At 40.1% G+C, this 102153-nt stretch overlaps 2 protein-coding genes across 4 annotated transcripts; one reads left to right on the top strand and one right to left on the bottom strand.

Annotated features, from left to right (window-relative positions):
* Nucleotides 1-9793: 9793 nt before the first annotated feature.
* LOC118558863 (Fanconi anemia group J protein homolog) lies at nucleotides 9794-56857 on the top strand (the record flags this gene model as incomplete). Of its 2 annotated transcripts, XM_036129429.1 has the most annotated exon segments (9): nucleotides 9794-9906; nucleotides 9983-10065; nucleotides 10204-10494; nucleotides 14056-14739; nucleotides 21868-21935; nucleotides 22048-22126; nucleotides 22315-22518; nucleotides 22690-22832; nucleotides 56636-56857. In XM_036129429.1, coding segments are annotated over 9 exon segments (1746 nt in total), but the record flags the coding sequence as incomplete, so codon positions are not given.
* A 3045-nt stretch (nucleotides 56858-59902) lies between these two features.
* tbx4 (T-box transcription factor 4) lies at nucleotides 59903-95603 on the bottom strand. 2 transcript variants are annotated; one of them, XM_036129431.1, is made up of 9 exons: nucleotides 95520-95603; nucleotides 88362-88507; nucleotides 87951-88045; nucleotides 75303-75422; nucleotides 73241-73388; nucleotides 63270-63422; nucleotides 61335-61423; nucleotides 60920-61155; nucleotides 59903-60843 (listed from the first exon to the last, which is right to left on the bottom strand). In XM_036129431.1, exons 1-9 carry the CDS (start codon nucleotides 95578-95580, stop codon nucleotides 60206-60208), a joined length of 1686 nt encoding a protein of 561 aa, XP_035985324.1. In that variant the 5' UTR covers nucleotides 95581-95603; the 3' UTR covers nucleotides 59903-60205. The 2 variants fall into 2 exon arrangements, with proteins under 2 accessions (XP_035985324.1, XP_012734239.2); XM_012878785.3 differs by lacking the exon at nucleotides 95520-95603 and adding an exon at nucleotides 92732-92956.
* Nucleotides 95604-102153: the final 6550 nt, after the last annotated feature.

The following is a 102153-nucleotide window of genomic DNA, read 5'->3' on the forward strand; positions in this document are numbered from 1 at the left end:
TTTTTTTTTTACCCCAAAGGAAACAAGGTTGTTTTATACATTTTTCTTATCTAGCGCCATGCAACATACTGGTGTGTCTATTCCCCTTATCCAAGTTTTCTTTATCACCAGCCAATAATGTTTTTTTAGGTTTGTCTGTCTTTCAGTGTTTGTCAAGTTAATCACATTCCTCAGAGATTAACTGTATTTTCTTACTAATGCGTCAGTTGCTTCATTTGCAGAAGTGAAAAACCACAACTATCGACACTGACCCTAGTCTGGATTTATTTTCTTCTTCTTGTTTTCTGAAGGTTTTCAGGCGGTCTTAGTCCTCCTCTTATCTCTTTGTGTAGCAGTGAAGGCAGTGTTGCCTCCAGAGAGGCCCTTGGGGGCTGTAAAGGTCTGTGAGCCATCCGTGTTACGCTGCTGAGAGGACAAGGAGGACATTGATCCTAATGACCACAAAGCCATGCAGCTAGTCGTCTTAGCATTGTTAAACTAACCATGGTACTGCCCTTCAGGTTTTATTCAAGAGATATCTTTCTAATTAGGGGAGGACAAACACATAGGTACCTGGAAACTTATTTAAGACATTTCTGGTGAAAGAGAAACTGAGATTCACTATTATTTGTGTTTAATTACCATCATTTCTTCTCTGAGCTGACCTGCGGCACCAAAAAGCTGCTGTATAATGAGATGTATATAGGATCAATAAGTCCACTAGACCAGTACATGTCTAGTGTTTAGCACACATAGCTGACCAGTCATGTAGTAAAATTGCACAATCGCCAAATTTGATGCTAAATGTAGCTGCTTGTGTTTTTGAACAACAGCAAGGTATTTGCCGCAGCGATCTGTTTACTTCTCTTAAAAGTATCCCGCTAATCAAAGTTTAGGTTGCGTTCCAGACATGGCTGCTGTCAGACTCAATCTGATAGCAGCCATGTTTTAGTTTGTTTAGAGGGTCAGGAAGCCTACGCATGTGAATGCAAGCATGAAATAATCGTGTTTCTTTAATAACGTGCTAATATTGAAGCAGAATTAGCTGTTGAAGCAGTCCTTTGGGGCTTCATGTAGCCTTTTGCAACTTTGTGCAAAAATGTTGGAATACCCAAACAACAACAATATGAAGTTCAGCTGAAACTGTTTTGACGATTCTGTTGAAACGGTTCACTACAAGAAGAAGCGTCTATGTTTGGGAGACTCGCGCAACTCTCTGGAACGAGGACTGGGGAGGCAGCTCTCCGAGGACGGCCTGAGATTCTCACAGTATGAAAACATTGAGTTCATCTAAGGATCATTGCTCTTATCGATAGACTAACGATTTATTGATAAGCCAATATTTTCTTAAAAAACAGTTTTCACTTGTATTTAGAGGATGTTTCCATAAAATGATGGCCCAACTTTTTTTTAATATAGTATGCTGAATTTAAAAAGGGGCATAATATTATAGTTTAACAGTTTATTGTTCCACTTGTAAGAAATACTGACTTAATAAACACAAAAATTAGGGGATTTATAAAATGTGGCAAAACAGGGACCCATTTGGTTACTGAATAGAAACAAATAAGTTCAATAAAATAAAATGTATAAAACACAACAGCCCTCACCATCAACCGTGTTTATTGGCATCATGTCTTTATCTATCATGTTACAATTGTTTTGCGTAATGCCCTCTGTCATCCAATCCTCGCGTTCCGAGTACATTACTAAGCTTTGATTGAGAAGTTGATGCTGCTTCGCCATGCAGCACGTTTGAATGGCGCTATTTAGGTGGTAATTTAAGAAGCTTATTTGAAACCAGAACAGCATTAAAAGCATTTTGCATCTTTGTCGTCATTAAACAGTGCAAAATAATCCCAAACCAGACTCCGTTTGAACCGTATCATGTTCTTGTTCTGGCTTGCCTCCACCATGATTGTTTCTTTTACAACTATCATGGTCTGGCTCTGATTAAGTGGGAGAAGCAGCGCCCTCTTCTGGATGGTGGCAATACTACAACACTGAAAGGAGGTCCGTCTAGTGGACGTTATCAGTTAATCGGATGAACCAAACCTTAGTCTAATAAACCTTTAATTGATAATCGTAAATTGATTGTTGGTTTTAATCCGTAGTTCAAATGCCACTCTACAACGGTATTTACAAAATGTTTAAAATAATAAATACTTAATAACTTTTATAAAAAAACTATGGCAACAATTATTCTTACTAATGCAAAAGTAACACATTAGTGCAGTTTTATTAATGTTGTATGTAAAAAATTTTAATCGTTTAAGTTTGATATATAGACTATAATTTGGCTATTTCATAAACACTCGCTAAAAATTTAGTTACATTTCAAGAACTTATATCTTTATAGAGTAACACAGTTACTATTTTTTAAGTAACTGTGTTACTCAATAAAACGTTTATTCTGCTTCTTATTGAGTAACATAGTTGAATATGCTGATATTATCTGGGTAAGTAGTTGGCCTATCTGCTCAGGTAGTGAGCCTGCAGTCAGCTGCTTCACAGATGTACTGCCTCGAGATTTCCAGCTGCTGTTTTAGGTAAGAGTGATGGGTGGTGCTTCTTTAGTTTTCAAGCCATGACTGTTTTTTTGCAACGAGACATATTTCCAAATATCCATATTTGTTTTTCATGTAGGCCAGGGAAAGGTGTTTGAGTCTTTTTCACCCAGCCAGCTGGTGTTGGACAGCAACAGATGGAGGAGGGGCAACACTGTGTTCTCTTTGTTCTATACAGTAAGGAAACCCTTAGCCTAGCCAGCCAGACTGAATTACACGGAGCGTAAGTCATTCTGGTAAGGCTCCATTTCCTCCAGCCCAAAACAGACCGGACCAATCAGAGCGGGAGGCGGGACTTTACAATGGGTCACTCTCACTGAGCTATATAATACACTGGAGTGCTGATTTTGCAGAAAAACTGAAGTCACTGGCCGCCATCTTGCTACTCTCTACCCTCACAGAATCCCATAGGATTTGGTTGCAACAACAAGCAGTTTTCTGGCTGAGTGAAAACGTTTCACATGTAATTTTACAGTCAGTGGATGTACTAACACTATTAACTACTAGGAAATTAGGTGCTGAAATATTTTACATGTTGTTCATATTAAATATATATAAGTATATATAAGTATGTATATATGTATACACATATGTAAATATGTTTTTGTATATTGTTATTTATATATTTATAAATGTTAAACATATATATTTAAATTAATAAAATGCTAAATATTTCAGCACATGACTTTCTCAGTACTTGATATTTTTAGAACATAACATAAAACTATATGGCATTTGACATTTTAAAAGTCTTAAGCCCCCCCTGAACATGAGAAAATCCTCGTTATTCGATGCTGTAGCGCACATATTCCCTAGTTACTGGGGGGAAAATAGGGAGTACCAATATGGCGGCTGTTGGCTTCACAGTTCAAACAGACGGTGATCAGCACTCCAGTGTATTATATAGCTCAGTGGTCACTCTCAGCTGCGGAATTACCCATAATTCAGCAGCGCTTTTCAGGCAACCATAACAGACAATATACATATGGAGATTTTTGTTGCTTGGTGTTTTGGCAAATTAAGAAAGTACATGTGAGTCCACCAAGTATCCTCTGATTTTTTATTTTGATTTTTTTAGACAAAAGAGGCAAAAATCGTTCACTGGAGAGTTTACTCAAGGGCATGACATGTTTCACAGACTACAAATTGAAAAAACACAGCGCGTCGCTTGGAGATTTTTGCATCACATCGGTAGTTATCCGATTGGTTCTGACCCGATGACGCTGACCCCGTTAGTCCCGCCTTTGCAATCGAGCTCTACCAGCTCCTTACCAGACTGATACGCCTTGTATACAGCGTAAGTCAGTCTGGCTGCCAGGCGAGGAAACTCCAGCCACACAGGCATTTTCTTTTGAAACTCTTTAAAAGGTTTAGAAATAAACTATGACAGCAATTACCAGGATGTTGAAATAGTAACTTTTCAGAACCTTTGGATATGTTGATGTTTATGACGGGCCCTAACTTGTGCCCACCCATGCCATCCAGCTGTGTTTTCCTAACAGTTTAAGTTGCAGAGTGTGAGCCATTTATTTTAGCTTTAGTAAAGTGCAAAGTTGGAACATTTGTGCAGTTAGGTGGTCTCAGCTCTGGCTTCCTCTTATTGTGCTTTATTTGACCTGGTCTGAAATCGGCCAATTCTTTATCATCAGCAGAAACTTCCCTAATGTGTCAGTGGACTAAATGGTATGTAATTGTACGTACTCATAATCTGTCATCTTACTTTTTGGTTAATATGTTTTTTAAGGTAACTGAAATAAAGCAAAACCCATTTTTTGTTCAGCTTTACACAAATTTGTTTGAAACGATCCCATAAAAGACTGCAACCTTTTCTCTATGAATCAATCAAAACTTTGCTAGGTTCTTATAAAGGTAATGCTCATTTCATGCGTGTCATTTCTTCATACTCTGCTACTGCCGTTTGTGTAGAAATTGTGCTATTTACCGTATTAGTGCTTCTTCTAAACGTTAAAGCGTTCTGGCTTTTTCACTCATTGTTTTTATTTTCTGCTAACACCTTATTATATTTACACTTTGTCCTAGAGTGAACCTGGACCAGTGAATGCGTGTGCGTGACATTCTTATATTGTCACTTGCATGCACTAGCGCCAACATGTGGGCATCCCACTGAGAGTACACACGGACCCAGACGTATTAGCTACTTCACTCTGCCACATTTACACAGCAGTGCCCGTTGCCAGGTTGAGGAGTGTAAGGCCAGCTTTTCTCCATTTTAAACTTCTCTAGCACTCTGGATGCCTGAGCGGCCTGCGTTCCCAGACAGGCATAACTCGTATAAGCTACAACCTAAGAACATAGCTTTGCATTTTACGGGCCTGTTGTGTTATGGTGACTAAGATCAAAGGTTGAGCTTGAAAGTCCACCATTACATTTATGTCAAGTTTTTCCAACGGCATGTTTTACACTGAACAGTTACGGCCTGCGTGAGTTGTGCAAAAAGTAGCTTTAACAAGCAATAAAAAGACGCAACTGAAAAGGGACCTTGCTTTCCTTAATGAAGAGTAGTCCCCCCAATATACACTGAGCATTTTTATGTAAAGTCTGAAGCTTCTTAAAATGACAGATAAAGTTGATTTTGGGGGGAATGTTAAAAAGTTTGTGAAGATTGTGGAAAAGTGTGGATAATTGCCGTGCCAGTACACTCAAGGCAGTTTACATTTGGGTTTGTCATCCGAAGCAATGCTTTATGATACAATGTCATCAATTTCACAGCCCTTGTGAGCATCCCTGGCCAGGTTTAGAGCAGGTCAGCATTCATTTTCTGCTGATTCATGCTTCGCTTTTTAAGATTCTTTAACAAGACACATGCATCTTACTGTTCCCAGTATGATTTTAGCCTGTTTAACACACTTTAAAAACCACTTTGATATTACTGCAGAAACAAAACAGACGGCAGAGATTCAAAGTTGTTTGTTCAAACCAAGTGTGTCGCTCTATAAAGGCTCTTCAAGGTTAAACTTTTTCTAAAAATATTATCCAGGCAGCTTTGTGTGAAAATTAGGCTGCTTTTGGTTTAAATGTAGAAAATGGACTGTAGGACCGTGATACTTTTATAAACAACTAAATGCAAAATTGCATTTAGTTGTTTATAAAAGTAGTACGGTCTTAACTTGCATTATTCCACCACTTTAGTTAAATTTTATCCATTTTCTGCAGCTAACACAGACCAAAATCTCACACTGCTGAGTGGTGTTGTGAAACAACACTGTAAGTGTGAATGAAGCCAAGATTCTGTTGGACAAAATTCAAGACATTTGGTAAAATTCCCACATTTAGGAGAAACCTTTTCAAACTTCCAGTTTTAAAATGTAAAGTTAGCCAATAACCTCCTTCCTCTCCACCCCTCTCCCCTCTCTTCCCACTGATCTACCCCTTATGAGATTAGTAATGCTTTGGGTTGAACATTAGTAAACCAGGTTATTGTGATATCATTGTTAAATACTGTGTTTTGTCCTAATATATCTACCTTAAATCGGTCAGAAGGCCAAATATATTTTTTGGAGATTTTTCTGGATGTGTTGAACAGCTCTGGTAGTATTAAAACCGATTATTATGAATGAGAACATACCGCTTAATATGACAGCTCACTCTGACACACCCAGAGAACAAACTCACAGTCATTCTTTTTGATTTCCCTGTTCTGCACTTAAGCTCCCAAAAGTTGGTACAGATCCATACTACAGACTTGGTCTTGGCAAAATTTAAGTTAAAATCATGTTTTATTCCTTTTTAGGTTGCGTGAACTGCTTTTTATACAGCTGTTCTTTGTGTGCAGACTCCAAACATTGTAGAGAAACTGCTGTCTTTGTTTTCCAGTTTTTACTGAAAACGTATGCTGTTAAGCCCAATATGTGTTTATGGTGCTTTACCCATCAAAGAGAAAACAAATGAAAATACTGGTGAAGTCATAGTTTTAAGCAGAGATTGTCAGCAGAATCCTAATTACCCAACTTTATTTTAAACTTTGATCTTTCTATTTCCCACTTATCTTTGAGTCAAACATAACACAAGTGCATTAAAAGACCAAGGATTACTCCATTAACCAATCGGGAAGGAGTGTGATAGCTCAATGCCCTTGTCAGTGTGGAAACAAGCTTGCACACACAAATACGCACAGGCACACACACACTGTCTCGAAGATGAGCCTCTCAGCTGTCAGCTCAGCCACATGTGGCAGATGAGGCGCTCTGCAATCTCAGTGACAGGCACAAGATGTCCCTGACTGCCAGGGGCGTGCATGCTGGCGCGCACACACACCCCACGTAAGATGTAGCTGAAGCAGATGCGCTGAGCTGCGAATCATGCCTCGTGGACGAATATATGTTTGTGGAGATGAACAGGTTGCTGTGGAGGACAAGGCCAAAGCAAGCGAGTGATCTCTTGACATTTTAACTAATCCCTTCTAGCTTGTGGTTTCTTGCACATTTGTGATATTTGCTAGCAGCCAGAATTGGCTTTTTCACATATGCAACCTGTCATGTTAGATTGGACGGTGACATGGTACAGACCAGGACTGTGATGGCTCTGATGCTGAAGTGGACTGTGATTGCATTTAGATGACACTGCTAGCTTGAGGCTACCACCCTTTCTGTGGGTTGAGAAGTGGATTCTTTAACTGCTCTGGTGTCTCATACATTGGCAAAGTTCTCACCATGAAGCCAGCAGCGTTTTTAAGCCTCCCTATGTGATAGTCATGTGACTTTCTCTGGCAGCCTGTTCTACTGTTCTGAATCTGCTGACAAGAATCGAGCTCCGTTCTCTACCTGTGTTACAACTTCTTAGCTGGGGTGTCATCAGTTGTAATCAAACTTTGGGGTGACTTTTTGGATTTCCTGTGACTGCTTATGTGTTTACAGCAGCCCTTGCAGGCCACAGTGGTGTTGCGTGATGCGTGTGAGGGGACAGGGTGTACCTGCCACGGCCCCGTGTTTTGTGGCTCTGGGCAAACACACGGTACCTGTCAAATGCAGTTAGAGTTGCGCTCAGCAGCCTGCCCTGTATGGCATCTCGTCAGACGCCAGCTGAACTTTTCACTTGTCAATTCTGAAAGGTTAGCACCAAAATCAGCTGCGACAGATGCAAATGGATGGATGCTTTCTTGGCATTTTTGTGCAGGGATGCTTGATGTCGCCTGGCCCAACTTGCCTGCCTCCTCCTATCTCTGCTTTGCTCTCTATTTCTGTTTTAGAAGACATCCGTTTGGCTGGCTGGGTAATGCCTCATAATATCAGATCTTATTTGTCCATGTATTTTACCGTCTCCTTTTGTATGTTAATTGTTTTGGATGAATTTTGTGTCTCAACTGTATTGCGTTTAATAGGATTTTTTGTCGGATAAGTTGTTGGAAACAGATCCTCAGGATAGAATTTATTTTTTTGTTATTAGTTCAGTACCTTTCTACATGCTTTTATTTGGCAATATCTGTAGACTGTATGGAATAAAGTTCATTATTATGCTGATGATACTCAATTATATTCATCAGGCTTCATGACTAAATATAACCAATTACTTAGACTCACACATGAAAGCATGAATGGTCATTCAGGTCCTAAATTAAATACAAGGCATAAACTGTTGTCTTTAAACTTAAATGCCATAGAAATGTCCTATTTAATCATAAATTCCCTTTAGGGCATTGTTTTGATTTACTGCGTTAGTTTTGGGGAACTTTGAGTGAGTTCTCCCCAGTGAGCGAGAGGGTTGCCTCTTTGTGACTTTAAGTTGCAAAAGGGAAGGTTCTGACTGTTCTCTGTGCTTATGCATCAAACAGCACTTACATTTACTGCATCTTCCTGGAATATTTGGATGGTGTTCTGAAAGGGGTGCCATCTGGGAATTCAGTGGTGCTCCAGGGGAACTTCAACGCCCATGTAAGCAATGACGGTGTTACCTGGAGGGGTGTGATTGGGAGGAATGACTTCCTTGATCTGAACCTGAGCAGTGTTTTGCTGTTTGACTTCTGTGCAAGGCACGGGATGTTCATAGCAAGCACCAAGTTTGACCACAAGGTGGTGCATAAGTGTACTTGGTACCAGGCCTGAGGCCATCTTGGCCAAAAGTCAATGATCAATTTTGTAATCGTATCATCAGACCTGTAGCGTTACTTTTTGTACACTCTGGTGTAGACAGGGGCAGGGCTGTCAACTGATCACCACCTGGTAGCGAGTTGGATCCGAGGGTAAGGGAGGCAGCTGTGCCAATCTCCCAAGGGAGGTTGGGTACATGGAATTGGAATGGATCATGTTCAAGACCTCCGTTGCAGCTGCTGACAAGTACTAGGGGTCAGAAGGACTGCAGCCTCTGTGTTTGTGGAAGATAAAACTTGGGCATGAGAAGGATTTGGAGAGACCATGGTTAGAAACTTTCAGTTGGCCTCAATGAAATTCTCAAAAGCTGTTTGGCGACTCAGAAAATGGAAACAGGGGACCATCCAAAGTTGTATGCTTTGGGAGGGGAACTCCAGACCCAGACTAAGGACATTGCCAGGCAGGGGATCTCCTCAGCCCGGTCACTATGTCCTCCTCTGAAGAGGCAGAGCCTTAGGAATTTGGAAAATGCAATTTAATCACTGTAGCAGAGGTCATGAAGGTAGTTTAAAAAGCTCCCCGGCGCCAGGTGGGGATAAGATTCAGCCTGAGTTTCTGAAGGCTCTGAACATTGTAGGGCTTACATGATTGTTACGCCTCTTCATTCTCACATGGAGAACTGGGACATTGGCCCCAATTTTTAAGAAAGGAGACTGGAGGATGTGTTCCAATTATTGAGGGAACCTCTTAGCTTCCCTGGCAGTGCTTGCTCTGGGGTGTTTGAGAGGAGGCTCCCACTGATTGTTGAACTGACTGAATGTAATTTAAATCAGGTCAAATGGATTCTGTTATTGGATTGTATCTGAATTCTAATTTCAAATGTGCTATGATTTGGGGATTTGGTGTTAAGTGAACTGAATTGAGACGATAATATGATTTATTTTATTACTTTGTTTAATATGTACATATATACACCATTTCATTTCTGAACGTGTTATTATTTTAGCACATTTGATCATTATATGTAGTAGATTAAATTATAAATGCTCCAAATAATATACAGTAGAAAATGTAGTTAAAATATAGATTCATTAGATGCGTAGTTTAGTGCTTGATGGACAATAGTAAAATGTTCTAATCTGAACAAACAACAAAAACAACAAAAATCATCACTTTACAATTCTGTTGTGTGGGATTCTTTAGGTGGAACTGAAAATGAAGTACAATGACCAGCACTGCAAGTCCAGAGGTCTTCTTTCAGGCCATCACTGGTATGAGATCCAGGCCTACAGAGCTCTAAACCAGGCTCTGGGAAGGTAAATACCCCACCCTGTTTTAAATGTTTCTTTTGCTCTTCATAATGTAGTGATACCTATATATATTGTTTCACAGGTGCATCCGGCACAAGAATGACTGGGGCGCTCTGATTCTTGTTGATGACCGATACAAGAACAATCCTAATAAATATATTACAGGTACTCTATGATTCTGATGAGTTTGTTAGTCCGTCTTACACAGCCTTTTAGTTTGAGCACTAGATGGCAATATTTGTCTGCTGAGAGACTCTGTCAGGCAATAACATCTTCTGTTTCTGTGTGTTTGTGCAATCTTAGGTCTGTCTAAATGGGTCCGCCAGTTCGTCCAGCATCACAACACCTTCAGCAATGCAATGCAGTCTCTGGTAGCTTTCTCTAAGGTGCAGCGCAAGGTGGAGGTGGCCCCTGTGGACATTACAGTGCTCAACTCTTCCGATTCTTCAAGCAAGAGCCCCCTGTCAGTTTCTGTTGAAAAACAGAGTCTTAGCGGAGAACCAGGATCTCAGAGACCAAGTTCATGTGGAAAACCACGTAATCCCCAGCAGAATACAACCACACCGCAGAAAACCAAACAAAATAATACCGCAGGTGAGGAAAAGTAAAAAAGAAAAAAAAAAAAAAATCACCATGGCGTGTAAGTCTAAGGCATGTTTATTTATTTTCAGAGAACCCAATAAACATGAGGCCTACCTGCACTGGTTTAGGACAAACTTAATTCCTAATAAGGTCACGTTTGAAATGGTTGGGTGGGGTATTTAAAGACGCAATATCTGTGAAATAATCTATTGAATCTTTTAAATCTTGTGAGTTAGAAGCACTATCAGGTTTCTGTCATGTTTGACATCACAAAAATGACCACTGGGCCACTTTCACATAATAACTAAAAATGAAAGCATAAACTGCCATGGTGTGAATAGACATTTACTAATGTATGGAAAGAAAACTTTCCAAAGATCAGAGAAGCTGATGATGCAGTAGTTAATATCAGAGTGAGTTGGAGGATTTGTAATAGGAAACACATGTGGGTTCATGCTGGGTTTTTTAGAGCTTTCCAGGGGGTCTGACGCAATGTCACAGAGGATTGAACCCTCAGAGACAGCCTTTTTAAACCACATCTGTAATAAATTGTCAAAAGACTGAAGTTTTATGGTTTGAAAAACAGAGATTAAATGTGTAATTTATACAATGTCTTCTGATCTAAAAGATATCCAGTATTTTTCACACCTTACAGTTTCAGAACATAGAAAAAGTATCCTTTTTATTATTATTCCATATTATACCCTTATGAAGTTGAAGGAAAGCTTATTCCAAACTCTCAGTAACTCTTTAATCTGACACAGAAGGCTCATCCAACACCAACCTCATATTGAAACGGGTTGGACAATACCAATATTGAAAATTCAGGGTGTTATGTTAGGGCAATACTTATACTTCTTTCATTTAGATAACATCCCTTTTTCATCCTCAAATCTGTTGACCTGAACTAGGAATGCCCTGGAAACTCAGTAGTTGGCTGAAGTAAGCTGGTTGACCTGGTGGGGATGTGACTCCATGTTTTTCTTTACTTCCTGCTCCGGTCTTTAATATGCACTCATACAGTCAACAAATTAAATGCCCAGAAGGAAGGTGTGTTTTCTTTTCAGTGTGAATTTATTTACATACATTCTTCTTTGTACTATTCTCTGTTGTTGCAGTATTCTTAAAGAGCTTTTTGCTCCTTTTTGCACTCCATAAGCATAACACCACCCTGGTTAGTACCATCATACCGTAGGTCTAATCAGTCACTAAAGCTCACCGCACAAAGCTAAGTAATCTGATTTAGCAAAATATGTTAGTGTTTTTCTAATGTGTTTGTCATTCATACATATACTCAAAGGGTTGCATTTAGGCCTATTCCTGTCAGCATCAGCTGAGGTCAAGTCTCACTTTCTCCACCGTGGAGAAATGTGTGGCGAGGCGGCACACCTCTCATATAAACTACTTCGCCTCAAAGGAGGATATTTTCTGGTCGGTGGATTTTTTTTTCCCTGGAGTGTGATTGGGCTCACCTACTCTGTACACATGTAAGGTAACTGCACAAGGAGTAGCTCATCAAAGTGTGTGTAAACACAGTGGTGCGTGTAAGCTCTCTGGTTCGCACACAGCCTTCAAAGGAAAGATCACACATCTGCTCTGCAAAACATGACCAGATAACTGTCAACCGTGATAATGCTGCTATTTCTTCAGTAGAAATTCACTGGTAATAATGTCAAAGGTCTTGAATGGTTTAATTCGGAGACTTGACGCTGGTCATAAACGATTAAATTAAATCAAACAACTGATCACTACTATAATCTGTACTATACTGTATTTTTCTGGCACTTGAAATAATAACTTTTTTGCTTCTTTCCTAATACTGTATTGCTTAGGCTGTTATTGCTGTCCTTGTCGGTTTTGCTTAATTAATCCGCTCCACACCCAATACCTGAGAAATACAGATTCTTCTGTAAGCTGAAGATAATCAACTCAAGGTTGATCTAACGCATGTTTCTTTCTCAAAAAATATGTACCAAAAAAAAACCAAAATGCTGCTCTGAAATGAAGGAATATAGGCGTTGCTGTTTTATGTGGTAGTTCTGGTGTTTTTGCAGAACTTTGCTTACACAGAGCTGACCACAGCCTACACAGTATCAGGGTTGTTGACGCTGTTTCCTTGCTGGGTTCTGGTATCATATTATGGCCAGGACCTGTCTACATGAATTTTGCATGTTGTCCTTGTTCATGGTGGGTGTTAAAATGGCCCTTAGCGGCTGGCTTAAGTAGGAGACTTGATGCAGAGATATGGTGCAGGCCAACCAGGTGTTTATTCACTAACATTAACCATCCTTACTAACAGGCAGAGAACCCTATTCAGCTGGTCACATGAGGTCTCAGCAGCTGATCTCAACAGGCGGCCTTTTATAGCCTACTACAGCCTCCAGTTAATAGACCTACCATGAAACGGGGTAAACTGGACATCTATGCACACTAACAAACGTCTACAAAATGGCTGAAACATCTAAATACTTTATTTAACAAACATTATCACTAGACATATCTGAAAACACATCTCCGTTTCTTGATTTTAGTCTACAACATACAATCCCAAAGTGCACAGTTTACTTCCCTACTTTACAATCCATAAATGGTCTCTTCTGGGTCCTTTTTGAAAAGCGTTCAGGCCCCCGGGCAATCATTTAGCCTGAACAACAATTGGAACAATACACTAAAAACATCAGCCTTTGACAGTCATTTCGAAGATTAGCCAAAGTATTACTTGTGTTTTAATCGTTTGTTTGTTTTGTTCACGGGACAGGCCTCCATCAGTACCAGCTGAGAAGAAGCTGCCGAAGGAACAAAAACTGAAAAAAATCAAACAAAATACAATCTATTTCTCTGTGTAATAATTTCATTCCAAATATTCCAAACAAATAAGCACTTTAAATGCATGTCTGTATACATATTGAAGGCTTTCCTTACTGTGGGTTCTCTCACTGTGGGCACTTCCTCCCACAGTCCAAAATAGTGCTCATTAGGGAGGGAGTGAGTATAGTTATTCTCCCATAGATGGAGACTTTTGCTGTTTGGTGTTTTTTGATAGTTGCACCAACCTAACTAGTGTGAACTTCATATATAAACACTTTCATTCCATTTAAACCCTTCTTGCAGTCGGGTGTATGAGCGTGACATCACCGGCAGACAATGTGTTGACGTGTTTGTACATCGCCATGGCGAGCACACATTGTCTTTGGGGTCATGTGGAGGTTGAGCAGTTTGCCTGTTTAAGTGGTGGATGAAATGGTAGAAAGGCAGCGGCCCACCTCCCTCCAGGCCTCCGGCTCCCTCAGCGGTGGGGGGGTGGGGGGCACGGCATCAGTTGAGTGGCTCGCCTCATTACTGTAAGGTCTTTTGCGTGCCTGAGTGAGGCTGTAGAGAGCTGATCAGCAGATGTTGGGCTGTTGCTTTTAATTAATTCCCGTTGACCTTTGTTTGGGGTATATTGAGCGTATGCCCACATTTACTGTCTCTTGATTTTCCAGGCATGACACCCTGCTAGCGGTTTGCTAGTTAAAAACTGAAATGAGTGCACTGTAAGCTGATTTGAAATATGTTTTTTTTCTGTCTGTGCAGAACCACTGAGGATACTGCAAAGTGCTCCGGCTAAGCAACTCGCAGCCCGGCCTTTGTTTCCCATCTTCGCCTCCAGCCCTACAAACACCAACTTAAAGAAGCCGATCTTTAAAGGAAAACCACTGAATAGCTCCGACCAGCCTGAGGGCCGCCAGATCTCTTCTCCACCAGTGGATCCTGAAACATTTAGCCCTAAGCCAGCTGCTGGAAACTGTCTGAGTGAACACTCAGAGGAACCCAGTGATCTGGCTCCTGGGGTGCCTACGGTAACGCCCCCTCCCAGCTTTGAAAGTGAATCACCAGTGGCAGCAAACACATCCGCTGACGATGAGGACGAGACTGTTTACTATACTCCAGAACTTTTTGAAGTTGAAGCAGTTGAAGGCAACCCACAAAAAGAGAATCCAGTGTCACCTCCCAGGGTGGTTCCTGGTACAGAGAGCCCAGGCCTTCCTTCTGACGGAGGGAGTGAGTCTACCCAAGAGTTAGCCACTGCTTTTGATGAACACAGCGCTGCCTCAGTCAGTAAGCAAAGTACAGAGGTATCTCAGGGACAGAAAGAGGACATCAGAAGACCGAAGCTCAGTGAGAAAGGACAGGAGGCTGAGAGCCAGAGCAGACAGAGAGAAAGTAGACCTCACAGACTATCCAGGTCCAGGCAGAAAATCCCCTCCAGTCAGACAGGTAACCAGCAGCTTGGACACGCACAGTAGTTTAGGAAGGTTTCCACCCAGTATAAGCAGAAGACACCGACCTGTTCAATTAAATAGACCATGTATACGCTTTATCTATGCTTTCTAATTTTTAGTTGAAGTTTTGATATAAAATTATTTATATTTCCTCAGTGTTGTTAAGCATTTTACATGTTACAGCCGCCTCAGGAGGCAAATAACACACACACTGTGCACCCAGTAGATGATGAGCTCTGAGCCATCTCTGGTCAGGTGCTTATGCATTGTGACAGCTCTTCTTATTAAGACCCATCCTCAGCTCAGATACACAGACCCAACCAACATTAACAAGATTGCCGCACAAATTTGCCGCACCAAAAACATCTTTTTGGGCAAATCATTAAAATACTAAAGCAGGAATTCATCTGCTTTGTGCAGAAGTAAATAATTATTCAGTTCAGTTTAATGATGTGTCTGTAGGTAATGGGTGAACAAAGGCGAAGCTCGGTCCTCCATTCAGGGTTAAATCAGGCAGAACAATCATGAAGTGATGTTAGTTTACACATTAAATTACTGTTTGTGGGTGGATAGGCATTTGTTTGACATTGAAAATGGGTAGAAATAATAAATCGAGCTAAAATCTAATTTAACTGGTTTTTATTTAGCTGTTTCTTCAGTGATTTTGTTCTTCTAATTCAGTTCTCTTTGTCGTTCAGAGTGTTACTTTACAAGCAGACTCTGTGCAGCATTCATTAAATAAAACCCTATAAATTCAGTAAAAAATGTTTAAGCTGCCATTACTAAAGCCCTCCTGATGGGCTGCTTTGAGTTATCTTCAATGGGTGTAACTGCAGTGCCTCACTGTTGTGGTGAACCGACCGAGACCAATAAATGGTCGCTCAGTGGTTTTACCATGTGAGAGATCAAAATATAGATCTTGCTTTTTTCCTCCTAATTATGCTGCTGTTGATGGTTCCTTTAATTCCTGTAATTAATAAAAAAAAAGAATTTCAGTGTTATTTTGTTGAATAAATACAGTTTCAATATCTAATGTCTGGATGTGTAAAGGAACAAGAACGAAATGGGATGTAACAATGAAAACAATGGGAGATCTTTACTATTTTAAACAGCTGACTCTTTAATTACTGATTAAAACACTTCTTAGATGTTTAAGTTAGTAAAATAATTCTGTTGGATTGTAGGTTTCTAAATTTATAAAGAACACCTTAAAAGGGTGTTTTTTTAGATTTTTGAAGTACAGTTCTCTGGAGAAGACATGAGTAGTTGGCGTCTTACCCGCAGTCAAACAAGTAATGGAATGACCTCGGCTCGGATGAAGAACAGGAGCTTTGGACTGTCCACTAACAACTAGTCAGAACCATGCCCAGACCCTAGACATCTCTATGGCCTGAAAAAGTCTCCAGTCTGCAAAATAACCTGCACCGGTACTGGGGATTAGATCAGAACAAGGCAAATAAATAAATATATATATATATATATATAAGTAACGAATTTCTGGCCTTGCATGCAGTCTTTAATCAGCACTTTAAGCGCCATATTGACTATTCCAGCATGAAGAGCGTATCTCATTTAATCAAGTCGATGCTAAGTGTGGGATCATCAAACAGGCTGAGTGGAAGGAAGACTGAACAATGACATGAAAGATGATTACCCTGATTTGATCTCTCATTACACGAAAAAAAAAAAAAACTTCACCAATATGGGATTTGTGCAGAGAAGACAAGTGTTCCATTAAAGCCTTTCTTTGTCTATCAGCTGCCTAACCAAGACCCTTGTCGATGTAATCGTGCATGACCTCTCATTAACATAATGAAAACTCTGTGTAGAGAGGCCTGCAAATGTGTGTTAAAAGCACTTAATGGGCAGCCCACATTACTCAAAGACTCAGTTGTACTTTGCAATCAAAGTGTTTTGCCCATTAGCGTATTTCAGTCTTTACTTCAGCCAGAGCATTGAATCTGCACTTAGAGACAATGTGTTAAAATTTACTTTGAGACAGTACAAAGCAGAATTCCTATTTAAATAATTCATCACATACAAGCTGATTTTTCATAAAGGATCATGTATATAAACAATCTGGAAAAACTACTCATGAAAAGACTCCTCAGTTACTCAAAGAGCAAGAGAGTAACAGGTAAATGTGTTGAATTCATTTAGTTTAAACATTAAAAGGATCTGCATCATGATTGGATTTGCCTCATTTTCAATGATGGTTGAAATTGTAAGTGCTCTATATCAAGGACTTCAAATTATTAGCTTCCATAGGTCAGGATAAAATAAGCTATTATTGAAGATGCAGTTTATATTTACAGCTGTCAACGTGTTTTTGTTTTGCAGTAAATATATCGCTAGTATTTCTATTGACATAAAATTGTCAGCAACTATCCAAATAATCCACACATGCAAAGAAATCAAAACAAATCAGAAAAGAATGTTCAAAATAACCAGTGGAAATCTGTCGGTATCCAGAAAGCATTCTTGCTTCTATGTGCAGATTAATATCAGCTGGTTTAACATTAACAAGCTGGCCTGAGGGGACACACACAGCCGCATACACCCTGGATTCCTGGGCAAGTTGGAAGATGGTGTGTCTGTCTGTTTTGTCCATGGAGGACGTGGAAGATGCGTACGTAACTGTTTATGATAAAAGGAGTTCTGTTTACAGGAGCTGGCGGTTACCTGGTATAAGGGCCTTGGTAAGGCTGCTGGGAGCGTGTGAGGGTTTAAACCGAGCTGTGATCACCCAGACTCAGATGCTTTGTGAACAAAACCACAAGCTGGATGAGATCCTTGCACGGCATCCAATACCGCCTGTGGTTTGACCTGAATGGTGGATTGGGAAACACCTCTGGGAAGTTCTAGCTTGATTTGCGGCGGAAAGACCATCAAGTTCGGCTGTTTGGGACTTGCCGTGAAGACGGACCAGCAGAGACTTGAAGGCTGATACACATTTCACAGTCAGCCTGACACAAAAACAATCTCCTTGTTATTGAATCCTGCTCACGATGCTAGCCTTGGAGGCTGGCTTATCTCACTTGAGGTAGAAAACTTCTGAAGTTCCAGTGAGCACCACTGGAGCCATAATCCAAGGGTGGGAAAAAACATTTTTCTTTAAAGCAGCCGGCATTTTGTGCCCTCATAAGATTTCTGACGGAGTCAAAAGAGATGTCCAGAAGCCAAGGAGCACAGCGCTGAAATTCTTGCATGAAAATAACCACAATGGCCTCTATGCACACTTAGGCATGTTGAAGCTTGTTCTGCTGCAGAAGATGTGGACAAGTTAGTGAAGTGCTGGGATAATTTAGTCTGGTCAGATGAACTCAATGGACGGTACTAAACACACACCATGTTGGGAGGAAGAATGGTTTTCCCCAAAGCCGCCATGCCTTAAGAGCAATTTGCATGTGGGAGCATCGTGGTGTGGGTTGTCTTACCGCATGTGTTACTGGCAGACTACACATAAAGGAAGAAAGGTTGAATGAAGAAATGTAGCAGGATATTCTTCATAAAACTCTGAAGATGAAATGAGCGTAGATGTCCAAGCAAAGCAATATTTTCAGCCAAGAAAACGTAATTGTTTCAGAGAGAGGAAGTAAAGCTGCTTGGATGGCCCAGTCAACTGACGTACATCCATGTGAAGATTTATCAAACAACTGAAGATCAAATTGCACATAAAGCACTCCCCAAACCTTTAAGATTTGATGAGTATTAGCGTCTTATTTTTTTTTTCCAGATTCTTCTCATCTAAAACAACCAAAATCCTAGAAGTAGCTTACACAAACCAACACTTTATAAAAACATTTCACTCACAGATAGATGTTTCTAGGCAGTAGAAAAGATATAAGAGGATAGTTTAACACTGCAGAAATGTGGCTTTGACGTAGCTCTGGAACTCTCTTAAGGCAGCTCTATAGGAATGGGCTACTCACCATTCAGAAACTGTTGCTGCATCTTTGCTGGTTGTTTGTCTTCTGAGGGCCCAGGCTGAAATTGCACGAGGTTCTAGACCTCAAAATAGGCGAAACTGGGGAGGTGAAATCTCATTATCTAAGAATGATTTTTGCAAAAAAAAAAAAAAAATGTAATGAACATGTTTTATGTAGCTCATAGACCTATTCTAAATGTTTAAAAGGAAGCATAAGCCCCATATCTGCTGACTCGGTTTGGCCGCGTCTGCTTACGAGTTTTTCGGGTGCAGTTTATTTTCGGGTCCCAGCCCTGGTTTTTTCTGGCTCTGCTCAAAAGCAGGGTCAAAATGAGTGGACTCCAGGGACGTTTTGAGTGAACACACTGCCTTACAGTGATTGGTCATGGGGCTAGGAAAAACGAGAAGGTTTTTCTCCAAAAATCCAGAAAAACTGAAGAGTGACAACATTAAAATGAGGGCTGGGCGGTATGGTCTAAAGTCAATTCCACAATATATTGTTCACCTTCATAATAGCGAAAAGGGTCTCTTCCTTCATGCCCCATGCAAGCAGCATCGTGCTTAAGCCTTGTCCAACCATCTCTCCGGTATCGGCTGGAAAATACGCCGTCTCGGGCACTCTGGTGTGCAGCGTCCCTTCGTCATTCATGTAATGTCCAGTCAGACTAATGAACGAGTCAACCATGTGACTGGACCTGAGAATTGGGCTGCAACATACTTAACAGCTGCTCCTCTTCCTACTCGACCTGCTCTACGGCAGCCGCCAGTAAAACATTAGAATTTTCTTCAATTTTTTCAGTTTCATCATTTCACCATCATTCACGTCTTTAGACTGGATGGGGTAGAGGCACATGACTTCAGACCGTACAATGCGCAGCGTCGTAAAGAGACATGACCATAACTTACCTATACACAGCCACAATAAGACAAAAACAACTTTTTTATTTTATTTTTAAAAACACTAAAGATTCCGACATGGGCAAAATGATATTCTGTGTGGTTACATTTTTGGTTTATCGTCCAGGCTTATTAAGGAGCACTATGAATGGAGTGGGTCAAACTGAAATAGAATTTCACTATTTACAAACCACGAACCACACCTGAAGGGAAAAAAAGAACACTTCAGCCTTCTGTACGCAGAAAGATCAGATCAGCGGATTTACAGAGGCTTTCTCTCATTTTACACTCACTGAAAGCTGTTAAGTTTTGTCTCTGAAGTGTCCATCCATCCACCATAGCTGCTGTCTGCCTTTCAGACAGAGAACAGCCAGGGGAAAGCAGCTCCCAACTGGGGAAGACCTGAAAGCTCTCCTTCACAGCCAAAAATCTCTCAGCACCAAAATAGTAAAATATCAAAATAGTAAAATATAAAAATAATTTCACAGTGGTCAATAAGCTTTTGCGCTTATAATGTATTGTCTTCGCTCCCGCCATGGTGGAGACAAAAATCTCATAAATCTATAAATTTTAACTTTGTGAGTGAGACAGTCTGTCTGTCTGTCTGTCTGTCTGTCTGTCTGTCTGTCTGTCTCTCTCTCTTTCTCTCTCTCTCTCTCTCTCTCTCTCTCTCTCTCTCTCTCTCTTAATCACTCACTCACTCACTCACTAGCAGTGCAGAGAGGAGCTGTGACTTGTTTTCTTATTAGTTTAAGCTGATGTGTGATCCACTCATCAAAACAAACCACACGGAGTTAAACCAAGTGTGGTGGAGCCGAGATGGGCCGGCCAAACCAAGTAGAGTCGGTGGAACTTTGGGTATAATAGGTCACCTTTAATTCTACCTTTGGGAAATAGCTGAATGGTTTACTTATTTTAAATTTAGATTTCTTCGTATGGCCCTTTTGTGTTGTGTTTTTACCCAATTTCGTATCACTTTCATCTGTTTTATAACTAGAATATATGGTGTAAATAAGATGTAGTTAAAAGCAACAAAAAATTAAGAAAAGAAGTTGAAGTCCACCAATATATCCAAGTATAAAAAGTTTATTCTGTGGTGAAAATGAGAAAATGAGTTCTGTTCCAGCATACAGACCTACCTGGTTGTAATCTCAAAGCTTTGTCAACAGACAAAAAGGTGGAAAATATACTCCAGTTACCCAATTTTGAAAAAAGTAAAACTATTTGCTGGTCTTTGTGATCCTGACAGATGAATTAACCTGATGATGCAGCTTGTACTCATGTAAAACCTAAATAAACAGCTTAATTGTTTAATAATATGACGATAGTAGAGAGTTTGGACATACAGAGGTTTGTGTTCTGATATTTTCACATTGGTTGGGTTTTATCTCATGTCATTTGAGATTTAAAACTGTTCTTTCGTGGCCAAAGCTTCTGACAGTGACATGACATGTTGTGTTTTGCAAATTTGGCTGCACTGTTTTTGTTGACAGTTCCAACTTAATGCTTACGGTGCTGAATGATTGGATGCATTTCTGTTCAAAGCATTGAGGAACATAGTTTAAAAAGTTTACTCACTGAGTGCCCCTGCGCGCCCAGTGATGAGAATACTTGAACAGCAGTGTTGTAGCAAGAAGAGCTGTTAAGAAGTCACATCTGTCTAAGAAAAACATCAAGAGCAAAATGGATTTATGTTGCATAAATGCAAAAATGGTAATTCAGTCACTCAAAGACCAGAGCCCTAAAATTTTGGACATATGTGACCACATATGTCCAAATATGTCCAAAAGGAGCCTCCCCAGATCTCAACCTTCATTATTTCTCAAAATCAGGTTGAGACACAGGAGCCAACAAACTGTGATCAGCTAAGAGCAAGAAGACAGGAATGGGTCACCATCAGGCTGGAGAGTGCATTTCCAGCATGTCTGAATTAAAAAAGCATTAAAAAAGTTCTGGAAAAGAAGGAACGTTGTTAATCTTCTCTCTTCAAGAAGCTGATGTATATGCAAATAGAAATCTTTGAAACTTATAAAATGTTTTCAAGTTTTCTTTTTATTATGACATCATGGACTTGTTAAAGTAATCTGGCTGTCACTTACAGAATTCTGTACAACTCATGCTATTGTTCTGTTTAAATATGTTTCTTAGTTTCTTTTGGGAACCCAAAAAGATCAGACACATTATGGAGTTTTCTTATCTGTGACGTATCGAGCTAAAATTACTTGTCACTATCGTGCAGCTAAGGTGGTAAAACGAAATTCTAAAGTGTAAATTAAACTCTTTATTTTTCCAACCAAGCTGTAAAAGTACGGAGATCCTATAGGCAAAAGCACAGAAGATTTATGAAGGACTCTTCAGTATTGAACGTAAGTAGGAAACTTTGATAATTCAGGCATGAACCTTTTTACAAACTTCTAACAGAGTTAACTTTAGGACAAACAATAATGTTTAAGACTGACTTTTATCCTGTACCCTTAGAGCATCGGAGACAAGAAATCATGTTCTCCGGGACTTTACTGTTCTCTCTGTGGACAGGAACTACTTCCTGATGCACATGGTAATTAACTGTTCCGTTCTTATGATAAGATAAGATATACTTTATTGATCTCACAGTGGAGGAATTCACTTGTCACATCAGCAGCACATTTTAGACTTGTCAGTCTAAAATAGCTGAGTCTTTCAAATCAAAGCATTATCAATGGCAGAAAAGGTTTTTTTGGCTTAAATTTTCTCTCTGCTTTTTAGTCTCAGTCCAGCGTGATGTGTGTAATAAAAAGCATCTAGCTGTTCTAAGAGAACTGAAACGTAATCCTGGAGCAGATACCTGCCGCTGTCAGTGTGTTCCTCAGCCGTCAGTTTCATATGACCAGATGCTGCTGGTTCAACAGCCCTCGTCACTAAGGGCCTTGAGGACAGCTCTGCAGCCCTACTGTGATCAGAGTTCACCTCGTGAGTTACAGCTGCTCTGATTAGAGCAGTCTACTTTTAGACAACTCTCTTTTCTAATTTCTCTGAAAATAACTACAGGCCACAAAAAATTGTCCTAGGTTTGTTTGAGCATTATAATTCTTCTAATTCTTTTAAAAATGATTGCTTTTCCATTAATTCTTTTTCACATAGCATACAACGCCATCTGGGACCCTGACGAGCGTTCTGTTACCAGATTTCTACAATGCAAAAACTGCTCCTCTCAGAGCCTAAACATTTCCACACCTTTGATAGCTGCTGAGGTCCACTACCCTGCAAATGACGATGAAGATCAGGTATTTAATGGAAGGATCTGGTATAGCAGGATTAACAACTTTTTAGGCTACTCTATATGTTATAAATATGGAGAATTGGATAATCTATAATAGGCCAATTTCCTCTTGATTAGTAATAAGCAGGTGAAATACTGAAAAATCCCCCCCCCCCTTTATCTAAAAGCAGTAAATCTCTAAATTCTTTGCCAACAAACACATCAACTAACAGCATATAGTTTGATGCACAGTATTTTAATTAAACAAAAATTATATTGTTGTGATACTTGATGGACAAATCAAAAAAAAAAAGATTTATTAATTTCCTGCTGGATTCAAAATTACTACCTTTAGTAATGAATGTGCTGCACATTATATCTCTGCGATGCTTTACAGTGCTGTTATAGGTATTTCTTGCCACATACCAGCAAGGTGTATGTACCAACAGTTTAGATCCAGAGTAATATATGAATATGAATTAAAATCGAATTGTTCTGAATTTGACCCGGTTTAAATCCCACAGACTGCCATTCTGGGTCCCATAGCTCCAGAGTGCTTCCTGGGTGCCACACAGTGCCAGCCCAGTGTTACCCTAGAAAAGGGATGGCTTAAATTCAGAGCAGAAATTTTATGGGATTGTTTGTTACAATGACAAGTAAAGATTATTGTATTATGACGTATTTCTGCCTTGGTGAGTGGCAGAAATACGTCGGAAGCAAAACTGCAGTTTCTCCCAATACAACCTTTCTGTTCGAAAGAATAAAAGAGCTCAAAATTGTTGCTTACTCAGTAAGGTTTCAACTGTAATTAGAACCTGATGCAAGTCCAACCTTGGCGCTCAGAAGACAAACAAACTTGTATATTACTGCTTTGTTTGCTATTTTTGTTGTTTAGCAAAGACGGAAGTACTTCTTTGTTTTTTAGGGGAATCTGATAACTGCGCATGTCAAAGCAGTTCTATTCTGAATAAAGCCAGGTTCATATACATGCACATTATGATCGGATTAATTGATTGTGTGTCCATATAAATGGTACAATCCGATTATTTAATCCGACTACATTTTAATCTGATCGTGAAATATTGTGCATGTAAACATAGCTAATCTTAATTATTAATTGATTGCCTTCACCTTGCCGTCCTGCTTCCTTCTGTTCTTCCCTCTATTTAAACCACCTGTTCCTCCCCCTAGTTGTCAGATCATCATTGTGATACCCTCAGTTTGTCACCACCTTCCTCTTGCTACCTCTCTTTTTTATTGCGCCTGGTTACCTCTGTAAATTTCAGTTTTCATTTATTAAATCATTCGTTATGTCATCATGCGGCTTCCTGTCTCTTGTCTGCATTCTGGCCCTACAACTACCAACACAAACATGACAAGTTCAAATATGAAAATATTGATTTATATTAACACTGGCCAAGCTATTGTGGATACTTGTTAAACACAGTTGGACACGTGTATTTGGACTCTGTCAGGTTGTGGTTTGGGTTGGAATGAATCCATAATAAGCCCAACAATATCAGTCTACTTTAAGGAGTCATAGTAGATGGTGATGGTCGTGGCCAGGATCTCTTATAGCAGTTTGTCTTCTGATGGTCTGATGAGGCCTCTGACTGAAGACACTGTTGTTGTAGGGTAGTCTCATGAAGAGGATGCTCAGGGTTTTCCATCATTTTCTTTAATCTATGAAGAATCCTTGTTTGTAGAGTCATCCATGGAGGCTCCGGATCAGTTCCCAGAACAGAGCTAGCTTTCATTATCAGCTGGTTTAGCTTGTTGACTCTGATGCTGCTACCTCAGCAGATGATAGCAGAAGACATTACACTCTCCATAGACTTATAGAGGATATGAAGCATCTTGCTGCAAAAAGCTCTATCTAAAGTCATGGGAAAGGCCTTTTCACTGGCCTTGGTAGAAGTGACTCAGGGTGAGGAAAAAGGTCCTATCTGAGATTCATGTCAGTTACTTAGTAACAAACATAACAGCTGGAGGTGGCATTGCACCTATAACAAGACTCAGATATCACTGCAAAGCTGGAAAATGAGCAAGTTTAGCCAGCTAAATCACACACTGCACAGACATCTTTGTCAGCTTGGAATTTCTTGTTTTGCCACATGAACCTCCAGCTTTTACAAATTGGACACATGCTGTGCCGCGAGGTATCTGCCAATCAATACCCACTCCCACCCTCCATAATCCGATTTACATTGGTAACCGCTTCCAAGGCCTTGGGTGCTTTTTATGCCTTCATTGATTTTTAAATCCTTGGGCCTTTTTTTCCTTTATATTCAGACACTTCTGTGCTTCACTGTGTCTGTTAAAGGTATTGAGCACCTTCATGTGTTGGTAACACATTTTTGACCAGAAGAACATGATATTTGCCTTTCTGAACTGAAAAAAACCCAAAATCCCAAATGCTTTTGGGAAAAAAATAGTCAAATAAAAAAAGGTTATTTATATTTCTCTGACTCTTAGGTTTACTGTGTAAATACTGGATTTGTTGTGTAAAGTATTTAGATAAAGTTTTAAAGTTTAAAAAAAAAAGCCATATTATTGTAAGGTAACATAGTAGAAGTTGCATGATCATTTTTTAATTTTCTAAAATTATATATATATATATATATATATATATATATATATATATATATATATATATATATATATATATATATATATATATATAATCATTTGGAATCCTGATTTTTTTTCTTCGTTATAATACTTATCATGTAGATCTTATAGGGAGTTTGTGGCATTTTACAATTAATTGAAACCTTTTGTTTTCTTAATATGGGTGACCATTAGAGTTCTGAGAACCTGTCTTACTGCAGAATCTTTCAGATTTCAAACCTTTTTGAGATTATCACAATGACCCTCTAGATTTAAAAGATTAACCCTGAATGACTGGTAAACTCAGGTTAAACAGCACCTTTCAAAACTGTTGTACTTTCATCTAAATGATTTTCTACATATCTAGTCCTCAATCCAGTTGTTTTACTGAGTATTTTATACTTAATTTCTGTTTGATAATTTATTATCAATTTACATGTACATAAATCTACATAGAATAATGTGTAGTATACTGAATATGTATTGATATAGTTTTTAGTAGAGTTTTGAAAAGTGTCATTGCTCATTTGTCCGGTTGAAAAGACAGAGGAAATCATTAAAACTTTCAGGGAAATACACAATACTCCTGGAATTTATTCTAAACAATGTGACAATTTAGGGGTAATTTTGGATCACCATATTTCACAAATTTGTCATTCAAAAGTTTGAAGAAAAGATTTATGATGGTTTCAATTAAAATAAGTAAATATTAGGTGTCCATTGCAGAGAAGTCCTTATCAAATGCTGTTTGTCCTCTATGTCTGTAATCTTAATTGTTAGGTGTTTTATTTTTAGTTATTGTATTAATATTTAGCATTGTTGTTGTTGTTTCTTCAGTTTTATTGTTTGTGAGTTAACAATCTGACCATCTGGTTCAGACTGTGAGTTTCATTAAGCTCATTGACTGAAAGCAGTTCTTTACCCCCCTTTGTGTGAGGCTTTAGGCTGCTTTAGAACCTACCCTTCACTGTTTCTGAAGCGTTTTAAGTTTCTGTAGCTCAGCTGTGAAGTTTACAGACACCATATTGCACATAAAGCTGTGGACTGTCTGGGTCTGCAATCAGCCAAGGCCTCATACGAAACCCTCTGTTAGGGCCACATCACACACGCAAAACAGCAACATCAGTCATCTTCATCTTAGTTGGTTGATGTCACAAGCGTTCCTGTCTTCCCCATCCATCTCTGTCATCTGTTTCTGTGCTGCTGTTTACAGATGTTGCTTTGTCAATTTTTCTGACCAGTTAACATAGTTACACTTCCGTAGTTTAGGTATTTTTCATGTTTCCATTGTGTGTTTGAGTGTCCGTTGATGCAGCAAAGATGAGACTGGGGGAAAGTGCTGAAATACTGACCTTTTTGAAAAGGCCATCCTCTTGCTTCAGTGGATATTTAAGGTGATTAATTTCAACTGAATGGTTTATTCAGAGCAAATATTACACAATGAAATTAATCCAAGAGAGAATTTATGTTTCGATTATTAAAGTATTTCATTTATTTGCCTATTTTGCCCTTTGAAAACATTATTTTCAGTGCTACCAAAGAAAATGTTCTTTTTTCTATAAAGAAGATTTCAAACGTGCTCTTATATACATAAAGTTACATGCATGTACATCCAGTAAAAAGAATTGTTGCTATGACTCCTTAAACAAAGTATATTTAATCTAACATATACTGCAATTTGAAAAAAATTCTAAAAAAAGAATTACTTAGAGTTTAAAGTATCATTGTAAAATAAACATGACCTGGCAGTCACCAGCTAGTGAAATTATTAGAATAGTGCTAACCTAAGCGTACAAAAACCCAACAGATTTACCAGTGTGGTCTTTTATTAGACAAAATTCAGCCAACATAGAAGATTTGTGTGAAAAAGTAAATGGACTTGTAGGATTTGCGAAACAATGTTTACATATGTGTGGTAAAATGAAGAAAAGAAGTAAAGACATCAGCAATGTCCAAACCCTTTGATGTCCATCGTTCTACCTTGAAAAAGATTAATAACAGGACAATGATCCCTAACGCAGAATACCATTTCTGGAAGAGAATAGAATCAAGTTAGAGATGATGTCATCCAGAACATGTTGCTGTAAAGTTCACTTTGAATCCAAGATATTCTAGTGTTAGCTGTGAGTTTTGTGTCCCAGAGAGTTCACTGGTGTCATTTAAGCGTTTTATAAGTGTTTAATATATACACTGGATGTGATGTCATCAGCTCAAAAGAGAAATAAAGAGCCTTCAGCAAGGTAAACAGGAGATTATTGAGGAGTATATGAAAGAAAATCAAATTCAAGATAAGAGACGGCCAGAAGGTGTACAGGAAGAAGCTGGAGAGCAAGCCCCAGCAGAACAATATCAGAGAGGTCTGGTCAGGGGTGAAGAAGATCACAGGTTTAAGCAGAGGGAGAATCTGGATAGAGCCAAGGAGCTGAACACTTTCTTCAGTTCAGTAACACGTTCAGCATCCTTCTCTCCTGCCCACAGCTAAGCAGAAACCCCACCCTCTTTTGACTCAAAACGTCCATGTCTCACCTCAGATGTTTTGTCTTCCACCTTGGCCATGGACCCTTCCTCTTCTGCATGTTTGTTCTCAACCAAATCAAAATATGGTGCTGCTCCTTCTGCCTCCCTCTTCCCCTTTCCTCTTGAAGTCAAGTGAAGAGGCAGCTGGAGAGACTGAACTGCATATAAGGCTTGAGGTCCAGATAGTGTCTACCCCAGAGTCCTGAAGGCCTGTGCCGAGCAGCTCTATGGGATTCTACAGCACATCTTCAACCTCAGTCTGACCAAGGAGAAGGTTCCAGTGTAATGGAAGGCCTTCAGGATTGTTCTGGTACCAAAGAAAACTCAACCATCAGCCCTCAATGACTATAGTCTTACTGCCCTGACATCAAACATCAAAAAAATCCCAGAGAGACTCCTGTTGGCCCACCTAGGTAAGCGAACAAGCAGCTATCAGGACCCTCTCCAGTTTTCCTATTGTCGCAGAGCTGGAGTTGAAGATGCCATCGTACACCTGCTCCAACAAACCGACTATCCTTTAGACAAGACAGACAGCACTGTGAGGATCATGTTCTTTGATTTCTCCAGTGCATTTAATACAATCCAGCCTGATTTGCTTTGTCAGAAACTCCGTAAGACTCAGGTGGAGCTCTCAGATATCACCTGCATCAGAGACTACCTGGCAAACAGACAACAGTTTGTGAGATTGAAGGGCTGTGTGTCTAACCAGGTAGTCAGGAGCACCACAGGGGACTCTCACCATTCCTTTTCACTCTTTACACATCAGACTTCCAAAACAAGACAGAATCCTGTCATCTGTAGAAATACTCAGATGACTCTGCAGTTGTTGGATGCATCAGAGATGGACTGGAAGCTGAGTGCAGGGAGCTGGTTGACCGCTTTGTGCTAGGGCCTGGAAACAATCATCTCATTCTGAATGTGAATAAAACAAGGAAGATGGATATAGATTTCAGGAGAAACATGAAGAAGTCCTACACTATTACCATCCTTGGAGTAGAAATGGAGTTGGTGGAGGAGTATAAATACTTTGGTGTTCACCTGGACAACAGACTGGACTGTAGACAGAGCTGTGAAATCATCATCTTTATTGTTGCAATCAACATGCACTCAAACTAAATTTGTCCTCTGCATTTAACCCGTCCCCTTGGGGAGCAGTGTGCTGCCACTGTGCCAGAGTGGGAGTTTGTGGGAGTTGACCTCAGAACCTCTGGGACACAAGCGCAATGCTCTAACCACTAGGCCACCACCCCCCAAATTGTCTACAAGAAGTGACAGAGCCGACTGTACATCCTGATGAAGCCTAGTTCCTGCAGTGTTTGCAGCAAGATGCTGCAGATCTTCTGTAAGTCTGTTGTAGAGAGTGTGATCTCTTCTGCCATCCTCTGTTGCAGTAGCAGCATCAGAGTAGCTGACTTAAAGAAGCTCAACAAGCTAATAAAAAAAGGCCGGCCCTATTCTGGGGATCCATCTAGAACCACTGGAGATGACAGTGAAAAGAAAGAGTCTTCCTAAAATGAAAAAAAATATGGATTACCCTGAGCATCCTCTTCGTCAGACTGTTAGAGAACAACAGAGATTGTTCAGTCAGAGGCTTCTCCAGATCAGCTGTAAGACAGACAGCTACAGGAGATCCTTCTTGCCTGCAGCCATCACCATCTGGGGACTCAAACCTGGGACCGCTGTGTTGAGCAAAATAGCCTCCGTGCACCTGCTCTACTGCTGAGCCACATTGTTCGCTTTTGCTTAATTTTTCCTCATAAATAATGAGAGTGTAAAATCTGTTTTGTGTTTTCAAACACTTGGTGTTGGAGTTAAATAACTTATTATGACACAAAACCTTAAACCTGAAGGAAAGGTGTATTTTCTTTTGACCATATGGGTATTTCTTTACCAAGACTGTTTTAAATATAATTGGTTCATGTTAACATTATTCTTCATAATGTCTTGATCCAGCTCGGCTCACTGGGATGCTTTTGGGTGAATAGCTAATGAAATTGATTTATTTAAGCTCTTGCAGCTTGATAAGGATTTCTTGACCAGATCATGTGGTTGTAGAGGGTCTTTAGCAGTCTGTCTGCTGGAGCAGCTGTTAGAATTTGGCTTGAGTCATAGGTTTGAAGCTCCTTGGATAATAAATCCAGATTTATTTCATAGGGGTTAGTGGAATTAGACACCTAATCTGCCTGTGTGGTTTTATAAGTTGACTAATCTTGATATAGACATCCGTTATTTGGGCTCATCTTAGTGTTCTTACACTCTAAGCTGATTATTGCAACGTGTTATTGGAGCAATTGTTTGCCTTTTTAATTCTGCATATTGTAGTGGGGTCTCTGTGGGAGAGCATTAAGGGCTGGCAATTAGCCATTTATGGAACCCTACTCCATTTGTAGATCACTCACTGAGATAAGAAACTCTGATCCTTTAAACTTCTTAAGTTCTTTGTGTAGTGTTATGTTAAAGTTTTTTGGTTGATCTGGTCTAGTTGGTGATACCTGCATCTCTTCGGGTGTTCAGTAGTGGTATAAAAGTGTTCTTAAAGACAAAAGTTTATCAGATGATTTTGATTTGTAAAAGTAAAACTAAAACAGTTTACTGTTGTCCCTCATTGACTGAGGTTTGTCTTTTGAAATTGATCATTTCACTAGATGTTTAATGCAGTCGGTAACATTAATTGATCTGTCGTAACAAATAAAAGTAAGACTTAAAATTTGACTTTTAAGAATCTGAATTTGGAATTTCACTATATTTTTCAATTTCTTAAACATGTTTTCAGGGAAACGTCTTAGTTACTTTTGAATTCAATGAAATTACCAGCACAAGAAAGACTCAATAGTTTGATTTTCTATTCATAAGCAAATGTTGTTCCAGCTGGTTAGTTTTACATAGCTTAGTAAGGACTATAATCCTTTAAATGCAATGTACAGTTGTTTTTATATCTTTAAAATCTGGATCACATTTTCTAATCAGTAATTTGCTTTTAATTGAAGCTCCTTGGAGACTGACAAGAAATTAGCATGTGTAGAAAGAACATCATGACTGGAGTGATACTTGCACTTCTGGAGCATTTAATAGTCAGTTAAAAGGGTGTGTAAAGGTCACAACACAAGAACCCACAAGAGTGTGATAATAATTTGGAGTTGCATCAGGCTAGGTGTTTTTGTTCATTAGTACAGTAGCTTGACACATTGGTTGTTGTACTGATGTCACAGTGATACAGTACTGGAGCCAATGGGTACTTGAGAGAACCCACAGATATTGTCACATTCTGCACCTTTTTTTAAAAGATTACATGCCATATTCCAGGCCTCTAAATGATGCAACCGCTGGGCATAATGTAGACCAAAAACATTATATTTTTCAAATTCCATCAGGTGCTCAAGCACCACACTTACTTACACCTTACTTACCTCACTGTTATGACTAACATTCAGATGATCTGGCAAATTCCTGTAGCACATCAGTCTTCCTTGTAATGACACTACTTCGGATATTTGATATCCAGTTACAAATGTAGACATTCTTTGGATACAAAATCATATCACTTAAAGTAGGCATGAATCAAGTTATGTTGAAGTCAAAGAAACCCATCTGGTTGCTTATTTCAGTACTCATCCTTCTTGTCAGTGAGTACAGTTTTAAACCTCAACAGAAGCTAGTCAAATTTTCTAAATTTGAAGAAAACTTATTTAAGCATAGTTAAGGCCGGTATAATATTAGGGAATCATGCTATGCTAATACTAGTCTCAGACCTTTAGTATCCTGTCAACTTTGGCAGGTCTGGGGACAAACTAAAGTGAGAATACATCCAACAGGCTTTGAAACTACCGTAAAAAACAACAACAAATATTGCAAATAAAGGACCAAACAGTCCTTTATTATTTTTGTATTGCACAAACAGATCTTGTGATTTTGAATGTTATGCAATCTCCAATTATAACATTTCAAATGGTCAGTCTTGCTCATCAAAGTAATATTTTTAAGTGGTTACCCAAACTTTGGTAACTGTGAGGAAATTGGTGAGACTTAGGATAAACCTGACTGTTTTGTAATTCTGGAGTATACAATCCTAATTTAAAAGTTACAATTCTAAGTAGATGTTGTTATTGGAGTCTAAGGGATATACAGTTGTCACATAATCTGATACATATAAATTTTATGTGTAGCAACAATGTAAGTCTATACAGGCTGTCTTTGAAGCAGTCAGTCTTGTCAGCTTGCAAGACCTTTAAAACTTAAATCAGATGTTATTTATTTTCACACCACCATGCCAAGCTCTGCAACATGACAGCTGGATTAGTTGGCTATTGTATCAAGCTGCTGTTCCCTGCTTTCCCACTGTCTTCCAGAATGTGTTTTACTGACCTGTAGAGTTTGCAGAGTTGCTGTAATGGCCATCTTGTAAATCTGCCCTGGAAAACATTTGCTTCTCATTGTTTGAGTTCGACTCAAGTTCGTCTAAGAGAGAAAAGGGCTTCCAAAGGTCAAGTGGTGCTTTATGCAAAAAACTAAAAAAACTTTACCATTAAATGTACTAAATTATTAGCACTCAAAGACTCCATGTAGTCTTCCCGAGCCACAAAACTGTCTGGGGTTACTGACAAAAAGGAGAGATAAATGAACTTTTTATAAAACATTCTCTTTGCTTTTCTTTAATGGCTAAGTGCTTTAAAATGACAGTAGTTCTGACATGTGGAATGCATGTTAAAGCTTTAAACCCAGACATAGAAGTTATACTCGTTGTAGTTTGTTTCAGGACACAATGAATCCCAGCAGTCTAGGTGTAGTAGCTCAGTAAGCATGATACTTTACCGCTGATAAAGTAGCCACTTTTCAGCTCCACACGGCCTAGCTCTACTGTACTCGGAACTTGTTGTTCTTCCATTGACCCAGTAATGCTGGAGGAGAGGAACACTTCCTTTTGTGCTTCATAACCGTGTAACTGAAGCACATTACAAGTTAGCAGTCGCCTGTGTCAGCCTCTGTCTTGTTTTCCACTCCCACATGACAGGGGAGGGATCCATTATCAGAACACAGATAAGTTCATTACAGGACACAAATAATTCAGGATTGGGCAGCCGAGCTCAATCGCTGCTAAGCGAGCTAGGTCTCTGGCCATCTTAAGCTAGTGGGAATTGATCTGTATTTACCATTACTGTTGTAATGTTTCAATGTGAGCCTACAAAACATTCTCTCTACTCCATAGTAGCGAGTTAAGTAAATGGCAGTTGTTTTTCTGCTCACTCTACTCATTCGGCCGACCATGCGCATGGCTGAATAGCAGTCTGTGCAAATTGCATGTAGTCCCTATTCAGTTTTCAAAAAAGTAGGCACACTTTTTATGTTTTTATTTTTTGTTCTTGTTTCCTCTTTCATGTTCTCCTTACTCCTTGCCTTATAATCTTTCTCAGGGAAGTGAAGTTGCAGCTTTGTTTTGACCGTAATAATGCAATGGCCTACTTGTCCTACTTGTTTCAAATGTTGGAGTTAGTCTTGTGATGTAGAGGCCTATGTTTATGTAAGTTATACATTCCCAGAGAATCAATAAAGATAAAATAAAAAAGGTAAGTACGGAAATAAAAGTAATGGAATTGCTCGCAAAGCAGGGTGAGTTGAGGGGAGCCGGGCTAAGTAGAGCACCTGGAAAAGGGGCATATGTTACCACTATAAATGTTTTTTTCTGTATTACTTATATTATTATTTCTACTTTATCTTGACCAAATGTTTTAGTTTTTTAACATAATCACTTTAATTGCTCCTCACAGCTACTTGATCATTGAAGAAAGTATTGGAAAACTATTGGCTCATCCTTTCTTGTCTGCGTTCTGCCTGGAAATAGGTTTTAGACTTTCATAAAGCCAAATAAAATCAATGTTTGGACTATAGTTATGATCACAGGGTGGAGTTTTTGCTCATACCGGGCAGGTGTTGGGAAACTCCCTGTGAAAAGCTTAATCACCCCTACATTTGGGAATCCTTCTGCAAATATGTCTGCAGATCAAACATGCAACTTCTCACTCATCCCCCGCTAAACACTCTGCTTTTCTCTCCTTCGAATGATGGACTGCTTTTTCTTTTTGACAAAGTGCAGGTGAAAGGTGAGGCATTAAAAGCTGTCAGGAACTTAAGTTAGCCTAGGGAATGTACAGATATCCCAGGCTATGTCTTGAGAATGGGAGGAGAGGAAAGTAGGTGACTACGTAGTTGGTGGTCTAGAGCAGAGCAAATATGGCTAAATATGGTGCAGCTTTAAGGTTACTGCCAACAGTTTCAAACTCAAAGAGCGCACTTTGGGTATTAATTCAATGAGAACATCCTAAAAGATGCGCGACTTGTTTTAGTCTTTGCATCCCGCACAACATATTATATCCTCGCCTTGTTCCACTTACCTTACACATACTCTCACCACACGCAGTCATTCTGAGCATTGAGGAAAATCCCAACAGGGTAATGACGGGAAAGTTCTTTGTTCTGGCCTCTTAGTGGAATCTGCTGGTGCTGACAGACAAGACTATTAAAGAACAGGAGCTCTGTAAATCAAACAGGACACACTCTGTGTTTAATTCTGTGACAACATACCCGAAAGCTTGTCCTGACTCATAGACTTTCAAAGCTCGCTGGCACACCTCAATGTGGGAATGACACTTTTCAGCCCATCTCTATTTGAACAGGTTGATTCCACTTTCTCTCTGCTCTGCTTCAGGTATTCAGCAGATTTCCCAAGTTATAATGGACTGCTGGCTCAATGCACAAACTCAGACTTCAAAAACACTTTACAAATACTGAAGGCTTGCTGCAAGTTTGCTCCCACATTCACCCACAAATTCTGTTTTCTTGTTTCCAAACCGCCAGGTTAAGACAAATGTGTGGACACATCCTTGCCAGTGGACTCACTGAATTTTAGGACTTGTGATTTTATAAGCCACATATATTTGTTTAGATTTACCTAAACTACTACCAGCACAGATTTAGGCAACTAACATTAAATATTCAGGCTGGACCAGAATTATTTAAAGATTCACAGGCCCATAAGTAATTAATGAAGATTACGGTGGTTCATTTCAGCAGAAGCCCAGATTTCAGAGATTTGGTCTTTAAGTTCTTTGGAACAATATTAGTATTGGTCTCACCAAAGTAATTAATAACACATGAAAACATGGCACAATCGCTACTTGAAAGCTCGAGTTTCACAAGCAATCAATCAGCAGGGCAGTTTGTACTCAGGACAGAAGTTTATTTGGATTATCAGAGCTTCTGTGGTTGGGGGTATAACTAATGGGAAACTTAACCTGAAGTTGTAGAGTTTTTTTATGGAGCAGATAAGTTCCCTTAGCTGCAGCTGAGCCAGGTCAGTACTAGGAGTACAGAACAGTAAATCTAGTGTTTAGATTTTGTAGAGGAGCCCTTTTCAGTAACAATCCAATCACTTGGTTTGATTTTATGCTGAAATACATTTATATTCTGACCACTTTGAATTCAGAGAATTTGTTTGGTGTAAATAATCCTCCTGAACATATTTATATGAAAACTGAAATTTGGGAGCCCTTTTGGTTTTGCTCCATCAGCTCTGTTAATACCAGTCATTGTCAATGCTGGAGCTGCATAGAATGGAACATGAAGATGTCCTCCCAGGACTCGCCCTGTTCTACCAGTCTATTAGGAATTCAGTCATGCATCAGTGACCGCAGTTTGCTCTCAACACCCCCTGTTCGTGTCAAAAAACAAAAGCTACGGGCGTCCCCGCAAAACATAGCCGCCGGGGCAGCCGGACCAACACCTCTAAAGCAAACAGGCTTCCCTTCTCTTTATATGGGCAGCATAATGCTCCGCTTTTGTTCCCTCCAATCCTCCACCCTGCTCCTCCTGCAACATAACAGGTGCCGCTTGAAGTTGCTTTTCTCACTCATTGTTCGTGCGTTTCCAAAAGCCCATCTGGTTTTATGTGTGCCCTTCTAGCTGACTTTGTTGGTGACTTACTCTAAGTGCACTCAACAAACATGGTTTTATTTTTTGTGCAGTGCAATGAAAGCAAGGCTTAGTAAACGAGCATTTGTGCTTGTGTTTGCCTAGTTACTGTAATGTAGGGACGTGTTCTCTCTGCACTAGATTTTTCTTCATCTCTTCTATTTTTTTTACCAACTGTGGAGTGGGAGTTGTTGCAAATACGCTAAACTATTTTTTTTTTTTACCCACTTTGCGACTCTTGGAAACCACCTTAAGCCCTGTGCTTGATCATTTTTAAAGTGAAGCCGAAAAATTCAAGCAGTCAACGACGGTCCAGATGCTGCCGTATCCTGGACAACGACAGATCTGTAATCGATACATACAGTTAGACAATCTATAGAACATTAAGCTACGTTTGTACAGAATGGATCAAATGTTTTGGGGATTTTTACAGTGATACATGAAAATCTAGATTATCCCAATAAGTTCACAGCAGCTGTGTTGACATGTCCTATGGTCACTTCAGCCTAAAATATCCACAGAAACACAAAAAAATATGAATAGCTTCTAATATCTTATTTGTATTGTTTCAGTTTCATTTTGAGCTCGAGGGAGACGTTTCTCCCAGAGGACCATGTTGTCTAGTCCAAGTCTTTGAATCTTTGTTGATTAGTGAACCTTAATAATGCCTTTTTACAGTGTTAGGAGTTATACTAGTTATCCATATCCTTTCCCAACTATTAAACAATGACATTAGTTGAAGTGCATTTGATACGGCAGAGCATCTGCTTTTTAAGGTTAACCTTTTGTTAAATCTCATTAAAATGGGCCTGGATTTGTTCAAAGTGTGTTAATAGCTTTAGACTTACTAAAAGAAAAGAAAGATAATTTCACAAAGATGTATTTCAGCTTTTGTAATTATTCTCTATTTTTCGTCATTTGGATAGTTTGGGAATTGAAGCTAACAGAGAGCACATCATGTCTCGATCATCAACATGGCGTCACTAGATTTCATCTGTACTCTTGCAAGATGCAGTTTAGCTGCTGCAGTTTGGTGAATGCTAAGTTCAGTCAGGTATTAAATAAATCCATAAGTGTCAAAGGTGTCCGTAGTTAAGTCTTCATGCTTTATTGGTAACAATTGACATATTTACTGGATTCCATATGCTGCTTTAGACAAGTTACAGCCTGTTTATCAAAAGACTTAAGAGGACTAAGTCCAGATTTCATTTTGACCAACAGACAGAACATGCAGGAATTTAATTAATTCCAAGAGATTCATAAATATAGGAATAATAAAACACATTTGAATTTTACTGTTCTGGCTCTTTTTTCATAATGACAATTGAATAATTTTTGTCCTGGTGACCCCAGTAAACTATTAAGCCACTATGCAGACTCCACCAGCTTCTGCTTTGTTAACAGCTACAATAACACAAGCTTCCTTCAACAGCAGAGGAATAAAACTCGTAGCAGACTTATTATCAGCGCCAGAGACCATATCCTCAAATTAGTTTGAGAGTTGTGAAATATGCAAGGCAATCCCCTGACATGCAGACCAGGATTAACATGAAAGCTTTCAGCGGAGGATAATGCTTTCCTTGCAGAAGAGCAAACTTAACTCTAGAACTTGGTGAGCTGTTGGAGACGTTGCTGATCTGGTTTTCTGTTTTTTTGTGACCACTCCTTTCCTGTGGACTGACCACAATCCATCCTACGGTTAATACAGGAAGTGATGATACATTTAGAATGGGCTCCTATTGTTTGTATTTATAACAGATGGTTCAAGTATTATTAGGTTGTTGTCCTCCTTAGATATGAGCTCTTCTTTTTCAGCCTCTTATAATCCAAAGGTTAGACTGGAATCCCTTTTTGAAGAACAGTGCCTTGCAAGAGTACTCTCACCCCTTGAACAGTTTCAGTTTTTTTGCAGTGCAATCAAAAGCTTTGCCTTGGTGTATCTATTTTAGGTGATAGGCCACCACAAAGTAATTTGTTACTGTGAATTGGAATAAAAAATGATTTTCAGAATTCTTTACAAATATAAATCTGAAAACTGTCATATACATTTCCATTAAGCAGGGATTACGTTGAAGTCTTTAGGGGTACATCTCTAACAGTTTTTCATGTTTAGAAGCTGAAACCTTTACCTATTGTCCATTGCAAAATAGGTCAAGGTCAGTCCGACTGCCTGAAGAGCTTCTGTGAATCAAAATGCTCAATTCTTGCCACAGATTCTCTGTTTAGTTTTGGTTTGGACTTTGACTGGGCCATTTTAACTAATGAGAGTACTTTGATTTAAATCTGTCTACTTCAGCTCTGGCTGTATGCGTAGTCTCGTTGTTCTTCTGGAAGGGGAACCTGCGTCTTATACACCCTGTTCTAGGATTGCCCTGTATTTAGCTTCATCCATCTTCCCATCACCTCTGACCAGCTTCCCTGCTGCTGATGAAGAATAGCTTTCCCTCAGCATAATGCGGCCACCACCACCATGTTCATGATAAAAAAAAAGGTGTGTTCGGGCAGATTTGCAGTGTTAGTTTTCTGACGCATAGTGTTTTATATGTGAAACAAAAAGTCCAGTGTTGATCTAATCTGAACAGAGTGCCTTCTTCAACATGTTTTTATTTTTCAACAACCACCTTTCTTTTTGATGCTCTTCAATGGGGAGTGGAGTGCACAACTGATAGTGGAGCTGAAAGCTTTTTCTTCCACATGAGCTACAGCTCCTCCAAAGTTACCATGAGCATCCTCTGATCCATGATCTCCTTCTGCAGCCTGTCAGCTTAGATGAGCAACCATCCCTTGGTATATGTGCAGTTCGGCACTCATGCTATCTGTAGATGAGGGCCATCTCTAAAAGATGTTCAATGCTTAGTTTTATAAGCGCTTTGTCCCTGACCTGTCTGTTCTGTTCCTTGGGGATTTCTGAAAGCAAGGGTTGCTCTGAATTTTTAATTTTTTTTTTAGAAATAGTTTTGAAAACAGCTTTCAATTCTTTCCACTTGTTCACTACTTTGTGTTGGGCTATATCACACCAATTTCCAGCAACAGACATTGCAGTTTGTCGTTGTAAGATGATAAACTGAAGGGGTATGACTACTTTTGTAAGATAAAGCTACATGTACACGCCTTTGAACGGTAACAGGAAATATATGTGTTTGTGAACTGAACACAAAACCCTCCCAGCTCAGTAGAGTTCCCATCTTGGATTGATTTATGAATCTCCCTGTTTACATTATATCTGCAGCAAGAAGAAATTCTAAGGAAAAACATTGTGCAGCAACTGCAAAGATTCACTGGAAGGACATTTTTTTTATTTTGAACTATACTGGATCTTGTTTTCTGCGTGCATGATTTAAACACTGGAAAGGTGGAATCAGGATGAAGAGATGAAAGAAGAAAAAAAAACATGTCAGTAACTGTTGTGTTGATCTGCGTGGAGCAAAGAGAGAAGCTGTTCATCTGTCAGTCATGTAGGTGGTGTAGAGGTGCAATGGCAAATAACTTACCAGACCTAAAGCCTTGGAATCATGAGAGTGCAAACATGATTATTGACAGAAACACAAAGGATGGTTTAAACTTGTCTCATCCCAGCTGTGTGAAGCTCCTGCCAAACACAGCCATGTGCAGAGAAGGTGGACAGTGTGGCAGAGCAGGAAGACCCCTCCACCCCTGCTCTGCTTTGTTCATTCATCTTCTTCATTGTGCTTATAATAGCCATATTTCAAGTTGATAGAGCGGTTGGTGTGTAGGTGTGTGTGTGTGTGTGTGTGTGTGTGTCTGTCTGTATGCTGATCACAGGGCAATCTAATAATCCTTTTGTGACATGATGTTGTTGGAGATGGGTTGTCTTTGCCTTTTGGCCACCTCCTGCTTGAGTCCTTAAGCCTTATTGCCCTTGACACACTTCCCTGCAGAGAAGGTGCCCATACCATTTGTCTGACGCACCGTGGACAGCGAGGGGCGCTGTTTCTCTATTCTGCCTGAGGACGCAGGAGTGGTTAACCTGTCAAGGGCCTCTCAGGGATTGCATCAGCAGCACTTTGCTACCATAGTTCTGCTGCGTGTTTGTGTCCCAGCGCGGCACTAACACGGGCGGCTTAGTGAAAGACAAGGCGTTACAGTTGTTTAGTTTGTCTTGTCACCTCTGTTTTGATAATTTGTTTAAAAAGATTTACTGTTTGTGAAATTTGGCATACTTCACAATGTTGAAAGGCGTTGATGAGTCAGCCAAGGCTGGCTCCCATGGCAGTGTTGTTTATACTGAAACAAGCAGAGTCCTCCAAACTTGACTCAGCACCAGTAGTATGTGAGATAAGCCAGTGATAACACCTTCTAGCCCAGGTGGAAAAAGATCACTGCTCTGCCTGACCCAAGGGATCCTCACAGATCCTTTGCCATCATAGCGTTTGAGAGGTTTATTCTGAAAAATGGCTAAGGGGACAGCATCCCAGGAGAACGCTTCCTCAGACTCCTAACTCGGGATGACTGCATGTTGATTTGAAGAATGTCTCACAGAGGACCAAATAGACTATGAGGGATTTGCAGTAATGCAAGGCACTTTTTGGAACATAGCTTTTACTTCATTACTGGTGTTATGATCAGACTTCGTTCTCAGGAGTTTAAACTTTTGTTTATCGTTCCATTTTCCATATGCATCCAGTGTAGTAAATAATCAGTTGGTACCCAACTAAAAAAAAAGAGCAGAGCTCTCCATACATTTCAGCCTCCACCTACATATGGGTAAAACATGGATCACAGACAAAAGAAGATCCCAGATACTAGCAGCTAAAATGACCCACCCAAAGGTGGCTGGGCCTCATGGACGAAGGAGTGCACAGCTCTCATACTAAAACTTGGTGGTAGTGAGAAATCCTGAGATTTGTGCCCCACAAACAATCACATGTACAAAACCATGTCTAGACGTGTCACCGCACACGTTACCTTGATGAATGGAGATGTGCTGGAAACAAAGCACTAGTTCACGTGTATGTTGGGCCGCCCTGTCCCTGCCCTTAAATACATATGTAAATCAGTATAGATGCCCGGAAGGCTGGCACCACGTGTCCAAATAACCATGGCAACGGTTTCATTCTCTACAAATACACCACAAGACACATGTGTAATGAATGACAGCAGACCAACAGCTTCTGAGTGACATTAGCAACCCATTAAAGGAACTGGCTGAATATATAAAGTTTTTCTGCTCGTACCTGTTTTGTTCTAAAATGTTTATCAACTTCAAACGGGGCTTTCTAGCTGCTGCATTGAGCTCCATCATAGCTTAATGGCAATTATAGTAATGGCAATAGTAACAAATCATCGTAGCATGAATATACATCCCATATTTCGATGAGTCTGTCCCCACACACACTTTGTGAAGTACTTAAAATCTTTAAGACTTCTGTTTTTGAGGTGTGTAAGGTTGTTGTCTGAGGCTAAATGTGATTCTATTTCTTTGTACAAATTTAAACCATAAAAGCTCCAAATCATAAAAAAAATGGGTTTGGTGCTCCTGAAGGTAAATACAACTGAATGCAGTTTTATTTCAATGTATTTGGGTGAGTTCCTGTACTTTGTGTGTTGTCATTATCGATTGAAAAAGTTATCGTCGCTGTCGCACATTTTGACACAGCTTTCATTTTCATACATCCCAAGTTGTGCATAAAACATTGAGCCACTAGTTTTTTCTGCATACACGTGGTTTATACATGAGGCCCTAGATGTTTTTGAAGCTTAAAATTATAATATGATGATCATTTATGTCTGCTTTATTCATTCTAGAAACTAACTTACTAATAAATATGAACAAGCATACATAGCATAATGGCAGTAGAGCTACTTAGACCTTATAGCCAGTTGTCCAAACCATTTACTGCCTGTTGTGTATACACCTTCACCTATAGACTGACATGGCTGTCCTGTTTATCTGACAGTGGTGGTCTAGTAGTTAGAGCAGTGTGCTTGTGCTCTGAGAAGGTCACAAGTACCCGGTTTAATCCCTGCAGTCCGTCACTAAGGTCCCTGAGCAAGACCCTTAGCTCCAGATTGCTCCCTGGATGCCACTCAGTGTAGGCAGTCCAACTCTGAGGGATGGCTTAAATGCAGAGGTAACATTTCCCCTCTGTGGGACTCTAAGGGAAATCTTTTTCTTTTTAATGCTTACTGAAACACAGACAGCCCAATGTTTATTCGCTCGGTTCCCTTATCGCTGTATAGTTCTACGGGAAACTTGGACTCTTTCATAGAACATAATGTACACAGAACTAAATTAGAAATTAAAAAAACGACTCTGGATTTCACCAAAGGTGTTATTTCCTGAAGCGTGAAAACCAAATACAGTCCTGTAAAATAAACTCATGATCTGGTCTGAACAAAAGCATCTTCACTTACGTTCGCCTGAGCGAGCACACATGAGAAGAGCAGAGGCGATGAAAGTACCCTGCAGAGCAAACAAGGGAGTGGAGCCTAAACCCTGAAAAAAAATCTCAGGCTACACGGCCATGAGTGTCAGGGAGAGTCTAGCTCTCACCTTCTAAATTGTGTTTGCTCGCACATGTGTTTGCCTGCCTGTCTGTGTGCGTATGTTTGCACATAAGTATGGATGAAAGTGTAATGTTTGCTCTCTTAACCTGTTTGACAGCTGTCTCTCAGGTAAAGCCCGATCCAGCCGTGGCCTTTCACCGGGACTGAGTGTTAATGGAAAAGTAAGCTTTGAAAGAAGAGGCGATCTAAGGGTAGTCATTAATATGTGGGTAGGCTTTTGTAATCGCTGACTTTGAGAAATGGGATGTCATTGATCACTGTCCTGATCATGTCTTCTCAACATACTTAAACAGGACATGAATGTACTCGCTGATCAGTAGAGTTTGATTTTGTTGTGCTTCAGCACACCTGCGTCAAATAATCAGATCATTAGCAAGGCTCTTGAGAACTTGACGGCAAACTGAGATGGTGATTCAGCCATTGGATTGAAGTGTGTTGGACTTGCGAAAGAAGAGCCGCTGTTGGGCCTTCTTCACCAGGTTGGAGGTGTTCTCTGTCCAGGAGAGGTCAGAGGAGATGTGAATGCCCAGGAACCTTTTGCCATCTACACGCTCCACCACCTCCACACTCCTCAGAGGAGTGTGTTCAGTCTTCCTGGACCTCCTGTAGTCCACTTGAGGATCAGTGGGGCAGATGTGCATTTCCCAGTCCTCACCACCTGGGGCCTACTGGTGAGGAAGTCACTGATCACAACCTCTCGTCTGCTGGTGGGATAAAGTCCAGTTTTTGGTGGTTCATAGAGTACATAAACTCCTGTTTTTTTCACAGCACTAGCACTTGAGCCCTTCTATACTGGATTAATGTTTGGATTAATGCTTGCAAAAACACAAAGAAGAACATAAAGAGGTAAGAGCCTGTGGCAGCTGCAGTGATCCGCACCATCTTGAAATTGTAAAGAAAAAAAAAAACACTGAAGAAAACCATCCCGACAGCTAGATTTGGCCACTCAGTTTACCCATGGAGATGGTGGTTTCAGGCCAGGGTGGTATATTCACTGTTAGTTTTTACATGAAGGACAAAAAATTCTGTTTTGATCTGACCATAGAGCCTTCTTTCACATGTTCATTTCCCCTCACATAGAAACAGCAGAGGAGGCAGATACTGGCACTAATGTTCTATAACAAACCTCTGAGACCCTCACAGAACAGCTGGATTTATACTGAGATTAATGAACACACAGCTGGATTGTGTTTACTAATTGGGTGACTTCTAAAGACCTTTGGTTGCACTGAATATATCAGAGTAAAGGGCTGTTAAAGCTAGTCGCCGATTTTTCCAGAAGTTTCCCCAAGTCCCTTTTTGAATAACTGGGATTGCGTGAAAAATATCTCCCAAATCCACTCTGGTCTTATTTCTTTCTACTGAGGCCTTCCTCCTGTTCTCACAAACTTGTACGCAGTTCGCTTCTTGCGACTCTCAACCATGTTCAAAGTATACGGTGAGAGCAGCGGAGCTACAATGAATGGCTAACGCTGAAGCTAACCTAACCACTAAGTTAATGGGATACATAAACAGTAGAAGTGCACATGCGCAACCAGCAAGCGGAAAATAACAAGGAACGTGTGCGCACACTGGTGTTACGTGAGCGCATCAGAATGATTGGCATCTGGGACAACCAATAGACAAAGTGATACCCCTGGAACTTGAGGGAAGAGGGGGGTGAGTATATAGCATCTATGGGTGAGAGCAGGAACAAAACTCTGACAAATCCATTTCCTTCGGTGTGAAGAGCAGTGATTGGTTAAAGTTTTTACAGGCCTGCAGCTCCCACAGAGATGGTTTTTTGTTTTTTTTTATACTCCTTTTTCTGAATACACTATGTATTGAATATTTCAGGATGGAAGGACAATCTTACCTACTATTACAACAAGTGTTTCTGAACAGGATTACCAACTTAGAGTGCCTTCCATTTTTAAGATAAAAAAAAAATAGCGCCAGTTTACAACACATGTCACCTCAAGGCACTTTACAAAGTCAAATTCAATCAAATCCTCCAGAAAGATTGGTCGAAAGGTTATTTAAGGAAAACCAGCAGATTGTAGCAAGTCTCTCCAAGCAGCATTCACTCCTCCTAAAAGAGCGCCGAGCCACAGCAAACGGTCATCTGCATTGTACATGGCTTTGCAGCAATCCCTCATACTGAGCAAGCATAAAGCGACAGTGGAGAGGAAAACTCCCCTTTAACGGGAAGACAAAACCTTCAGCAGAACCAGAACCAGGCTCAGTGTGAACGCTCATCTGCCTCAACCGACTGGGGCTTAGAGATGACAGAGCAGAGACACAAAAAAAGCACAGAAGCACACATTGATCCAGGAATCCTTACTATGTTATATGGTAATGGGCGATGATCTGCTTCCTCTGGATGATCTCACAGCTAAGAGAACGCAAGACCAGGTGTACCTTCTATGAAGAGAAAAATGACAGAGAACAAAAAGTTAAAAGCTGAAATGACAACAAACAATACAAATTGGAGAGCAGTAGGAGAACTCAGCAGAGTGAGAGAAATAGACCCTGATGTCCTCCAGCAGCATAACTATAGAGATAGCTCCGGGTAACATAAGTCACTCTAACTGTAACCTTCATCATATTCTGCAATCATATTTTGGTCCACTTCACAATATGCTTTACTTTGTGTTTCTGTGTCACAAAAATGTTTGTGTTGCTAATGGATATTGATAATTTTGCAGGGTAGCAACTCTAACTGGGTGCCTCCAGAGAAAGCACTGGTCTAGAAAATGTGGCATTTTGATTTAAAAATGCCACATTTTGCTTTGAAACTTTAGGAATTTTTTTTTTTTTTTTACAAAATTGATTCAGATTTTGAGCACAATATTTTTTTTAGCATCACACTTGTCAAGGTCATAAAAACATTGAAACTGTTAAGGTTGAGGGAATGAAGGGAAGCAGCATGAGTGATCTCCCGATGAATGCCATCCGTCCCCTCAGTGCCTCAGGTGTTCTGTGTGCAACATATTATTTTATTTTAGAAATATAGTGTTACTGTGATTTAATGCAAGATGTTTCGAAAAAACACAGATTATAGCCTCTCGTGTATCATTGTATGATTTACTATATTCTGTGCAAAAATCCTAAAAGGCAATTAGAAAACAGTTTGCAAGGTTATATATTAAACATTTAGAATTTACATTACAAACTTACTACCTTGACAGTGATACAGCTCCCTGACCAAGACAGGAAGAATCTGAAGGATGTACGACTTGTCAGAAATACTTTCTGAAAAACAGAGCAAGTGACGGAGATCTGACGGAGAAACACGTTTTTATATCTGGTGACATCTTTTTAGTATCTCCTGAACTGTTTAGAATAAAAAATTATTCCGATTTTTTAGCTAAACTATCGTTTTTCAAGTCAGCAAAAACTAGTTGCGAACTGTTTCTCTTGGACAGGGAATAGGTCTGGTCCTCCCTGAGGTCCTGTCCCAGTCCAGCCAGTTATTTACAGACACGCAGCAGCCTGGTGTTGAACTCTTCCTTCCCCTCAATCACTTACAGTGTAGAGTACATGCTCCCGCTGCAGCAGACATACTGTCTTGTTAATTTCCTGAATGTGTAATTATATCAGGATGTTGTTTGTCCTACCAGCAATGTTGCTAGTCATTGTTTGGGCTGAGTGTGTTTGTGTGAGATGAGTGCCATTGATAGCACAAGCACGGAGTCAACGTTTGCTATCACAGCCATCAGAGATAGCAGATGTGCTCCCCAGGACCCGTTCACGTAACATTCGCTTTCATCCAGCTCTGCTTTTTTCAGCGCCTGGGACGCGTGGCGTGAAGACAAGCTCCATGTTAAAGCAGTTCAGACCTGATGCGTCTGTGCCGCTGCGAGGGAAACCTCAGGAGAAGGTGTGTGTGTGTGTGTGTGTGTGTGTGCAGGCTGAGCGGATGTTTTTTCGAGCACAGAAGGCAGACAGAGATCCTATCAAGCCAATTAACTGTAATTGTGCTTGTTTAGATTTCATTTGCAGAAGAGTGAAGTCTGTAGGAAGAAGGCAACGGAAGGGGAGGTGTCATCCTCTCACATCAGACTCGAGGCTCCTCGGCCAGGAGGAGAGGAGGTGAAAATGAATTTAGGTCACAGCGAAAGGAGACTGTGAGATGGGTGGGATAAATTCCACTGTTGTTGTCCACCCTTCCTGGCCCTGGTGATGATAATCAGTCTGCTTGTTTTGCCTCCGCTGCTTCATGATAGATACCAAGGGCTTCATGACAAGACTCTAAACAAACTCGCATACTGATAAAGGCAGACAAGCGTTTCATACAAGTGAGACTCCGTGCTCCAACAGAGCGTTTAGCTCTCTGGAGACGGGCTGTAATTATGATGCCTAGCTTTCAAATAATTCCCTTTATCTGCTTTTAAAAACTGCTTGTGTTTATTGTGGAAGTGCTGTAGTTTTCTTGTCTCCAACAAAAAGAAAATGTGCATCTCAGTTTGTGCAGATCATGTAGCTATGGTCCTGATTAGCAAATTAATGTAATGAATGATGTGGTGAAGAACCCAGAATTCAGCCAAACACTGTAGAAATGCTTTTGACGGTGTTTTAATGGAGGGAAGGTGAGGAGAGGGAATCAAAACAGTCAAACAGAACAGGGTCCAAAAAGGGTAAGGCAGACATCCAGACAACTTGACAGGGAACCGGCAACAGAACTGGGCAGAACAAAACAGATCAGGTTACAGACAGGATCAATGTGCTGGGAGCTCTTACCAAACTGAGGCAGCAGACACATGGGTGACAAGTGTGACGAACCGACGGGGAGCAGAGAACTAAGGCAGGTTTAAATAGGTGGCTAGAACAGGTGAGCGGAGGGAAACTAATCAAGGACAGGTGGGAGTGATTAAGGGAGCAGACAGGACACTAGAAAATAACCCTAAGACAAAACCAAGCACAGAACTAAAAGCAGAGCTAAAACAGGGACCAGATAACTAACACAATAAAGGGGCTAAACTAGAATCCAAAAACGGAAATAAATCTAAGGGCAAAAAGAGCTACTTTAACCAAATAATAAACATAAACCAGAACAGAACGTGACAATTAATTAAGAGTCCAGTTATGGCCAAAAGTTCTGATGGTGAAACAGATGTTGGATTTTGTGGCTTTAACATGTTAGATTCCTCCTTTCACATTTCTGTGGTATACTGAAGAACTAAAACATTTTAAATATTAGGATTTGACCATAGATGGAGTTTATCTGGTAAGTCAGTATTTATAATGTGGATTTTTGAGAACGCTATTTTATGTGACATTGTGCTCCACCTTGCTGGAAAATCTACAGAAGTTTTCATCTCCCTCCTGTTCTTGGCAATGTTGTTAAGGGAAACTCGTTCTCTTAGATGAGAGCACACAGATTACTGCCTCTCTTGTCACAACGGCGTGTTGGTTAGACAGAAAAGTGTTTGTCTAACCATTACCTACCTGCTTAATGTGTTCCACAAACTGGTTCTGGTGCTATGCTGGACAATAGTAGACGCATCAGAGCCCTCCTCACTGCAGCTGAAAGTCTTTGCAAAATGTTTAACAGCATATGGTGAAAACAGTCTCTTGTTATATAAGCCAACGTTTTTAGGCAAGTAAAGCTGTTTACAGTTAGTTAATATTCATGTAATCACTCTGCACACAAAACCCACAAAGTTTTCAAAACACATCATTTGTGTTACTGCCAACACTGTTTAAACCCAATTTTAAAGGTTTTAGATGGTCTCTGGCTACTTTAATATGACTCTGATTTTAGGTAGGCTGTTTTCTGTTTGTTTTTATGCGTTTCCTTAAGTCATCTAGCATTCCTTGGTGGCCAGACTGAAACTACTTTATGTTATGTTGAGGTTTCCTATTTTAAGTTGATAAAATGATACTATTGTTTGACATAAAAGCGCATTTTGATTGTATCGAATCAGGAAGCATTAATAATTGACAACATTTTTATCGAGTTTTCTCTGTACCTTTCTGTATAAATAAACATAAACTGAACATAGTCTCCAAAACCGCAGTCATTAGATCAGGACATGAGAAGAATACAGAAATATATCCAGGTCTGAACAATAATTGAGTAGATCGAAAGCTTCAGGAACATAAAAAAACACTGTCTGTCTTGGATGCTTAAATTAAAATATAATTTTTATCGTTCAGCTTCCTCCCACACCTTTTGCTGGGTATCAGTCTACTTTGCCCAATGTGACATAATCATGTGATGAGTAAAACACCTCAGGGATCACTGGAGGTATTTGCAGGTCTAAGGTAAGGGTGGTTGTATGTCCCCAGGAGGAAAGCCATCTCTTTATCATTCTCTCCCACTGACACAACGTACTGCTTCCTGCACAATGAAGACAACCTTGATGCAGTTTAGCATGTGTCCCGTAACCGTTTCCTGCCAAAAGATGCTGTCAGAATCCTTCCTGGAGCTGTTTTGGAACACATTATGGAGATTTCAATCCAGCATAATGGGATCGCCCTTTAAATACCCTTTCAAACAGCTACGCTAACAGGATGTGCGACCCGCTCTTCAGCCATCTCTCCGATCAACCTGGCTGGACTGCGTTAAGTAGACACCTGATTTGATAGTCGAGCTTTGTCAGATCGTCACAGCCTAAGCCCTGAGGGGATGAGCCACAAATCACCTGCTAAGAGTCTTTAGAGTCAGGGCTGAGGACCTAAATCCTCAAGTTTACCTTTATTACCTGTGCTTAGGCCTCTTACTGTATGCCCACTTCACAGGACACAGGTTCCTGTCCTGGAAATGCCAGCTGGTATTCCAACACCTGCTGGAAGGACACCTGGTGTCCAGATTATCTGAGATTGTGTTTCAGCAGCGAGGCCTGTCTTTTACACCTCAGTCAACTAGCTTATGAGCACATTTTCCTTTCAATACGTCTTGTTTTCTTAATAAATTTCCTACTTCCTTGGGGTTTGTGCTCAGACCTTCAAAAACATGCAATTGTGTTAAAGACAAGTACTGAAGTTTTTAGGCGGCACGACAAAAAATCATTGCCTCATTGCAATCATTGTTAGTGGACACAAAATGTAGCACTTTGATGTGTCTCCCTTCCTAAAAATACGCCGTATCAATGGAGCTGACCTGCTGTCACCCAAGGTGAAGCTTTTAGGTGGCACAACCAATCATTACAGAACATCACTTTGGTGGCTTATCACAGGTTTCTGATTAAAAGGGAACTGGCCAGGGGAAGTAAAACTCTCTTCTCTGTACACCCTGACCTGAATGAGCCACAATCTTTAACAGTTCATCAGCTGGTTGCTAAAGCATCTGTTCTGGTCATCTCAACTGGTTTACTCTCAATTGTTAAACTGAATTGGTTGTAGCTGAACATGCAAATGGAATAAAGACAAAAATAAGGGGTAAGAAAACACAAAAAAAAGTTCTGTTTAAAACTTAAAGTGGAAGACAACGGATGAATAGATAGTGCATGAGCATTGTGAGAGCAGGGAGTGGGGATGAGCCAGACATGGTTGTGTTTTTCATGCAATCCTGAGCTCCACCTGTATAGAGCGTGCAAAAAGGACAAACTTAGTGGTCTTATACCTCTCACCCAGCCTTTCTTTAGACACTTAATCACCCTCAGAAGGATTGTTCCTCCTTTGGCTAACGTGCCTGTCAGTAGCATGTGATCCCCGGTAAACCGTACTTATCAAAGTAAATACTTGATCCGGACCAGGCCGGCTGCTAAACATGAAGCTCTAAGGAGCCGGCTCAAAGTATTGTCATTACAGGCTTAATAGAGGATCGGCATCTTGGTTGAATGTAAGCCATTGCCCTTTGAATCCGGCCTTTACGTAGGCCGTAGGGTCAGTGTCCTTTAGAGCGCCGCTGCCTCACAGAGTGATTAGTGAACAGAATAAAGTCGACTGTTTTGCTAATATTAGCTTCCCTAGGATTTGTTAAAACATTTCATACCATTCATATATACATGTTAAAGCTCACAGGATTTAAGTCAAAAAGGCCAGGAACCCACAAACTTCTTGTCTAGACTTATTAAACACCTCTGTGTAATAGCTAACAAAACAGAACAATTATTCTTTATCATCCATCCATCCATTTTCTGACCCGCTTAATCCCTCATGGGGTTGCAGGGGTTCATTCTTTATCATTATTATTCAAAAAGGTTATTATTTAACAACATAATTAAATATATGTTCTATGCCTAAAAGCTTAAGTTGAATTGGTCGTTTTAAACACATTTTCTCAACAGATAATATGACATTATAAAGTTCCTTTATTTTACTTGACCAGTGTCAGAAATGCTGATGATGCTGTTATCTCCTGAGGTCAAACCAGATCTCCCCGCACAGACATGCCTCTGGTGGCACAGGGTTACATGGATCTGCTCCATGCTCACAGACCCTAAACGTTGTCACATCCTGGCCCCACCAGCACAAATGGCAAACGCTTGGCCTTACACGTTTTAGCCAGTAGAGGGTATGAGCACACCAAGAAGAAAGCCTCCTGCTTTGCCTCCCTGCTGACCGCTGCCTAACACAGCAGCACGTCTCCTTTGTGCAGTGGATTGTGTGTGCAGTCTGCCTCCAGCCAGACCGACAGGGGGAACTGGAAACCATCGTTGGGACAATTAGCTTTTATTTGTGCTTAGCAGATAGTGGTAGGCCTTTTGGCTGTTGGGAAAAGAACTTTCTATTGCAAGTCTTTAAAACCCTTTCCTACGTGTACATAAACAGAATAAACATCAAATTACTTTCATGTAGTTCGGTTCTCAGAGGTTGTCCTTAAGGCGAATGTATGTACTTTAAATGGGAGCCACTAATCCCAGATGAATTTGGCTGGGTGGGGGGGTTTGGAGAGGCTTTTGGTCTTCGTGTCATGGCTCTTGGCTGAACTGCCAGGCGTCAGTAGGCTCCAACCAGAGGGAAAAGTCAGTTCACGAGGGTGCAAGGGAAATGTACAAATCCAAACTGGGAATCTTCAGGCGGCAGTCAGTTAACATTTCTTCTGATTATCAGTTTTGTGTTTTCTTCTGCTGAAACCTCTGTTTTTACTGAATCTTGCTCGCATCAATACTCCACCTTGTTTCTTCAAAAGGAAACAGGGAATATAATGCGAACTAAGAAAATGCTTTGTTATAAGCTACACTACTTATTCAGTGTTTTTATTGAATTTAAAATACATCATAGGGGTGTTAAGATGACTAAATAACTAATAACACCAATCAGGATTAGGTTAGTGATGACTTGAGGACATTTAGTAGTAAACTGTCTAGCCAATCACTTGCTCTGACTGCCATTTATTTGTCTCCAGTGTCATTATAAAGAACCATACTGTTACCTGTGTCTATTAGCCGCCATAGAAAACAGGTTTCTAGAAACTCTTTACAAAATGGCCAAACTTAAGGATTGTCCATGAGTCAAGCAGAAAAACTATAAACTTTTTCTGACTGAACCATTTGAATTCATTATTATCAGGAAGTCAACAAGATGTACTAAAACATTTTAAACTGATCCACAAAGCTGGACCAAAAGTTGTGCTAGACATTAAAATCCTATCCCTGTCAAATCCAGAGCAGAATATAAAACTGTTCTTCTTCTTCTCACACATGAAGCCAGGAAGGACTGAGCTCCATTCTGTCCTTGGGTAGTCATGGACTGTGGTGTCCCTGCCTTTGGGGCCAGAGGGGCCGGGCCCCATTAGATGTCACTTTGGAGCTCTGTGTTCGCAATAATCAGTGGAACATGGTCGTTCTTTATAGAGCTATATTGTTAAAAAAAAGTCAGATTCCGTTACCTATAAAACTCTGTTAGAAACATTTGTGTCTATATATCTAAGTCTGCCAGAAAACTGATAAGCTCAGTAGCTAAATCCTCTTGAGGCGTATTGATTTTGGGGCCAGCCCACCAACGTTTGTTTAAGTAATGAACATCTGAAATCTCAGTGCACATGCCCAACATCCTCTCAGTAGACAGCTGAGGGGTACAAATACTATGACCCCAAGCTCAGATCGTCCAATCAAAATACTGGAAATGCACACGTTACCTTTACCGTCTAATGGATAGTGTGTGACAATCTAGGCAAGGCAAATTTATTTGTATAGCACATTTCAATACAAGGACAATGCAAAGTGCTTTACATGATTAAAACATTGAAAAATAAAAACAGAATAAAAACAAGTAAAAAACAGTTGGAATAAAATGTAGGACAATTTAGACAAAATAAAAGAGGAAAATGGAAACTAAAAGCAAATATTAATCTAGTGTTGGTTGCCCTTGCTAGCTCCTGGAAGGATAGATGTGAATCTTTTCTGTTCGATAAATTAACAATATGAGTGAGCCCTTATTTGTAATTTTATGTATAAAAATTAACTTACATTTAGCTTATATAAAATGGATTTTCTAGTGTGTTGGTTTATGCTAATTTATCTGTGTAATTTAAAATTGATCAAAGTCAGGTTGTATGCATGACACAGAAATTCGTTGAGTTTTTGTGCCCCACTTAACTTATCATGTCAAAAATGCCAGTGGTCATGGGTCCACATTTTACCAGAAGAACAGTTCAGTCTTAACAACCTCACACCTCATAAATAAACCGCATGACATTGAACTGAAAGTAAATATGATGGAGTTTGGTCATTTAGTGCTTAAACAGAAACTCTGTTGTGGATTTTGCAGGGAGCTGTCTCAGTCTCACTCTGCTACCTTACATTTATAAGAGCAGAAGAAAGGAGAGAACCTAAGCAGGCCACGGAGTCGGGTACACAGCCATGCCTTAACTATGTCATACGGATTAAAGAAAATTGGCCTGGCAGGGGATTTCAGTCACCTGGTGATCTGCCAGGCCTGTGCAATCCTTAATATAACACATTACTATGGCGCTACAGCAGGGGTTCCCAAACTTTTCATCCTGCGACCCCCAAAATAACAGCGCCAGAGACTGGCGCCCCCATTTTTGGTGAGTGGGATTTTTTTTTTCTTCCAGAAATTACAAGAATAGAGTAATATTTTAGTAAGGGCTTTTACAAAAAGATGCTGTCTTTCCCCTGTGTTAAAATGAGAAATGTGGCGCATCTTGTAAACTTATAATTTAGTATCCGTTTCACAAATAAAAAAATGCTAAATCTTTTTTAGCACACCAGCATCAAATCATCTTGTTTGGGAACCTCTGCACTAGAGTATAAGGCTGACAATAAGATTATAAGATGGTTGAGTCTGATATTAGTAGCCTTGATAAATATACCAGAGGAGTAGTTTTATAGGTGCAGTATTTTACAGAAGGCTTCTCATATAACCAGACAGATCTGTCTTTTTTTGCTATAGGGAAATACATTTTTAACATCAGGGTCCACAAGACCATTTCATGGGTTCTATGTTTTTTTTTATTATTATCATAATTATGTTTTCTCTGAATGTTCTTTGAAAGAGTGAGGAATTAGCATTTTCTCGTTACCAGGTTATTTCCTATGCATATTTTTTCATCCTGTCTGTTTCATTTTTGAAGGGGGTCTTCCTCTACTTGAACCCGTGCACTCAGAGCTCGATCTAATTCCTATTCTCCTGTGAGTCGTCACTACTGCAGTACAACTGCCTGGCTGCAAGATAAGGAGGCAGTTTCTGAGGTGGCCGGAAGACCTGCATCATCTGCAGAACAGATTTAAGGGAACTATATCTGAGCGGCGGACTGGATTTAAGCACCAGATCATGCATGATAAGCAAGCAGAGGGAAACTCAATATCAGTTAGAGCTGCACAATACTGGCAAAAAATATGGAAATCTGTCCCTTCATGTGAATCCTAATCCCAATTCTGGTACACGGTTTAAACAAGACGTTGCTCTCTAGTTGAATAAAATTGGGCTGTCTAGACAGGATATTAAAAGAATAATAATAATAAAGCACCAGTTTTAAATATATCCAAATATTAAATATTTTAAAGGTGTAAACAGAATAAATCTTTATTGTTTATCCTGGTAAACATCTCTTCAGTATGGTTTTGTCTAGTTTGAAGGGACTGGTTTGCATATCATGCAAAATCCACTTTTTTAGCCCTTGAACACATTTTGTTGTGTACTTGGAGTCTTTAGGAATGCAGAAAATGTGAATGTAATCTGTCCAGATATCTTTATATTCTTTTTGGGTCATATTTTTCAAGCCGTTCAGTTTTCTATTATCTCACAGCATTTGCTGCTAAGCAGGGTCATGAAAGTCCTGCTTCAGACATAATAATCCACCATTTCTATGTTTCTCACTGTGATTTTGTAGTCAAAGCTGGAGAATCATGATAATAATCATCTTTATTAGTCACTGCAACATACTTTCCCATGAAACTTGCCTTCTGTGTTCGACCCCAGGGAGCAGTGGGCTGTCAGTCTGCAGAACCTGGAGAACATTCTGGGGATAAGGGTCTTGCTCAGGGACCCAGAGTGGCAGTCTGTGGGAGTCAAACCCAGAACCTCTGGGACATAAGCACAATGCTCTAAGCACTAAGCCACCACTCCCCAATATGCCCGATTCAGGTGCCGAATCTACAAGTGAATAAGTGAAAATGTTCAGTTGCTGAATGTAATAACCCACACAATTCTTTACACCCAGCATGCTACAAAAAACAGGACTAGCAAGAAAAGCTATTCTCTCCATTTGCTGATAGGTTTGCTCTTCCAAAGCCTTGGAAATTGCTTCATCACCCTCTCCTGACTGATACACGTCAACGGCTTTGCTTCCCGTTTGTTCTGGAACGTCTCTAGATGGGAGCATGGTGTGCTGCTTTTCAGGCCTTTCTCCAGGTCCTGTTCAAATGATTTCTTGATTCTACGGCTCTGGCAGTAATCAGTTCTGGGTGTAACCTGTGCAGTTGAAGTCAATACTGTCGAAACCGTGCTTAGTCACAGGTAATTCATGATTTAACAAGGTGTGTGGGGTCAGGTTGCTTTGGATAGTTCCATTCAAAAAGGAAATCATCCTTTCAAAACTGCCATTTTGAATTTGTTGTGGTTATCGTTGTCTGATATGGAAGTTGGACTGATTATCTGAAACCTTTACGTGTGAACAAGAAGGGAAATTAGGAGAAATCAGTCAGGACAGGCAGTTTTTTTCACACCACTATAGAAAGAAATAATGTGTGCCTCTTTGCTCCCTGAACGATTGATCCAGTAAGTTCTCCCAACAAGTTTTTCAGATACTTTTATCTAAAGCCAGTTAGAAAGTCGCAGATCGTTTCTGTCTATGAGATGCGGCTGTGGCTTCAAGCGCTTCCAGTCAGCTGCATGTTTGATCACACACGCAAACAGTTTAACGTCCCTCCGTGGGAGCTTTGAAGCCACGCTGTGTCCTTTTGGCCCAGCGCTCCAGCCTCCCGCTCTTCTGAGCAGGGCTCCCTGTTGGTAATCCCTCTGTGACTCTTGTGTTCTTTTGGCCTCCAGAACACCATTAATCTTTTTTACGGAGTATAGCAAAGATGGCTTGAAATACCTGAACATGCTCATTATCTTTTGCTCAGCTCTGAGCATGACCCTTCGTTTGTGACACAGAAGGCGATCTGGCGTGGAGCTTTGTCTCTTTGCATGACAAAACTTTCTGCATGTGGATCAAATCAAAATTATCCACTAATTGACTATTTACAAGGCTCCAGAAAAGCCCTAATGGACTTGATATTAAATCCCCCTTAGATATTTAAAGTGTCCCTTTGGAGTGGCTTGCCCAACAACCAAAGCTCTTTCTTTTTTACAAGAAGGCCAATTTAAGCCCATCATTGTGTCGAAATGGAGCAGCCAAGCCCAGGCGGCTGTTAGGTGGGATTATGGGACGACAGTAGGGAAGGGCAGCGCGATGCAGGGGAGAGGGAAACAGCCAGATCTACCGTCAATGACTTCCAGATGGACTTTAATACCCCGGTTCTCTTACTGAAGATACTCACGCACGCAGCATGGTTACTTTGTGCTCCATGAGGGGCTAAAACATGGGCTTTTTTCTAATGAGATTGACTGGGCTTTTATGTGGAAAGTCCAATAACATAAATTTCAATATGGCTTTCCTGCTCTTTAATGCACCATTAAAGCTTTGCCTCAAAAACTTGGACTAAGTCAGGGATCTTTGGTGTCCGCTACGTTCCTTTTGATGTGAAGGGAACCTCACCTGAAACTTTGCAGATTTTACTGCAGGATTTCAGCAAAGTTCCAGAGGCTAGGAAGGGTATATCCTAATGTTTTCAGGAGTATGAAAATCTGACTGTGTCCTTTTGTTGTTTGCAGATGTGGCTGGCCCCAGCAGCAGTCCACCTCTGCTCTCTGATTCACGGAGAAACTGAATTAGGGGACTTTCCTTCTGCCTGAGTGTTTGTGTTATATTACCAAAAATCTCTGCTTGTGTCCTATGTAACTGTGTAACTTTCAGATAAATGGCATCCCATGAAAAATCCTGTCTCATCAGTTGGCATTCATTTTGAACAATGCGGCATTATTATTTTATGCCAAAATTCACATTGCCAAAGAGGATTATACAGCATGATGCACTCAGATCAGATCTAATGTTTACATTCGGTTTGGTGATCTGGCTTAGAGTCACATACCTGCACCTCTACTTCTACTGCACAGAACAAACACCTACTAGATTTCCAGGAAACCAAATGAAATAGGTATATATATATATATATATATATATATATATATATATATATATATATATATATATATATATATATATATATATATATATATATATATATATATATATATATATATATATATATATATATATCAAGCTTGTCTGTCTGCCTGCAAGAAGTCTTCAGCTGGAACTACTTCCCTCCCTGACTAGAACGGGTTTGCACCTAGAGGGAATGGACCAGTCTGGATGTCATTTACATGCTGACTAGTGATTTGTTTTTAAATGATGGTGCATCTACAGAACCATTGCACGTAGCTATTGGTTCCAGGAGGTACATCCTGGAGTATGGTGCTGCTTATCTCATTGCTTTAGATTGCTGGATTATTAAAAGTAGCTTTTATGTTGGTCGGACATGTTTTTGTATTCATATAAAGCATTTTGCTTTTTTTGTCCAAGACACATTGATCCAAACTGGTTTAATAAATTTTTATTATGATTTTGATATGGATATAAAATGATTTGTTTCTGAATTGGCTTTCAAATAAATCAGAACACAAAACACCCCTCTGCTTTTATTTCAACTGCTCAGAAAAATATTCCTTATTATGAGTTTGTAGACTAGATAAAAATATGAAGTATTGACATGAAAAACACTCAAAAATATTAGGCGCATTAATGCAAAGTTAATGAATGGCAAAGTGTACTTTACCCGTTTCAGGTATTCCTGAACTTTTATCAGGCAGCACCCAGCTCCACATTTAAAGCTCACCAGTTGATGATTTGTTGATTGCTCTGAGAAAAGAGCTGCCTTCATGTGAACTGCCTGAGCAGCTGAGACGGAGATAGAGAAAGAGGTGCTGAAATAAAACAGGACCTGGCCATCAACATAACTCAAGATCTAACAGGAGGTTCTATGTGAGGTAAAGCAGCGCTCGGCACGCTAATGATCCCATCCAGCCGTCACTTCTTTCCTTCCTGCAGACTTATTGCAGCTTCAGTTTTAATCGCAACCTTTTCACATTTAGACACGCGTTCGTACTCAACCAGAAGTGCATCTTTGTGATTCTGCTGTGCAGCGCTGTGCTGAGACGTGCCTTTTAAATGATCTAAATCCACTGCCATGCACTTTAACCACACCAGGAAGCGTGTTCAGGGACAGCACTTTTTTAAACAGTTTGAAGGAAAATCTCTACACAGGTTCCTACGTTCTCACAGTGTGGTTCAATAGATTTTTCTGAGTTAGGAAAAACCAAAATGAATGTACAAATCTTTTTCTTTTTCAAACCATCTTTGCTTTGGCTTTTTCCTTTTGAAAATAAATGTTGTGAGCGCATGTGAGATGATTAAATGAACTACTCTTGGCTGCCAGACTGTTGTATTTTTTACATCGATAAAGCTGACTATCACCAGATTGTGTATAAAGAATGCAACTGTAGAATTCATAATTCTGCAGTTTCTAACATTTCTCAGAAGAACAATCTGAAGCTCTTACACCGTAAATTTATGGTAACCAACCCAGATTTTCGGCAATGGGGAAATAATCTGACCCGTGTGGTAATGGTCAACGCAGCTTGAGCCGTCACCCCGCGCTCCTTTCATCATGAAAATAGCAGAATAAATGCTTAAAGTCGAACTGCTGCAAGCGTTCCAACCAGTAGGAGACATCAACTGGTTTATCACATGTGCCAAAAATGTACGTGTGATGTTAACGAATGATTATTTTTTCCTTTTTATATAGAGTTCAGTTAACAAGCACTATTATTCCGGATACCTTTATCTTTATTCTGAAGGTCTGACCATTGTTCCTTCAGGAAGGCTAAGAAAAAGAGTCTCTGAAGAACAAGTGAATCGTTTATTTTAATGAAAGACTTTGTGAAATTTGTGATTTCCGATCTCATTACTTTTTTAAAACTTTGACCCGCTGATACTGATTTCACTGATTCTAATTTGTTTTAAGAACTATAAGAAGACATAAGAACAGCATCTTTCCTTTCTGCCGTGAACATTTATTATTTATATCAGGTTCTGATGCAGTACATCACAGCTGGAGAATCCCTGGAGAATGTAGACTTAGTATTAACTCTCATGTCCAGACGTCTGCCCACATTTCCTAAAGCCAGAATATTCTATGACACCCAGAGGTCAGGCGCAAGGATAAAACAGAGCAACTGCCTGTCTCTGTTCAGCCTTCAGGTTATCTGCTCTCTATTGCATCCTGACTGTATGTAGAACATGTCATAAAAACATTTTCTTACATTGCTGTACGCCTCAATGGAACTGAAAATACCTCACTCAGCAAAGAGTGTTCTGGTCGTGCTTAGATCAGCTTTGTTTACTGATCAGAAAACAGATCGATTTTGTCCGTTGTTAAACCCGCTGCTCCCTGCAGCTCAGGGTGGGTCAGGCTAAAACAAATCAGCTGATTCTGGTCAGCAGCTGATCTCTGCCTCTCCATCAGTCTTTTAACCACCAACATTTTGCCCTTTCTGCAACCGCAGCTCAAGTTGAAAGATTTTTCAAAGTGGAATTCATCCCACCTCTTTTAAATGTTACCTTTATTCTGTGTGTTTCTTACAGGAAACAAGTTTGTTACCAAAATCCACACTGACGGTGGATTTTTGCCTCGCTGCAACTCGAAAACAGATCCTTTATTATTTTTTTTATTTGTTCATGCATTTTTTTATTTCTTTTTTAGTACTGCAAATATATAATCACACTGGCAATACCTGGGAATCCTTTGTTGTTGTGAGTCACCTATCATGGTGTGCATGGGTCATGGCACTAATCTTGACCAGAATGAAGAAGTTTTTCTATATAAATTCCCTCCAGTCTGTGAAATGTAAAGAATAATGACAGCAACATGTAGCATAGCCTTTTAGGAAAGGGATATTGTAGCATTAAAAGGCAACTCAAAAAGTATTGATAGTAATTTAATTGATCATTTCCCTTTTTAGGCTTTCTTCATCTTTCCGCTTCAATTTTCTACTCCTGTATTTCTTCCTGGCATTACCTGACATTACCTGGCTAGGTGTCACAAGACACTTTGTGTCTGTCAGCATTGTGCTGCTCACGTCCACAATTTGCATTTGAGTCTCAGAAAGTCATGCCGTGGAGACGTGGCCACTGACTGCCATTATCTGCTCATTACCACTGTTTAGTTCACCGTCCACTGGGGTTTTAGAAACCTTTCATAACGTCAGACTTGTATCCACGCATTAGCTGTCGGTCCAGTGACTCCCTGCGCTACTCAGCCCCACTTGGTACTGATAGGATGAATCTCGGATGGGTATCATTCCTTGTGTGGAACAGGCTGAATACTCTTTTAGAGGCTGGAGAGAGGAGGCTGGCTTTTTGTGGTACAGAGGTGGATGACTTGTATCTCTAGAACCAGTGAGAACTGGAGAGCATGACGAAGAGGAGGATGACTGTGGGATGACAGGCAGACTCCTCTGGACCATGGCTGAGTTGTAGACCCCCAGGTCAGCCATTGATGGGGTGGGCTGTGGTAGCACGGGGTGGACGGGTGCAGAGTTGGGGAAGTGAGGAGTGAAGGGCTGGTATGGGACGGCCTCCATGCTGTAACGGGAGTACGGCTGCATTGTAGCCCACACGTTGCAGTTAACTGAAGGAGAGCTGGTCCGGTCGTCTTTGTCTGCTGCCCCTGATCCGGACTGGGCCTCCATCCCGCTGTACATGCAAGCTTCTCTGGAAGTGATTGCTTCTGGACAGTATGGACGGGAGAGTAAGGGCGACTCGTAAGAGGGAGCTGAACGGAAGAAATGCTCCTCTGACATCACCGACGACGACTCCAGATATGGTTGCTTGCATCCGAGCTCCAAGTGTCGGCTGTTATCTGCAAAGCAATTCAGTCAGCTGCTATGTGGATCGCGTCATACTGCGTATGATTTCATATTATTATAAAAACTTACCTCTGTGTTTAAAGCAGTGATAAACTAGACCAGGATCTCTGCTCTGGGGGAAGTGGTTGGAGAGAGAATCCTGGGAGTCCAGGTTAGACAAAGGAACTGCTGTGTCGTACGGATAAGGAGACAGGACTTGAGCATGGCCTGTTAGAACTCCGGCCCGGAGCTTCCCCGAAAGGTGACTGTGTGAGGAGAGGATCCTCTGACGAACCACGTTCTTTGAAATGACTGGATAATCTTTCCTGCACATGAGGAAGAGTAAAAGAACAGAATCAGACTGGGTTTATACTCTGAAACCTCACCTTTTTTAGAGAGAAGTATATACTCGTATCCAAATATCTCTTATAGAAATAGTTGCAGCATGCTCAAGGGTTTATGAGACCAGAAGTTCCCCCCTGCTGGCTTTTCTGTGTTAACATACCCCTCTAGTCTTGAAGCGCGCAGATCTCCATCTTCACTGCCTCGGAACCCTTTAGCAAATGGGTTGTTTTCTATCTTCAGCTGAGTGATCTAGAAAACATTTCATTGAAGCTCTTAGACTTTTGGGGTTACGGTAAATATGTAAAGCAACAATTATTGCCATTTTTAACTAATCAGATTGCTCTGACAGCAAGAAGGACCCCAATAGAAGTGAGTTGTTGGAAAGTGGCCCCTAGCAGATCTTTACTGTAATTAACTGAAAGGTCTGACATGGAAGCGTGGAACTGAGGCCCTGGTTGGTCTCTTATCCAACTCTTGAGGTAGCCACAGACCTGTAAAGACCTTAACCTGTAGAGGAACGAGTGTAAAACAGGTGTGATACAGGACAAAGCAGCAGTAGTGCAGTCTGAAGGTACAAACCTAGCAGTGCCGTGGGAGCACCCTCTGTCTAAGCAAGAAATACGTGGACCAGCAAAGTCGGATGCAGATGGTAAGATGTTGGAGAGGTCACAAAAACTGTTCTTGGATTTAAAACACTGAATGAAACAGGACAGCCTGTATGATATTTGTGACGCTAGGCTCACCCAAATATAGTGGCATGCTCGCCACGCATGCTATCCAAGCAGCTGAGAAGAATGTTGCTGAGCCATGTTTTTTTTCTCCATTTAAAAAAAAATCTGTGTCCACATAATGATTCACATTTTCTACAGAAATGTTTAGGTACCTATTCTGCCCTTATAGGTGGCTATAATATTGGTAGTGTTTTGAATTGCAGATCTGTAAAAATATTATGAGCAGCAATGTAGTAACAGTACGGAAATGATCTGTGCTTTCATTTTAAAGAAACAGAGCTTGGCCTTTTAGTGACCAAAGTAGACCTGCTATTCAGTGTAAACAGCCCAGGTAGTCTATCTACAGCTAAAACAAGAAATATGCCCAGACTGTATAAAAAGACATGCTCCATCTGAATACCCTTAATAATATAGCTCCTGTTCCTTGACCTTTCACAGGGTCAACAGTAAGAAGACTGTTGTGGGGAGGAAAAGAGCTTCAGACTGCGGTGCCGATTTTGGACAGTCTTTACTTTCAACATCGTTATGTGATGAAAACACACATCAAAGATTCTAGTCAAACCAGGGCCTACAGCCTTCTAAAAATAAATGAATGGCATGTACTTGTATAGCGCTTTTAACTAGTCTTGACAACCTCCAAAGGACTTTAGACTACAGTCATTCACACCCTGATGGTGGTAAGCTATGTTGGTAGCCACAGCTGCCCTGGGGCAGACTGACAGAGGCGAGGCTGCCATGCACTGGTGCCCTCTGACCACAGCAGGCAATACGGGTGAAGTGTCTTGCTCAAGGACACAACAATGGAGACAGTGAGAGCAGGGGATCGAACCGGCAACCTGCCAATTTCAAGACGAACCCCCTAACATCTGTGCCACCATCGCCTGCTTGCTCTCAAACATTTTTCAGGTCTGCCCATAGATTTTCTGTGGTACAGAGGCTTTATGATGGCCACTCCAGACTGACTTTGTTACTTTTAGGCCACTTTGTAACTGCTTTGGCTGAATGTTTATGGTCACTGTCCATTTAGAAGACCCATCGGTGCCTGAGCTTTAACCTGGCTTATAATCTGAGGTTTCAATATTTTCACATAATGTTCTTCCCTCTTGGTGCCATCTCTTTTGTGAAGTTTACGAGTACCTCCTGTAGTGAAACACCCACAAACAAAGGGTGACAGCATAACAGCATGATGCTGTCAGGAAAAAGACCTTTTTCCTGTGCATGTTTACTAAGCAAATCTGTTCACCCTTTTTATTACTCCATTCTGTCACTTAGACACGTACATGTCAGATTTGTCTGGAATCTGTCTGAGAATAAAATGTGTAACTTCCCGTTTTTCATACACCCTCTGGGTGAGGATTGTGTACCTTATGATTCTGATAAGATGTTACTGAGATGAAGGCAGTCTCGTGGAAGACATGAGTACAGTAGGCAGTGTTCTTCGATCCGAAGGCATTGTTTTCATCAGCTTTGACAATGTGAAGCCTGGGCTGGTATTTATGCATGGAGTTAAGGATGATCTAGGGAAAGAAAGAGAATGTAATCATTTAATTGAAGCCATGGAGGAACAGAATATAAATTTAAAACTTTTTTTCCGACAATGATTCTCAAGTCAATGGCTGTAAGCAAATCAAAAACCTATACAAAGATCATTTCCTAGGTTACCACAGATCCTACCTCCCAGCAGCTGTTAGTCTTCAGAACCATCACTGCTCCCAACAAACTCAGCAACTGTTTACATCCCTGCTGTCTTCTGCACAGTTCTTTTCATTTCTTGTAAATAGTCTGTTGTTTATGCACAGATATACATGCACGTTTTGTACATTTTAAAATCACACAGCACAGTTGCACATATCTTTAATCTGGATTGATACAAACTGAGTATGCTATGTTTAATAACTGCAGTTTTATTTTTCTTATGTCATAAATATGCTCTTACTTAATAGTGTCATACTTAGTTTTAGTTTTTACATTTTCTACCTTTGTGTGTATCTATATGCACCATCTCCCCTTCCCTTAGCTGCTGGTATACCTGAATTTCCCCACTGGGGAACAATAATGGATATTTCCATGTTTTTCTATTATTTGTTGACATTGATCATGAAAGCCTGTCTGCTGTGAAAGCATCTGGTATGTTGGAGTTCAATCTGTCTTCAGATAATCCAAACAATCTTTCTTTAGAGCAACATCTGCAGGGCTTCTTTCTAACCTGTAAAATCAGCAGTGGAAGTTGAGCTTGCAGACCTTAATGACTTGTGCAGAGACCAGTTAAAAAAGCTCCCTTAGGTAAACAAAATGTTGTTTATGGTATAAATTAGCACAAAGGTGGGACAATAACTATGTGAATAACCCCAACATTTTATGTCTTCTAGTTTATCATGGTACCGTATGGGCTGGAGGAGTGCTTTAGTCCCACCCTTCCATATTGGACCTTTCAGATAATTAAAATACAGATCTGCTAGGGCCCCCTTTGCAACAACAACTCACTTCATGAATCGTCTTGTTACTGAAAAGTGCTATAGAAATAAACTTGCCTTGCCTTCCTGAAGTTAGGTTGATGACTCTTACTGTGTTTCGTCAATCCAAGTGACAGGTCTTCAGATGACCTCCCCAAATCCAATACATTTAGTTTATTTTGCCTTACTAACAAGTCCAATGGGTGCATTGAATCCCTGATAATAACCATTTTAATGCCTAGGCTTCTTCTGATATCATTATATCTGAATATTACTGCCATCTTCAGAAGTTCTCTGATGACTCGCCCATTGTGGGCTGTGTGTCTGAGGGGAACGAGCTGGAGTACCGGTCGGTCATCATGGACTTTGTGGACTGGTGTGAGAAGAACCACCTGTGTCTAAACACCAGTAAGACCAAGGAGATGGTGATCAACTTCAGGAGAAGACCCCCACCACACTCACCTGTGAACATGCAGGGGCAGGACATAGAAACTGTGGAGAGTTTCAAATACCTGGGTGTTCACGTCAACAATAAACTGGACTGGACTCACAACACAGACGCTCTGTATAAGAAGGGCCAGAGCCGGCTACACCTCCTGAGGAGGCTGAGGTCCTTTGGAGTGAGCAGGCCTCTGCTAAAAACTTTCTATGACTCTGTGGTGGCCTCAGCCCTCGTCTACGCTGTCGTCTGCTGGGCCACAGGCAGCGCAGAGAGGGACAGAAAGAGACTGAATAAGCTGGTGAGGAAGGCCACTTCTGTCCTGTGCTGCTCTCTGGACTCTGTGGAGGAAGTAGCTGAGAGGAGGGTGTTGTCCAAGTTCACATCCATCATGGACAACACCTTCCACCCCCTGCACCAGACTGTAGAGGAGCTGAGCAGCTCCTTTAGTGACAGAATTATACAAAGGAGCGCTACTGCAGGTCATTTATCCCCGCTGCTATCAGACTTTACAATGTTGCACTATAACAGCAATAACTAATGTGCAATAACTACTGTGCAATTCTATTTAATTCACTGTGCAATAATCCTGTTTAATAATCCTGTTAAATAAGTGACTTCAGCTGTATAGCTATCTCACTACCTCACTATTGTTCTTACCTGGTACCGTGTTAATGTACAACATCAATCCATTTGTATATAAGTCAACTGAATGTACATAAGTCATCCTAAATATGTGCTTTATTTTATTTGTATTTTTATCTTATTTTTAACTTTTTGATACACTGTATCAAAAAATGTAGACACACATTTGTGGACACACTCTACATACCTTATGCACCTTTTCCTCCGTTTGGCACCTTCTTTTGTTTATTAAGCCGATGTGTGACAAGTGAATTTCTCCACTGTGAGATCAATAAAGCTCATCTTATCTTATCTTATCTTATCTTATCTTATCTTACAACCAACATCAGTATAAATAAACCCAAATGAGTCAGGTGTGCTCAGGTAAGAGTCACTGATATTTTGTGGGCTTAAGCTAAACAACTGATCAACCACTGTAACAGATCTGGATCTGAATTTCTGAGAAAAAGAAAACAAATTGCAACACTTCTCCTTAAACCTTTATTAACCATTATTAGTTTTTGACTCCATTACAAATCTGTCATTTGTTTTTGTTATTCTATATGGACAGAGGTGGCGGAGAAATGCCCCCAAACACTGGCTGCTACAGTTGCAGCAAACGGTGGTTCTACTAATTATTGTCTGAAGAACAATTTAAATCTATAACAAGCTCTTTATTTGTATTTCTTTTTTCACCTCATTAAATGAGGTTCTGCAAACAAACACACACCATACCTGTCTGAGACTTGGCCATAAAAATGCCTTGATGGTGCAATGTGGTTGATAAGTGGTCCATGTCCTTGGGTGACATTACTGATTCACATTTGATACAGTATAGATGAATGCCAGCACTGCTGGATCACAGCTGTACCACGAATGTACAAAGAAACAAACATTTTCTGCTAATTTTCGCTCAGACTCGAAAGCTTTCAAGCAGAGAACTGTTGGACTCACTGAGATAAGCGACCATCGCTGCACATTTCATCTGACCTGATGGGGACTGTGAGAGTTGTGTAGCAGGTGGCGTGTGTTGAGCATGCACACGTTTAGGTTGTTAGGTGGCTGCAGGTCAGCTCACTAACATCCCTCTGCTCAGCGCTGTGCCCAGTCAGGCATTAGCAGGAGTGGACCAGGGTCATCACTGGTCCAGCCCTGTCAGCCATAATAAACATCAAGCTCCACTTCCCCTCCCCACTTGCCAGACACTCTCCTGAGACGACTTCTCCTCAAGGGGGCTCCCAAAGAGAGGCAAAGGTTGAACAGGCCGTGGGCTGCTAGGCTCGGCTCGGACACTGAACGGCTCTGTTGCCGAGGTTATGTGAAGACCGAAATAAACTCACTATTATCTTTGTCTGCCCTGCTATCAGAGTGATACTGAAACTCCTGGACCATCAGGCTTTCATCTCCTTTGATATGAAACAAAATGCTGATGTAATTATTATTGTTGACTCACCTAGATATTGGCTTTGGATATGTCTCAAAGTTCCCAGTGGGATTTTTATGAACAAAAAAAACTAATCCTGCCACCATATTTGACTGTAAAGACACCTATAGGCTATAGAGATGTTAGTAAGGTTATATTTACAAGCCTGAGGTAGGAAGAGATAACTGTAATGGAACACAGATTCAGGCAGACGATGGAAAATAGAAAAGTAGGTACTCCCATAGACAGACAGCAGCCTTTGGAACAGTAACAATGATTATTGTGTAGTTGAATATAAAGTCGTGCTTGAGAGAAAGAACTTCCTGAATTAAACAGCAGTTAAATGGAGTAGGCTCGGCTGAGAGGCTATGAGAAAACAGCTCTGGGCGTTTGTGGGGGGGTGACTCCTATTTGTCTGGGCACATACAGGTTCATGGCGTGGGCTCTGGTTGGCTACGTCATTGAAATTGTGATGGGCTCAGGAATCACTGGGGTCGGGGGGGTTGGGGTACCAGCTGGGGTGGACCAGGTTAGGGCCCTGGTCTTAGCTTGTGGCTTGGGCTGTGTGGGAGCATTAGTGTGGGAACATGAGATTGTGACTGTGTGCTTGGTTCTTTGTCAGGTTGGGTTTTGGACTGCCCCCTCTCCTGGAACATCTCAGGTCTTCACTAATTGTGGGGCCCATCAGGCTCCCTGCCGATGGTTGGCGCCTTGACCGGCAGGTGTGTTGGTAGTTCTCGGTGTCTGGGGCTGGGTTCTCGGGTGTGTGCTGACTCACTCCTGGTGGCTGATTCGTGAAACCTGAGCTCCCTGGCTCTTTTGGGGCTCTGCTGGGAGGCGGTGTGCCCTTGGGCCTCAGGTCTCTGGGACCATTGCTGGATCTGCTCTGGCGTAGCAGAGCCTATGTGCTTGTCGCTGAAACTCCCTGGAGCTTCTGCTGTAGTTCCTGGGGCTCTCCTCTGTCCTCTGAGATGGTTGATGCAGCTCTCCCTGTGTTGGTCCTCCTTGGGCTCCTCTCCTCTGGGGGCCCTTTCGTATGTCTGGGAATCTGGTGTCCCCAGTGTCTGCCTCAACGCTCTAGGGGGCGGGTCTGTGGCTCCTCACACTCTCCTGAGACACCTTCTCCTCAAGGGGTCAGTCCATTTTTCTAATGGCAAAACCTTACATATACAAACACACTCACAAATACCCACAGGGGCTTAGACCCAGGTGCTTACAGATAGACCTCTATACAGATAACCCCTATAGTTAGCTTTGGCTGTCACTAAATACATCTTGTATTAAATAATACTGCATATTTTTCAGTGATGTTATCAAAGGCGTTGGTTGTTTGTACTTTTTTTGTTTGTTCTGTTGTTCTTTATCTCTCTTTCTGCAGATGCAATAGCAGATTCTGAGGATGTTATCTTTTTCTCTCTTTTTCATTTCCTTCCTATTTATCAACTTCTTTCCCTTTTAGCAATTTGCCTCATCTTTCTCCCTACCTTTTCCTTCTCTTTTACCTTTCTGTTTCTGTGTCCATGAATTTGAAATAATCCCAAAATAATATCTGATAAAGTTTTTTTGTATGAGTATCAAGCAGAGCACTATAGTGAAAGCAGTGATGCTCCACTTGTGAAAGTAAATCTGTTCTCTCATTGGCATTAAGACAGTAATTCTGAGTGCTACACTGCCAGACAGGACATGTAAAAAAGTGAAAACAAATACCCAGTTCTGTTTATTCACAAACATTTGCTCTCATTTACTCACTATGGTTGCTCAATATGTTGTCATTCAAAACATACCTTAGAACATGTTTCAAGTGTTCAGACTTGAAACCCAGAATCTGTTTTCAAATTATTAATCTCCTCCAACTCAGAGTGAGGAGCAGAAAATCTGATCTCATCTTGTGGCTTTTATAGAACTGTTTTAATAAAGGGGGGGGGGGGGGGGGGGAGACATTGAACGCAGGCTTAACGGATACTAAGTCATAACAAAAACAAAATAAAAAGCACTATAATCCATTTAGAAATTCCATTACACATAAACTTGTCTGAATAACATTCAATTATTTTTCTTGAAACAGAAAAATATTGAGTTCTCAGAAACTCTTACCTCAACCCCAATTCAAAAAGGCTTAGCTGTTTGTTCAAACCAGACATGAAACTAAAGGTTTGACAGAACACACTAGCCATTTCTTGATGGTATCTACAGCATCTTCATATATTTGAACTTGTCAGATTTAAACCAAAAGGACGTTGTTTGGAATTGTAAAGGATAGACAAACAGAAAATAGTGCATAACTTTCCCTCCAGCCCAGTCTAAAGTTTCCTACAGCCTCTAACAGGTTTTCTTCCCGGGTTTTTCTGTATTTACTTCCAAACATCTTCCCTTCAATTCTGACCAGCTTTCTTGTTCCTGCTGAAGAAAAGCATCCCCATGGCATGATCCTGCCACCAGCATATTTTACTGTGTGTAGGGTATGTTCTGGGTGATGTGGAGTGTATAGTTTTCCACCCACAATAGCGTTTTGCAGGGTAGCCAGAAACTCCACGTTTGCTGTACCACTAACTGGCTTTTGGCAAACTTCAAAGTAGACAGAATGGTTTTCTTTCAACAACGGCTTTCATACTACCACCCTCCCATTAAGGCTACATTTGTGGGGTACAGATTCTCCCAACTGAGCTGTGGATCTGTGCAGCTGCTCCAGAGTTACCATGGACCTCAGCTGCTTGTCTGATTAAGGCTGTTCTTGTCCAACCTTTCGGTTCTGGTGGATGGTCATGCCTTGGTAGGTCCGGAGTTGCTCCATATTCTTTGCATTTTCAGATGATGAGCTGAACAGAGCTCTGGGAGATGTTCAAAGCTTGGGATATTGTTTTATAGCCTAACAGAACCTGATATTCATGAGTTCTAAATACTTTACAGATATGGATACTGCAAGGCGCTGTAAAAATCAAGTTACATGTGCCATCACAGTCTAGCAACTGGGATCTAATAAAGACACTGTTTCAGGAATTCAGATGTAGCCGAGCCTTTGAAAATCAGTTACACGATAGAACTTTATGAAACCTCAAAAGTTCTATACTTGTAGAAACGTCTTTGCTAATCTGTGCTTTACTCAGAGTTGTCATTTTACTGTTAAAAGAACAATTGGAGGTGAAGATGAGAATGGCCATACATTCTTTACTTAACATAATTAATTAACGGTGCTATTCATTTCAAAAGGTACTGCTTTGCTACACACCTCGTGGTCCAGGCATCATCTGGCCCCTGCTTGGCCTCTAACTTCTTCTGTCCTCATTACTCGCCCTTATCACTGCCCAGGCACTCAACTCAACGCGACAACAGGCTCCACCACTGATCTGAGAGGTTATGAACCTAATGAGCCCGCCCATTGATGGGATGGCTTCAGACAAGCTATCCCAGAGTTCCCCTGGGGAGAGCTGCCACAGTCACACTCTTCACCTCCAAATGCACTCTCCTCTAAATCGCTCCATTCTTTGTCTCTTAGCTCTCATTCACTTGTTCCATTCCATCACTCAGAACTCAGCTTATGGAAACCCCTCCATCATGCTGCTGCCTATGCATCTATCTGTCTGGCAATATTAGGATATATAGTATACACATCGGGCTGTCAGAAATGTCTTGTATGACCATTTGGTTTTCTTTATTCTAAAGCAACCGGACAAAAAAATGGCTTGACATTTTTTTTGATTGTGCTTTTAAAATCTATTAATAGACAGATTTGAGCAAATAGCTGTAGCTTGTTCATTTCCATGTTAATGAGGTCTTGGTCTTCTCCTGGGTTTCTTTGGGCCCGTTGTTTGTTTCTATTCAAACACTGCAGACTGATTTTGAAAATGACTCAGACAGATTTTTAAATCTAGAACAATGTAATTTTGTGTCTGAACTGTCTGTCTTGGTGTCTGCGATGTATGCTCCGTTTTTGCCTGCTTGATGTACTGTGTCTTGCGTATTGCTATTGTCTGTTTCAGTTGTTTTAATAAATGTGGCCTGTCCTGTTTTTAAAAATAAACCTGCCCTGGGACCACAGAAAACTAGCCTCCATGGCTAACTCTGGCATATTTACATGTGGACTTTACATGTAAAGTTTACATTTACATGTGAACTCATGTTTATTAATATGCACTGTCTCATCTGAAATAAAACAAAATATGATTTTGTGTGTGTGTACTTGTACTTGCAGCTGAGTAAGAACAAGTAAGGACTTTTTTTGGTCCTGGCCTTTTCTGGGCTAGAGGTTAGGTTAAGGATTAAGGTGTCAATTAGGTTTGGGTTAGGGTTAGGTATGTAGTGGTATAGTATTATGGTCTGAGTAAGGCCATAGAAAGGGTTGAAAATCAGTGGAGGTCAAGGCATGGTCCTCAGTAAGCAAAACCTACAATATCAACATCATATTCAATTGTTTTTGTAATTTTTTTATGTGCTCACATATTTTGAATTCAATTAAATTTTATTTATATAGCGCCAATTCATGAAACATGTCATCTCAAGGCACTTTACAAAGTCAAAATCAATCAGATTATTCAGATTGGTCAAAAATGTCCTATATAAGGAAACCAGTTGGTTGCATCAAATTCCCGACAAGCAGCATTCACTCCTGGAGAAGCGTAGAGCCACAGGGAGAGTCATCTGCATTGTACATGGCTTTGCTGCAATCCCTCATACTGAGCAAGCATGAAGCGACAGTGGGAAGAAAAACCACCCATTAGCGGGAAGGAAAAACCTCCAGCAGAACCAGGCTCAGTATGAACGGTCATCTGCCTCGACCGACTGGGGTTACAGAAGACAGAACAGAGACACAACAAGAGAGACAAAAAAGCACAGAAGCTCACATTGATCCAGTAATCTGTTCTATATTAGATGTTATCATCAAATCTAGCTGGTGAGCTGTCTTCCCTGGATGATGTCTCAGATAGCATAGAATGTTTTGGGATTTTAGGTATTCATCCTCCTTGAGGGTTTGTTTTACTTCTAACTTTTCTGTTTTCCTTTGTTCACTGTCACACAGTTGTCACACAGTTGTCACACAGTTGTGGCAGATCTGTCCTGGCTCCTGCTCTGCACAGTCGTTCCCATTTGGTATGTTTCATAGATGGACGCTGGCAGCGTCGTCGCCTGACCTGGGCCTAGCCCTGAATGATTCTCATGAAGCCCCGGATCTTTTTTTCACCCAAAAATAAGACGATTCCATTAACTGAGCCTCCCTCTAATATTAAAGAAGGGAGTTTTGTAATTTCCCAGCTTCCGTGAATGTAACACAGGCGCAGCGCTATGACCAATCAGAGAGGAGTTGTACGGAAGTGGGAACTCATCCCTGTTTTATTGGTTGAAAGCTCTCTGATAATCGTACTGCTATGTGGGAGACATGGGCATCGGGAAACAGCCTTCATCCGCTCAGGAACACTGAAGAGATGCCAAATGGAGCCTGGATAGCAACCATGAGACGACCAGACCTCATTTTCAACCCTGTATCCTGGATACATGTTCATGACATTATCATCAGACTGGTAAGTTTGAATCAAAGCTGCTTGTGCTTTTTTAGCAGGCTGATAGCACTAGCCTAGACAGCTAAGGCTAACAAACAAAGTGAATGTAAAGGAGACCATTTGTGAAAATCCCCTGCATCATAAATAAATCAACCAATAAGCCCCTAAATATGTAGAGTGGTTGCCAGGCTTAAAATATTAATTTAAAAAAAGTGTCCAGATTTGCGCGGTCCAAGAAGAAAATGGACAATATTTTTTGTTTGCTTTTTGTTTACCTGAGTTAAATCAGGAAAACAGTAAACGAGAGAAAGAAAAACTGCAAAAGCGGCAGAAAAGAGAAGGAAAGAAATGTATTGTTAAGTAATAAAAAACATGACGTGTTTGATCCTCCATGTCTATAATCAAATAATTCAGAGCATGAAAAGTTTCATATTTCTGAGTATGGAAAAATACAGCACCACAGTGGATGACATTTGTGTGAAAATGTCCTGAGTGAAACAATGCAATACTTTCTGTTGTTATTAAGTACAAATGTCATTGTTTTTCTTGCAGAAGAAGATAGAAGAAGTGAACAGATGATGGAGAGAAAAGAGAGCAGCAGACACAGAGGCCCAACCAGATGCAATGTGGCACAGAAGAATTAACTTTTGTGCTTGCCAGGGAAAGAAATAATTGAGAATGTTTGTTAGCTGTTGACTAATGTTAACATCCTTAACATTGTGCCTTAATATTAAAACTAATTTTAGAGATTGTTACATTGTCAAGATTCATTTTAATTGTAATTTTGTTTTTGATCTGCATGTCTCTTGGTGTTGAGTCAACATTTGGTTCACCAGAACTCACTAAGCTGAGAGATACATGTAGAACTTTTTTATGACCCGACTATTCCATGATAGGTACTCACATGTCCGAACGGGTCCAGGTGATTATTTGTCAGTTTTAGCTTCTGAAATGACACCAATTGCCGCATCCAATGAGCTCCTGTGGCAGGGGAATCCGGATGCACATAGAGTCTACCTGGCATTGCAGGCTCAGCCTTTCCAGCCACCATCCTGAAAACAGATTTAGACAGATGTGTTGTGGATAGAAACCCAAAACTTAGGCAGATATTGGTTTCACAGAAAGGGATGTAAGAATACAGTTTATCAAAATATATGACCGCCTTTTTTATTATGGAGAAAATATGCACTATTGTGGTTAACATGAACAGGAGTAATCCTTTTCATACAGATGATACTGTGATGTAGTCTTAGAGCTTCACCTCATCAGATGCTTCACCAGCTCCTACAATCCTTCAATACCGTTCAGTAGACTTTGTGTGAGTCAAAACTAGTTTTGGCATTTCCTATTTTACAAAGCTATTCTTGGTCTTTTTCCTTCAAATTTAACATCCTACTTTTAAAAATTACTGGAGTTTACAATATTCACTCCCAAAATCGGTTCTAATTGACAGTGCAAATGGCTAGTACGTGAAATAAAGCAGTCCTTCGGTTTCTCAAGTATGTATTACTTGGTGTTGTTATGTAACATTAACAGTCTTTGAAAGATTTCCTGTCTTTTTTAATCTTTTTCAGTTTGTATATATTTTACCATTCTGTATGTGGCGGTATAATGTTAGCTGTTCAGTGCACTATGAACAACAAGAGCCCATCAAGGAACTTCTCTCTTTTCTTCTTAATCGTTTTGCCAGCGTCCTGTAGGAAAATGTTTTTTTTACAGTTATGATTGGATGTAAACTGTTTCAAGCAGGAAGTAAATATTATAAGTCACCTGAACATTTTGTGTTTTTAGTGTTTTTGGGGCATGTTTTTTAGAGCACTGCCTTGCAGCAAGAAGGTTATGGGTTCCAATCCCAACCTGGGCTCTCTCTGCATGTGTAGGTTCCCTTGAGCCATTTCCTCCCACAGTCCAAAAGCATGACTATTAGGTCCATCGGCCTTTCTAAATTGCCCTTAGATGTGTGCATGGTTGTTTGTTCTGTGTGTCTGTGTTGGACTGGTGACCTGTACAGGGTGTACCCTGCCTCTCGCCCAATGACGGGCACCAGCAACCCTGCATGGATAAGCAGTGTAGGTGACGGATGAATGGATGTTCTTTAGAGGAAACGTAATGTGCATCATTTATATTAGTAAGTAAGTACAGGAAATTATTAATCATGCATTCTCAGTGTGAGGGATTGCTGCAAAGCCATCGACAATCCAGACTGTCCAATCTGACTCTACGCTCTTTCATGAGGAGTGAATGCAGATTGTCAAGCTCTAGATGCAATCTGCTGGGTTTCCTTAGATAGGAAACTTTTTGACCAATCTGTCTGGATGATATGATTGAATTTGACTTTGTAAAGTGCCTTGAGATGACATGTGTTGTGAATTGGCACCATATAAATAAAGTTGAATTGAATTAGAAGGTTTGCTACTAGACTTGAATGATCAAAGAGGTAAATACAGTAACTGGGAAAAGAATCAGTGGCAAAATACCATGTGACATGTTGTCAATGCATAAAAGGACTTGATTTTTTTTGTAAATATGACAAACAGTAGATGAAGAGTAATGCCAGGGGCACAAAAGGAACTAAAACCTACCAAAAATGGAATATCCAGCTTCTAATCATGATCTAGTCTTCTTTATCTTTTTCATTCAGAGAGCTTGGACTGAGTTATTGCTTCCATTTAATCAACTTGGTTCTTATACTAACTTAATAATGGTGGTAATGAGAACAAGTTCTCCATTGAGTTAAGATTATATATATATATATATATATATATATATATATATATATATATATATATATATATATATATATATATATATATATATACAAAAATGTTAGACCATTTAATGAAAAATGAATTTACTGTTTTAGGGAGTTATTAATTTAAATGGTTTTTTTTTTACATAACTCTTACATTTGTTTTTTTTAATTGATCAACTGTTTGCTGGGAGGATTTCTGTTCTAACAGTCTTACCACTTGTTGTCACAGAATTTGTAGCGGTGGTCATCAGCTGGGACAATGTCAATGAGAAGGATGTATTTAGTCTTGGGGTTCATGCCACTCACTTTAACCTTGTAGCTGGGAAACATCCTCCTGTTGAAGAAATTAAAAGGTGGATCATTAGATGCACATTCACTTCTGTTTAACAGTATAAAAACTTCCTAAATGATCCAACTTCAACCACAGAAATCATTTAATCTAAACTGGTATCAAGGCTGGGCACGCAGGTGGCGTAGTGGGTAGGATCCATGTACGGAGGCCTTAGTCCTCGATGCGGTCGCCCTGGGTTTGACTCTGACCCGCTGTCCTATTGCTGCATGTCCCACCCCCCCTTCCTGTCAGCCTACTGTGTTAAAAAGTGAGCCACTAGAGCTGCGAAAAATCTACAAAAAACAACAATTGGTATTCAGGCCATCTAATATCTGGGGTCCGTTCTTCGTACGTTGCTTAAAACATCCAAGATCAAATGACACATCCAAGATGATTTCATCCGTCTGATCATGATCCGGCTAATTGGGTTCTTCCAACACACCTGTTGTTTACGATTAGTATGGCTGGATTGAGTTATCTGAGACAACTGCGCGTTCATGCGTTTGTTTAAAAGGGGAAATGTATCGATAGTAGAAACATTGATCAGCAGCGCTGCTATTGGCTGTTCAGCAAAGAACGCCCACAGTTTTTCTCCCAAGCAGAACACGAGCTTTTAATGGAAGGTTATGCCGAATTTGAGTGATTAAATAAAACGACAGGGAACACCTCAAAGTCTGCTAAAGCCAGGAGAGAGAGCTGGCAAAAAATAGACAAATAAAATGCATAAGTGCTGTCCATGTTAGATGTTTCTGTCACTTTCTACAGTATGAATTTTTGCATTTAATAATTTAATATTTACTTTGTTCTTTTATATCAGAGCCTCCACAGGACCCACTAGAACATGGGGACAAGTAAAAGTGAAATACAAGAATATTCTACAAAATGGTAGCCTTTAATTATTATACTTTATTTTAAAAAGTCAGTTGTTATGGCAACAGATCCAACAGATCGGTGTCATTCCTTAGACACTGGAAGTAAAGGACGCGTGCAAACTGGGAATTTTAACAAAACATTCTTTATCTATAAAAAATTAAGTTTTTGCTTTTCCAAGTCATACACAGTTTACACGGTAAAACTGTATTGCTCCGTGTCTAGATAATCCATCCATGTTTTTTTCTAATACAATATACGACTCAAAAAGGAAGCGAGCCTTTCAAAGTAAAACTGAACTTACAATGGCCTGAACAAATCTTCTTACTGAATATGACAAATATAAAAAGCAAACCATCATACAAATAACTTAAATATTTTCTATTTATGGCTCTAACACCACTTTTTCCTCTTTAAAAGCCACTGTTAAATGATGTGTTTGTCTGTTTATAACAGCCACCAAGAAAAATCTCTCTACTGAAATGAAATGAAATGAAATGAAATGAAATTTATTCGAACATGATACAAATATAAAAATAAAATAGTGCACAGTAACAAGAAGTGCATAAGAAAGAAGAGAAAATACAGATTTTTTGTTTTGTTTCAGTTAACATATCATGCTCAAAATGGGGTAGGAAGAAGTGAGAACTTATAAACTCCTACCCCTAAGACCCCCTAGACTGCAGCTATACTGTCGCGCTGCTCTGTAGGATCCTGTCTATTGCGCAATACGCGATTAATTTGAAAAGCTCTGAAATTATTGTTGCACCTTCCGCAACATTTGTTGTCGTAAAAACGGACAAGATACGGCTACGGCAGACTTCCCTATCTCCTCTGCTTATAAAGTCGTGATCTAATCTTGTTTACATGAAATAAGCCTGCTCTCGAGCAGGCTTAAGCTGGCACACATGTTGCTATGACAACAAGTGCAGGATGTCTTTCAAAGAACCAAACGATCCAAGATCATGCCAAATCGTCAACAATCAAATCCAGCTAACTGAGTTAGTGACGTACGAAGAACGGGCCCCTGGTCTTGAATTTTGAAAGATTTAGCTCAATTACATGTTAATACATTAATTTATTTATCCATTATAAATTCCTTTGAGCTACCTGTTCAGGCCTTCCAGGAGTTCCTGGACTGGACACCAGTCAATCACAGAGCAATGCAGAAACAGGCAGATAATTGTGCACACACAAACTCACACCCAGGGGCAATTAGAGACTCATGTTAACATAACAAGCAGGTTTGGACAGCTGAACGAAGCTGGAGTACCTGGAGAACTCCTAATAAGAAAACACAAACTCCACATAGAAAGGCACCGGCTGGGATTTAAACCACGGACATTCTAGGACTATAGAGCTAAAAACTAAACCGCTGTTCATTTTTAAATGCTATCTTGTTCAGCCCAGATATAATTGATAGCACATTCAGATCCAATCGTACAGTTGCTCAATCCCTTCAACAATCCATGGTTCTCCATCCAGCTCAAACAGAAATCAGTCAGATACCACATATAATAAAATGCATGTCCAAAGATGTTTTATATCTAAGAGGAGAAATTAGAACTGGAACCAGACACAGCCATTTACATAAGCACTGAGCCAGCTGTAGGGTTGATGGGAAAGACGACGCTCTGTAAAATGACAGCACCATGATATGAAAATGAAATATGTTTCTTCTAAACGTTCCTAACAGTACTTTGTTCTCAGACTGCAGCTATACTGGTGGTTCCTAGAGGTTCTAAAAGTAGAATAGGAGGCAGGTATTTAAGTTCTTGGGCTCCTTTCCTGAGGAACCAACTCCCAGTTTTAGTTTTAGTGAGGCAGACACCCTGTCTACTTTTAGGACCAGACTTAAATTCAATTCAATACAATTCAATTTTATTTATAGAGCACCAGTTCACAATACATCACCTCAAGGCACTTTACAAAGTCAAATTCAATCATATCATCCAGACAGATTGGTCAAAAAGTTTCCTGTCTAAGGAAGCCCAGTAGATTGCATCCGTCTTGACAAGCAGTGTTCACTCCTCCTGAAAGAATGTAGAGCCACAGTGCACAGTCATCGATGGTTTTGAAAAGTTCCCCTTTAACAGGAAGAAACTTCCAGCAGAAACAGGCTCGGTGTGAACAGCCATATACCTTGACAAAAAAGAGCACAGAAGCACACATTGATCCAGGCATCCTTTCTATGTTAGAGGGTAATAGCAGATGGTTAACAGAACGGCAGATCTACTATGAAGAAAAAAAAGACAGAACATAAAGTAAAAAAATTAAATAATGCAAATTGGAGAACAGTAGGAGAACTCAGCAGAGTGAGAAAAATAGACCCTGATATCCTCCAGTAGCCTAAGCCTATAGAAGCATAACTAAAGAGATAGCTCAGGGTAACCTAAGCCGCTCTAACTAATAAGCTTTGTCAAAAAGGAAAGTTTTAAGCCTAGTCTTAAAAGTAGACAGGGTGTCTGCCTCACGGACCAAAACTGGGAGTTGGTTCCACAGGAGAGGAGCCTGATAGCTAAAGGATCTGCCTCCCATTCTACTTTTAGAGACCCTAGGAACCACCTGCAGACCTGCAGTCTGAAAGCAAAATTATCTGGATTACTGATATATGATGGAGCTTGATTATTAAGGGCTTTATATGTGAGAATGAGAATTTTTTAATATATTGTTGATTTAACAGGAAGCCAATGAAGGGAAGCTAAAATTGGAGAAATATGATCCCTCTTGTTGATTTTCATCAGAACTCTTGCTGCAGCATTTTGGATCAGCTGAAGACTTCGAACTGCATTTTGTGGACTTCCTGATAGTAAAGAATTACAATAGTCCAGCCTTGAAGTAACAAATGCATGGACTAGTTTTTCAGCATCACTCCTGGACAGAATGTTTCTAATTTTGGAGATATTCAGGAGGTGAAAAAAAGGAAACTCTGAAAACCTGTTTAATATGGGTTTTAAATGACATGTCTTGGTCAAAAATAACGCCAAGATTTTTTACTTTATCACTAGAGGCCAAGTTAATGCCATCCAGATTAAGTGATTGATTAAGAAGTTTATTTTTTGAGGACTCTGGTCCAAAGATGACAACTTCTGTCTTGTCAAAATTTAAAAGCAGGAAATTTAAAGTCATCCAGGCTTTGATGTCATTGAGACATGCATGTTGTCAAAGTAATTAATTGGATTCATCGGGATTTATGGATAAATATAGCTGAGTGTCATCAGCATAACAGTGAAAATTAATCCCATGTTATAGTAAGGAGAATTAGCCCAAGGAATGAACCCTGTGGTCACTGTTCCCTCGCAAATCTATGCAGCGTAGAAAATAAAATCCAAGTTGAACAGTAAATAAAATAATAATAAATCGATGGTCCCACTCTGTGTGCGCCAGGTGCTGATCAGAGTGCACCACGGATTGATGGGTGGAGCAGACACCTTTATAGTTGGGTCTGAAAAGTTTTCTGTTGCTGATTATACATCGACTCGGCATATTTTTACTTCCATCAAGCACGGGTGAGTACTTTCGCCTCCAAAAACATATATGTTTTTGTATTTAAAATAATTAAATTGTGTTTTAGCTTACGTTAATAGACATTTCAACCCACACTTCACCATTATTTTATAGAAATTTCAGTAGAAAATAGTGGGCCATTTCACTCTGGTTGGAGTCCAACGGACCAGAAAGGAGCAGAAAATAGACTTGTTGCGTATTTTGACGCCGATTGACGGAGAGCTTCTCCACTGACGGTGACGTTCGGAGTAGTCCTGTAGAATGTGGAATGGTTCTCATTAATTAAAATGACGTAGATGCTTTGTCAGACGAACGTGCACATACGTGAATAGAACGGAGCGTTTACGGAGGATTTGGAATTTGGGGGTTAGGCTGCTGGATGACATACTGACCACTTTCCGAAGCCCTGCTACATTCTTCTACTACTCTCGAATCTGCTGCGTTTCCTTAGATAGAAAAAGTTTAATTAATTTGAATAATAAACTGAACTGGACTGAATTGTCTAATAACTAGGATCACAATAGAAGGTATGTAATATATTTGGAGTCTGTGTGATTTGATTTAATTTGCTTTTGATTTTTGTAAATTGCTTTGAGATATGTTGTGAATTGCCACTATTGAATAAACTGTAATAGAAATAAACCGAATAAAGCTTCATATCCTAAAAATCAAGGGCAATAATTAAGAAACCCAAACAATGTTATCAGGTCTGCTGGTGGTTCCTAGAGTCTCTAAAAGTAGAATGGGAGGCAGATCCTTTAGCTATCAGGCTCCTCTCCTGTGGAACCAACTCCCAGTTTTGGTCTGTGAGGCAGACACCCTGTCTACTTTTAAGCCTAGGCTTAAAACTTTTCTTTTTGACAAAAATTATAATTAGTGGCTCATGTTACTCTCAGCTACCTTTATAGTTTTACTGCTATAGGCTTAGGCTACTGGAGTATATCAGGATCTAATTTTCTCACTCTATTGAGTTCTACTGTTCTTCAATTATGCATTATGTGTTGTCATTTCTGCTTTAACTTTCTGTTCTCTCTCTTTTCTCTTCATAGTAGGCACACCTGGTCTGGCGTTCTGTTAACTGTGACATCATCCAGAGAAGACGGCTCACCCGCTACTACCATCTAATGTAGAACAGATTACTAGATCAATGTGTGCTTCTGTGCTTTTTTGTCTCTCTTGTTGTGTCTCTGTTCTGTCTTCTGTAACCCCAGTCGGTCGAGGCAGATGACCGTTCATACTGAGCCCGGTTCTGCCGGAGGTTTTCCTTCCCGTTAATGGGTGGTTTTTCTTCCCACTGTCGCTTCATGCTTGCTCAGTATGAGGGATTGCAGCAAAGCCATGTACAATGCAGATGACTCTTCCTGTGGCTCTACGGTTCCCCAGGAGTGAATGCTGCTTGTCGGGACTTTGATGCAATCAACTGGTTTCCTTATATAGGACATTTTTGACCAATCTGTATAATCTGACCCAATCTGTATAATATGATTGAACTTGACTTTGTAAAGTGCCTTGAGATGACATGTTTCATGATTTGGCGCTATATAAATAAAATTGAATTGAATTGAATTGAATTGAATTAAAACTGTATGGTAACACAATAACGTATATTAGTTTTCTTATTATGAAATGTCTTTTTGTAGCTGGTAAGAACATACACTGGAGGCTTTGCCTTCTTATTGAACAGAGTCTGTAGGATGAGACAGAAAACCAGTGTGTCGACTATGTCTATCACTCAGTGTGCAGATGAAGATTTTATTATTTTGCCGTTTGTTGATGTTAAAACAATTTGGATGAGCAATGTTGCAAAGAGGCAAAAAGAGTGAAAAGTTACTGTTCTTCCACCTTATACCTTATGCAGCCTGCCTTCTGTACACATAAGTATAATGAGTATGTAACAGAATCCATTTTGTAAATATTTTGTAAAGTGTTTAAGTATTTCTTTGAAAAAGCCATGAGATATTACTACCAGAAACCTCACTGGCTTTAATTTGTACTATTTTCTTTTGCTTGTTTTTCGAAGACCAGAACAAAGTAGTGCCCAATTATAAAGAATAAGCAAAATGATACATGGTTTTAAATTTTTTTTACACAAACACACACACACAAAAAATAACTGAAAAGTGTAACATGCTTATGGATTCAGACACCTTCATTCTACTCAAAAATCCAGTGCAACCAACAGCTCTCCATGTGTAAATTGTACAGTACCAATCAGCTGCTGTGTGAGGGCATCTGAAGTTTGTTAGAGAACATTACTGAAAACAAACAGCATCATAAAGACCCAAAGAAACCAGCAAATAGGTCTGGGAGAAGGTTGTGGAGAAGCATAAAAAGTAAGATTATAAAACAAGCCTTCAACATCTCAAAGAGCTCTGTCCAATCCATCATCTACAACTGGAGAGGATGGCACAACTACAAACCTGCCGATATCAAAGCATAATTAAGTGTTACAATGATTACAAATGCACGGCACAGCTTTTAAAATTTCTATTTGTAAAGAAAATGAAACGGCACGTTTCATTTCTCCTTTAACTTTACAACTGCTTTTGAAAAACTTCAGGGAAAGTGTGGGATTATCTCTTATCCGTTTAGTGCTTCACGACCAAGAGACAGAATATGCTAATACAAGAGTCAGGCCTATAAAACGCATGAAGGAAGCTACATTTGGTGACCTTCTCTGGGAAACCAAAAACATTTTCGTTCCATCTGCACCAAAGGAAATTTCACAAAGACCTGTCTGCCTTCTTATAAAACCCTAAGTGGTTTTTAATGGCAGCCCAGCTCGGACAGTTTAAACAGCTGGCTCGTCGTTGCTTAAGAGGTTGTAGTCAGTAAGGCCTGCAGTTTATCCACGGGTACTACCCATAGCGACGCGTTCAAACACTGGACAGCACACTCAGAGCAGACTTGCATGCCGATCTGGGAGGATGGGAACGCAACGAAACCCGTCTTCATACTAGCTCCCCCGATTGGTGCGATTGTTGATCTTCAAAGGCTTATATCGCTGATCATGTTACTGTAAATATTCTCTCACGTTGGACAGAGGGAGGGGAGAGGGATTGAGGGCAGGTAATTTAAATCTCTCTCTGAGGCTTCAAATCCAATCAGTGGGACGGATCGGATCTGCTATCATCCCCACTGAAAGACAGGTTAATCTTAGGGGAACATTCAAAACAGACCTTTGCTCATCTCAGGCTCCACTCACACCACACAGACAGAGCAGATGGAGACTTGTGTCAAGACATGTGGGCCCTGGATTTGGAGAATATGGTCATAATGCCTAATAGGGGGAGGGGGAGTGACTCAGTTAAGCCTGGCAAAAAAAAAAAAAAATGCAGATCAGTCGTTTAATGAATTTAATAGTAAAACAATATGAAACTAATTTTTTGCCAAACGAATCCTGAGGCCTCCATTAGTCAGCAAATTTTCTTTTAGCAAAATTTCAGCAAACTTCAACTCTTAATGTGATTATACAGTCCATTCGTTATCTATATCTGCTTATCCTTGCGGTTGGGCAGGTGCCTATCTCCAGTGGTTATAGGGCAAGAGGCAGGTACACCTTGGACATGTCACCAATCCATCACAGGGAAACACAAAGACTCAGAGAACAATTTAGAGATACCAATTTAACATAACAGTCATGTTTAATGAACATCAGGAAGCTTCAGTCTAACCTGATGTAGGTCTCAGCTGACCTAACCTCCTTTAGCCAACACCATAGCTTGGAGAGGTGACAAAAGATCAAAAAGATCTTATTGTATTGTAATAATATATTTGGATTGTATTGTATAATAAAGAAAATGTTAACATTTCACCAACATATTTCTACTGACTACAAGTAATATTAACATTTTACAGATGTTTCAATTGACTATTGAGGGGACAAAAATTATTTTCCAATGTAAATTAAAAATGTATGTTTTAGTATTGGTTGTGTTCTAACCAATACTAAAAGGTTGCCTAAAAAGAAGCATTTTCTTCCATAAAAAATGTCCAGGACTGCCTAAAATCTCCCATAACCTTGTGGGAGACTGTGTTATGGTTTGATGAAACCAAACTTTAGGTCATAATATCAAACGGGAGGTTTGACACAAAACTAAACACAGCACTAACCAGTTGATGCTGACAACATCACGCTCTGAGGTGCGTCTGTGTCAAGGTGGATAGTATCATGAACAGTTCTGAATATCTGTCCCGTTTGACCCAAAATCTTCAGAAGTCAACAAGAAAGGTGAAGATGAAGAGGAGTTATACTTTTCAGGACCACAGTGAGCCCAAACATATGTCTAAATGCACAAAGAATGGCTTCACCAGGGGAAAATTTAAGTTTTAGAATGACTAAGGAGCAGAACTAAATATGATAAGAAAATGAAAGCATCTAATGCAGAGGGACGTAGACAAGAGATGTTCTCACAGTCTGATAGATGTGAAGATCTTTTGCAAGGTAGAGCAGCCAAATATTTTGTCAGGTCAAGATATGGAAGCAAAGTTTGACACTGCTGTTGTTGGCCTGATTCCGAATTTTGACCAGTCTGCATAGACAGTAGATGGGTTGGCTGGTCCACTGGTGGACAGCCGGTCCACTGGTGGACAGTGGAGATAATGATGGACTTTCCAGACCACTTCCCTCACTTACTCCACTCGCCATCCTCAACAAGAGATATGCTGTGGATCACTTCAGGTTCCTAGGAACCATCCTTTCTCCAGAACTGTGCTGATCCTCACACATGACACTGCTTGGAAGATGGCCCAGCATATACTGGACTTCCTGTGGCAACTCAAGACGTACAACCTTCCACAGGACTTGTTGTTCATCTTCTACATTGCAGTTATTCAGTCCATTGTTGTTCGTCCATCACTATGTGGTCTGGCTCATCCACAAAACAGGCAGGTCCAAACTCCAACGTACAAGTAGTTCTGCTGAGAGGATCTTATGTCTGCTGACCTTCCCTCCATCCAGGACTTGTGCAGGTCTAGGGTCAGGAATAGGGGAGCTAACATATCTGCAGACCCCACACATCCTGCACACACCCTGCTCACAAACTCTTTAGACTTTTACCTTCAGGTCAACCCAATAGAGCACTTTTTACAAAACGTTCCCCCAGGCTGTCTCTCGCACCAATCCAACCATACCTTCATCTTTTGTAAAACCACCGTATGGATACAATTCTACAGAAGAAAATATTTCCCTGTACATTTATATTGAAAATGTCTTCATTAAGAGCAATGTGGAACTGAAGTCAAATTCCTTAATTTTGTGCACAAACTTGGAGATTAAAGCTGTTTCTCGCTGTTTTTCATATCCTATTGAAAACCTTCTTTCCCTTTCAGAGCATTCTGATTTCACTGCAGTGCTTCTACAGGAACACACGATGAGAGATGTTGGCAGTTTAACACACATATGTTGAAAAGTCCACTGATTTTTAAGGACAGACAATATGAGGCCGTAGATATATTTGGTGGTGTGACTAAGTTCAAGGGAAGCATGACAAATGGCAGTTGGAGAGTACATGTGTGATATCAGTGTCAGTGTGTGTTTCTGTGCTCTGCCAGCTGTTTCTCCCAACTGTCCAACATGTGTAGGGCCTCCAGTGATCCATTATTTCTCTGGGAATCTCCACCACCACTGCCAGATCAAAAGAAGTATCGAGGTGGGGGTGATTAAACCATACAAACGTAGAACTCAGGCCTACTGAGGGTGCCGCATTTCTCTTATCAGCCTGCTGCTGCTCTTTGACGGACTGTGTACAGAGAGGGAGAGTGAGGGGAGATCTGCGCTGGGTACTTTGAAGAGGGAGGATTCTGCCTGAATACTGACACTCATCATAACAAGTCCTGGACCCAGTTGGTGCGGTTTGGGAAAAGGACTGAGCTGGTGTTGGAGAAATGTTGAAGATGTTGGTCTGAGTCTGTCCTTCCTCCCCTACCACCTCTGCACTGACCCTCCTCACACTTCATGGATAGCATTCTCAAGCCAGCACCCTCTTTTACTCTGATCTCATTTTCTGTCATGGTGCACATTATAAATCCATTCGTGGGTCTATTAGTGTCTAAAACTAGGTGCAAGTGGCTTACATTTCTCAAACATACGTATCTTTTACGTTACTTTTACTTACCCTGAGAAAAAAAAATCAATTGGCAACTTTGTTTCTAAAGTTCGTAAACGTTACAAGCAGAAAGGTTCAGCTGCTTTGTTGAAGCATTTGAATATATTTCCATCAAACCCTCATAAAACCATGTATTCTAAACTCAAGCATAAACAGCATTGCTTAGGATTTTTTTACTAGAGTAGAAAAATGGCTCACAATAAGTCATACTTTGCATGTAATTTTAGGTTTTACAAGCAATCAGAAATTTGTGCAACATCAAACTCACAATGTATTTTTTTATATTCTTTGTGAGTGATCCACACACAGTCATGCAGACTGATTAAGGGTTGTGAAAGTGAAAGAGTATCAAAGGATGCATGAAAACTATACTGTTCTTCTGCTACTGTGTGTTGCTTTATCACATAAAATCTCAATAAAACCCACTGCGGTCTGTGGCTGTAACATGGCAAGATGAGTTCAAGTTCAACATCTGTGGATATTTTTGCAAGACAATGTAATCTAAATCAGTCTAGATAGCTATAATAAGTTCAGTTCAGTCTATTTATATAGGGCCAGTTAGAACTCTAATCTCAGGGCACTTTACAAGACAAACAGAATCTGTTCCTACACAGAAATATCATCAGGTCCAGTCGTACAGATTCTTCTCGGAAGGTAACTGAGCAAACCGATTCCAATTTTACGTTATCGGGCTTGTTCCACCCACACTAATCAGAAAAGGTTTTAAATGTAAAATCAGTTTTTCTTTGACAACTTTTAAATCCACCTGGAAGATACGGCCAGGCAAAGGCAGCCAGGGCCCGTCAGCTGCAGTCTGGCCTCCACCCGGCTGCAGGTAAACCCAGAAGGCCTCCCAGCACTGCATCACTTAATAGTTCTTCAAAGGGCTTTAAGTCTTCAGAAACCACTTTATCAGCTGGGCAAGAGAAAGCCTATCTTCTATAGTTATGAAGCATTAAGGAAAAAATGTGGTGACCTTTTACTTTAACTGGAAAAAAAATCATCCAGTGAGGAATGAGAGGCAGAGGTCAATTTGAGTATTCTCATTCTCTGGTTAATGTCCAAAGGCTTCACTACATAATCCTCAGGCCGCATTAAATTCAACCAGGCCAGCAGTCATTTGTGGTTTCAATTATGGATGTGACAGAAACTTTCTGTCTCCTCTTGAAAGATAAAACGGCTCTGCGTTAATTTTAGCTGTCCACACAAGTGGCTGCAGAAAGGTATCATTTTTTTCCTTTTCAGAGACTTTAACTAAACTTCCCACTATTTTCCACAAACGCTGAAGAATGTGAGCAACTTTCGGCACATAAAACATTCACCAAGTTCCTGCTGACGTGTAGAGAAATTCATCTTCTCAGTTCAGACTTTTAAAGGGACTGTATCACTATTTATTACTCATTAATGTTTCTTTCATGATGGCTTCTTGGCCCTGGGAAATAATCTTCTAGAATTCTGACGGTGTAGCTATATGTAGTTCTGAGGTGCCCTGCCACTAAATACACTGTCTGGGTACATCTCTAAATCGGCTGGACCACTCCAACTTTAGTTTTAGGTTGCTTTAGAAGTTCAATTTTACTGTATAATTTTTTTTTTAATAATTCAACAAAAGTTTGAATTAGATAGTACTACTGAACATTACTTAACATTTCTCCAAAGTCGGACCTTTTGATCCTGAAATGAAATAACATTTTAATACCTTAACAGTTCTTTTCAAATGAAATGAAAAGATCATCAATTATAAACCGTTGCAAGAAGGTGTTGTCATTTGTAAGCTTTAGTTCTACCGAGAGTAAACTATTTTTCCAGAAAGGTCTCTGTCTCACACACACACACACACACACACACACACACACACACACACACACACACAGCAAACCCCTTTAGTGAATAAGTCTCCAGTGACTTCAGATTCAGGACAGTAACCTGAAGCTTCTCGTCAGAATGTCCAAAGGCCAAATCTGGACCCCTAAAAATGGGCTTCGTCCCCCTAACCTGGCAGGTTCAGCCGTGTAGTAAAACAAAAACACAGAACATGAGGACTGACCTTCCAGCTTTGGTGATGATCATCTCAGTTCCAGCCTCGTGGAACCTCTTCCACAGCTCCCTCTCATGAAGGACCACCTTAATGTTCTCAATGTTCTGAAAGAGTACATCAAATCCCTCTGCGTAATTCAAACCATTCATTCCAGCTGCGTTTTACACATCAACATATGAACAATGAGTAACTAAAGTATTCTGAATATTAATAAAAATAAAAACACAGTCTAGCGTTGCAGAGACGGGTGCATTGTTAAATGAATAATTACCGGTAGAATTGAAGGGATAACAAGTTGACTTTTGGTGCTGTTTGTACTGCCAACAAGTTTAAATATTTCTAATTAAAAGACCCGTTGGCTGTCAATGAAAAATAACTGTATCTTTATTGAAGTTGTCTGCCAGCAGCTTGCGTGCGTACCTGTTCAGGCCCAGCGGCGTTGGGAGCGCTGGGAGCTGAGGACGGGCCAAGTTGTGACCGCTCTGGAAAAAGATCCGTCTCCCCACCGGCCTGGACCCGGCTCACACGCTCATCCGTCACAGCTGAAGCCTTCTCCTGCAGCATCTCTGCAGCATTACAGAAATACTCAGCTGTCAGACTTATCAGCGAGCAGATAGCTCAGGGGGTCCAAGGAGGGGTCATGGTGCAGCAGACCTGAAACGGGACTCTTTTCACAAAGAATGGCCGCTCTCCTTTCAGCTTCCTGATCGCCCCACCGACACCGCCTGCTCTGCTCATATCGAGATTGGATTTAAGAGGAAAGGTGCGTTTGGGGCTCGATCAGTGACCGAAGAACTAGCTTTGCACTGGGAGCAGTGTGTGAAACAGCAGCTTCCTCAGTAATCTACACCCAGAATTTATGTTTTCAGGCTCTAATGTTTTCACTCACCAGATCTTTGTACAGAAACACCGGTGTGTTTGTTCAACTCAAATCTGTGTTTCTGAGTAAATACCATGAAATGCAAATGGAAAAACAATTTTTACTGTTGTTTGCAGTTTTTTTCCTTTGTCAATAAATGATTTATTCTCAATAAATAACATACTCGGATTTGCACTTGTGTATATTTATTTTGTAAATGTACCTTTAAAAATAAAAAATAAAATTCAAAATTTGGATTTAAACATTAACAATAATTTTTACAGTTTAGTGATGACCCGAGACGTTATGAAAACGTGTTCTGAATAGCTTACTAATCGTTTCTGTCTTTTTCTTCCGTGCAAATGTCTCCTCCAAACAAACCAGCACATCAAATGTGGGTGTTGGAGTCCCAAAACTCTTAATATTAGAAACTGTATATAAACAGCCGTGAGTTTTGCTTTCAAAGAGTAACTGTTAATTTACTCAACATACATTTCCCTTCTTTTGTTTTATCAAGTTGATTAAAAATGCGTTTTTTTTTTTTTTTGTTTTGTTTTTTTTTTTCTTGACTCTGTGACATCAGTATATAAAACCTTTAAAAATTGTGGATGGAGAAAAATATTTCATGTCTCCTAATATAGAAAAAAAAATATTAGGGTAAAATAAGAGAGAGGTTTACTTTTCAAAGTGAACACAGTGAGGTTTTAAATAATTATCCCACGGTTCTTTCTACACCCTGGTTCTTCATAAAAAAAAGTAAAATATATCTAAAGGACACAATCACTATTTAAATGTTCATCTCTTACACCTAAACTGAACTCTAAAGCTTCAGTTTCCCATAGGAGAAACTTTTATTTCATTATCAGTTTGGTCTGGTTAAAATCAGTGCATCAGGTGAGGCGTCCCAACCCCCCCACCCCCACCCCCCCCCCCCCCCCCCTCCCAAAATAACTAACAATTTTCAAACTTCAAAAGCTGCCATGGCCTCTCTATTTCTATGCTGAAAGAAATCCCACCATATGATAACAGCTTTTCACAGGGCACAGACCCAGCTTTTTACAGAGCTTTCAGTTTGATCTGTTACTGAATCTTTGGGTCAGAGCCTAGATGGCTATAATGCTCACATATTGAATCCTGACGATTGTTGGAAGAAAGCTGCAGCTGCCAGTGACCGGCGAGGCACTGCAGACTGATCTTCACTCTTCTTCATGACCCAAACTGTCTCCAGATCAGAGTGTGGACACAAACACTAAGGATCTAATAGAAAGAAATTGTTTCAATTCTTTTTTCCCCAAACACATTTTTATATGACAATTAGACTTTGTGATTATGTTGTAGCTGCTGCATGATAACTTTCCATTACTTTCACTGATCCTCTTATTATACCTCATACATATTATATATTATCAATCAAACAAAATACCCAGCAAATATGCCAACACTATGCAACAACTCTCAGAGCGTTCTTGGTAAATCACTGCTACTGTGTCCCAGTCCCTGAGAACTTGCTGTTGTTTGTTCCTTTAGGGCCGACTGTTGGTACAGCGGCTCTGGAAACACAGGACAACCACTCTAAGCCAGGAGTGTGGGCCAGAAACCCCCAGTTTAAACTAATGGAGACATTTGTGAACGCTAATAAAGATAATGGCTGACACAGCAACAGCCCGGCAGAATTCGGGCCTTTCACCGATCCACTATAACTGAGCCATGTGAGCCACACTCTGCCGTTTCTCACAAGTCACCATGAACATGTTTCTGCAAGTCGTGTTGTATGACGGCCTCAGACATGCTCGAAACATAAAAATATGGAAGTAAAAACAGCGTGCCATCATTTCTGCACATTTAGAATATAGGAGGTTTATTTAACTTTGTCTAAAATCCACAAAGCAGTCTGGACTGTGCCTTCTGCTGGTTCTGAGAGGTGTTTGCATTAAAGCTGGCAGCATGTAAAACATTACTGCCTGGTGAGGAAGAAGTAGTAGTCCCTGTACAGAGCTAATAAACAACGACACGTCTTACAAATCTGGAAAACTCCCTACAGCACAGCGCACTCATCCTCTGCAGTGACCACTATTTACAGTCTGATCTTTTACAATCTCTGTATACATATATATATATATATATATATATATATATATATAAACATACATATATACATACATATATATACATACATACATACATAGATATATATATATATATATACTATATATATATATATATACTATATATATAATATATATATATATATATATATGTATAATATATATATATATATATATATATATATATATATATATATATATATATATATACATATATATTTGTGTGTATCTGCATGCTTCCATTTGCCCTTCACTTTGCTGCTGGTACACCTGAATTTCCACACTAAGGAACAATAAGGGATATTTCTATTCTATTCAGATATCACCCAAAGCCTATTAATGAGTCAAATGAATTTCAAAAGCTGGAACAAACAAGCAAGATGCATGTAAGGATTCTGCATGATTCTGCTGACCACCCCTGCTGCATCAAGCCCAATGGCCACCAGTTTTTAGGCCCGAAAAAACAAACATGGACACTGTCTCTCTCCCCCGTTCAGGACTTACAAGCTTCTACGTTACATTGACACACAGTCTGCTGAGTGTATATATCCTCCGTGTATATATCCTTTTACTTCCTATTTTACTGTATTCTTATTTTTTGTCTGCACCAACAATACCAAGTCAAATTCCTTGTAAGTGCAAACCTACTTGGCGATTAAACTTGATTCTGATTCTGAAAATCGAATCGATAAACACATTAAAAGCATACATTTTTGATGATCCCAATTAACTGCTGTGTTTACCAGTGTTTCATAGCTTTGGAGGAAAATATGTATCCAAGTAATTATTTTGGTACAAAGTAATACATTTAAAATAGCTATAGATGGTTACTGTTCATATCAGCATTAAAAAAAGGAAGATGTGACAATTTTATATAATAATAATAATAATTATTATTATTATTATTATTATTATTATTATTATTATTATTATTATTATTATTATTATTATTATTATTATTATTATTAAGGCAACAGTGGAATTACAGGAATTTCACTTTTAAGATATTTGTTAATTTATGTCTTTAACAGTAACAACGAACAGAAAGAGGAGAAATGATTAAAACCTAAACTGAAAAATAAACAGTTTGGCCCCAAATGAATTAAGTGCTGCCAAATTTAGGTTCAATGTTCTAATTTGCCCAACAGGTTTCTTCTTTCTGGCAGTAAAATGAAACTTCTGGAGCGGCCTCCCAGAGTCCCGATTTGAACCTGGCGGATAATCTGTGGAGGGAGCCACAGATTAGGGTGATGGTAGGAGGCCTTCCATCCTAAAAGCCCGGGAGTTCATCAGAGATAAATCCTCAAAATACCACAGAAAACACCAAAAACGCTGCTCAGCTATTTTAGGAAAGTTCTGCCTATAGAGTTTTTCCCGTTGATTATTGAGTAAGGAATAGATAATTGTCGATGCACCATTTTTAATAAAAACTCAATAGAAAGTTGACCTAAAAATCGAAACTCGTTTTACGCTGTTTTAACTCTCCTTTGACGAATCCTATTCTCAATTCCTATCAAACTTTTTGGTCAAATGAAAATAATTTTCAGGCTAAATTTCCTAGAGGCATGAAGAATTTTGGACTTGGTAATAGTGGAGAAAGTGGAGTTCCCTGTCAGACTCCGAGCCTGCATATAACAAGGCTCGGCCAGTGGATCCCCGTGATGGCTGGAACATGGACCCCTGCTCTCCCCGTGGTTCTGTTCGGCGCGCCGCCTGACACCGGCCCGATCTTCCCTGAATCCCCCAGCAGCAGCAGCAGCAGCAGCAGCAGCAGCAGCAGCAGCAGCAGCAGCAGCTGGGAGCAGCCGCGGCTCCGGCCAGCCTACCTGATGCGCTCAGCTATCATCCCCGCGCTCTGCTGATGATGACGATCCTCCGTCTGTCCGGCTCGCGGCCTCGGTCGGCAGCTGCACGCGCAGGCGGGAGTGTTGCTCGCGCGCGGCTCCGTGTCCGGTGCCGAGAGGCTGCCGCGGTCCGCTGCTAGTGTGTCGGTTCTGTTCAGAGCCGTTCGGCTTCTGCGGAGACCGAGCTGCGTTCTGCGCCTGTGCAGAGCGCTGTCTGGGCTCAGAGGGGGGAGAATTTTTTTCTTTCTTACGCACACACACACACACACACACACACACACACACACACACACACACACACACACACACACACACACACACACACACACACACACACACACACACACACAGCTATAGGCTCTGGTTGGTCGTGCTTGTGTTCCTGTGGCCCTCCAGTTGTGGCAGAGCGCAGGTTTCCTGGGGGCCATCTCTCTACTCCATTGGTTCCCTCAGCAGACAGCCTCGTGCCCCTCTGGATGAGGCTCCTGACCCGCCGTCATTCTGCGCTGTTTTGTTAATTCGACCTACGGGAGGACGATCCGAACCGTTTCATCATGCCGTCCTGACCCGGCTGACCGGACGTCCCGCTTTTATAATAACGCGTCACTGCAGAACTTAGCGGATCAACAACCAAAGCAGAAACTGTCAAAATAATACGGATAAAGCAAAAGCCTGTAAGATGTTGATCTTTGACTCGGGAAATAAAAACTGCCACCAAAGCACACCAATATGAGCCTGTTGGTCCTTTAAAACTCCGGCAGCCAGAGAGCATTTACATGCAACAGGTGAGTTAACATTAGAGGGCCAGGCGCCAACGAATCCACGCAGGGCCCATTACGCGTGTGCGGAATAAACACGGGATAAACACAGGAGAACATGTTCCACCCATCATGTTTATGACATGCAAACATCAACTCAGCTGAACCTCTACAAGCCCGTCCTTATGCTTTGCATTTCCACAGCTCTATTCATTACATCCCTGCTCCGCCCGGCACATTGGTTCCCGAGGGCCCTAAACGTTTTAGTTTGAGGATCATCTGCGATGAGCAAATTAATAAACTAATAAATAAATAGACACAAAGTCTAAATGGATCAGGTTTCATTCAATACCAGATTAACTCGAACTTCCCAGGTCCTAGTATTGCAAGAAATGTGAAGGCAGTCACCAGTTAGTGGCATGCCAGGTCGGGCCTAAAACCTGAGTGGACCTGTGGGATGCCCCGTCATCAGTCCCAGATTATACCAAAACCTTTCAGCCAGAAGCCTCGGGATTTTTATAGATTCAAATCGAAGCACTGGGTGTTTGTGTCAAACTGAAAAGCGCCAACCTTGCCACATTGAGATGGGCAGTTGTTAGACCATTAAGGGCAGGTAATTGAAGCGGGGGAATTTTTTTTTTTGCTTCCGAACCAGCAGGCTGAAGATCTGAGAACTGAGAGGGGCCTCTTTTGGGTGCAGCCAGTGGTTAGTTGTTATTGATCAATTTCTTTTTAAAATTAAAAGGTTGCCGACTCAAAATGCACACCTTTTTGATTTTCACAATAACAAAAAGCAATTAAACCTCAACCATTCTCTCACAATGGTCATTAGGAAAAAATAAAATAGGCGCATTTGAGATGTATTTCTTCATTTTTTTTTTATTTTTTTTTTTTTTTAGAAAGAGACAGTATAGGCTGCTTTAGCCATGGTAACAACCTGGTGCATTTTGTATTTAAAACCTACACCTGAACCAGTGATCATGCTTGTACATTTTTGTGAATGCACAAATGGGTTTTAAACTTGTTCAAGTTGAACGACCAACACCAGAACCGGTGAGCCCGACTGAACCAGCCCCAGCCGAACTCTGCGCACACAGCTTTAACACAAGTGTCTGGTTTTAAAAAGGACAGAAAATGGTTTCAGCTGCAAAAACATGAAAAAAAAAATCCCCAAACCCTCCTCACCTCAAACCTGCAGCCTTTGAACCCTGTTCCGACCAGAGAGGGCCAGCTGGCGGGCCGGACCGGCGGGTGTCTTTATCAGTGAGTGACTGAAGCTCAGTCTGTCAGATCAATCCAGAGAAAATGATGCGCGCTTTATCCGCGCAGAGTGCCAGTGGAAATATAACCCCCAGCCTTCACTCAGTCAACAGCATCGGGCTTTTGCTGGATCTGGGCCCGCAGTCCGGCTGTGGAGGTGTGAGGGGCCCGCAGCAGCACTGCCCCCCCTCTCAGCCTGATTCTGCTGCTGACAGACTCTAGACTTTGTGTAAGTCAGGCTGACTTGTTGCTTTCTTCTCCAGCAGACTGGACACTCGGCTTTGCTCTTTCTGCTTAACTCTCACTTCAACTCTGCTTCCTTTCACTCAAGCGTTGCTTTGACTTTTCACCATGTCCATTTATATTGCGGACTGAATAAATTCATAAATCTAAAATCATAAACCGAGTGTTTGCCAGAGATCCCAGATAAAAGCAGTTTTTATGCCTGTAAACGCCCTCGTTCCGTCAGAACCAATCAGACAGCTGAATTAGCCGCCAGGCAGCAGTTTTCCCTGCTTTGAACAAGCTGCGGCTGCAGGATGGAGCGCTGTGAGAAAAGCTGGCATTCAGCCCTGTAAAGGTGTGTTCTCCAAGGCTGAGGACATTCCCAGTTCAAGGCAGAACAACTCCTTGTTTTGTTGATCTTGCAGAAGAAAAATAACTTAAAAAAGAATTCCTTACAAATCCCTGCTATTAACATAAACAATAACTACCTGGGTAATAACCATGTAGCTTTTAATGAGCGCTCTTACCGCTTGCTGGGCTCCTAATGGGGACAATCCTCACTCGCCTGCAGCACCGCTGCAAAAGCATGTGCTGCAATCATAAAAGTTCACATTTTCTTTATAGCAGCAGAATTGGGTAATTTGCTGGAGGGCACGGGGACCTCCACACACTCCCCCCGTCACGTGGTCGGCCCTGGAGGCGGTTTCATCCGCAGTAAGTCATACAGCAGCGATGGACTGGTGAAAGGGAAGGGAATACTAACAAGTCATTCTAGTTCGCGGACTTTTCGTCACTCCTTCAAATCGATTTTATTTGTTTTTTTGTTTTTTTATGTTTAACACATGAAAACGCGATTATCCAAATCTCCTCAGTCTTCTGCTGTGTTTCTATAGAGGTAATATGACCACAAAACTAGAAAGGGATTAATAATGGACCTAATCAAGTCTAAAAGCGTTCAGCTCTGCCAATAATTTACTGAACATTTTATTGATACTGATTTAGCAATGGCACTTTTTAGCAAGTCAGATGTTTATATGTCGTTATATCATTATTTTTTATTCATGTGGACCCAAGTGCAGGCAGGAAAACAGGAGTCTCACAATGCTGATGATGGAGATTTATTAAAGAGTAACAAGTGACAGACAGGAAATGGAGAGTATCAAACTGGACCATGAAGGAGCAGGGGATGTAACCAATGAGGGAAGAATCTGTCCATGAGGTTATCAAACAGACGAGCTGCTAATTGGAAGGTGGACAGTGACGAGAGAACAGGGTGGGACTTACAGGAGAAAGCAGAGCAGCTGAGAGAGAACCTGAGCAGAGCAGCTGAGGGGGAGAGACACATAGACACTGAAATGAACACACAAGGATCTAAATAATTACACACACAAAGAGCAAGACTGAGGTAAGAATCACTAAAGAGTAAACCATGTATGGAATTTCTGTGAGTGACCGGAACCAGAAATAACAAGCCCAACTAGTCCAACTACAAACTAAGTGGCAACTGAAGCTTGGGACCCAATAAATTATTTCCCATCCAATTTTAGCCCTGATCCCTAGTTGAGGCAATTTCTACGTCATTCTGCATCAGTTTTGGTCAGTCTGCAGGGCGAGACATGGTGTGAGATGGGATGAAAATGGGAGTTTGCAGGTCTGAGAGTGGAAAGAAGCCGACCTCGGTCAGAGTCAAACATACATGTTTGAAAATTTCAGTCTAATCTGGATGCAGTTGGGTTGTGTGAACTGAAGAGCCAATGAAAAAGAGCCTGGCAGATGACATCACCTGTGAGACGTTTTTTTTGAAAACTTTATAACTAACAATACAACATTACAGACATAAATGCAGATCAGGTGTAGACATGACAGAAACTATCAATTAATTAATTATGATCATGATATGATAAAAAATAAAAGAGATTTGTTGATATTTAGGACTAAAACGCAATAAATAATGAATAGCTTTATTGAAATAAACCAAATCACATATTGCAAAAAAGGTAGTGAGATTTGATATTTTGCAAACAGAATAAATTTATTTATTATGAATTCTAAGTTTTTATTTGCCACATCCAGTCCAAGCATGATGGTATCTGTTAAAATAGAAAGCAATATCATTTTTAGATTAAAGACAACAATAAAAGTCATTTCAATAAAAAAGTTGCAATTTCCCAACATGAGTTTAACAGAAACACATTATACAAATCATTTTGACTGTGGGATTAACTTAAATTGTTTTAAATTGTATCTCGTTGATTTTATGTGGAAAAAGCACAGAAATATAATCTATAACTGATGTGTTAGTTTACCCTTCAAAGTGTTAACCTGTTGCCCAGGATGCACTCAGGATTATGTGGTTTGATAAAAAGTTGCAGTTGGAACGATTTTCAGAGGGTGGACTAGGGGTTGGGTAGTGAAACCCAACAATAAACTGTTCTTGAACTGTTCTTGAACCTAAATCCATCCACATTTTTTCCTCCAACAAAAGCTTTGTGAAATTATTATTTTGTGAAGAAATTATCAAATGTTTTTTCACTGCACCATTGTCACTTGTCTTGTTGTTGTCTGACTCTTCTGTGTCGCCTCATGTGTGAATTACCTGTGTGTCTGCACATCTAAGCTGTCAGGAGTGAGACTTTGATTGACATGTATGATGAGTTAAACTGATTGGATGAAGAATGACACAAATAGCTGGTTGGTCACAGGCACAGAGAGCTGCGACCTGAGGAGAATCCTTAAGTAACAAATTAGAAACCAGCATAGTCACATGGAAGCCAAAAGCTTCAAAATAGACATACACACTTGTCTGGCCGGCACCCTTCAGCCTAAAAACATTAGAATTAGGAGGCCTACACACAGAAATGAAGCCAAAATGGAATGCTGAAAAATCAAAACACATTTAATGAGAGAACAGATGTGATCATTACTTTTATTGTGTAATTTATTTTTAACGTGTCTCTGCTGTGTTCCTGCAGTTTTGATCTGTTGGCAAGCTGCTAGTGCTGTGATCCCTTGGCAGATCCAGCTGTTAGTTTGTGATCTCCAGTCTAAATAAAAACCTGCTGAAACTAGTTTGTTAGTGTGAAATACACATCTTTTCAAAATCTGTGAATATTGTGAAAGTTGGGGAGTGTATCCACAGTTAAAACCTAAAATCCATAAGGCATGTGTTGTCTGGGCCCTAGCTTATTACACACTGCATTGAAGTGCGATAAGTGGAGCTAAGTTGTGTTGATTCTGCATGTTGAATTTAGTTGTTTTGAGAAAAGCAGAGTTGTTTTTCGTTTAAGTTGAGTTAGACTGAGTTTACACGATTTTCCCCTAATACCAGTTGGGTGCGTCGGCCCAAATATTTTTTCATCTGAGAAGGACACCAACCTGAGCTGACTTCAGTCACAGGTAGATCTAAAGGTAGTGCATGAACAGATTCAAGTAGGTACATCTGCAACAAGGTATGGCATATCCAGGAAGTTGTAAGCTTAAAACTACTCTTTGTTCCTTTTTTTCCAATCCATCAGGTTCCATATTCACAATATTGTCAGACTCCTGTCAGAGAGCTCATATCTTAGCCTTGAAATTGCTACCTAAGAGTCTTAGTTTAACAGTGATTCAGATAGTTGCACAGAGCGACTCTGCGTAAGGAGAAGTTTTTATCATAGTGAGGTATGGTTGACCCCGTTGCTAGTTGTGACGCTGTCTTTTAAGAGCTGTGATTGGTTGATACGAGAAACTAAGTAATCAAAGGAGAGAAATGAACCGAGTAGGCAGGATTAAGAAATGTGACACGATAATGAAACATAGCAACATTTTATAATTGTCGCACAGGATTAAAATGTCTGAACACACCTTTTCCCATTTCTTCTAAAATGTTTATTATTGAGAGCATTTTTGGTAAATAATATAAACATTTCTTTGTACTATAGTCTTTGTTCATCACTCCACCTATTATTAATGCTAATTAAATATTTTTACTTTTATTTATTTATTCTCAAATGACATTAAATTTATGTTACCAGAGCTGCACCTTTAACCAGTCGCGCCACTGAAACGAATTAATTTCGCTCCATGGGGATGATAAAGTTTGTCTTATGTACATATTAATAATTGAATGATTGTTTATGTGTTCATTTCATTTTTGATAGTGGATCAGCCAATCAGCTCTCTCTGTTTCCTCCATCTCCCCTGCTAAAGACACTCTTAGGCTCACTCAAAGTCCTCCTCACTACTTCTAACATTTTGCCACTCTAAGATGCTTTGTGTATAACCTTTATCTGACTGAGGTAAAATTGTCAGAAAAATCTTAGAATTCAGGAAATTCTAAGATCTTTCCTAAAATGACGTCACTAAGAGCTGCATTTAGTCTTAGGATTCTTCTGCTCTTCACTCTTACCCTCTTCCCTCTACTCTCTTAGCTCTCTTCTTTAGTTTAGCTTGTTGAGGAAGCCTATCAAGTACCAAGTAACCAGTAGCGTAAACCTGCTAGCTTTAAATATGCAGTAGTTAAACAACAATTGTTGGACTCCTCAGGGACATATGGTGGGACCTCTGTGTGATTGGGCTAAAATGATAAATAGTACTGTCAATACTACTGGACGGTTGACCGTTTTCTAGCGGTGCCTCTCTTTAAAATTCTCCTGCTTTAAAAATCTCTGATAATATCAGATATAAATTTTAATCATCGTGGTCTTGTGAAAAATGTTCCAATCGAACTTTCAACATGACCTAAATCAGCTTTGAAAAGGTATTGAAGAATATTATTTTAGGGCTGACGTCATTATGGTGTGTATCCTTTGTCCACTGTCTGCATTTTTGTTGCTGATATATTGTTCACAGGTGAAAAAGAAGTACATAAATTGCGGTGAGGTTGTGGCCCTTGCTGGCTGTGTTTAAAGTAAGCAGGGCCTGCTGGATTGCTGGCCCTTATTCTCCATAACAAATGTTGTTCTTGGAAACTTGGAGGAGTGGAGGATGTTAGGGGGAGGAGGTTTCTGGCCTTTGCACACCACGGTACTGTGGCTTGTAATCTGCTCTGGTGCTCTGTGTTTGTTATGGAGCGAAAGTGGTGGGGGGTTAGATCTGTTTTCATAGTCTATTAACTGGATATATCATGCAATCCTCCCCCACACTCCAACGTGTTTCCTTTCTGACCAGCCATTGGCCGTTGTTTCCACTCCTCCTGGCCAATGCCGAGGCTTAGGTAGCTGTACTGCGTCACAGGGAAGGTGGAGGTTTCTGTCTCGCCGGCTCTCTTCAAGCATTCCTCACATCATTTTTATTGCTGACCACCATGAAAATGATGTGAAGACCACCAAGCTTTAGTGGCTCTGAATTACTTTGAGCTCTTGACACTTTGAACTTCCTGTAAATTTCTTCAGCTGCAGCTTCCTTTAAATTTAAAATTGTGTCATTTCTTTGTTCTTTTGTTCAGTAAATGCTCTTCACATATAATTTTTATAAAACAAAAAGAAATTGAAAGTACTTTATTTAATTCTTTACTTTTTGCAACTTTACTACAAGTAATTTCTCAATTGTAAAAGTTATTAGAAAACGGATACAGTTAGAGGTTTCCTCTGACATTCTTCTAAAAGTTTTGTTTTTTCAAATTTCTCTTGTCATTTGAATAATAGGAAGAGAAGTGACTTACTACTTAACACTGATTACAAAATGGAAACAGTAAAAAGACCAGAATAAGAAAATATATATTTTGGAAATTGTTTAGCCCTTGTAAAGTTGGACTACAAAGGTTACATTGCTGCTCAGTGCTGTCAATGCTGTGTGGATACTTTGTAATCCTTATTAGATTCAATAAATTATAGGAGATGTGCCAAAGCATTAGTTGTTTCAATTGCTAGTTCCTAGACTGTGAAAAATAACTGTCATACCTAATGTGTTTATTTGTCTTGCATATTTATAAAATGTTCCTAATAATAATAATAATAACAACAACAATTATAACAATGTAATTTATTAAGAGCAGACGAGTTTGTACATTTCTTAATCTAAACAATGTAGCTGCTTATAGCAAAGGATCTTTCTTTGGGTCCAACAGTGTTTTTTTCACTTAGTATTCTCTTTTATAATTATTCTTTTCTGACATTACATGTAGAATCTTCTTCAAGTAGCACATTTGCGATCTTTTGGTTTAAAGGACAACATTAAAGGCTGCATGTTGGGTAATGCTTGAATATTTATTTTATTCGGAAACACAGAAAATGTTTAATATCTGCCCATCACATCCCTTCTCAGCTGCTGAAGCTCTCATCCATGTCTTTATTTCATCCAGACTTGATTAATGTAACAGTATTCTTTATGGTTCATCATCTAAAATCCTCAATAAACTCCAGCACATACAAACTCTGCTACTCGCCAGCTCACCCACAGCTGCTCCAGTAATCACATCACCCCAGTTCTCCAGAACCTCCATCGGCTTCCTGTCCCTCAACATACCCATTTCAAAGTCCTTCTTCCCACCCACAAAGCCCTCCATAAGCCCCATGCTACCCTCCAACCTGCTCCACCGTCACACTCCGTCCCGCAGCCTTCGCTCCTCCGATGCTAACCTCCTGTCTCCACCAGTCAGAATCCAAGCACCGGTTCTGGGGTAATAGAGCCTCTCCACAGCTGCTCCCACCTTCTGGAACTCTCTTCCCAAACACATCCGTGACTGTACAGACCCATCCACATTCAAATCAGGTCTCAAAACTCACCTTTTTAGAACAGCTATTTTTAATAGCTAATTATTTAATCTCCTCGATTTATGCTCTCCAATTCTGTGTATTATTTTAAGTGTTTTTTTTTTGCCTTTTTCTTTTATATTGTTTGATGTACTTAACTGTCCTTTTTGTAATTTTACTTGAGTCTTGTAAAGTGTCTTTGAGTTTTTAGAAAAGCGCTAAACAAATAAAATGTCTAATAATAATAATAAAGATATTAATTATTATTATTATAATTATTATAATTATTATAATTATTATAATTATATAATAATAATAATAATAATAATAATAATAATAATAATAATAATAATAATAATAATAATAATTATTATTATTATTATTATTATTATTATTATTATTATTATTATTATTATTATTATTATTATTATTACTATTATGTAACTGTGGTGCTTTCTCTGGAAAAACAACCCTACAGGCTGTCTTGGTT

Source organism: Fundulus heteroclitus, unplaced genomic scaffold (genome assembly GCF_011125445.2).
Source record: "Fundulus heteroclitus isolate FHET01 unplaced genomic scaffold, MU-UCD_Fhet_4.1 scaffold_169, whole genome shotgun sequence".
Lineage (NCBI taxonomy): Eukaryota > Metazoa > Chordata > Actinopteri > Cyprinodontiformes > Fundulidae > Fundulus > Fundulus heteroclitus.

Bases quoted from the DNA above. Each gene is read 5' to 3' on its own strand.
- tbx4 (XM_036129431.1), bottom strand. From the start codon at position 95,580: ATGCTTTTGCAGCGGTGCTGCAGGCGAGTGAGGATTGTCCCCATTAGG. The intron at 63,423-73,240 runs GTGAGTACCTAT...TTCTTTCCCTAG, and splicing joins ACCTGGACCCGTTCGGACAT to ATCATCCTTAACTCCATGCA. The intron at 61,424-63,269 runs GTACACAATCCT...AATGTTTTCTAG, and splicing joins CATCTTATCAGAATCATAAG to ATCACTCAGCTGAAGATAGA.